General features: G+C 40.2%; 5 protein-coding genes, 1 long non-coding RNA gene and 1 pseudogene across 20 annotated transcripts; 6 read left to right on the top strand and 1 right to left on the bottom strand.

Annotated features, from left to right (window-relative positions):
• The window catches only part of LOC121600964, a 506-nt pseudogene extending 26 nt beyond the window's left edge, over window positions 1-480 (top strand).
• Window positions 481-909: 429 nt separating this feature from the next.
• On the top strand, window positions 910-2855 carry LOC121600966. The gene is made up of 3 exons (XR_006005931.1): window positions 910-1076; window positions 2633-2709; window positions 2776-2855. It is a non-coding gene; the product is annotated as an uncharacterized LOC121600966 (long non-coding RNA).
• An 11615-nt stretch (window positions 2856-14470) lies between these two features.
• LOC121600957 (putative uncharacterized protein DDB_G0282129) lies at window positions 14471-17485 on the top strand. The gene is made up of 2 exons (XM_041929753.1): window positions 14471-14712; window positions 14770-17485. The coding sequence occupies exons 1-2, from the start codon at window positions 14587-14589 to the stop codon at window positions 17065-17067; spliced, it is 2424 nt and encodes an 807-aa protein (XP_041785687.1). The 5' UTR covers window positions 14471-14586; the 3' UTR covers window positions 17068-17485.
• A 35303-nt stretch (window positions 17486-52788) lies between these two features.
• LOC121600968 (mucin-5AC-like) lies at window positions 52789-58502 on the top strand (the record flags this gene model as incomplete). The annotated part of the gene is made up of 7 exons (XM_041929762.1): window positions 52789-52860; window positions 54817-54987; window positions 55060-55743; window positions 55829-56080; window positions 56140-57096; window positions 57171-57308; window positions 57421-58502. Coding segments are annotated over 7 exons (2370 nt in total), but the record flags the coding sequence as incomplete, so codon positions are not given.
• Window positions 58503-68598: 10096 nt separating this feature from the next.
• On the bottom strand, window positions 68599-118771 carry LOC121600956 (CD151 antigen-like). Of its 15 annotated transcripts, none has more exons than XM_041929743.1 (7): window positions 118594-118610; window positions 117773-118174; window positions 107236-107541; window positions 91851-92042; window positions 75219-75392; window positions 69078-69251; window positions 68599-68974 (listed from the first exon to the last, which is right to left on the bottom strand). In XM_041929743.1, the coding sequence occupies exons 3-7, from the start codon at window positions 107527-107529 to the stop codon at window positions 68831-68833; spliced, it is 978 nt and encodes a 325-aa protein (XP_041785677.1). In that variant the 5' UTR covers window positions 107530-107541; window positions 117773-118174; window positions 118594-118610; the 3' UTR covers window positions 68599-68830. The 15 variants fall into 15 exon arrangements, with proteins under 15 accessions (XP_041785677.1, XP_041785678.1, XP_041785671.1 ...); XM_041929744.1 differs by lacking the exon at window positions 118594-118610 and adding an exon at window positions 118406-118587 and having other exon boundaries at window positions 117773-118116; XM_041929737.1 differs by lacking the exon at window positions 118594-118610 and adding an exon at window positions 118353-118389 and having other exon boundaries at window positions 118082-118174.
• On the top strand, window positions 92880-95361 carry LOC121600955. Its single transcript, XM_041929735.1, has 3 exons — window positions 92880-93002; window positions 93086-93434; window positions 93495-95361. The coding sequence occupies exons 2-3, from the start codon at window positions 93329-93331 to the stop codon at window positions 95144-95146; spliced, it is 1758 nt and encodes a 585-aa protein (XP_041785669.1). The 5' UTR covers window positions 92880-93002; window positions 93086-93328; the 3' UTR covers window positions 95147-95361.
• Window positions 118772-125012: 6241 nt separating the features above from the next.
• Window positions 125013-127007, top strand: LOC121600967 (uncharacterized protein K02A2.6-like). The gene has a single exon (XM_041929761.1). It carries the CDS (start codon window positions 125013-125015, stop codon window positions 127005-127007), a length of 1995 nt encoding a protein of 664 aa, XP_041785695.1.
• Window positions 127008-144179: the final 17172 nt, after the last annotated feature.

Here is a 144179-nt window from a genome sequence, read left to right as displayed (position 1 = left end):
AAAGCGAGCTCAAAAACTGCTCGATTTTGTTGTGCGGGCTGATCTGCACAGCGTGTCACCTGATGCTGGCGCTGGGCATGACACGGAAGGAAATGGCACAGGAGTTCGATGTGTGGAACAAGGGCGTATCGATCCTGATCGAGATCCCGCACGATTTTCTGAACCAACGCGACGTTGAGGGATAGATTCTTGAGCTTATTCGTGACTTGGCCACAAGGATACGGGCAAATTGTCGGCGATTGCCGCCCTGCGCCATGCCGTTCCGGTGATGCTAATTGATGGAGCTGTCTTCTCCCGCTGCTTATCTGCTCTGAAGGATGAGCATGCTCAGGGCAGCAATCAACCGGCCGGGCCCAGCACGAAAGGTTTCGTGTGCGCAGGGCTTCATGTTGCAGCGCGAAGCGGGGGTTTAAGTGGATTCTAAACTACAATGGTATTGTCACACCAGTATGCCATCGTATTGTCACACCAGCGCGGCGGTTGAATCATGTCCATCAGCAACTTTCGGAACGCGTTTTTGCGCAATCCACATCTTACCACGTGTATTCCATTCTATTCCTCTGCAGCTGTTTAATAACTGTCATTGACTTGCTAAGCTGGTTAGGCTAGCAAAACGAAAATGGATCGAGGTTCATCGTACACAAGTATTTTGCTTAAAACATGCTAATTCATCCAAATATGAAAAGCAACATCACGCTACTGCCATGAAAACAAACACTAAAATAACCGAATTATTGGGCCTAAAGAACATAATCGTCTTGGTCAACACAATGGAAGGATTTCTTGCTAGTGCTTTGTATTTCATGATGTGCTCGGACATAAACATTAACATCGTCAGGCAAGTACATCTTGAGGACCTAAATTCGAAACACACTCTAATGCAAATATGTTTTATGTATTTTTAGGTTGTAGTATAAGTCACGTATGGTTGGATTCCTGTAGAAGTAAGAGGTCTAGCAATCTGTGGCCAGACTATCCGAGTAGATGACATTAATCAATTAATACTATGAAGCTGGATATGCTTTAAAGGACTCTTTTACAGAAGGCAAAACCTCGAAGCAGTAGTTATCTGTTCGGTAATATCTTTTCACAAAACATGATAATCTAAATTGGCCAGTCGCTTTTGTCGCAATACTAACAATTTCATTAAAAAATGTTTGTAAAGTGTCACTTAACTAACATGTCCATATAAAATCGTATATTACACTTATTAATCGCTATAATCAACTCAAAGTATGTTTAAAATATTTCAAATAACTAAATATTATTAAGAAAAAATAATAACGAACGAACGTTTCATAATTCATTTATTATTCTACTTGTCTTCACATTCATAACATTATTCGCTATTCACTTGCAACACCAAACTTAACTGTTCGCAACTGTGAATTAAAGAATGCACAGCCAGTGCACAACTTATAAGTATTACAGTAGAACGTCGATTATCCGGGCAGCTCGGGACCGGACGGTTGCCGGTTAATCGATTTGCACGGATAATCGGCCAAGAAATGTCAAATTCATATGAAAATTATAAAATTTATTAGTTTTATGATTAATTCCCATTGAATTTATCGATTGATCGTTAGTAGAATATTTTGTTTATCAAGAACTAGAGGTTTAGCAACTGTTCATGAACAAAAATTAATTCCGAAAATACCACCAGACGCTACAGAGCTGCACAAAAAAATGGTTGCTTACTTGACTATAGCTGCAAATTTTCGCCGCTTGTTTGGGCAGCTGTCACAATTATGCGCACGGTTAAGCCGCCCGACGGTTAATCCGCCCCCTGATAATCGACGTTCTACTGTACTTGAAATGATTAACATTTCACAAATTCTTTATCTACACTATTAAAATTAAGTTCAACATACTTTCTTTCCTATATCTACATGAAGTACTATTTACAATATTAATTCTTTGTATTACATTTCTTTTTTTTTTCGAGTATTGTCCTCGGCTAACGCTTTTGACCACTCCGGTCCTTTTTGCTGCTGTTCCTGCATTTCGTAACTTTGTACTGAAAAATGTCTCTACTTCCGAATAATCTCTGCTGCCTGAAATTTCGTTAAATAGCTTTAGAACATGTACATATTTCCTAAATTCAATTTTAGGTCCGCTGCGACCGATTCCGCTCCAAGAGCACTCAGATACAAAAATTCTATTAAAAACTAGATACAGAGCGTCATGCAGCCTTGCTTTAATCCCTTTCGACTTGATCCTTTTCATGAGACCTGATTTAATCGATTGGAATTGCTCCGTCACCTCCAAATCCTGCTCGAGTTTGTCCAAATCTACTTTGGATGAAATTAACGCGAAAGCTTCTTCAAATGCTTCTTCCGGCACCACATTTTCAATAATTGCCTGAGGCTGGATTTGTTGATTTAGTTGCATTTTCATAAGCTCGTCTAATTTCATATTTGCATCTAGTATCATATTTTTTAAAGTATGCAATTGTTTGGCATTTTCGTTAGCAATGCTTGTGCAATTGCATTCTTGCCCGCATCCACAGCTGGTAGCTCCCACATTCGAACCGCTCATGGTAACCTGCAATTATGTTATTTTTAGTTTTTCATTTAGTTTCAATGTTAAGTAATAATAAAAAACATATAATTTGATTTCATCCAACTTACAGGTTTTACAGGTGAACAACAATTAGCAACTTCCGATCGAAATGCACACAACAACCACCCACAATCACAGCTGAAAAAAGTAAGTATATGAGTTTTGCATGTCTTTAAAATTTCTTATTTTTAATATTTATCTCCATACTTACAGGTAACAGCAAGGAAATCAAGTTTGTACACAGAAATCTGCACTAAAATTGGGTTTTATAAGCGCAAGAAAAGCGACGCGGCTATCTTTGAATAAAAAGTAAACAAAAAAGTTTCGTTTTAATTTAATTTTGACAGCGAGTGTGGTGATGACTCGAGCAGGTTGGAACAGAATATTCTTTGGATGGGATTCAGTGCGATCCGTGACGTCACTGAGCGCCGGTTCATTTTAAGCTTCTTCTCTGAGTTCTGCTTATACCAACAAGCAGAGTTTAAGCAGAGAAGAAGCTGTGGCGGTTTCCATACAAACTCTCTCTGAGATTGTTGAGAGGGAACACATTGAGAACTGCAAAGCGCACCGTGCGTTCCGGGTGGGGAGGGGGAGGGCTCGCAGAAGGGTCCACACAAACAATGAGACCCCAAATTTTGAGTGATTCAGGCCGAGGGGTGTGAGGAAGCTTGAGGAAGCAAGGAGAAACGCACTGCGATGAGAGTTCGCATTCTGTTTTACACGCGCGCTTCACTAACACCAATACAAATACCGTGCTTTGACGAACCGTCTGTGAATGTATGTGTCTTCTTTCAGCGAGCTCAACAACTTGGAGCTGCTCGTCACATCGTGTTGTCTCGCTTACACTACAGCATCGAACCATCGCTCCGTATGTTCCCCCTCCTACGCGTACAAAACCACCAGTACAGCGCGACGATTCGATTGTTCGAGGTCGATTGTTCCGTCTCCAGAATCGCTACGATCATGAGGAAGGACTATCACAAGGTCAACTGGAAGCGGTTTGGCCGACTAGTTGACAACAGCATTCAAAACATCAATGTTCACACGGTAGGAGATATAGATGCGGCAGTTATTGAGCTCGAGAGTGTCATAAAGGAATCTGAGCAAGCTTGCGTTAGGGAACATCCTATACGAGGTGAGTACATAGACCTTGATCCCTGTTCGTTCCCGATTGTAGCACATCACTACCATTTTCTTGATTGTAGCCCATCACTACTTTCGCGGATCGCTACAAATTGTTCGACGGGTCATCGATCGTTTTGTCATCACGCACACCATTAAAAAATATGCATTATAAATAAAGCGGCAAAGCCAAATTCTCACTCTTGTCATTCAAATCCTCAACAAGCAACACGCTTCGCTCATCTCATCAGCAACTCCTTGGCACACACTAGTGGCACAGAATTCCAAGCAAAACCACCCAGCTTGGTAACAAAAAAAAAGCACACAATCGGCTCTTTTCAAAGCCACCGATTCTTTATTAAGAACGTCTATAAAAAATACAAAACACAACGTAGGGTTCCGTACCAAACAATCCCCATACACGAATGCTAATTGTAGAGAGAAACCGTCTTAGGCGCCAGTATCAGTGTACTGGCGATGTGTTCTTCAAGAGCTTAGCTGCAAGTATTGCAAGGCAAATATCTGCCCGTCTTGAGGTGGCACGAAATGAAAATTTTGGTCACGGAATGACGAGGCTAGATACAAGGGCCCCATCCTTTTGGAAAGTGGCCAAGGTCTTGAAGAACAGGCCCAAGCCCGTTCCTCCTTTGGTTCGTCCCTCCGATAACCTGATCCTGGTCACACCCGAAGCAAAAGCAAATGCTCTTGCAGAGCAGTTCGCCAGTGCACACATGCTGGGCTTAAATATGCCAAGCCCCTTTGAGGCTGAAGTAGGTGACAGCTTGTCCGTTGTTGATGAGGCACAATCATCGATTCCTCGAGATAGTAGAGTGACGACTGGCAAGATCCATTCAGCGTTGATGCGGCTGAAAAACATGAAGGCCCCGGGGTTTGATGGGATCTTTAACATACTCCTAAAGCATCTACAGAATAAGGCCATTTGCCTACTAACAAACATCTTCCAGAGATGTCTTGAGCTGGGTTACTTCTCGAGTGCATGGAAGTGTGCAAAGGTGGTGCCCATTCTCAAACCTGGTAAAGATCCGACAAACCCCGTGAGCTATCGCCCAATCAGCCTGCTTCCATCGCTGGGAAAACTTTTCGAGGGGATTGTATGCGGTCTTTTACAGGCTTCTGTTGAAGATCGAGAGCTCTTCCCTTCGGATCAATTTGGTTTTCGATCTGGTCACTCAACTGTGCATCAGTTGCTTTGGTTAAAACAATATTTCGAACGGAATAAGAGGGTGAGCAAGTCCACCATGGTCACAATGTTGGATGTTGAAAAGGCATTTGACAATGTTTGGCATGATGGACTTGTTCATAAACTTGTCACCTTTGGCATTCCTGTGTATCTGGTAAAATTTATTTCGAGCTATCTGCAGCAGAGAACTTTCAGGGTAGCGCTTTGCTCGACACTATCTGACTCCCATCCAGTCTCGGCTGGTGTGCCTCAGGGTAGTTTATTGGGACCGCTATTGTACATATTGTACACTGCGGATATTCCGATGCTTCCTGATGGTAGCCGGATGTTCTTGTTTGCTGATGATACTGCTATCGCGGCAAAAGGTAGGTCTCTGGTGGAAATGAGAAGACGAGTACAGTCCTGCTTGGACATATTTGTGCAGTATGCTGCTAACTGGAAGATTCGTGTTAATGTGGCTAAGACTCAAGCCATGGTTGTGCCACATCGACTAAAACAATCCTTGATCCCAACATGGCAAACCAGATTGATGATCAATGGTTTTCCGATTGAATGGACTGAAAATGTGAGATACCTGGGACTTATACTGGATCGTAAGATACTCTCTCACGGTCAAGTGGAGAGAGTCTTACACCTGGGACATAAGCTAATGATGAGTTTATACCCATTAATCTCGCGAAGATCCAAACTCTCCTTTGAAAACAAGCTGTCAGTTTACAACCAAATTATTAAACCAGCGGTCCTCTACGGTTGTCCAGTATGGGGATCATGCGCTAGGATACATCACCGACGTATACAGGTAATGCTAAATAAGATTCTGAGGATGATAGCACAAGTCGACAGGTACACTAGCAATAGGACATTGTACAAACTCTGCAGGACAATTCCAGTTGAGGAAGAAATCCTTAAATTAACATCAAATTTCCTGAACAAATGTTCCACTTCTGAACATAGAACTATTCGGCTAATTGCCCAGTCGAATCTAGGAAATAGGACAATTTAGGATTAAGTTAGGTTAGGATAGACTAAGCGTAGATTATAAGTTAGCATTTTCCTTCATCAGATAGCGTAGCAAACAATTTTCAAAGCATGCTAGACCTTAAATTAACGCAGACAAATCGCCGCAAAGTACAATACCCTGTAAAGCATAAGTGATGAATCTTGTGACACAAACATGAACTAAGAAATGAAAGCAAAAGAATAAATAAATGAAATCGTTAAAAAAAAAATAATGAATGAAATCTCTCTCTGCGTTCTGAACTCTCCCAAGCCTGCTGTGTTATTTCATCGCGATTCTGCTAACACATGATGGGTATCTCTGCGGAATTGCGAGCGAGATTGCACCCAAATAGCCAGAATTGCTTAAGCAGCTTATTTTGGCACGCTAAAGATCGCTGCTCTAATTCGCCTTTTGCAGTAGATAAACAGCATCAAAGTTCTATGTGGGTCTTTCAAACAGCGCCTAAGCAGCTTCCTTATGCCACGATGCTATGGGTTATTTTTCTTTGTGTTTTATTTTCAAGCAAGCGTCATCGATGAAATAAACAACAATATTTGTTTCGTTTAAACACAAATGTATATATTTAAATCTTTTGTATTGATGAATTACACAAAATTTTACACAATTTACTGATAATTCACAATCACTTCACTCTATATGCATTCTTCAATTAACGAATCTAACTTGTGCAGCAGCAATGAGATTATTGCCGGCGTCCGTCTTTGACACTTTGACAAGAGCCAACTCGTACCGATGTCATGCATTAAAAAGCTATAAAGTTCCACCAAGTTCGGTGCGCTTTCTTAACAAGCCTTCAAGTACCACCATGAACCCTACACATAGTGTTAATCAGCCGCAAAGTTCCAAAAAGTATCATGTGCCTGTTAAAAAGCTCCATAGTTCCGCAAAGTACCGTCTATCCCTTAATCAGCCACAAAGTACGACATCGGACCGATTTTTCGTTAAACAGCGCCAAATCAGCTATGGAGTTCAAGCTGGCTATTAAAGCAGGCAGAGCAGATCCCAAATAACCAAATCGGTCTTAACTCACTGTAAAGCCACTTCAAACCCACATGGATTAGTGGTGGTCGATTCAGTCGTTAACCCATCAAATTTTAGAACAAACGGAGCTGTCAGTTCCGATCATATGTATTGTCCTTGCACGCACTTGTCCCATCTTTTCCAAACATGTTGACGAGGAAAAGATGGATCAAGGACGGGCTAGGGTAAATATGCTTAACAGGATTTTAACACATCGATTACTTTAACCCATTCACTTACATCACAGCATAACTTCGTCAATATTTTAAATCTAAAAACTGTGCAGTAACCAGCGAAATGGATGAGTCCATTTGAATGTAAACAAACACACACAAATATGTTTAACAATAAATAAACATAAACCACGTTTCATTGCTTCCTTTGCATAATTAAACATATTTTGGGGTGGAACATGTATAGCAAATGAATTACCCGTGTATAAAAACTTACTTTAACCGTAGAGTTGGCAACCAGATTTACACACGTAATTCACACGGGTATTCCACACGTTTTGATGCAAAAAATTAACGATTTTCATAGGTAAACAATGCTTTCTATATTTTAATGCTGTAAGCAAGTAATGCCGACCATATATTCTCTTCTATTTCATTTATTCATTAAGTTTTTTTTTTTCATTTTTTGATACAAATAATGGTCAAATTGAAATTTGGAATCGCTTGAATTTGACTCGAAAATAAGCACAATACGAAAAGAGGAAGAAGAGAAACGTCATTCTCCATACAAAATGTATGGAATACCCGGGTATGCTGGTTGCCAACTTACGTGGTAAAGTTTAAAAAAAAAATCAAAATACAATACTTACAGGCTGTTTAAAATTTTAACTTATGCACCAAAAAATCATAAATTAAAAGTTGGGATACTACGGAAAATTTCAGGTCAATAAAAGTAATGAATCAAAAGTTATTGCAGTTCGAAGTTGAAAAAAATACCCGGGTATCCGGTTGCCAACTTAAAGGTTAACAACACTGAAGTGGCCGTTTCTGCGGCCGTATGGTTTAACCCACCAAACTGACAGTGCCTTGGCTTTGTTTCATATAACTGGATTGTTAGTACAGTCTGTTCCCGAGCTACACGGTTCTCGACTTACCCGGCGCTCTACCAAAGAACCAATCGAACACGAAATCGAACATGAAAAATGTATGGGATTTGACATGTTTGTCTTGTTTGTTTGTTTGTGTCTGACAGTGCACCTCCATATGATTATATGGGTTTGTTCGAGTCGGATGTCGTGTTCGATTGTTCGAATGCTGTAATTTTGCTCTAGCTCTAGCAGCAATCGAACACGACATCCGACACGAACAAACCCATATAATCATATGGAGGTGCACTGTCAGACACAAACAAACAAACAAGACAAACATCGAGTCGAACATGTCAGTTGATTCTGTCTTTGATGTTCGATACCCACCTGTGCTTTGAATACCTTGGCTGTCAAACGCTTCTCAGCTACAGTAGATAGAATTCAATTCGGGACAATTTCAAGTTTGTTTTCGTATTTTGTCTCGTTTTATTCTTAAAATTCGCCTGCAAAATATTTTAAATATCTATCAATAATATTTGCAATGCTTCACAATCAATTTTAACATCAAATATACAGGTTTGAAACGTATTAAACTATTGCGTGTACATAATGCATGTGTATGCACTGTATGTGTTTCGCATGGACGTTTGTTTACATTTTTCAATATAAAATTTGAATAATTTTTATGTTATTATTGATGTGAATAACTAGTAAATTATTTGTTGAATCTTCCCCCTGCAGATGGATATTCATTTTAACTATGAAAATGCTTCATTTTCGAGATAAAAAGATAGGCATATTGCCGTGCATCATGACAGGTCTGTAAGACATCGAACAGCTGACAGAGCACCTATCGAACAGAGTCGTGTTTGTTTGTTTCGCTCGATTGGTCCCAGAGCGCCGCCTTACGCGGATTCGGAGATACGCGGTTTTCTGAATTTGACAGATTAAATGTCAAATCAGTACAATTTGCTTCACCGTATTAATACACGATGCGCAATCTCAGATTGCGCATATATTCGTTTTATCAAAATATATGTCATTTCGCGTATCCAACCCTGAGCTATAAACGTCATTTCCATACAATTTCAGATTGCGCCAAGATTGCGCATAAATTTTCAAGATTATATGTCTGAGATATATAAATTTTTTTGACAGATAAATATATCAAACCTACCCGTTTGACAGATAAATATATGCGCAATCTGAGATTGCGCATCGTCTATTGCTACGGTCAAGTTCGGTATAAATTGCATTTTTGCTAACAAATTGAAATCGCTTAAAAGCTCGAAATATTAGAATTTTCTGCACAAATCATATGAAATAAATGATAAAGTGTATAACAATACTAAGTTAAATAAAAAACTGCGAGTAATAAATATTATTTAAGTCAAAAACGTAAAATTCGACTTACGCGGATATTCGAGTTACGCGGATTCGTCGGAAACGCAAAAACCGCGTAACTCGGGAACAGACTGTACAGGATCCAAAAAACCAAATCGTCCTTAACCCACTGTAAAACCACTTCAAACCCACGTTTGATTTGTGGTGGTCGATTCAGTCGTTAACCCACCAAATTTTAGAACAATCGGAGCTGCCAGTTCCGATCCGATGTATTTATCTTGCCAGCCCATAACCCACCTTTTCCAAAAATGCTTTGAGGAAAAGTTTGGTCAAGGGTTGGCTTAGGTCAATATGCTGGACAGGATTTTAACTCCTCGGTTGATTAAATTCATTCACTTACATCACTGCACTTCAACCACCGACAAACCGACGTGACACTTCGAACAAAATGAGCTTCAAAAGTTGTCTCCTTATTTCAAATGAAATACGTTAAACACTAGCGCCATCTCTATAATGATTCGCTTACTACACTGACATAGAGAAGAAACTGCTAAACCCCCTTTTTGTTTTTCTTCGCAAATTCCAATGCGTATTGTTTTATGTACTTCTCACATCTTTTGCATTGATTTGGAAACTTATAAAATGATTTTCCTGGGTGTTTTGTCCAATAATTCTCACAAAATCTTGCCTCACACTTCCTTCGCCATTTGTATTTAGAAAAGTTGTTTACATCGAAGCAGCAGTGAACAGAGCTTACTTTGACAGAAGTGTTCGCCTCACTGGTAAATGACAGTACTTTCCTGTGGGACACTTTTGTAACGCCAGTGTCATGTCGGTTTGTCGGTGCTTCAACTTCAGCAATATTATTAACCTATAAACTATGCACTGACCAGCGAAATGGAAGAGTTCATTCGCAAGTAAACAAACACACATGTACACATATACATAAAACATGTTTGTTTTACAACAAACCAAGTTAAACACACACGCTTAATTGCTTCCTTTGCACAATTAAATAACATTTTAACACAGGTGAAACATGTTGAGCAAATAAATTTCCCGTGCATAAAATCTGACTTCAACAACATTGAAGTGGCTGCTTCTGTGGCCGTGTGGCTTAACCCACCAAACTGATAGTTTTTTAGCTTTGTTTGATGGAACTGGATTTTTAGTACAAGAAATTGGTGGCGTTTTCGGTATCTTGGTTATATGGGTTAAATCGAGCTGTTCAGGAGAAGTTTAAGCTAAAAATGTAGAACAGTTGTTACCTGGGAAGTTAGGAAGAGCGGGTTGAGAAACCCAAGGTGGATTAAAAATATCAGTTGGTGGAATCTAGAACATTTTAAAAATTCGTCACTTGACGTAAGGTCCCCAGGATTCAAACTTTGTTTACATTTTGCTGATTGGTTCATTTAATTTTTCTACTACATTTTTTAGATTAAATATTTAAATAATTCTTGAAAAATATCATTTGGTCTTTGCGAGTTTATATTTATTTTTAGACATAAATTGAAGTGTGTTATTTTGTGAATATATGGTGTATTTGGCATGTTTGAGGAAAAATAAATAAATTATTTGTTTTTCCTGTTTTTAATATTTTTTCCTCATTATTTGCGAGCCACATTGACGATTCAAGTGAGATTGTAACTCTTACTCACATGAGTTTACATTTCGTGCCCAAAAAAGTCAAAATTCATTTTGTCAATATATCTCATTTTTTCGATAAAATCAATAGACATACGAAAATACACGTAGTAACAAAGAAACCTGTTCTATTTGCTATGCTTTGTGTGCGGAAACCATTGGTTAACGGTTTAAAAATGACGTAAAGGCCCTCAACTATTGCGACCCCCAAAGGTCTTTTTCCACCACCTGATATTTTGAATCCAACTTGGAGTAACCGTTAAAAAACTTTTCGAATTGCCCGCGGGGTTCCCGCACAACAAAATCGAGCAGTTTTTGAGCTCGCTTTCTAGCTCGCTTTCCGCTGAAACCGAGCAGAAACGTCCGAAGAACCGATCAAAGCTCTTGATCGATTAACCGTAGAGTTGACAACCAGATTTACACACGTAAGTTGGCAACCAACATACCAGGGTATTCCACACGTTTTGATGCAAAAAATTAACGATTTTCATAGGTAAACAATGCTTTCTATATTTTAATGCTGTAAGCAAGTAATGCCGACCATATATTCTCTTCTATTTCATTTATTCATTAAGTTTTTTCATTTTTATAATAAACAACGGTCAAATTGAAATTTGGAATCGCTTGAATTTGACTCGAAAATAAGCACAATACGAAAAGAGGAAGAAGAGAAACGTCATTCTCCATACAAAATGTATGGAATACCCGGGTATGCTGGTTGCCAACTTACGTGGTAAAGTTTAAAAAAAATCTAAATACGATACTTACAGGCTGTTTAAAATTTTAACTTATGCACCAAAAAATCATAAATTAAAAGTTGGGATACTATGGAAAATTTCAGGTCAATAAAAGCAATGAATCAAAAGTTATTGCAGTTCGAAGCTGCAAAAAATACCCGGGTATCCGGTTGCCAACTTAAAGGTTAAGTTGGCAACCGGATACCCGGGTATTTTTTTCATCTTCGAACTGCAATTACTTTTGATTCATTGCTTTTATTGACCTGTGTTGTAAATTACTAGGGTAATTTTCGGAGCTGAGAAAAACACGTCTTGTTTGGTTGGATGCAGTAACGGAAGAGGGTTTTCTTTATTCCTAATTTTTGACAATATAATTCTCTCTATTTGCTATAAAATATTTTGTTCTGTGTTTTCATTACTAGATCCAGTTCTCATGAGAATCATCTTGCGTTGGTTCATAACAACAACCTGAAATTTTCCGTAGCCTCCCAACTTTTAATTTATGATTTTTTGGTGCATAAGTTAAAATTTTAAACAGCCTGTAAGTATTGTATTTTGATTTTTTTTTTAAAACTTTACCACGTAAGTTGGCAACCAGCATACCCGGGTATTCCATACATTTTGTATGGAGAATGACGTTTCTCTTCTTCCTCTTTTCGTATTGTGCTTATTTTCGAGTCAAATTCAAGCGATTCCAAATTTCAATTTGACCATTATTTGTATCAAAAAATGAAAAAAAACTTAATGAATAAATGAAATAGAAGAGAATATACAGTGGTTACTACTAACAATTTTACATTTTTTACATTTTTTCGGTGAAAAACGAAGTTATTGTCCAGCTTTATTTTTTGAAACATTGTTCGTGATATGCTTAAGAATTCGCAGTAGCATAGCATGACAAAAATGAGAAGTTTGCTTCAAGAAAAAATATTTTTTCCAAAATTGATCAAAATCGCTGTGCCAAAATTAAGTGCCCACTTTATTCATTCTACAGAAAATATTTTTCTGAACAAATATAACAGCAAACTTATAATGTATACGCGTTCCTCTTTTTTTCTTATTTTCTTTATTTTTTTTCTTATTTTTAAAGGTTTATCTAGTTCTGCATCTAGTTTTTGCATCTGGTTTTTCTCAAGCGTTATCAAGAGTTTTAAATTTAAATTTTTTTGTTTGTGACACCAGTTTTATCCACCTTCGCACATAGAATCTGCCACAAATTCTCGATGGAACAAAGATTTAGACTTCTCGGAGGACATGCAAGGTGTTTTATACGATACTAGTTGAGAAATGATTATTGTATTGATTGTGTGTGTTGAGATGTTAGCCTGTAGGAACATGTTTTTAGTTTTCAAACCCCATTTTTTTAAAAGAAATATCCCAAAGTAGTGATGAAGAATGTTAAAAAAGGTATCAGCCATAGTTGTGCTTTCGATTCACACCAGTTTTCGTGCTACTCCTAAAGAGAAACACCCCCTAGCTATCACATTGCAATTTTCGTAATTTACTGCCCGTTAGATGTAGCGTCCTTCAAGTTCCTCGCCCGAGCTTCAGCAAGACTAACAAAGCCAATTGGCTTCAATATAATCAAGAACATGCAGATATATCGTTAGATTGTTGAAAAACTGATATTTGGACAGATGAGTCCAAATTAGAAGTGATGTTCAAAAATATCTAGACGCGATCCAACAACCCAATATGTATGAAGAGTGCAATGTGATGACCAGGGAGGGTTTTTCTATACGAGAAGTGGGGAGCATGGTTTGAATCGACGGTATAATGAAAACTAATGCCTATATAAGCATCCTGTGTGAATTTATCTGTGTTCTGTGAAAAATACGGAGTAAGTAAATAAATTGATGTTACAACAGAAAGACGACCCAAGTTATACACAAAGAAGTTTTTATTTTATTTTTTCAATCAAATTGAATTTTTTTTTAATGGCTCCCAGTTAGTCTTAATTTTAATTCAATCGAGATTTAGTGTGCAAATTTTAATGCAAATGTAATGAAAATGACGTGATTAAGAAAAACAAAATATATTAAAGCTCTGAAATACTCTTAGGAAGAACCAATGCCAAATATGTACAGATAAAAACATAATAAATTATGGCAAAGATCCTCGAACATGTAAAGAATGCAAGAGGAACGCATATAAATTACAAGTTTGGTGTTATATTTGTTTAGAAAAATATTTTCTGTAGAATGAATAAAATGGGCACTTAATTTTGGCACAGTGATTTTGATCAATTTTGGTAAAAATATTTTTTCTTGAAGCAAACTTCTCATTTTTGTCATGCTATGGTACTGCGCATTCTTGAGCATATCACGAACAATGTTTCAAAAAATAAAGCAGTACAATAACTTCATTTTACACGGAAAAATTGTTAAAAGTGTAAAATTGTAAGTAGTGGCCACTTTATTCTGCCGGCCACTGTATGGTCAGGATTACTTGCTTACAGCATTGAAATATAGAAAGCATTGTTTATCTATGAAAATCGTTAATTTTTTGCATCAAAACGTGTGGAATACCCGGGTATGCCGGTTGCCAACTTACGTGTGTAAATCTGGTTGCCAACTCTACGGTTAAAGGTTAAAAAAATATCGAATTGCCCACGGGGTTGTGAGGCCACATGCGAGCTCGCAGACTGCTCGAATTTGTTTTTCGTTTGAAACCCTCGAAATGTTTAGCGGGTGGTGGGTTATCGTTTTTCAATATGTACGAAATGATAATACCTCGCATCCCTTAGTGCAAGTCAAATTCTTTTTAACATTGACAGATGATACGTTCGGCTTGCCTGTTCAAGCGCGCTGCTTCAGCAACAACAATTGCTTTCTAACTTTGCTCTATATTTGGCGGCCCATTTAATCTTCTGCAGTCAAAGGCATCTTCAGAAATGATGGAAAAACTGTACAAAACTTGTTGCCGATTATGTCTGCACGATGGTTCTAATCATCAGCTGCTGGACATACTTTCTGTGAAAGGATTAAAAGAAAATATCTCTAACATTTTCAATATAGAGGTAAGAGCAAGAAGATTCCTCGAACCACAAACCTTTTAATGGATTTGAAACTTGCAGATAGATACTCGGGATTGCTGCACTACTAATGTTTGTTTAAACTGTTTTAACGAGACATTAAGTATGGAGAAGCAATTTCAATTGTACGAGGAGCAAAAACGAATAATACTCGCCAACCAGCTCAGACTGCAGGAAAATCCTTCAGAAGCAACAAGTGAATTGGCATCTAGTGCATTGGCTAGCTCAGTTGCTTGCATTGAAGGAGATGTTGGAGGAAACAAGTCTGTTAATGCACCGGAACGTTCAAGGAAAGCTTCTAATGTTGCACCATACAACCTAAATTCAAAGAAAGATCAATCGAAGAAAACACAGCGTATCTCTGCTGATCCAGTTGACGTGAATTTAGAAGAAACAAAAACCCAACAAAACAAATCCATGACCAAAACCATTAAAGATAAAACTAAAAAAATCAAATTAGTGCAGAATGCTCCTGCCAAGACGAAAACATCATGCGAAGAGTCGGTGCAGGAAAAAACCCCGACTCCAAATGTGGTTGTTGTTCCTGTAGCAAACCTCCAACAACAATTGGAGCAATCTCAGAAAGAACAAACCGAAAATGCAAATGAATGCACAAATGCTACAGATTCCAATGAATCGCAAAGACCAAAACCGGGGATAGTTGTAACAGGAATATTGAAAAGAAGAATTGAAAAACTGCAGAATCTTGCTCCTGTGCAAAGTAAAAGCTCTATTAATAATACTACCTTGCATAGGAGTACTGATGTTAACAAAACTCAGCCTAATAATCCTCATACTGTTGTTTTGAGCTCATCAAATATCGTTCATGATGCTGTCGAGAGTAATTCCATGAATGCAGTAAATATTCAACGACAAGAGGCACATGCATCAAATAACGAACCACCTTCGTTTGTTATACAAAAGGTTGTTACCTTCCAGGGATCCACACAAAGCAAAGAAACTACTACGATTGCTTCAGCTGTTTCGAATACTAACGGTGGAATGGTCTGGATAAATAGCCCTGTAAACCAACCGGTTACAGTTCAATCAAATTATGGGAACAGTGAAATGCAAAATAAGGGGCAAGGTCCATCTCCTCCAATGACAGTATTTAACATTCCTGCCATTGCAGTACAGCAAGGTGCATCGGCTTCCGTTCCGATGCATAATGCACTTACTACTGTTGTCAGTAGTGTAGATTCGTCTGCTACAAATTCAATTTCAGCTTCATCTACGGCAACTCAAGTAGCAAGATGTAGTGTAACAACGATTCTGCCGCAGACCGTTTTTCAAGCCAGATGTAATACTCACTCATCGATGCCGGCACTTAGTATAGGTGCTAACGCATATCAAGAGTCGCCCTTGCCTGCAATGAATAATGCCAATGACAGTGCAATCCAATCATCTCTGACCACTAATAACACAAATTTTGTTACTGACCAGCAGCCATCATCATCATCAAACGAAACAACTAGTGAAACCGGAAATAATGTTGACATTAGCAATACGAGCCCTGCTGCTCTCACCAAAAAACGCCGCCATAGTACCTACATACGAGTATCTTCCAACTTGTTTGATGAACCTCCAGAAAGAGCACAATTTGCAATGTTGAATAATAATCTTTTACTACGAAATTTTGAAACACAAATTAATGCTCCAACCTCATCGCACATCGTACGATTGCCGGTATTACCCCCTGGTCGCAGAGTACAGGCAGTTCCTAATCCAACAATGCTGCCTGGCAATCAGCAAACTCCACATCCTTCTTTAAACAACTACCAATGGCAAAACAATGTGAATAATGTACATCGTTTGCGCCATATAGCTCCCACGTCTACCAATATCGCTGGCACTGTAAGAACTTCTGCTAATTCAGGGACTTTTTCAACAACAGTAAACAGCTCAACTATCGTTCAGCAACAATTTTCAGGATCTAGCTTGATCCATCAGGGTCGTGTTGTTTCACATAATAGCAATCTTAATCAATTGTCAGTCACTAATATTAATCAAACCGCTGGAATTGTGGATCGTACAACATCTGTTCAGAATGACTTACTGACAACAAACTATGAAGTCAATAGTAGAAATGCAACCCTCGCAAAAGATGTTGGTCAACAGCCAAGTCGTCCTTGCTTCAGATGCAACATTTGTAATACTTATTATCTAATAGAACATAATCTACAATCACATTTGCATCGCGTCCACAATGTAGAAAAAACAGAACAGACCTGTTCAAAAGTCTATGATGCAAACATTCTAAACAAATTACTCACACGCTTTCGACGTAAATCTATTGCTGATCCTTTAACTCTTAGTAATAATCGTACGCAGCTAAATTAGGCTGAAACGTGAAGACTTTTTTTCAGTGGAATAATTTTAGTGTTTTCATTTTGTTTTACTATGCCAGAAACATTTATATGGTTTGCTTTCAGCTTATTCTACTTAGAAATTTAAGAATTAAAATTTTGTTTTTGGAATGCAAAGGATGAACACGAGTTAAAAAAAACTTTATGATAAACATACATTTCACCTCATTATGGAGGACTTAGAATTCATGTTAATTTTTGATGTACTATGAATGAGTTAATTTTTGATGTAAAAATTAATAGATGTAATTAGGAATCGAACTTTCAAACCTAACGTTGTTTGCATGTAACGAATTATTTTTTGTAATGTTTCTCAACTTCCAAAAATATCAATAAAATGAAGAAATAACAAAAAAAAAAAAAGATTCATAAGCCTTCATGAAACTTCTTTGTAGCTTTCACTAAACAAGGACAGCGATTGATGCCTTAACCTTAAGCCGCATTGCGTATTCGACCGTAAAATGAAGATCGATGCCATATGTTGGTAATGGCTTTGAACCTTAGTTTTTGTAGTTGTGGTCTGCACACGCTTTGAGGTTTCTGGGTTAGTAGATACCGTTATTAGCGTTCATTCTTGGAGGATGTCTAACTTACAAAAAAAAAAAAAAAATTCACGGTGGATGTATGAACGCATTCGATAAGTGTGTTTTAATTACTGATTGAATGCAAATGGGTAGTGGGTATGATGAACATGCTGGATACAAACCATTCTAGACCATTAGAATGAATGTTATTTTCGTATTCCGAATACAAAACGAACTGGATAGTGAAAATGGGGCAATTCGATTACAAGTAGTTTAGGTTGAGCTTTGTATCACTTAGAAATTTCTTGCTATCTTGGTTTATGGGAGGTTACGACGTTTTTATTAGATTATCAAAACTATCAACCGATGTTAGGGCTGAGTAAAACAACATACTTGACCATTTTTTATTTTACCAAATTCGCTTTTGGTAAGCTATTACAAGTCTCCAAATTGTTTTCTATGTGTGTAAATAAATGTCAACTGGTTTTAAATGAAGCTTTATTTCATTTACACCGACAACAATATTAGCCGCTGCTTAAACGCTTGTACGAATCACCAACAAAAGAGCCAGCAGTGCTTGCAGAAAGTAACAAAGCTATAGTGGCCAACGTCATAACGTCAACTGGTAGAAGGGAGAACGATTAACATGATCGGTGGAGGGGATTCGTTACATGGTTCAGTCGGATGGTGGTAGGTTTAGCCCGGCTCCTTTGAAGACCGTTGATTGCGGTTTAAGCTTGAGCAGCGTGCAGACAGTGGTAAACAGTGGTAAACATTTTTTCAAGTGAAAACTCAATGTGGATTTCTGTGCGGAATATCAACAAAATAATGCTCTGGATGTGATTAAAAAAGGAATCGAAAATCGTGCCCGCTTAAAAAGAAATAAGTGAGTTATATTATGGATGTTTTATTTTTACGGCTATATCGAATAGACGCAATACACAAATCATGAAATGGCAAAAAAGTGTTAAGAAATATTTAATATCACTTAAATTTGACTCGTTTTGCCACGAGGGTTGATGTGAACGTGAATCTGAAGTTCAAGTGTTGGCCGTTGTGTTGGCTGGGTGAACAAGAGTATCATGTTATGAAACACAAAATTGGAGAAATATAAATTTGTGAAGAGCAATCGTCATTCATTTATTTGATCATAAAATCGGTTTACTGGTGTTTCGATTGCAGAGCAGATTCTAATCGTTTCCTCTGAATGTATTTGCAAAGAAAGTAACTAAGCAATTGTCAACCTTAATATAGTTTTGCAGTCTTTGCATTTAGCTAGTAAGTGCATTCGGTGAATGAATCTGTTTGTGATTTGATTGCGTGAAACAAGCCACAGCTATTGAAAATAGTGACAAAAATCGGTATTGTAAGACTCAATAACGAGGCACAAGGAATATATTAAAATAAATATAAATTGTTAAGGTAAGTTTATTAGTTTTTCTTCTAGTCTTAGTTACATTTTACAAAATCAATACGACTTCTACTAAAAAACAACTCTTCCGCCTATCGTTTTCTTGCATTGCGTCGATGGCACAGATAATGCAAAAAAACATATTTTAATATGTTCGCAGTAGCTGTTGATCCTAAACCGGTTATCTAATTGATAAAGCAGGTTGAATGTAATTGGTTTGGAATAGAATGAATAGAACTTTTTCCTCCATCTTTGGCACAACAACTGTTGTCAGTCAAGGCCGATCAGTACCATTAGTGGGCTTAGTTTTCAATGACTTAAGGATAACTCAGTGCGGGATAATCTGTCCTGCGTATGGGGGTATGGTTAACTTCTACGGTCAGTCCTTCTCCACGATGTTAAGTTTTTTTTAATCAACGTTTGTACAACTAGAATGAATGACAAAACCATCTGAATACCATATTTTTAAAGTAAGCCTTTCAAGCCGTATATTTTTTTATGATTCATGCGTCGTGAAAGGGTTGCACTCTATACAGCTAATTCCTGAGATATGCATTACCAGATAGACGTAGATTCGAACTGGTTTTCTTTATTTAACTTTATTTGCTCTATGCATATTGTACTGCTTTGACATCAATATGCGCGGTTTCTCCACGGTCCCCATTAATAGCATATCTCGGAGACAAACTGTACATATAAAAAGTTGTTTAGGTAGGCCAATTGCGTGAAACACAATGAAAGGTTACAATATTCACGTCCGAAGGCAGCGGCCATTCACTTTCTTAAGCTGGACCAGTTTCCGTGTGTTTTGAGCGGTAACAAAGAGTGAGAGTAAAACAGTGAATTTATGCACGTTTGGAAATTCGAACCCCTTTTATTTTGTTTTGCTCATGAGCTTATAAAATATCCTAAAATACAAGTCAATGACTTAGCTGCTGCGCTATGCTTGATCAAATCCTTTACATGCTTATGCATCCGGTTTCCATGTGCTTGCTTTATTTGGCTTATGACTGAGAGAGCCCCGCGTAATATTATCGCCACGGTTGCATAAAACAGATGTTATGAATCATAAACGTGTTTCGTTCGCATATACGCTATTGGCGATAGATCCAGATAGGTCCGTTAAGCGACAGGTCGTTAACGTAACACATACTACTCTAATGACTAGACTATGTTCCAATCAATTCCGGCGAGCTTTATTCGTAATTCTCAATCCATATAGCTGTAGAAAATCCACGGTACTACACCCTTCACTATCTATATGGCATAGCACAAAAGTGATTTCATGATTTCTTCATTACAAAATTATATTATTACATTCATAAAAATCAAACACAACATTGTAGCTCGGTAACTCGATAAAAAATTTAACTAAGTGCACAAGTTTATTTTAGTTGCAAAATCTTCAAGACTGTAAATTACACAACTAGAAATAAAAATAGTACAACCATGTATTTTTGCAATAAGTGTGGATTTATCTTACGGATTAAGATTTTTTTAGTTCGTAATGTTAAAATAACCGGTTTTATACAATTCAAGTACATTACTTCAATCAATATTTATAATATTTAATACAAATATTATAAAATTATACAATTATAATCAATTAATAGTCCTCAAAACAGGTGCAAAAAAGTAGCATTATTGTATCATATCAAACGTATACTTTAAATACATGAATATTGTTAAATTATGGGAAAACATATATATTGTTTGTCAATAATCCAGCCTTAAATAATTCAATGCATTCTTTGAAACGAAATGTTTATACTCTAAATCTATGTCTAGGCCATCTGTATGTCAAACTGTTTCATCTACATTATTTTTAGTATTTCCGTTCATTTGCAGATATTTTATGCATTTAGATCTGCTCCAATTTCATATTTGACAATTTTTCTGAGTGTATTAAGTTTTCCAGAGAAAAGCAATCATTTTGTAGCTATATTTTTCAACACTTATACTAATATATCCAAGTTACAATACAAGTTAGAACATCAAACTTGTTCGACCCAAACGTGTAGAGCATCCGAGGCCCTTAAGAACGTGGAAACGCGCTTCGTGTATATGAGGCCTTACATCGAATTCAAACACAGTCGTATTAGTTTTCTAGATTTCCTGGATTAAAGCTAAATTTTGGATCAACTCAATTGCATATTGTTTATGAAAAAACAGTGACATGCGTCCACAGTCTAGGAACGTAATAGGAAGAAAAAGAAATACATACACACACTCAGAAACTACGCTACAACTATTGATGGGTTGTTGGAATAGCACCCATGGCTGAAAAAAAAATCCGATCATCGTTTCTCCGGCTCCGATTCCGGCCCAATCGAACCGACAGTTCCACTCGGTACTGCCCGAAGTCGCCGGAGCCATCCAGAGCCATCCGGAACCGTTGGAGTCGTCTGTTGCCGCACGGAGGCGCAAGTCTGCAGTCAGGATTGGCTCGCTTTTGTTTGGCTCCGAAGTTTGCATAATTGAAAAATAGCACATCAATACATTAAAGCATTGTGTTAAGTATTGTGTTAAGAGGTGTAAAACAGACTATTTAAACATTCTGAAAGATTTTTGGAATGTATTTGGTAAATTCACAATTATTGCAAAACACATCATGGTGAATGGTATTCTAATTTCGCGCAGTGTATAAGAGATATAATAAAAAAGTGCGCAGAAATATCCCACAGATTTTTGGATGAATCTGGTAGCTGTTTATATAAGTTAAGACGATGGTGATTCATGAGCCGCTACAGTAGTCATCTCGCACGACAACATGCCCGTCGTGAGTTCAAGTTCCGTATGGATCGTGCCTCATTATAGGTAGAACTTAAATAATCTGCATTGGATAATTCTGTAAGTCACTGATAGCCCGGCCTACTAATGGGGTGCACATGCTGGTCTTGACCCCGGCAACGGTTGTTGCGCCAAAGAAGAAGAAATAGATAGCGATACATAATTAATTTAACTATGATGTAAACTAGTTTAAATATTTGTGTTCCATTTTCCTTGTTTAGTCACACAAAAGTTTTTATCTTTAAACTTTAGTTTTTTTTTATTATTCAAATTTTGTGGACAATGCAATTCCTTTTTATTCGATCAGTTTGATTGGTGACTAAGATAGAAATATAGAGAGAAACATATCCAAATGTTATAGGGGTTACTGAGCCTTCTCGCATCTTGAAACTTAGTTTTACTCTACGCTAGAAAGTGAAAGTAAAGTATTACATTTAACTATGCGGACTATTCATATTAAATTTGAATAATAAGCAACTAGTTCACGATGACCAAACGCAGTTCAAGAGATGGCCAAAAATCGATCGCCAATCCATTAGGGTTTCTGTAAAAGAAAGAAGATATGTAAAAGTAAATGGTGCTGTAAATGTATATAAAACGCTTACGCAACAAATTATGAACTGTTTCGAGGATCATTGTGGCATGTTCATTACCTTGATTACGCGTAGATAGATTTGTAACGATTTTTAGAAAATTTCATAAAAACATTAATTTTAATGTCATAATATAATATATAAATAGATAATGTATAATATATAATAGATAAACAAAATATATTGCAAAAATAACATGAACTAAGAGATAAAAGTTATAAAATAAAGTAAAATCCATTGTTCATGCGTCCTCAATGTTTGCGACGATGTTATTTCTTGCATTCTTTACTCGTTCGATGTAATGGCTTTCAATAAGCTCGCTAATAAGCTAACTTTTGGGCTCTTAAGTATATTTAGAACAGCCTGAGGCTGTGGCTAGACTGTGCGGTCATTAACACAATATTAAAGGTTGATGTTCAAATGCTACTTTACAAAATTCACGCAAAAGGCTCTTTGGCTTTTAAACGACTTGTTACATATGTTATGACCTGCTAATTACACTTAACCATCTGTACAATACAGAATACGTTTAATTGTTACGTGAAAGTGTTGCTCATGCTTTGCATAGTGTTTAGATTTATTTTTCAAAGGTTAAAATGACCACATTGAAGGTTAAATTTTAATGAGCCGTTTGTAAAACGCTAATTGATAGATCATAATTGCCCAAAAAAATATCACTTTTTTCCTACAGATTGGTTTTGCCTGCCACCTGATCGGCCACTTTAGCGGCTGCTAAAAAAGTTCATGCGATGAAGCGGAGATACCGAAAAATAACGGCATTATTGTCGTTATTTATCATCGCTGGTTCATGGACATTAGGAGAGGTAAGTTTAAAACTGATAATAAGATAATAAATAAATACTAATATTTGTACAGTAGTCGATGTCTTGAGGCAAGAGATAACGACTTAGATTACTTGCACTAAATACGAGATAAATCCAACAGTAGACTCCTCTGTATGGGAATTCTGTAAAAATGAGGAACGAATAATGGAGGCCTTTACGATTCTAGTTAGTTTTTTGTATGGAGTTTGACAGTTGGAGGCTGAAATCATGTAAACACTCCATACAAAACCACACAAAAAACTAGCCTGCAATTTTCAGTCTAGATTATTCTAGCCTGAAAGCTAAAATTAGATTCGAGTACCTGCTCGAAAACACGGTTTTGTTTACATTTATCCCAAGGTGCATTAAAGAAATCAGGTGATCGAATCTGGAATCAAAGTGGATTCCGGATGGATTGAGGCCAGGTGGTCTCAAAGCATTTTTTATAACCAAATTTAAATATCACTTTTTGACAGAACGAGTGAAAACTTTTGCTCCAACGAGCTTTCTGGAGGCTTGAAGAATACTCAAAACACTCTTAAAATCTTCATTGAGAAGCAGAAGCGATAAAAATCAGTCTTCTAAATTCATACGCCTTGGGATAAGCCCACCTGTATATTATACTCACTTAGATAGCTGCTCGAAAACTGCTATACAATGCAAACAGCTGACAGGCTGAAATTTCAGCCTACGAGCTTCAAACGGAAGGGGCCCTTTCAGAGTTTGAATATAAATTCCGAATATCTTCAAATTCCAGCCGTTAAATTTTTCTGAATTACTTCATATTCAGCCCCAGGCTGTTTTACTTGCTGACTTATGCGGCGCACTATTAGCCTGCTTCAGGAGTGTGCGAAACCGCTCACGGTCTCGCGTCTTTTTCTGTCCGTTAACCCGCCCTTAATGGCGGACGCCTCCACGCCATCTTGCCACCTTAGTTTGAGCCTTTGTCCTTGTGGACGGCCTAACGGGCTGTGTCGTCCGTTTCCATGCCTACAACATGGTCAGCCCACAAGAGTGCTACATGAGAGTGAGGTTGCCGTACATCTCGTATAGCTATAGTTCGTCGTTTTAACGGCTCCTCCATTGCCCTTCCACACCTATGGGGCCAAAAATCCTTCTGAACATCTTCCTCTCGAACGCGGCCAAAAGGGTTTCCTCAAATTTGGACAGTGTCCATGTCTCAGAGGCGTATGTGAGTAACGGTGCTATATAGCCCCGCTTCGTCCATTGCGACAGGTTCTTTGAGGTGGACTGATGTCTCAGGCAGTAGAAAGATCGGTTGGCAGTCGCATCCTTGCTCGCAACTCAGCTACCATGCTATTGTCGGTCATGCTGAGTTGCGAGCAAGGATGCGACTGCCAACCGGTCTTTCTACTGCCTGAGACATCAGTCCAGTAGTCCACCCACAATTCGTGGGCCGAATTAAAAAGTGCGTAAGATACCGAGACGTCACTCCTACCTAGGTTCTGTTTATTCATTGTCTGAAGTCAATGAAGAGATGGTATGTGTCGTGGCTGTATTCAACCATCTTCTCCAAGATCTGCCGCATGGTGAAGATCTGATCAGTGGTTGATTTTCTGTTTTGGAATCCGGTTTCGGATCCTCTTTGATAGTTTCTGACTATCGCTTCGACTTGCGGGACAAGACGATCCTGAAGGAGCAGGAAGAATATTTTATAGGTGAGCAACGTAATACCACAGTAACAACCGTATGACCCCATTCAACACCGTTATACCCCTGTAGTTGCTGCAGTCCAACCTGTCTCGCTTCTTGTATATGGGGTAGATGATGCCGAGATTCTAATCACAAGGCATCGATTCGGTATCTCACACCTCAGTAACAATTTGATGAATCTCGTTTTCTAGTCGTGCACCTCCATTATTGACCAGTTCAGCTGCAATTCCATCGGTTCCGGGTGCCATATTATTATTATGTCGACTGATAGCTTTTTGTGTTTCTTGTATGCTTGGTGACAATATCGTGACACTATCTGCTAGCGACGCATGACGATTTATGTTACTATTGTTTTTATACATGGATAAAGGCGTCACAAACGTGTTATGTTAGGAGGGTATGCAATTAGTTCTATTCTTTTATTTGTAAAAAAATACTTTGTTTTTTCTTGTAATGTCTGTTGGCCAAAAGAGCTTTAATTTTTAAACGAGGGTTTGTTTAATTTAAACCTCTTTGTATTTTTCGCTACGCAAATTGGTCAAAACTTATCACAATGAGAGTTTTCACCCGGAAGAATTCAGGCCCAGCCGTTCATATAAAAACAATTGTGACACACTTAACAGAACCAACCGAAACGTACAACATAAGCAGGAACAGTTTATGCATTATAACCCAAAGCAGGAACAGTATAAGCATTAAACCCAAAACAAGAACTTAGTGACAAGAACCATCGTTCTTGTCAACAAAAGACAAACGTAACTAGCTGAGTGAATAACTTTCCAACATACAACCCGGAACCAAATGTGAGAAACCCTTAACTTCTTTTGAGTATAAATAAAACCAACTCCGATCATGGCAGATCAGATTCGTTCGGACTGTCAGGATAGGACTATGCCCATCCTACATCTATCGAGTTCTCATTTAAAGAGTTTAGATATGTCCCCCTGCCCAAGGTAAGGCCTCTAAACTCCAACGTTTCCAGTAAGAGAAACCTCTTAAAGGTTTCTATGATCGCCTGGACGATCAAGGGCCGAAATCCCGCTTACAAACAGTATCCACCTCAGTTTTGCTTAAATTGTCAAACGATGACCTTTCTTAAACGATGTTTGAAGGCCACCACTGGCCAACGCGAGTTCAAAGATACTACATGGCAACCGTCCCAAAATCGAACATATCGTAACAGTCATCAAACCTATTACAGTATGAACTTATAGTAAGAATTGAGCCCGCTGTAAAAAACGTATTAATGTAAAAAATGTGTCGCAAAGAACGATTTTTTTTATTTAATTTTGTGTCTTTAGTCCTATGTATTAAAAGGTTCTGTGCAAAATGTTTGTAGTTACTTCCTAGTTTAAGTGAACCATCACTCTTAAATTATTTGTAAATGTTATTCGAAGCGATCAGATTATTTCTTCTGTATGGAGCCATGGTATGTGAATTATAGAGGATTCAGAGCATTCTCCAATACCCACTACTACTGTTTTGTCCCAATTTATTTTAGCTCATACTGTTCGTACGTTCGTTCGTTACTGTTTAGCTCATACAACACATACTGTTCAAATCAAGTTTCAATGTTCATTTTATTTTTCAATTTTATTGTATGATTACGTGATGATTAAAATTTCTTTGGCGAATGACACCGCTAATGGATCGCCTTGTGTTACTGGGTACTTTACATACTAGGACTTCTGTCCAAGAATGCATGATGAACCTAATAGTTATAATTGTATTCAGACACCAGAACGAGTTTTTTTCCAAACCCAGTTTGTTATTACGCTGAAAGCGAGAAAGACAAATACTTTTTGCGCGCCAGTAAGAGTAAGCATGAATCAGCTTGCTCTTTCCAAATCTAGAGGGGGATTAAATCTACTGATACCAAAATAAAAGCACCATCATTGATAACGAATAGACACTCAAAAGAATAACACAGAGAATCACCTGATATACAATTATCCCCAAAAACTATCCATATCTGGAAACTTTATCTATAGAATGTGCAAATTTAACAGAACGCATGATAGAAAACCCAACAGGAAGTGAAATACATAAAACGATGGTAAACTTTCTTCCTTCTCCTTCAATAACACAAAATAAATAAATAAATAAATAATAAATGTCGAGCATTAAAATGGAAATAAAATATGGCGTAATATTAATTCAAATGAACTCAGCTCAAAACAAAGAACCTTACACTATTTACTAGTAATAGGAAAAATTAATACCCAAAAACAAAAATTCAAACTGATTACAGTTATCAGTCCAAATTGTTCTTTATTCCTAAAACTAAAACTAAAACTAAAACTAAAACTAAAACAATATAACACAAATTAAAAAAAACTGCAAAGAAATTGAAACTGATTGGATAAGTATTGATAGAAAATATTGAATCGTACTATATAAAACCTCCTGCATTCAACAAATTGTTAACACCCAAACTAAATGGCATAAATAAGGAGCATGGCAAAAAAAAATCTGAGTCTTTTCATAAATTACATAGATTTGATTGAAAATAATGAAATTAAAAATAAAACAAATAAAAACACGTTGAAGGTCATGATCAATATGGTGTAAGAGAATAGTTTGTTAGCAAATATACGGATATGTATTGTTTTAAATAAATAAAAAAAGTCAAACGACTTTTATTTAGTGCTTTACGTGTTTTACTTGCTATTGCACAATTTTAATGAATATGTTTTTGACACTAGGTTTACAGAACCCGTCAATTTGAAGAAATTTAAATTTTGAAGTTAAATACAAAACATAATTCTATAAACCACTTATTGTCATAAAAAATCTTGATAAATTATTGAAGTAAATTGGTCTCAAATGGAATTGCTGATCAACTTATTCCTCGTGTTTTTCGAAGCTCTCTAACATTGGTCAAAATTTGGCATCGAAAAGATATCGGTTCGTGTGTTCGGGGAAACAATAACGACTATTACTATGAATTAGCATTGTGCAGATTTTTTTTTCTCATGGAAACCAAAACATGTTAAACGATTCATAATTTTAACAAAATTGGTTTTTCATGTTTTTATCCAATCTAAATACGTATTTTTATCCACCCGTCAAATTGAAGAGTGTCCGTAGAGATAAAAGAGACGTCCGTAAACCTAGTGTTAACATAACGTGTGTATTGAAGATCCCGTTATAAAACTTCGTCATTTCTTTTACCGATCCATGCCTATAGCAAGAATAATTTAAAAATAAAATAATATATAGTAAAATATTCAGCTAGACCAGCGGACGGAAAACTGTGCGACCGAATGTGCAAAATTCTACCAAAATATTCGTAGAGTTTCACGCAAAAAGCCAAATTATTAAACTAAGAACAAAAATGTGTGGAAGTTCTATGAAATATATAAACTGTTAAGAGTCGACATCTCGATAAAAAATAGCTGCACGCGGCTCGCGAGCCGTACATTGCCGATTGCTGAGCTAGACGAACACTTTTTGGACTCACTGTATGTTTGATCTGTGGTAGGGTCAGTTGTCACGATAAATAAATTCTTTCTGTTTATCATTTCACCATTCGATGTATTCTTAGCAGTTTCGTTTGAAACCAGCACCAGTGTTAATTTCTGATAAATCCTGTTAATCTAGTGCAATGCAGATACATTCGAAAGAACATTTATTGCAGAGGTAATTATCAACAAGAAAACCAAAGTTTTTTTTTTTTATCATACTATGCTCAGAAATTTAAAAAAAAAATGATAACTTCGTTTGGAATTTTACGCCTGCTTTTTTCTCTTATTTTAAATTCTGAACATTCCGAAATATAATACAAGAATACAAGTTGAATACGGATGTTACAAATGTCTTGATAGAAGAGTAAAAAGCACACACCCTCTTTCTTTTCTCAGATTAAGAAGTGTATTTCGAAGAATAAATCGAGCCAAATGGGTTATGCGCTGGTATTACCAAGTAAAATTTGGTTTACAAACAAAATAGTATATGCCAAAACACCTTTCTAACGTCGATAATTTGAATCAGTATGGTACTACTAAAACTTGATATACATAAATGCGTTGATTTAGTGGTTACTTTAGATACTATTGTATAGATTTAATCATCTCTAAAACAAAAACATACAAGTTATTACTTACAATGTTGAATGGTAAAATGAGTTAAACAAAAGAGATATAAAATATTTTTCTCTTCAGTACTTTGTCGTGAGAGGAAATACCTTGCGGTATTTCAAGGGTTAAACATGTTTTTAGGCAGTCTTATGTCACGGTGTTGGTGAAACAAATAATGAAACCCAAAATGAACTTACATCAAAACGTTAGCCACCTGTAATGTCCGATTTATTAAGTATTATTCAGGTCGAAAAATCTCCGACAAATGGGTAGAGCGTAATGCAACGACTTTCCAGCAAATTTTCTACAGATTATATAATGCTCCATATAATCTGGTATCTGGCGTGGTATCTTAATGCGACTGAATTAAGCTTTCTTAATGCGACGTTTTTATGGAACAAGTAGTACCAAACTTTGTTCGCGGCTCCATGACTTGTCCCCTATTCTCTTTTCCTTACATTTATGTCCCATTGTTGTTTTCCGGCTCATTCAAATCTGGTAGACATCGGTATCAGTATGGTATTTCAGATCGTGAGCAAAGTTTTTCAAACTGGCAACTTAGTAGAATTGGATTATTTCCCACCGTCTGGACGTTGTCTTCGTATAAATTACTCCATCGGCATGAAAGTCTTTCTTCTTTAACTCATATTCCAAGAAATGAACAACTCCTATTATCTGTTGGCCACTCGGCTTGCCTACATCAATAATCGAATTGTAACATTTTATTCGACAAAAAGGGGAGATACATTAATGTAATTAGAAAAAAATAGGTTTAACTCAAGAAAATTAGGAAAAACCAGAAGGTTTGCTCGAGTAAAGTGGATTATGCACAGGTGTGTCCAAGAATATAAATGAAAGTAAAAATATCACATTAAAAAGCTTTAAGCGGCAGTAAATCCAACAAATATGGTAGTTATGGTTGGCGCTATATGTTTTTTTTAAGTTGATTATAGCATATTTTAGTTATATTAATATTTTCAAACATATTAAAGTGATTTCAGAGGAAATAATTTTAAGAAAGGGCAAATTAATTTGTACATATCAGTTTTAAAAAAATATACTAGAACAAGTATTAACCGATTTATTTTTGGTTTTCGAATTTTTGCATTTATTTAAATAGAGTGTTACATGAAATTTGTATTAATACGAAAGTCACGCGGCTTCAATATCCTACGCGGTGAAATTGTGTAAACGTTTTTCTTACACATTTTTCTTTTTTTTATCGCACTCTGGTGACGGAAAATTCAATGAGCATTGCTTTGTATGCTGAAAGTTGTTTAGAATGGGCCATTCAGTTAGGAGTTTGTAATCAAAACCATTGATTGAAACACACATCATAAGATGCTTTAAACAAGTAGGTCGTTGCTACTTTCTTTGAAACGGATTTTTTGTTCCAGTTTACACAATAGATCAAAACAGTTTCCTATATTTTTATTTTAAGTTGCAGTGTAATAAAGGCATAGATGAAAGCAAAGAATACTCCCAGCAATAAAATATTTTATGGCTATGATATATATGTCCGTGAATGCAAAGTCATATCCTTCAGGAAGCTTGCACGTAATCACACGAAACGGGGAGTTTTTAGTCATCATGGTGCAAGTCATGAGGTGTTAGGAAAATGTATAAGACTAGTAATACAAGTGAAAGTAACAACGCTGCGCAATGTGTGTAATGCAAAAGTTGAAAAAAAACTGTTATGAAAAGGGAAAGAAAGTACAGCTCGGCATTGCGTTGCGCAATAATTATTTGGCGCACCAAACAGGTTGTATTGCGTGCAATCCTTTGCAGCGATAATTAGTTAACGCACAATTGATGAAATGTTGGTTAACTTATCCTATCCATACATATTATTAGTAAATAGTTTAATGTGGAATGTATAACAAAAAGCCAAGCTTTAATGACGTTTGGTTAATTATGCAACATTAATAGCCCTATCGATATATTGGTTATATAGATTGGCTATTCGAAAGCAACACGGATTGATCATGATACAGTGAAATCTCCCTAAAGTGAATCTTCAAGGGACCGTCGGTTTAGAGAGATATTAATGTTAGAGAAAACTAATGAAGGTGTTCCTATGAAGTATTCAAGAAACCACGAAAAAAAACTGGCATCCTTTGGTCAATATTTTTGTGAATTGTCACCCAAAAATTCATTTTAGGCCGCGGGGCCATGGGGATTCTCAACACTCATTTTCTCAAGCACTCATGAGTGCTTTTGAGAAATCCTCGTTCTCAGCGTTTGTCGAATCGGAACAAAATCGGTTTTGAGAATCTTTGAGAATCTTTGAGAAAGTTGACGATGCAGCGATCGGCTACCTGAAATATAAGCAATTGTGCTATTTCTTTTTCGATAATCACTTTGGAAAATGTATTCAATATTTATAATTGAAAAAGTTTAAAAAAACATGTGATCAAAAACATATTTTCTATTTAAAGCTACAAATAAAACTTGAGTGGCTTTATCAGTTTCTCAGAGTGAGAAAAATTGACGACGGCCACGAGCTCGCGTCTGAGAACAAGTTTTGAGAGCTTGAGAAACTTAAATGAGTGCTTGAGAATGTTTTCTCAGCTTGAGAAAGCCTCGTGGCCCCGCGGCCTTAGAGAATTTAGGCTATCAAATTGCATATGCAACTTAGAGAATATTCGACTTAAGAATATATTCATCTTAGAGAAACATAAAATGTATGGAACATGATGAGACCGTTAAAATAGTCATCTTAAAGAAACAATTCATCTTGACGAAACTATATCTTAGAAAGAATTCACTATATTAGAATCAATCTTCATGCTATGAGCATAAACCGTTTCTGTGATTCACAAGTCAATTTGTGGAGAAAGTTGTGCACAAATAAAAATATACTTTTGGTTTTTATCTATTTCATTTTCGTACTTAAGCTATGTTCAGTGATTTTTACGGATGTTTTGTTCCGGGCAATTGCCTTAGTTAAAAAGATAAGATTCCAAATAACCCATCATCCGAAAGCTTATGACTTTCCGTTTTTGTGCATGAAATGTGTCAACATGTGTAAAAAATGTAGAAAACATAGGCAAACTTGCATCTCGATTGGGCTGTCAAAATTAAACTTGGACTATGTACTAGGAGTGTTTCGTGAGCAATTTGTAAAATCCAGTAAGTGCCATGGTCATGGTTTGCTTTTTATTGATATTTATACATTGATATAAATATATCTAATATATCTAATAATATCTGATATCTGAATGATATAAATATATCTAATATATCTAATAATATATCTAATAATATATAAGTATATATATACAGTATAATATATATAACATATATATATATATATATATATATATATATATATATATATATATATATATATATATATATATATATATATATATATATATATATATACATGTGTATTTTCTTAGTACAAAAGTACATATACATGTGTAAAAGTATACATATATATGTATATACATGTACTTTTTTCAATTTAAATACCTACATATCGATTGGCGGAGTGATTATTTTGTTTTTGTATAGATTTGTTTACTACCTGTTAACCTGATTTTGAATTTTGTTTTTTCAAACATAGCATCTTTATCATTCTTTTATCGATATGTATATGTTTTATTCGGTCTCGTAGTACAGTCGTCAACTCGTACGACTTAACAACATGCCCGTCATGGGTTCAAGCCCCAAATGGACCGTGCCGCCATACGTAGGACTGACTATCCTGCTATGGAAGGATCAATAAGTCACTGAAAGCCAAACCCACAAGTAATGTGGTACAGGCAGGCCTTGACCGGCAACGGTTGTCGAGCCAAAAGAAGAAGATATGTTTTATTCACAATGACATCACATGTAAAGTGTAATTATGTCGGCACGCACAAGCTGTAGCCCTTTAGACAAAGCCTACACAATACCTTTGGCTTATTCACCCTGCAGCGATTTTGCATGGAAATGGGAACATTAGTCAATTATCGAGCCAGTCAACCTGAGATAAATTGTCTTTTCTTTAACAATATGGCAGTAGATATGGAACTTGATAAGCTTTTGTCAAGCATGATGAATATTTGTTGTAATATATGTAGATATGAACATGTTTTAACGTTCCAAGTAAAAGACGTTTCATAAAAAAGCAGTTTATTATTAAAAAAAAATGTTGAACTTATTATTTGCACAGTTCAATGTGGATATCAATCCTCTCCGTAATTATATTTTATAAAATGTGCCAGCGTTATAAAAACAACGAAAAAGAAAATATTTTGCACGCCGATGATCAAAGACATCATTTTGTTTAGCAGCTAATAGAGGAAGTTGACAATATTTTCGAAACAAGATACTCATTAATTTATTATGACAAATTATAAGCGATGAGCGATAATTGATTGCGCCAACGAACAGAAATGGGAACGTTCTCTGCTAAATATTTACTTCGCATTATAATACGTTGTGCATCATGGATCATGGGGTGGATTATGGAGTATGCAAACTAAGCGGCGATCCTCGCTCACAAGTAAATTTGCTTCTCATTCCTGCTGTGGTTTAGAATTCCTCAACCAATTTCTCTTTGTACACTTCAGAAAGACCTAAATTCATGTGACCGCTTTGCGCCTCCACTCGTGTTAATCCGGCACTGTCGTGGATGGTAGGAAATTTGACTAAGGCGACATAAAACTGTGTTTACAATGTTTATTGATTGATGTTATGTTCCTAATGATTAAGTGCGTTTCCATTCAGCCACGATTTGGTTTATGTTAACATATCTCAAGCGTTCAAATTAATGCAGTCAATATATAGAATCATTTGAACATATTCGTGTTTTGCCTAAAACAATCGAATAAGTCCTGCATATTAAAATATAATTATAAGATATAATTATAAACCTCGTCTGGTCTTGGATATTAATTCTATCGAATTGATATTTGCACCAATCGAATAGAGCAGAACATCTTGAGTAATCATTTAGGCACACTTGATATTTATTAATTAATGAAAAATGATGAATAAAAACTAAACAAAAAAAATGATTAACAAATATTTGTTAACCAATCTGAAATTCATCTCGAGGGCTGTTTCATGGCTCCATGACAACAATGCCGGTGGTTCTTTCTGTCAAAATTACTTCGTTGGTTAGGTGCCACATAAAAACATCCCCGACGAATAATGAAAAAAAAAAAAACTGAACCAGTGAGCTTATACTGCAATAGCAAGTGTTATAATATGATTTTATCTTAAGTTGATCTAAATTAATTTACTTGTTTCAAATCTCACATTCCAATTTGCTGAGTTTACTATTCACATTTTTAGAAATTGGCTCCTATGATGGTTTAATCAAGAAAATAGAAATTTAGGACAAAGTCAATAGAAAAATCTCACTATTGGATATTGGATTTCGACAATTATCACAATTAATCGCGCATCGAAAAATCGTTTAGTTTTATACGTGTTTATTGTTTTTACATATTAAAAAAAATGCTACATTTAACACATCTGAAAACCTATTTTATCAATACGAATGCAAAACTAGTTAATATGAAATAAAAAAACACATGGTTCAAGGTAGGTTATTGAGTTTTTTATACTAAGAAAATAATTGATTGATTACTTGAATGAGTCGCAACAAAAAATATCCAGTATTTTACAACGCAATTGAATGGGCAATGCAATGGTGGTATTGTGATTAAATGTAATATTGTAATATTAATTTAAATTTCATATTTGCTTTAAAATTTACTCTTTAGACCTTACATTACCTCACATCTTACCACTTGGTTACATTTCATGTTGATTTTTTCTCTTTACCTGTATGTACGAGCAAAAATGTAGTCAATGCGTTCGCATTCGAAAAGTGAAAGGATCCATACTAAAGTAAGGTCAACTTTAAGGTGCTTATGCAGCAGGTATCTCCGGACTTTGGCGTGCTGTGGAATGAGATCGTTAACCAGGTTATAATACTACATTGGAGAGAGTACATGCAACTCCTTCAATATGAGACGCGATCTTATTACGCAAAATCGATTTCAATTGCACTCTATGAGGTAATGGAGATAGTATGGAGGTAGCAGTATTTATACTCAGATTCAGGTAACAAAGTGAGTACACCTTTTGTATTTACTATAGAAAAACATCTCCTGCACTTTATATTGCTAATGATAGAATACAAATACTCTAGAGAAGCAGTGGACAACTGTATACTGCTAGAGAGCCGCGAGCATCTGTTTTATTCTTGGATTGCTGCCCTTGACAACAAATGTGCTGATCAGAAATAAATAAAGTATTAGCAGGTTTAGCTCATGGAATTTGAGTGCTAAGTGTTTCATGTTCCAGATAAATCCTTTGTTAATACGTTTTATTTTGGTTGGATTAATTGTTGGCAGAAATTGCGGTTCCTGTAGACAGGAATGAATTGGTATATGCTTTGCCTTAAGAGCTGTGTTTCACTCCTTCGATTTTAATTGATTGTAATACTTACTATGAAAATAGAGGAAGAAAGATCATTAAAGCATCAAATGTTACCTAAATGAAATTGTTTAATCGATATATTACAAAAAGCACGTGCCCAATAAAACTATTCATCAGAAAGTTTGGCAAACTACAGTATAATCTCACTGATTAGCTCCTTTTTAGTTAGGTTATTCTCTAGTTGGAAGCCGGTCTCAAGGTAAAGCCGTCAACTCGCACGACCTAACAACATGCCCGTCATGGGTTAAAGCCCCAAATAGACCGTGCCGCCATACGTAGGACTGACTATCCTGCTATGGGGGGTAGTACAAAAAAGTCACTGAAAGCCAACCCCACAAGTGGGTACAGGCAGGCCTTGACCGACAACGATTGTGGAGCCAAAAAGAAGAAGAAGAAGATTCTCTAGTTGGCACCTCAATAGTTGAGTTGTGATCTAACCCACGAGTTAGATGGGACAGAAACAAACTCCGGCATTGCAATCATGGATCTATTAAGCAAAGTCATTGCAATGACTTCCAAATTGGATCACTAAGCTCTCAGAATAAAATGGTTTGATATTTGAACATTGATATTTTCAATTGATTAGGAATAAACATTGATATTTGCCAATAACTCTTGGCTGATCCGTCAAAATAATATGGTAATTACTTCCTGTGTTGATTCGTTATCTTGGAATACCAGAATTTTTCGTGTGTGCTTGGAACACGCGTCAAAGAACTTGATCTCGATGATATTTACGTTCTGGTTGCTGTCCTTTCATTTTTAAGGGATAGAGATTAAAACCAAGTTCAAAAGTATAATGTCAAGGTCACAGACGATTTCTATATCCTCATAAAAAGGGTAGATAGTGTTCAAGCAGCACATGGAAAAGATGTTGGGTTTGGCATTTGTTGTATCATTTTTCTATAATGCGATTTGAAAAAAGGACACCAATTGGGAATACAAAGCTGACATTTTCTGAAGTGGGAGCTGAAGGAAGTGGGAGAAAAATATCATCCAGGAAAAAACCGGTTGTCTTTTTAACTTAACCTTTAGCGACAGCGAATAACATCCGGCATTTTATGAAATAGGAGTAAAAAAGTAGGAACAACAGCAGTCGGCAACGTCTCTTATGATATCTTATGAAAGTTGCTGAAAATTTACCATAAAATTAATTACTTAAAAACATGGTTTGTTGTCTGAAAAAAAAAACATCTGAAACAAATACAAACACAAAACAAAAACATGCAACATTTTGAGACGTTAGTGATTTCCTAACATTACTTTATACATATATACATGCATACCACGAGATTATCTTAAATAAACAAATAAATGAACAAATAAATATATAAATTAATTAAAAATAAATAAATAAATAAATAAATAAATAAATAAATAAATTACATACATCTTCTTCTTTGACACAACAACCGTTGTCGGTCAAGGTCTGCCTGTATCACTTGTAGACTTCGCTTTCAGTGACATATTGATTTCCCCCATAGCAGGAAATTCAGTCCTACGTATGGCGACACGGTCTATTTGGAGCTTGAACCCATGACGAGCATATTGTTAAGTCGTACGAGTTGACGACTGTACCTTGAGACCCGTTAATACTTTATATTTTATTATGGAGTCTCTTGATACAATTTTGAATTGCAAATTAAGAGTCTCTCTGAAATCAATAGGTTGAAATGAAAATCGATTAACACAATGCTAGATTTTGTAACAACGACTAGTTTCAATTACTGCATTGGAAATGGTATCTCCAAAAGCATTCAAATTTTATTCAGGATCTTGTTTTCACATACTATTCTTATTAACGTTACAACAACATAAAATTGTGATCTCGGAAGGTTGATGAAAGAAATGTTGGTGCAGCAATTTTACCTCCAAAACTGAACAACTTCAATTTTCATTCCTACCTCCCTTGTCAGCATTTTGGCGGGCAAACACGAACAAGAAAACGCTTAGTAATGAGGATTTATTTGTTAATTTATAATATGAGATAATCCGCTTTCAGACGCAGTACTAATTGTGCCAGCGGAGGAACCAAGACAGAACAAAGCGCGTAACATTTACTCTCGATTGCTTTGTATTAGTACTGAGGGTGATGTTTATTTTTTATCCCTCCTATTCCTACACCAATTAGCAGAAAGGCGAAAAATAAATATAACAAATACAACAAACATCAAGATGTGGGCCACATTTCGTTATCACGTTTAAGAGCGGCGTTGAACGAACGAAAGGTTAACGCACTGCACTGACGCGCTAAAGCATCGCTGTTGGGCAGGAAAAAGTGCGAAAATTAATGGACGGAAATAAAACTAAATAAAAGTGGACCATGCCCTATAGCCACTCGCGTCACATTCACAACATCCTAGCTCGGGATCATGCAACTTTAGAAGGAAGCAACATACATCCCAGTCCAGTCTTGCCCTCAATTAATGCAGCTGGTTGGTCAATACTTCGCCATGGATGTTTGGATACTAGTACTGCTTTTCCAAAGGCTTTTTTTATTCCTTTCTTCGTCCTTCTACGCCTCTGAAGCCGTGCTTTTTACCGCAGTGCTTGGGCTTATGTAACAAAGTTGAGCTGATAAACTGGTTTATGTTGGATGGATGCCGCTAAATTGCCGAACATCAGTGTTGGACCAAGCAGTAGAGGGTGGAGGTTGAATAAAGCGTGTGTGTACAGTAAAAAATCAAACTTAGCCTTAGTCTGGGGGCAAAAGAAAAACGGTAGGGTCAACAAACCAGATGAAACCAGAGCACAATTGTTGGAAATTGAGAATGGGATATCTCGGGATGATGTGGAACATCCTTTGAACTGTAACAAGATTTTTTTACGTTTCAGGCTATCAAGAAGGCTGATGAAGAAGATAAAGAAAAAAAACAGGAACAGTTTTCAAAACACGTTATGCGAACATTGTGTAAAGCAGTTGTTTCGCATTAAAAAAAGTTTTTTTGTTTTCAATACGACTAACGTAGTTCAATGCGGGAATCTGGGGCAACAATGGTTACCTATATTATTGTTAGAGAAAAAATAATTAGAAACAACATTAGAATTAGAATTAGAAAAAAGGATGTGTGTCCCGGCACATGACATTTATTTATAATTTATGTGGAAAAAGTAACCATTTTAATGTAATGTTTTTTAAATTAAAGTTTGTAAAATGTTTTGCTTGGGGCAAAATGGTGTTTCCAGCTTGGGGCTAAATAGTCGAAAAATTTTGACAGAAGCAAAATGCGACTGAGGTATAGGCTCGCTACAATATATATGATTTTTATGAATAAACGTATGCTGTAGGTATACCCTATCGACAAGGAAAAAATAGTGACAACACGTGAATTATTAAACTATTCCAATAATTTACTAAATTATTTAACAAAACGTTTTAATACAAATCATAAATCTTTACTTAGAGATCAGATCAAATTTAAATCTTTAGATAGAGAAAGAAAGAGATAGAGAGAGAAAGATAGAGAGAGTGAAAGATAGAGATAGAAAGAGAAATAGAGAGAATGTGTGTGTGTGTGTGTGTGTGTGTGTGTGTGTGTGTGTGTGTGTGTGTGTGTGTGTGTGTGTGTGTGTGTGTGTGTGTGTGTGTGTGTGTGTGTGTGTGTGTGTGTGTGTGTGTATGAGAGAGAGAGTCAGAGTGTGTGTGTGTGTATGAGAGAGAGAGACAGAGAGTGTGTGAGAGAGAGAGATAGAGAGAGATAAAAGTGTCGATTATCTGATTCAAACGGAAATGTGTCAAACAAAATCGCGCTACACGAACTGAAACGAAATCGGTATTATACAAGTTTATTAGAGACTTCTTTCGTTGACTCGAGACATTGCTATCAAATTGATCTGAAATTGATTTGTTTGTCAAAACAAACTGCAACGCGTAACGCAGGAAGTATCGTACCAATTTATAATTATTTCTACGGGTGGCATATTATTGTTCTTTAAATGTGTTTGGCAATGTCATAAAAAGTAGCGCTTGTGGTATGATTTTCTAATTTCTGTGTATTTTGTTATTCCTACCCTTTTTCCAGTGAATAATTACATAAAATCCCTTTTGAATGTAATTACATGCAATTCGTGTAGTTTAAATATATGTATTTAGTAGTTAAACCGTAAAACAAAACGCTTTCCGTAGCTTTAACCTGACGGAAAGCTGTTGGACAAAAAACGGCCTCCGTTTGAGTCAGGTAATGCAAATGACCTTCGTTCAGTTCGATGTATCAAACCAGAGACAAATCGAGTGCTCTAACCCGAATCACATTGATACTTTTTCTCAAGCAGTTGAGTCACATAATCGGCACTAAAGTTTCACATTATTAATAAATATAAAACACAAAACATAACCTGCAAACTGGAACTATAATGTGCATAGTTCTAAGCTTTTTGTTTATTGATATTTTTTTAACGTCATTCCTTGCACAGATTTCTTGTATATTTACCACGCAAGACTATTTGATTTGCAATGATAAGATTACAGAGTAAGCTAGAAGAAACAAATGAAGATAAAAAACGTCGGAAATAATTTACTTTATCCAGCTTGGCGAACGTGTAGGTTTTGGCTTTTTTTGATCGCTTGGTTTCGATTGCAGTTTTGATTTAGAAAGAGATTTATAATGCAACACTCAGAGTGTTTATGGAAGTCTTGTTTTAGTCTGGTAGTCTGTACTAACAAAACATTTATAAAGTGTTTGACTAAATGTATTTTCTTACAGACAAACGAAACCACCTGTGTTTCATAATATTTTCTCCTACGTTAAACCATTTCCGTTTATATGCATGTCGTTCATTATCGCAATCTGGATCTGTGACTATGCTTTCCGGATAGATATACGTCCGTCACAACGGTTACCCTTTCATCACATGGAAAATGCAATTGCCGCGGAACCTGTTTCGATCGTCTTTGTATGTATTTGTGTTGCTCGATTTGTACTGATTACTTCTGTACTTTCATTTTCATCCAACACGACTGACGCAAAATTAGTGCGTTGAGGGGCATCCAACATGGGGTACTAGTAAATTGTTACTCGTACTAAACGGATAACTTTTACTCTTCATTCAAAATAGAAAATCCACCGTTTATGTGAACTGTTTACAAATAAGATCATGGAAATAATAGGACATTTTTATTTCAAATATCACTTTCGTTAATAATATTCTCAATATATTACATTTGTTGTTATGGAGTTGCAAAAGAAATGATATTTATGATGAATAAAGTGCGATAGTGTATGAAACCACATCAATACATAATGATATTTATTTTCTTTACCATATAAAACCGAATGGATTTTCAAACACACTTCTGTTAACCGTTAAATCAAACCTTCTACTTGGTGCAGTTCAACATAAAATAGGATTTCTTCCTATTTAACCGTTTAAAATGAAACATTAATTCTTGTCTTGAAACTTATTTCAGTAGAAAAAAAATCAACTAGTAAAAGTATTTCATTGCCACTCTTTTGTTATTTTCTAATGATAGTGTCCAGCCATTAGAGGTTGAACTTATGGTATGCGTATTCACACGACGACCAAAATAACGAGAGTGAACCGTACTGTTGAAACGAATCATGTTAGTGAGCTTTTTGGCATTTATACTGTGACGATTGATGGCCATGAAAAGATAGCGAAACTTTCTTTTTTATGCAATGCCCAAAAACCACCAAACTAGCTTGAAAACTAATCGACTTTGACGATGAAATAGTAAGGGGTTGCGAGTAGAAAAGTTTCGTCACTTGCAACAGAGTTGAGAAAAAAGACAATGTTAGAGTTTCTCCACAATCGATGTTGCTTTTACAACAGTTTTCTTTGCTCTTACATAATACACACCACGAAAAAGTTAGATTAATGTAAGTATAAGTGACAGCTAACGCTAAAGCTACTAAAAATTTTTGAATTTCGTATTTCTCCCAATATAACAAATATTGGGAGAATCGATGCAAAAGAAAATTTAAATCTGTGGAATAAATTAAGACATTTATATAGTTTTTCATTAAAACCCTATACATGTGTTAAAACAATGTAAATTAAAAAGAATATTGTAAAACTAAACTTATGCCACAGGTAAATTCTTACAAAGTGTAGGGAGATTAACTACACATTGAACTGTAACAGCACGCACTCTAGGATTCGGTATTGCTGGGCATATTATTATTAGAAAAGTGTAGTCTTTTACAGAGTGGTTTCTTCGGCGCTACCGCTAAGTTGTTGGTTAACGGTTACATGGCATTAACAGGGTGAAACTGTGACGGGAAGAGCAAAATTGAAAATCGACGGTTACTTGAAACCGTAGACTCTGCTTCCGCGCCAAGTAAGCTCCGTTGACAGGTGTTCCCCTGATCTGATCTCTAATATTTTACAGTTAGGCAGCAGGGCAGTAAATTTTTTTAACAACCTGTGTTTAACAATAGCAGCATCAAAAGTATAAAATATCACTTATATGTTTTGGAGCAATAAATCGATCTATTCATGTAAGCCGTGTATTAGGATTGGATCAATGTTAATATAATTTGACAAAAAACACAACCAAATCAAATTAGACAATTTCATTCCAAACAAAATTTTTGTATAACTAACTTTTTTTCCATATAACTATATTTTCATTGGTTTAAAACAGTGGTCTTCAACCTTTTTAGGATCACGGACCTCTTGTCTTGGAAAATACATTTGCCTTGACCCACATACATTGAAGGCATATATTTTGTAGATTTAGTTTAAAGCTTTTTGATAAAAATATGTTTAAATATTATTCTAGACATGGCTGTTGAAAATTAGTCTTGATTGTTAGAACACAATTGCTCGTGCGAATTGTCATAACCTTTCTTTTCAAACTCAATTCTCTTACGGAGCAATTCTGTTAACGCCACGGACCACAGGTTGGAAACCACGAGTTGGAAGTAAGGGCGGAAAACATTCATAGCTTTTCATTGTGAATTTTTTCATGAAAACACTGGTTTTCATACGACAAAACGTCTATTAATATAAAAATCCTCTAGGTAAATGAAGTTCATATTATATTGTTTATTTGATTATTTGTAAATGTTAAGTGATTGGCCATCATTGGCCTTATCACTGATCTTATAAACTAAACTTATAATAACATAAAGCATCACGGTACAATGTAACATCAGCACAAAATAAATAACACAGAGTATCACAGCAAGAAAAACAGGTTAACTTGGGGAATTCCAGTCAAAAGAGTCATAATGTGCATTAGATCTGATAGCCATCGCAGTCAAAGGTTCATTATCGCTATATGCACGTCTATTTTGGTCAACTCTTAGTAGCCTAAAGTTTCTTAAAATACGAGCAGGTACGTGGAAATTAACTCTAGCTAAAAGGTTCGGTGAATCTATCTCTCCTAGGATGATTTTTTTCATGAACAAGATTTGCGCCGTTTCGCGACGAGTAGCGAGAGATTCGAGTCCAAAAATTAAACACCGGGCATGATAACTAGGTCTCGCTGCTACGTTACGCCAGGGTGTGAACCGTAAGACCAAACGGGTGAATTTTTTCTGCACTGACTCAATCTTATTCGACCATAACGACGACGATGGGCACCAAACTACTGAGGAGTATTCTAAAATGGATCTGACTAGTGATTTGTAGAGTGCGACAAGACAATGTGGGTCGGAGAATTCTCTCGACTGCCTGCGTATAAATCCTAGCATTCTGTTCGCTCTATCAATAATTTCGTTATGGTGCACATGAAAGTCAAGTTTACGGTCAAGAGTAACTCCTAAGTCTTTTACTGCACTGTGTCGTTGTAATTGTGTACCGGAGATGCAGTAATTAAACACTATTGGACAATTAGAACGGTGAAACGACATGGACAAACATTTATCAACAGAAATTTGTAGGTCGTTGTTCAGACACCAGTCGGAAAAAGAGTCGATCGATGCTTGCAGGACAAGACAATCACCAAAACACCTCACAGGAAAAAAAGTCTAAGATCGACCGCATACAATAAACATTCAGATTCCCTTACTACGGTAGTAACGTCATTGAAAAATAGAGAAAACAGCAAGGGTCCAAGGTTACTACCCTGCGGCACGCCTGAACAACTCGCGAATTCCCTAGATGTCATACAATCAACTTTGACGCGATATCGACGATTGGTGAGGTAAGATTCGAACCACTCCACTAAAGGGGTAGAGAATCCAAGACGAGCAAGCTTCGCCAACAACAAGCGATGATTCACCCGATCAAAGGCAGCCTTAAGGTCGGTTTAGATGACATTCATCTGGGCTCCCGAAGCGAATGCAGCATGGCAGTGAGATACAAACTCCACCAAATTGGTGGTCACACTGCGGCGAGGGAAGAACCCGTGTTGGCGTGTTGATATCAGCGAGCGGCAACAGTTCAAGAGCGAGTTCTGGACGACGACTTCAAAAACCTTAGCACCTGCAGGCAAAGTAGTAATGCCACGGTAGTTTTCCACTAAGCTCTTATCCCCCTTTTTATGCACAGGAAACATGTAGGACGATTTCCATGCTGCTGGAAACATACGCTGATTGAGCGAGAGTGTGAAGATACGAGCCAGAGGTCCGGCCAAAACTTCGCTGCATTTGGCAAGAACTGCGGTTGGAATACCATCAGGTCCAGGGTTGTAGGATGGTTTGACCTGCTTGAGCGCCTTTAGCACAGAATCTCTGGAGATGTTTATGTCACGCACATTAACATCGACAGCGTCGGAGGGCACGTTGTTGAGAGCAGCATCCAATGAGAAGCCAGGAGCTTCAGTGGCAAACGAACTCATGAAACGATCGGCAAATAAATTGCAGGTTTCCTCTTTGGTACACGAAGTTGTTCCATTAAAGGAAACTATAGCTGGCAGGGAGCTGTTTTTCCGTTTTGTGTCGACATACCTTCAAAATTTTTTTCGGTTTTCTTCTTAAGCTGAACTGTATACGGATCAAAAAACGAGAGTGAAATTGTCTATTATAGCTTCGATATACATTGTGTGCAGCGATGAACCGCAATCTCGATTGTTGTGTTCCACTGTTTTGATAAAACCGATAGCAGGAAGATTTGTTTCGTTTTAAGCGGCGTAATTGAGCATTACCCCACGGTGGACCCTGTCGTGGACGTTTTATGTTATTAATCCACACTTGCAACGTAACGTTACATTACATACTAATAATGCGCCGTACATCAATGCACCGGCAGCCACCACACATTATCGGACGTCACACGAATTAATCTTATCAATGCGCGTTACATGCTATCAAAACTTAGTACACTTATACATATTTTACTCTTATAATATTTTATTTCATAATGCGAAACTATTATGACATAAACAGATCGTTTCAAATACTGCTTGGTTTAGATTTAGCTGTATTCAACAGGAGTGCTTTTGTGGATTTGATAGGACTTTATCCCTTTAATAAACATTAATAAACATTAGAATTACAGGAGACCCTCTCAAGCTATGACGATTTTCAGAATTTTTACGATATGAACGAACGATATGAATTGTAGGACATTGCTTTGGGACATGATTTCGGTCCCAAATACAGTCGTTTCTCGAGGGTTTTCTGTATTGAGAAATTTTTCTGCGTCCTTAAGTCCTTTATTCCTTTATGTGATTAAAAAATATGTTTCCCTCAGTAAGTTGTAATCTATAAATCGCCAGAAACCCTGGTTTCGAGTAAAAACATGATGTTAATCCGTTTCCTCTAAATCTTTATAGAAACACTTCAGCAAGGTTAGTCTGTACTGGTATTAAGTGCTTAGATAGAACAGTGTTTTAAACATATATAAAGCATGTTGGAATTGAAGAAATAGATTTTTTTTGGAAACCTAGCCATGTAATTACCCAAAATATTGTTGCACAAAGCAAAACAGACTGACGCTGATGGAGGATGAGAAGATTATGCTTGCAATTTCCATACCCTAAACCATTGACTACCAAGGATGGATCAAACATAGAGTAGCCCTTTACACCTAACCCTACTCTAGCCCTACCCCTTAACTATCTAAACTCCCCCTTCCGTGAAATTCCGTTCACTTTCAAGAGCACTCAAAGAAAGACGAGCATTGGGCGTTACGGTACGTCAGTGATTAAACTGAAAGAGAAGACCATAGTCTGGATGATGAAAGTGGTAAAAGGCAACATTTGTTGGTCTAGCATTGGATAAATAGTGACAGAATGCTTGTTGAAAATGGTTGGTTATAGAGAAATTGAAATTGAACCATCGATTTCCTCAGAGGTCGGACATGTGATTTCCATATGTGCTCGACTGTTAGTTATTTACATCCTTATGATTGAAAAAAATCTTTTGCACTAATGCAGCAGAAAAAATATATGTTTTGAATTGATTGAGTGAAATGATTGATCACCAATATGATACTGTGTTTGAAGTTTAAACAAATAAACCAACCAATATTTTTTATACTGAAACTTTTGAAATGAATCATGGTTGGTTATGGGTTATGGTGGGCAACTACACCAATGTTTGCGAACTCAACCACAAACCTTTATGAAAGGAAAGAAAGTAGCAATACTTGCAATGCCTTTTAATACGACACCTGAATACCATCAGCATATGTGCACTAGTTTTACAACACAAGGGCTGAATGTGTGCTGGTCAGATGAATGCACAAGCAAAAGCGGTGAATGCACTCGATCGTTACATCGTAGGTTTGCATAGTTCGGTCATTTAATCGTTTATTTGTCCGCACACCCGTTTAGTCATCAATCTACTCGGTTGCTGGTTGCTGATGCAGCGATGCAAAACGGTTGCAAAACTAGCAGCACTTGCCGATGTGCTTGTAGGTCGTGTAATGTTGTAGAGGGCAATAAACCTGCTTCCTGCTTCTTTACATCAATGTAATTTTTTTCATCCACATTTCAGCTATGGCTTCGCACAATGGCCTTGTCACTTCCAGTATCAATGACACGCGAAGAGTATAAAAAATATATATATATATATTATATATATATATATATATATATATATATATATATATATATATATATATATATATATATATATATATATATATATATATATATATATATATATATATATATATATATATATATATATATATATATATATATATATATATATATATATATATATATATATATATATATATATATATATATATCCGTTATATATATATATATATATATATATATATATATATATATATATATATATATATATATATATATATATATATATATATATATATTTAGTGAAAAGAACCTATGAACAACTAATAAAGTTTATTCCATTATTGTATGATGTTTAAAAAAATCTAGTTATGAAAGTTAACAAACTACTTTTTTCATTAATATAGTTGACATTAATACCATTTACTAATATTTAAGATTTTTTTTTATTTCTCAGGGAAGCAGAGGATCTGTTCGCTTTACGCTGCAGTCTCAAAATCAACAAGCTCTTAAAACTCTTAAACCAACTCTCGATGACGAATCTGCTACTGTGCCAAACACTCGTTTTGTTCGAAGACGCACGACAACAACCTCTAGCTCTTTATCGATAGAAACTGCCGCCAAACCTTATGTAAAGAAAATAAACAGCAGGTTTGGTGAAGGTCCTACAGAGTCTAAAACAAGTATAAAAAATACAGAAGTATATCTTGACACAAAGGTCGTTAATCGACGAGAAAAACAATATCCAGCACCCTCGTTACGTTCGGATAACAGGACACAAACTGATTTCGAAAGGCGCATTGATGATAAAGGGCGAAACGAATTAAAACCTATGAAAGATGAAGTCTTTGTTTCAAAAAGAAGAGTAGCTAAGAGTGGTTCTTTTGGAGACCAGCCTTTATCAACCGATGCTAGTACTATGTTGGAGACTGATCCAGGAACGAAACGAGCGAAATCGCTAACAAACTTAAGCAAGAACTCATCGAATGACCCTTTTATAAACTCTGAGTCACCAAGTCATTGGTCAATATTGAGAGGAAAAACTACAAAGACATTCCGTGACATCTCCGCTAAGCGTGATGATGGTTCGTCAGAAGAGAATTATCCCGAACCATTTAAAAAGCTTTTAAAAGCTCAGTTTAATGACGATAAATTAAAGGAAGTGTACGTGCATGAATTAGAAAGTACAATACAGAAATCTATGCATACTTTATCTGGACGTAGGAAAAATCAATCTAATACGTTGGAAATACCGCATAACACACAAATGATAGCTATTGTCAACAAACCCGATCGAAATAGCACTCGACGTGTTGAATCCGCCGTAGTAGAAAACGGATGGCAACGTCGTACTGTTCTCCCAAAAACAATTAAACAATCGCGTAGAAATTCGCAACATTTAGTAACAAACAGTACATCTTCTGACATGATTCTACAAACCTCTAAATCCTCTAAGCTAAATAATGCTCAAAAATCATCCAGGGAAATGATGCAACGACTAAGTGTAAGAACACGGTATACTGCAAGTAGTGAACAATCATCTAAAGAACAAGTTGATTTTCCTGTGGAGTATTCTATCGAGGGTGTTAAGGAACAGTCTAGCAGCTCGAATGTCAAAACATCGCTCAAAACAAACAAAAGGCTTCTTAATGCAGCACAACTAGATGCACGTATGAATGTAAAAGTTTTGAGTACGACTACATCAGGACCAACGACTACTGTTAAATTAATAACACCACGACCTGTTCGATCATATACGAGAAAGCAAAATACATTGAGTTATCTAACATCGACCTCTATAGAGCATACGACTACGACTAGAAAAGCTTTTTTGCCTACACCAAGAGGAGGTGTACATCGCAAACCTACAAAAGCACCTACCGAGAATGATGTATTAAGTACAAGTACAACCGCGCGTTTGGATTCTGCACCAAAAAGATCCTCCCCAATTTCACGATCGAATATCAAGAACCAAACTGAAAATATCACCGTTTCCAATACTTCTACACAATCATCAAACTACGAACTAGGCGATGGATCTAAAAAAATGACCCTTCTGTATACCAACCCGGTAGAATACCTGCGAAGAAAATCATCCTCAACAAAAACCATTAATAAGTCTGTTATTGAAAATTCAAACTCTCTTGTGAGAATAAATAATGGAAGTTCTACTGAAGTTCAACAGCTGTCACAGAAAACTACGTCTACATCAGCGTTAAAGTCTCCAGCACTCGTCAAACGTATTTCAAATAATGCGGTAAGTTCTTTGTTCAACTATCCTCCGAGAGATATGCACATAATACACAATGTGTCAATATTATTAAAGTGATAAATTTGTAAATTTTTAAATTTGCAGTACAAACGACGTCCTTCATTTTCTTCAAATCGAGCTAATATAAAATCTGCAGTGTATACTCCAACAATTCCAACAGTAACAACGCTGCCGACGGTATGTATGAAATTTTACAAAGTAAATTACATTTTTTGAGCAGTATTGTTAATGGTAAGAAAGCATTTATTATCTGTAGCTGGATCATGCCCTTGTACCGTAGTCGCCGTTGTCTAAGTTTTTTTTCTCTTATAAATAGTGTAAGAAATGCTAAACTAATCACAATACATATCTTTTCACTATTTATATATTACTGATATATAAAATGTACTCAATATGTGGATGATTTGCTTGTAGGATATTGTTTTTTATGCACATAAAAGTACGCACACCAGGAAGAATTTCCGAGCTTATTGCATTAACCCGCTGCGCAAAGCGATCGAAAAATTCTCAACCTCTCGCTCAATGTAGCTAGAGAGCAAGAACCAATATTGATAAAGCAAGGTGAAAAGATGGAGAAGAGGGGAAGGAGGGGAGAAAGAGAACGTGGGTGTGAACTATTTTTCGGCCACTATCATTTTTGCGCCATCACGGTCATGTACCGGAGCTTTTTTGTCAGAAAGAGATAAACACATCCCGCACAACAAAATCGAGCAGTTTTTGAGCTCGCTTTCTAGCTCGCTTTCCGCCGAAACCGATCGAGAAAGCGAGCAGAAATGTCCGAAGAACCGATCGAAGCTCTTGATCGGTTCAAGCGTTTACGGTATTTCGAGAGAGCGTGCTGTATGTGTATGTCTCTTTTTGACAAAAAAGTTCCGGTACGCGACCGTGATGGCGCAAAAATGATAATGGCCGAAAAATAGGTAACACCCACGTTCTCTTTCTTCTCTCTTTTCCCTTTCACCTCGCTTTATCGTTATTGGTTTTTGCTCTCTAGCTACATTGAGCGAGTGGCTGTCAAGTTTTCGATCGCTTTGCGCAGCGGGATACCCGCACAACAAAATCGAGCAGTTTTTGAGCTCGCTTTCTAGCTCGCTTTCCGCCGAAACCGATCGAGAAAACGAGCAGAAACGTCCGAAGAATCGATCGAAGCTCTTGATCTATCGAAGCGTTTACGGTCGTTCGAGAGAGCGCGCAGTATGTGTTTATCTCTTTCTGACAAAAAAGCTCCGGTACATGACCGTGATGGCGCAAAAATGATAGTGGCCGAAAAATAGTTCACACCCACGTTCTCTTTCTCCCCTCCTTCCCCTCTTCTCCATCTTTTCACCTTGCTTTATCAATATTGGTTCTTGCTCTCTAGCTACATTGAGCGAGAGGTTGAGAATTTTTCGATCGCTTTGCGCAGCGGGTCCTTAACGTTGTTGTAGAAACAGATAATTTAAGTATTCATAATAAACACGGATAATGAAGAATCGTAATAATTAAATCACCTCCTTAATCTGCAATACATTCTAAATAATTTTTCACATGCTGCAAGAATACAATATTCTGTTATGTATCAATAAGCCGGTAGAGTACCTTTAGTGGTGATATTGCCGATAATAGAGATAGTATAATATGTTCCATGCGATAAAGTATAAATTAACAAGTTATTTATCGTATCATCAAATGTTCATTAGTTTTTAAGAATAGTTTAGAAGATAAATGATATAAGATAGCGATATATTGTAATGATGATTTGTAAGATAGCGATATAAGGTAGCAGATGATAGCGATATAAGGTAACCCAAATAGCCAGAATTGCTTAAGCAGCTCATTTTGGCACGCTAAAGATCGCTGCTCTAATTCGCCTTTTGCAGTAGATAAACAGCATCAAAGTTCTATGTGGGTCTTTCAAACAGCGCCTAAGCAGCTTCCTTATGCCACGATGCCAGGGATTATTTTTCTTTGTGTTTTATTTTCAAGCAAGCGTCATCGATGAAATAAACAACAAGATTTGTTTCGTTTAAACATTATATGTATATTTTTAAATCTTTCGTATTGATGAATTGCACAAAATTTTACACAATTTACTGATAATTCACAATCACTTCACTCAATATTCATTCTTCAATTAACGAATCTAACTTGTGCAGCAGCAATGAGATTATTGCCGGCGTCCGTCTTTGACACTTTGACAAGAGCGACCTTGAACCGATGTCATGCATTAAAAAGCTATAAAGTTCCACCAAGTTCGGTACCCTTTCTTAACAAGCCTTAAGGTTCTATCATGAACCCTACACATAGTGCTAATCAGCCGCAAAGTTCCAAAGAGTACCATGTGCCTGTTAAAAAGCTCCATAGTTCCGCAAAGTACCGTCTATCTCTTAATCAGCCACAAAGTACGACATCGGACCGATTTTTCGTTAAACAGTCCTAAATCAGCTATAAAGTACGAGCTGGCTATTTGGGAAAACATGTTGCATTTATGACATGTCACAATGTTATAATATACAGGTTGTCCCCGAGATACGCTATCAACACTGGGTTTACAGATGTCTCTTATATACCTATCTCTATGGACACTCGTCAATTTGACGGGGGGATAAAAATACGTATCTGTTGACAGTCTGAGAGAGAAATCGTGTTTAATCATGTTTAATCATTCGTATTTGATTGCATTTAAGGCCCAAGTGAGTGCATTTTTCATAACAAGACCCCGTATTTGACGTATTATTTAGCAAAAGTATGTTAATTGTATCCGGCGAAGTTTCGTGGTTTGTGAACGCAAAAAAACGAGTCCTTAAACGTACCTAATGATTTAAAAAATTCGACCAAAAGGTAATTTATTTTGCATTGACAATTGATGTGTCAAATAAGTACAATTTGCTCAAAGAGCTGTTAAATTAAGAAAGCCGTGTATCTCCGAATCCGCGTTTAAGAGGTATCGCGTATCTTGGGGACTACCTGTACATATATTTTTGAATTCATAACATAACACTTTGAATTCATTAAAACATATCTGTACAGCTAGAAATTGTACTACTATTGATACCTTTAAATTCAATTCATAACACGTTTGTTATGTTTACATCTAATAGTATGATCCCTTACTTACAGGTAAAAGTTATTGCCGGTGATCAAACATTGCAAATGCCTCCTAACTTCAGCACAAAACTGCCAAGCCGCATTGCTAGCTTATCTTCCCACTCTACCACCACCGCTGCACTAGCTAATGAAATCGATGTCTACGACGATATCGTTAATCAAAGCGCTATGAAACAAAACCATCAATTTGATAGGGAAGAAACCGAAGAATACATCGGAAATGATCTTGAGTCAAGAGGAGTACAATTGAAAGTGTTATCAAATGAACGTCTTCCAAAGATATCTGTAGTTGGCGTAGAGAAACCATCAGGAGGCACCGAAAAACAGATCGTTCCAGTTTCATCCGGCTTGACACAAAGCCGCATAGACATTGACACACCGAGTCACCGGGTGCAGGATGTCCCTTCCGCTGTCACCGTGTCGATATTCAGCGCTCTATCCGAGATCCTTTCGCAACCAACCGAAAGTTTACATTTTTTGTCCTCCAGCACCGATGCACCAACTTCTGCATCTCTATCTGCAACAAGCACCACTTCATCTTCAACCACTACAACCACCACCACAACCACAACCACAACCACCACTACCACTACGACCCCTCCTCCACCTCCTCAATCACCAGAACCGTCAATATTTTCAAGTAAATCCAACGACAAGGTACTGGAATTGGTTGGCAACAGTTCTGCCATTGCTTCTGACGTATTGCCCATGCGACTGGAGAATACGTTTGTACATACTAGCTATCTGGAATCCATCGATAACCCGAATGTAAATAAACCTGATCTAACCAATGCAAGCACACAGATCGCGGAGGGACCTGAGACGAAAAGGCAAAACATGTCGGCAAGTTCCCGAAAGACTGCATCGACACAGTCTTTATGGACTGGACTAGCCGTGCAGAAAAAAACGAACAGCTATGATAGTGACCATTATGCAGAATATGATATCGAAAATAGAATTCTCTTAGAAGAAGCTCCTTTTGGAGAAGACATAACGATAGGCAGTACAATTGGTGACTCTTTTCTTCCGATTGATTCTGATCTTCCCACATCATCGTTCGAGACCCATGTTATAGAGGACAATGCTGATGTTGTTCCTTTGTCCATTACACAGAAACCGTTGATGCCTGCTGCAGAAACGGAAGCGATGGAGACTTCGACATCGACATCTACACTGTACAGTAATTATGTGACTGAAGGACAGGATATCACGGAGTCTGCTACCTACTACTCAACCCCTACTACCATTTCTACTGAAATGATTTCTAATATCGCTACTACCATCAACGCTGTAGGCTATTTAGAGTCGGGATACAATTTAACCGCTTCTAATAATGATGCCACACTAATAAACGCCGTTTCTTCTACTGCAAATCCATCATCATTTGATTCAGAAAATATTACAATAACTCCTGATTACAGCTATCAGCCTTTTCTGGCTGATAGTTCTAAAACAAATAACTCAGCTTCTGAACAGCCGACAACCACATTTCCAACTACATCTACGATTAGTAATTTTAACGGCTTTTCGCATCTTACTACAATTTTATCAGATACTAATATTGGAACCGAATCATCCGATCAGTCCAATCACTCTGCTTCGACATTCTTAGCTTACCTTAACCATGATTCAAAAACTAGCAACATCAATATTGAAATAGATCCACGCCATCCTACTACTAGTCCTCTTGACCTAGCCACTGAATTGCCTGCCAAAATTGTGAACAGTACACCATTCATCATTACTCCCATCACCTCAAATGCTTCCACCACTGGTTCGAAACAGACGAGCTCAACCGCATACGTTACGTCACCACCAACGACCGTAAGTAAGACACTTTACTCTTTTCCACCTGTTTTCGATGTCACATCTCGCCCATCTCCTTCCGATCTGCTGGCTCGGCTCGGGTTTGCGAAATCTCTCGAAACTACCACTGACGAGTACCGACCGAGATTCAAAATGCGCATACCAGTCTCGCCAATTGGTTTTTATGATACAGTCCCAGATTTGAGAGTGGAATCGTCTCTCAATAGATCTTTGCTTTCGTTTCCGACTGTGACACTTTCGAGCACACCTGTACCTACTACTGCAAAACTAGATGCTTCTACTGTTCCTGTTATATTCACAACCGCACTTCCTATGATAAACATAACTTACCCGGTCAGCAAACGATCTCGAGGAATTGTGGTCTATGGCATTCTTCCAAACAATACTGTTATACGACGAGTGATTGGTGGGGACGATGAGGATGTAAACACAACCACAGAAAATGTACGGATCGTTTATGGAATTTTCCCGAATGGCACCTTGGTGAGACGCTATCCAAACGGTACAATAGTACCCGAGGTGAAACGCCAAAGTCCCGTGGAAGTTACCAATATAGATCCAAGTGAACTACGCAACCCGAATAGTGCCATCTATCGCACGTCAGAACTTCCGCCATTGTTCAAATCATTGAGCCTCCCTCCTGCCTATAGCACAGCCTCTACTACTATTACTACTAGCACCAATCATACTGCCAGCACATCCATTACGAAGGGCTCCGTGGTATCAAGCACAACTGCTCTACCTACTTCTAGTATTACTTTTTCCACCACAATGAACAAATCCACGGTACTTGAAACATATTTTTGAATCTCCTTTCCATGTATAATGAATTACTGAATGCGTAGAATTTCTCAAACGCTACTTCTTGCAAACCTTTTTAACAGTATTTTGAGCATATATCATACATCATGATTCAATTTTATTTAAATGCTATAAACATAATGTTGTACGGTATAATTGCGTTTTGGACCGGTAAACAATTACAAAAATGTATCTCGAAATGTACCGCTGCTATGCTGGAACATATTTTTTATACATTTCGAACATTACGATTTGCTTACATTAGGGTATCATGCATGATTTGGGTTCTGATGACTGTTCTCTTCTATAGCTTATTTCTTATCTATCCCATCTCTTCAGTTTCTCGTCTATCGCTATATTTCTTCTGCTGAGCATTATCTTTTTATTTCAACAACTATAAAAAACATTCGCTTTGGCATGTATTTGTAGATATGTTTTGCTTTCTTGTGATAAGTAACGGACTGTTACTAGATATTAATGTAGTGTTGTATCAAATTCAACAGGGTACGACAACTATTATTGAAATATTGCGCAAGTACAATGAGGACAATCAGTTGGATGCGAAGGTAAAATCAGAGAATGTTTTTAGTTTAGCAGCAGGCAAGATAAAATCATCAAACAAAACGCCTACAATCAGTAGTTCAACTGATAATACATTGATTGGAAATTCAAATGTAAGTGCAAATTTAATAGCCACATGTAGCAACTACTGATATTTTGTTTGTGGGGTCTGTTTTTTTCTGCAGGAGGAAAATATACGCGAAGACGTGAGAGTTTCACGACCTAATGCTCCCGATATAGTGTATCGGTGGAAACCTATGATAACATCGAGTACTCAGGCTAGCGAAAACGAATTTATTCCTACAACAAGTATGCCAAAAGGCACGGCAGGATCAGCTACACCGAGCGAATCCGAAAATACAGTTCCAGATATGATGGGAATTGGTAAAGACCATGTTAGTAACGAAGCTTCATTAACTACGCAAGGTAGTTCCAAAAGACAAAGAAATGACTTTACATTAAAGAACAATATTATTATGAATGCTGTGCATGAAGATCTGTCATCAATTTCTGGACTAAGCTTTAATTCAACCTCCACCCTGCCTAATGTGGATGAAACTACTCTTACGCCTATCGAGTGGACCGCGATCCCTTCGACCGTTCAAATCACGAAACCTGTAACACTATCAGCCAGCACAATTATTTCCACTATAAGTAGAACAACAACTCTTCCGACAACAACAACGATTAGCTATGCTTCTAGCATTTCCCACACTACATCCAAGCTAAGCACCACAACATCTATGTTAACTAGCATACCGTTTTTATTCACAAATATGCCACGTAAACCAACAACTACGGTGCGCCCTATCACAACACAAAGAACTCGTACAACAACATTCTCGGATGCTGAAGATTTAGCATTCTTGGTAAGAAAAACCGGAAGAGATTATTACACCAAATGACAGATAGATATGATCGGAAAACAACTGATAATACATTTTACTCCTACAGCGTCAACTAGCAAGATTTCTGAATGGAGGACAGTCATCTTCGAACAGTCAGAGAAAAACGACAAAAAAGACCACTACTACCTCAATAAAACCTACTACAACAACTGCTAGCAGTACCACTACTACCACAACTACAACCACTATAAGCACAACTACACCGAAAACAACCACAACAACACCGAAACCAACGACAACACCGAGCTTAAGCACGGTCATCATTGACAACGATGATCCAGCTTTTCTAAATGATGTGGTAGGTACGTTTTTTTTTGTAGTGACGCAGTGAATCTTATCTCAAATTTTACTTTTTAGCGTAAATTGCCCAACTTTGCTACGCCAAATCCTCTTGTCGATACACCCCTGGCTAATAGAATACTTCAATTGGCAATACAAAGAGATCCCAAAAGTATTGCACGATTACCACTGAAAACTGAAAATGAGTTTCCATCTATCGAAAAGCTTCGCATTGAAAATCAGTCCAAAGAAATTTCCAAACCGACCACATTGTCTCCGGAGGAAATAGAGAAAACAAAAAAGCATCTGAATCGTGAAGTACAGCAGTATAACAATGATTTGAAACTTCTTTCAAATCTACTGGGAAGACCCATTACCGAAAAAGATATACCAAATCTTACCAAGCAGCTGGGAACAGGTGGGTCAGGACAGTTATTTGCCAACACTGGACTATCCGCCATGAGAACTACGACTTCAGCACCTACAACAATAAGAACATCAATCTCGAATAAAGTTCGTCCTCCGACCTCTACAGCAGATGCTGAGCTGTTGAAGCAACTGCTTCTTACGCAGCAAGAGCAACACAACAGTAGTCCAGCCGTAATTGAGAGCCCAGACTTTTATGGCAAAACTAATGAAGCAATTTTGGCCGCAGTTCTAAAGCAACGTGGTATAGGTCCGTCAAACACTAATGGAGATATCGAAGACATTTTGGCGCAAATAACTCCAAATGTTCAGACGGCTACATTACCCTCAAAAATTATCACAACTTCCCGAACCACTCCGAGACGCATTCGTCCCCCGCAACCACCAGCTTTAAGATCACAAAGCCCAATTCTAGACGGTTTGAGCTGGCTATGGCGTGAATGGCAAGCGACTGCTCCACAATCACGCAATCGAGTTCCTAGCCCTGCGGCTAGTGCCACTAATGTTCGATCTGGAACATTTGGATTGAGCGGTGGCGGTGGAGGTCTGAGAGGCAGGACCACGTCTTTAACGCTATCGCACGGAGATGAGGGACTAGATCCGGATGCGGTACGAAATTTCCTTCGTAAAGGACTGAAAAGCGATTATATTGGTCTATTAAAGTGAAACTTTTCTCATTGCAGAAACCAATCAACCCAAGTGTGACTGAAGAACCTGCATCCTTGTTTGGCGGGTTTGGCATCAATCCCGGAGGCCAACTGTTGAATGCAGCAATCGGCGTAACGCGTGCTGTATCGCAGTTCCTAGGTGTGGCGCTACAGGTATGTCCAAGATTTTTTGGAATTTAAAAAAAGACTATCTATGAAACAGTGATAACTAGTCGTAAACATCCTACTCTTAATAATTGTTTCATGTTCTATTCCTTGTATACAGGGTGCGGCCAAATCGTTTACTTCCGCATTTCGCCCACAACCAGCCGCTGGTGAACCAGTGGATGACCTAAGCTACTATCGTTTCAGCGGAAGATAATGTCATGGCGAAGCTGTATAAAGGTTTCAAAGAATTTTGCGCTTAAACGCTTCAGCTTTCCCGACAATCTAGTTGATTGGTTTCAAAACCAATACCCTCTGATTTACAGGCGCGGATTGACACGTTCAACCCGTTCAAGTAAAGCTTTCCAAATGCCGGTGACAATCCCCAGGGCCTGCCATTGGTCCTTTGTTAGGGATACAACAAACAGTGCGAACAAATTTACTCTACCCATATGTATAGCAGTGGTGTGTAGGTAGAAGAATCGCATTATATGAACTATTGCGATTGACAAAAATATTATTATTGATGAACAGAGTATAGTTGAAATTATAGCAAAAAAACTCAATTTTGCTGCATGCATATTTGGTTCAAAATCAACAGCTTGCGCCGGTGATGCCGGAGGAACGGAAAGTTGATGAAAATCAGTGCCGGGCGGAACGTGTTAAGCAGTATGCAAACTAAGCGGTCGCGTGGGGCCTCTAGGTCTCATGGGGCCCCGAGAAAAATAACACACCCCGGCTCACAAGTAAACTTGCTTCGCAGTCCTTCCTCAAAATATTTTACGCTCGACAACTCAGAAAGACCTACATTGACCGCTTAAGGTTTTCTCTCGTGTTAATCCGCTACTGTTAATGTAAATAATTTCCAAATCCTACTCTTAAAATTCAATTGGCAGCATTCGATCATTGCAATTGCTACTTCCTGTGAATACTACTAAAATAGTTTCAGTAAAGGAAACTGACGGAAAGGAAAAGAGAGGTAAAGTTTAAAGCCTAAACTTGGTAAACAAACAACACTTAGTGAGCTAATACTTGATAAGACTGTTATCTGAACATTAAAGTTACTTTTTTGCTGTGTGTAGATGTTATTTATTTTTATTTGTCAGGAGCGTTTGTTCTGAACAGGGAATCTTGTGTGAAGTCATAACGATATACATTTGAAGATAATTTAAACATTAGAATAATCAATTTCGTAAATTAGAGATATAATATATATATATATATATATATATATATATATATATATATATATATATATATATATATATATATATATATATATATATATATATATATATATATATATATATGTGTGTGTGTGTATATATATGTATATATATATATATTAGCTATTAAACTTGCTGGCAATTTGCTCAATCGCTGAACTCTACAGATATTTATAGAAAAACGATTAATATGGCATGGGGACAACATAATGGTAAATATGGTGCCATTTCCGTGGATACTATACGGAGATAGGCAAGATAGTTAGAAGAATAAAATTTGATTAAATTATGTAATCTGCTTACTCGTCTAAAATTATGCATATAAATCAAATGAAAACATTGTCTTTATTAAAACATGTGTAAAGAGAAAAGATACTTTGAGAAACATGTGTTTTTCGAGTGAATCTGAAGAACATACTTTTATTTTTATTTCTACGTTTCTTATTTATAGATAGTATAAATACTAGTGATGGACGTATTGGAGCGCACCAACAGCTGATTTATTGCGTATTTACCGGACATGATTTACTTGGCTATTTACCGTCCGATTTGGACGTCTGATTCCTCTAATGAAAGATTGTAAGGTTAACGACAATCGGCCTCAGCACAATTTTTCGATCGAAAAAATTCGATCGATCCGGCTGTCATTTTGGTGTCATTTGACACTCATTTCGCCGCCAAGGTGTTCATTTTACTGGTCTTTTTGAAAACTGGTATACCATGACTTTGTATGGCGAAAAATCCGCAACTCATTGAGCTGCGGAAATTTTCGAATATCAGAAAAATGCCATAAATCACTGTTAATGGTTTTGAAAAACGTCATGTAAAAGCAAGTTGGTAATTGTTTTGGTTCTTTTTCAATATTTTGGGTGATAAAATTGTTTTGTTAAATATTTAAAAAAATGGTTACCCTACACTAAATACTGAACTCGATGGGAATCGACTTCATGTAGGAGTATGAAAGAAATAGTTATACTGTCAGTTTTACGTGAGCGCCTATCGAATTTTTTCGATCGAAAAATGGTGCTGAGGCCGAATATGTTTCAGTGCCCGTACAGTTTTGGACTTGTAAGTTATTAAATCAAGTTTCAATACTGTTAGTATTTTACTCAAACTTCTTCTTCTTATATTTGGCGTAAACGTCTAACGCGGACATGCCGGCCTATACAAGCTTTCGAGACTTTATTCAGTAGCACGCATCCGAATAGTCAGTCCTTGCTACAGAGAGAAGGGCTATTTTAGACTGGAACCCACGACGGGCATTTTTAATTCAAACTAGTTGACGACTGTACCACTAGACCGCCCTTTAAGTACGTTCCGATTGCCGACCCCCTTGATAATTTTTTTGATATTTTAGAAAAAAAAGTTATTTTACTTTGGATTTAACAAAATGTAAAAACAATTTGCCCACGATACCAATTTTATTTCCGATTAAATTTGTTTTCTTTTTGTTTTTCGTACGTCTATAACAAGCGAATGGAATTTTAGCTTTGGATAATTTTGGTAGTGGTTTTCTTTTATGAACTTGTATCATCAACCATATATTGTATGTATGCATATATGTATTTCCTTGACAATACTTCTAGCTGTGTTTAGTATTATCTTTGTGCATACCTATTCTCCAGACTAGCTTACCACGTACTAGTAATCGAATGTAATAGCTTAGTGGTAGGGTCCCGTGGTATACTCATCAATTCGAACGACTCAATAACATGTCCGTCATGGGATCAAGCCCGCTGCGCAAAGCGATCGAAAACTTCTCAATCTCCCGCTCAATGTAGCTAGAGAGCAAGAACCAATAATGATAAAGCGAGGTGAAAGGATGGGGAAGATGGGAAAGGAGAGGAGAAAGAGAACATGGGTGTGAACTATGTGCAGCTCAGTTCCACGCACATATGTAGTTCGTGACTTAGGTATACAACTAGATAGTAGATCAACTCTTGAAGATCACTAAGAGTTATGTATTTCAAAAGCACTTCGTTTGTTAGGATTTGTCTTACGTGTTAAAAAGGACTTTAGTGATCCATATACCTTTAGCGTTTAGTTCAATTTTCTTTATTTTAGCTTTTCCAAATCGGTCTGCTCCCAAAATGGGCGCTAAACAGAATGGTCGTTCTCGTCAAGGAATTCTGAGAGCTGTCTTGATGACAGCTCGTACTCTGCGTACGAGCCACGCGAACTGCGCAGTGGGCTGCTACATACCTCAAAATCCTTATATTGGGCTATAGTTAGGCCTGTTCTATAGTTTGCTTCAATAATATGGACACCAACTGAAAAATACAGGCTAGAATCAATCCAAAGAAAATTCACACGCGTCCTTTGGTACCGTCTGAATTGGTCTCTTGACGCTAATTATCCCTGCTACCGTACCAGGTGCCTACTTTTTGGATTGGAATCACTCGAACACAGGCGAATGACGGCAGTGCACTTTCTTACATAAGCTCATTAGCGGATTCACTGACAGGCCCCTAGTCCTCAGCATTTCAGGCCCCTAGCAGGGGCCACGAGCTCTATTTAGCACTGATTTCAGGACGACGGAATTTGACTCCAAAGACCCTTTACTTCTTTTTAACATTTACAAATAAACAAATAAACAAATAAACTTCTAATGGATGCATTAACCATTAACCATAGCTCTATATACAATACTGTCGATCTTAATATTAGTGTAAATAATCTTAAAGTTATTCTTCGAGGCTCATGTTGACGATCAGAAGCATTAAGTTTTTTATTTATATATTTACACCTGTTTCCAGCTACGTTCGAATCTCATACCGTGTGCAACGAATCGCATGCCACTACGATCGAATGCGTGCATCCACGGTTGAATCACGTTCCACAACGGTCGAATCGTGTGCTACTACGATCAAATTGTCTGGAACTACCATTGGAGCCCTCGAGGGTAAACTGTTTGTTTATGTTTTAAAACTGCTTCCTTCTTCGTCGGTGGCAATCCGTTTGTAAAATTCTAATAAAATTTAAAATGAATGCAAAACCACCATCGCCAATAGCTGGAATGGTTATTGGGTTAGCAGCGACCGCTCTTTCCTGAGAACCATCAAGACCACAACACCACCATGGAAAGACCATCCATCACACCAAGACCAGAGAATCCTGTCACGACTTCGGATAGGACTCACCCGGCTCACCCACACCTTTTTATTGCAAAAATCCAGCCTTCCACTATGCAGTTTCTGTTGCGTCAACATAATCGTACGTCACATCTTAACCGAATGCAATGGATATTCTGCGGAACGCATCACCTGCAAATTGGACCACAGCATCGACACCATCCTCTCACCTCACCAGACAGCGATTGCCAGCGTAAACTTTTAAAATTCCTTCGTATCTTCTGCTTGGACGGGGTCCTTCGTATCACTAATCTTTATAAACAACTCTAACCAAAACCATATTTGTAATAGACAATAAAGTCCACAGATAGCAGCTTTAAGTAAACCGAGACAATCCGGTATAAGGTATTTTGCAAGCTACAAAGGCTTGCAAAGAAGAATTTTAGACTTTTAGTATAGAATAAATCAACCGATTGAAAGGGACGAATGAGGCTAATTGTTCAAAGACTCTATAAAAATAAAGAATCAAAAATGGATACTTTAAAGTAATCCACGGCTGGTTATCTTGAACCTGCGTTCCGCGTTACGTTCTTTTTCTCCAAATTGGCAGGTTCGTTCCGTTCCTCAATTTTCGGAACTATTCGCATCACTAGTACCGATGCTCTCAAAGTATTTGTTTATTGTTTATTTAATTTAATCAACATGAGGGTATCATGGTGACAGCCAACTCGTTTTTTGCACCCCAACCAATTTATCATAAGCAATGTCATAAGCCAGCCTCCGTAGACTGTTTGTAGCCGCACCGGGCGCCCCTGAAGAGAGCTCCTGCTCGATCGGCTCGCTAACACACTCTGGTCTTGTGGCGCTCGGCACACACTAAGCCTTGCGCTGCTTAGTGTGTGCGACAGTGTGCGTGACACTCCGTCGTCCTCCTGGACGTTGACCGGTGTCAGCGCAACTGCCACGGCAAGTCCAGGGGTCGGCACGGCTGCCCACAACCAGTGCTGCAAAATGTCACTATCAATGTCATAAAAGAAACTGACTGAAACAAAATCCATATCAGCGTCACGTACTCAATTGTGACAATCAGAGGTGATACTCAGAACGATTGATGTGACTAATACATGCTCATAACATGTTTGCGACCATCGCTTGGTCAGTCACTATATCACGACTTTTTTTTTTGCTGTGATCAATTTTGCAAAATGTCACTTACATAGTCATGACAAATTCTGGCTGAAACAAAATCATCTCAGCGTCACGAGCTCTACTGTGAAGATCAGAAGCGAGCCACAAACAGTTGGTGCGACCATCGCATGCTTGGTGACATTGTGTGCAACCAACTCGTGTTCAATCACTTGGTCGCGACATTTGCAGTCGGTGATCATCGCGATGGTCACGGGAGATATGCGGTGCATGCGAGTGGTTTCAAGAAATAAAATGAGCATGTTTTCTCGCTCTGTTTGACCCAACAGACCATCAAAGCAGATAGAGGGAGAAAGCATGCTCATTTTGTTGCTAGAGCCTACGCGCCAAGTATATTCCAAGAATGTCGCGATTATCACCGACAACAATGTCGTGACCAAGTGAGTGATCAAAAGTTGGGTGCTAAACTAAATGTCACCAAGCATGTGATTGAATTTCCAACTGTTTAAGTATAGTCACTGATCATCTCAGTTGTGTACGTGATCTGATTTGAGCTTTGTTTCAGTCATGAGTGTTGATGATTGAAACAGTGGCATTTGGCAGCACTGTTCACAGCCAGAAAAGAATCATGATAATGCTTGCGCCGGCATTAAGCTAAACTTGTCAGTCAGAGTATCGCGTTGGACTCAAGAATTCACATGTCGTGTTCAGCATGTCATGGCACACTTTTATTGACTATCAGCAATGAGCATCAAGCTACCACGGATATGTTCATTGTTTTCGTTGGTGAAAATTTCATGATACTCATGACATTTTGCAGCACTGCCCACAAAATCTCCCCCTTTTAATACCGAAGGGCTCGAACCGACGCGGGGGTATTCCACTAAGGGAATAATGGCGTGGTGACACCCTTCCGGCCGATGCTGCCAAGATGTGGGGACCCCGATGTTGTTGCGCTGAGCAGCGCTTGCTGCTGCTCTCAGCCCTCACCGCGATGGCGATGACGCGGCGGTGATGCTGCTGCTGTGCCGCTCCCTGGGACGGTGGCGATGGTGTGACGGCGATGATGATTACGATGATGATGATGATGCCGCAATGATGAAGGTGCCGCGATAATTAAGGTCCCGCGATGATGATGATGCCGCGGAGATGATGACGATGATGATGATGATCCTTGCCCCAGGGCCGCAGCGATGTATTTTTTCCGATTGTTGTGGGCAGCCGTGCCGACCCCTGGACTTGCCGTGGCAGTTGCGCTGCCTCCGGTCAACGTCCAGGAGGACGACACCCAGCTAGCAAAGCCGAAGGCCTTTGTATGGGAGCCATCGCGCTCATCAAGGCTCACTTAGTCGCGCGCATAAAGCAAAATGTGCGCGAAGGCGAAAAAACCCGAAAGCGCTTCGTGTCCTCTCTCGTGTTTCTAGTTTTATTCTCTCTCGCATGTCATCACTCTCTCCCAGTTTTTCGGATTGAAATGAGAATTCACTCTCTTGATTTGGTTGCGGCAGTCTAGCTGCTTCACACTCTTTATTCTCTTCTTTTTGCAGTTCCCACAAGAGGATTCACACATGTGTTCTCACATACTTACATACACACACACGGTGGTTGGAAGCCTGGCGAGGCTGTTTCCAATTCTGTCTTTTCTTCTTTCCTCTTCACACCGCGCTGGAGCCCGTGGTGGTGCGCGTGTTCAGCCTGCTTGGTTCAGGAAAGATGTTCATCAGACGCGCCTCAACCGCGGTGTTGTATGAAGGCTGTTGATGAAAGTACACAATTAATAGACACACTTTGTTAAAAAAATTACACTTGATTTAAAGATGTGACAAACTTACCTTTGTGCTCGAGGATCAATTGAACCTTGAACGCCTGTGCACACAGTGTCGCAATTTGAAGAGGTTTGGAGAACAGCTAGCGGTAGCAGCACACATCTGAAACATGTAAAGTGCAATATTTTAATTAGAATAAATGTCACATAACACTAGACACTTAGAAAAGGACACTTACCGAAACAATTAGATGATAACAATTTGTCCTCCGATAAAGCAGAAAGAACACCGCGGATGGCGCAGTATGGAAAGTGTTTCACGCAGGAAAAATAGTTCACGCAGCACACAAACACACACTTTCACGTCCACGGTTCAGAGCACACTGAAGTCGCTCTTTGGCTTGGATGGGAAAGAGCAAACACCCTGATGAGTGCGATGGAAGAAAATGACGTGTGTTCAACAGGGATGGGTAGAATCAAACACACGAAGTGTGCAGGAGAATTCTCTTCGTGTGGCAAGAGAGAATTGACTAACACCCTGATGAGCGAGAACGCAACAAACGTTGTGGAATGTAGAAACGGGATAGGAATAGTAAGCCAAGGCAGTTTGTGGACATGAGGGGGTTGAAACTGGGAGAAAAAAGCTTCGGTTGCTACTTGGGTCGCTTCCGCTCAACGTCGAGCAAGGGTTCGAGCGATAACCCAAGTAGCAACCGAAGCTTTTTTCTCCCAGTTTCAACCCCCTCATGTCCACAAACTGCCTTGGCTTACTATTCCTATCCCGTTTCTACATTCCACAACGTTTGTTGCGTTCTCGCTCATCAGGGTGTTAGTCAATTCTCTCTTGCCACACGAAGAGAATTCTCCTGCACACTTCGTGTGTTTGATTCTACCCATCCCTGTTGAACACACGTCATTTTCTTCCATCGCACTCATCAGGGTGTTTGCTCTTTCCCATCCAAGCCAAAGAGCGACTTCAGTGTGCTCTGAACCGTGGACGTGAAAGTGTGTGTTTGTGTGCTGCGTGAACTATTTTTCCTGCGTGAAACACTTTCCATACTGCGCCATCCGCGGTGTTCTTTCTGCTTTATCGGAGGACAAATTGTTATCATCTAATTGTTTCGGTAAGTGTCCTTTTCTAAGTGTCTAGTGTTATGTGACATTTATTCTAATTAAAATATTGCACTTTACATGTTTCAGATGTGTGCTGCTACCGCTAGCTGTTCTCCAAACCTCTTCAAATTGCGACACTGTGTGCACAGGCGTTCAAGGTTCAATTGATCCTCGAGCACAAAGGTAAGTTTGTCACATCTTTAAATCAAGTGTAATTTTTTTAACAAAGTGTGTCTATTAATTGTGTACTTTCATCAACAGCCTTCATACAACACCGCGGTTGAGGCGCGTCTGATGAACATCTTTCCTGAACCAAGCAGGCTGAACACGCGCACCACCACGGGCTCCAGCGCGGTGTGAAGAGGAAAGAAGAAAAGACAGAATTGGAAACAGCCTCGCCAGGCTTCCAACCACCGTGTGTGTGTATGTAAGTATGTGAGAACACATGTGTGAATCCTCTTGTGGGAACTGCAAAAAGAAGAGAATAAAGAGTGTGAAGCAGCTAGACTGCCGCAACCAAATCAAGAGAGTGAATTCTCATTTCAATCCGAAAAACTGGGAGAGAGAATAAAACTAGAAACACGAGAGAGGACACGAAGCGCTTTCGGGTTTTTTCGCCTTCGCGCACATTTTGCTTTATGTGCGCGACTAAGTGAGCCTTGATGAGCGCGATGGCTCCCATACAAAGGCCTTCGGCTTTGCTAGCTGGGAAGCTCCCTCGAACCCATCTCGAACCTTATTTCCTTCGAGCGACTTCGGCTTTGTCTGTTGGGCACACATGCACACATTTGACCACACCAGCGCTCTGTTCTAGTGCAAGTAGTTTTCTGCTGTCCGCGGTGATACTACACACAGCCACGCACTTGGCGATACACGCTGTTTGGTGCGGTGGACGTTCAGAATTCAGTGGTGCAAATACACACATGCACACACTTGGCGACACACGCTCTGCTGTGGGGTGTGATTTGTGTTCTGTGTCCAGTGGTGCAAATATACACACACACGCTCTTGGCTACACACGCAGTACGGCGCGGTTGGCTTGGTAGAAGCGCATACACACATTAACGCAGTAGACTTCACTTTCAGTCCAGTGAAGTTGGTCCTTATGTGGTGTTTCAGCGTTTGGTGGTCAGCGGATAAACCCCGTGAAAAATGAAGATTTGTTTAATTTGAGGTAAGTAAAAGTGATTAAAATTATCAACCAACATGAATAGTTTCAAAGATATTTATCAAAAACCTGTTGATTTCTTCTAACACACATATTTGAAATGTTCAGCAGTAAGCGGGTATTAATAATCTCCTAATTAATAACATTTTTCTTCCATTTCATGTGTGTTTCACGGCGAACGGAGACAACAAAACCTGTGGCTGTGTCGTAGTGTACGAGATGGTGGCTCGTACAATGCAGCGAGAAAAAAAACCAGGAGCAACAGCGATGAGAAGCAGAAAGTGCTGTGCTGATTTTAATTTTTCTCTGTGCGTGTGTAAAAAGTGTTATTTAAATTATGTGCGTTAATTTAGAATAAGGTGCAGTGATTATTGTGCATGTGTTGTGTTTTTTTTTTTGTATTAATGTTGGTAAAATATTCAATAAATCGAATCATGTTGGTATAATGGTTCGCACTGTATCATTTTGGAAAGAAATTCTGGCAAAAAGGGGGAGGGGGCTATTAAAAAACGAAGGTTCGTGTAGACCTCCATTCGGGTTTTGCTTCGGCTTCGAGTTTACTTCGGCTTCGGGTCCCGACGGATCACTTGAATAATTTCGCCAATTCAAGTTCTTATTCAAGCGCTTATTCAAAGGATCTCTGAGTGCTGGTGACCGTTGGGGACTGCTCGGCCCGATCGTTATCAGCATGACTCCACTTCGATAGTGTCCTCTATCGGGATTGACGGAAAACACCACTGTGCCATCGAATTGACCGTTAATATTTATTTTAATATTTAACAACATTTTTCGGACAACATCGTGTAATATTTATAAATTTATATTTCTTTTCATATGGTTTATTCTCATCTAAACGCATCATTAAATATCGCTAACTGTTTCATATTGTTTTTCTATCATACTGTGTCAAGAATGGAACAGAGTTCGTCCAGATCGTTTAATTGAAATTCGAACTACAGTTAGATTTTTTTAATTGGTACATATGAAACTTATTCTTCTTCTTTGGCGCAACTACTGTTTCTTATAGTTTTCGTATTGTTGCTTTACAATCATTTTTCTATTCTTCTCTTGCGAGGTTATATCGCGATATGGCTTTAAAATCCAGCGTTCTGGGCCCTTCAGAACTAGTTCGCAACTGATTTGTCTTCACTAACCTTCATAAATTAAGACTCTAAGCATAGGCCTTATGTTCCAATGCAATACTAGTGCATGGTACAATTTTAGAAACAACAGATACTTTTTCTTCATCAGGAGTAAGTTGATCAGCACATCCGTTTGAGGCCCCTTTATTTAAGTTATTTATCAAGATTTTTAAACACTCAATTTTTTAATAAAAGCAAATGTTTTATAGCTCTCTTTCATTCCTACATTTACTTTTAATGAAAAATGTTACAGCTTATCTGAATAAACTAAATGTAATCAACCCATCCGTCAATGTCATGGGTTTCGTAGAGATAGGTATACCACATTTGTATCTGAAAGTCTATGTAAGTTATGAAAATAAAATTCATGCTACAAACTCAAAGTATGTTATAATAAATTTACGAAAAGTGTAAAGGTATTTTAAGTTTTTCACATCAAAGCTTAAATTCCGTCAAATTGACGGGTTCCGTAAACCTAGTGTTAACCAATCTAAATACGTATTTTTATCCACTCGTCAAAATGACGGATGTCCGTAGAGATAGGTATATAAGAGACCCCCGTAAACCTAGTGTTAAATACAGTTTACATATTGAATGCATAATATAATGCAACATATGGAATCAAATTATCTTTATTTCAAATAACAGCTGCTTTAAAAAAATATATGTTTTTCATTGTCAGCAAAAGAGAAAGAATGTTTATTGCAATTTAGTATAATATTTACAAATGATAATGTAAACAACTTTAAAATTTGCATTTACTATGTGACACATTTAACAGATAATATGATACATGGTATAATTGGTTCATTACACGTGTGGGTCCTAATATCCATAAATAAGGCTGATGTTGTCTGGGAGAGGATCCATAGGTTCAATTATTAGATCCGGTGGCTTTTGTCAGTCTAGCACATCTTTAAGTTTCACATACAAGCAACAGGATAACACCATACCAAACACTTGTATTGCGCTCAATCCAAGCCCGATGGCACCGAGAATTATTAGGTGATATTTAAGGTCATCCATCATCCCGTATATGCAACCCTATCAAAGAGATATTTCGCAAGGTAAATGCACGATTAGAACAACAGGAAGACGCAAAACGCTTTTGTTCAGTATTTAGTAAAAATGGAAATATTTGCCGTACCGTATAGTGTATATTACTAGGACCATCACGTAAACCACAGTTGGAAACCACGGTTATACAGCACGAATCTGGTACCAAGCGGCCTTCAGTTGGTTTTATCAGATTTTTGCGTCGTGACCGCAGCCATACACTATGTCGCCAGTCTTCAAATCGTACAGCGCCACAACAGGAAAACTTTTTGATTCGAGAGTATTTGCAGCAAAATCCCAACGGTTTATGTGGTCCAGATGCATCGATGTAGAATCAGTCACATATTAGAGGAAACAAGAAAGGCAAAATAGTAATAATAAAGAATAGAAGCATAACATTATCTATTGACATCTATTAATAAGTTAGTTAGTTAGTTATCCGGCGCTACAACCGCTTTATGGTCTGCCTCAGGAGTGTCCGAAACCGCTCACAGTCTCGCACCTTCACGCCATCCAGCCATCTCAATTCGGACCTACCACGCCTCGTCTGTCCTTGTGAACAGCCTAAAAAGACTTTACGGGCTGGGTCGTTCGTTTCCATGCGTACAACATGGCTAGCCCACCGATGCCTTCCGAGCTTAATTCGCTGTACGACATTAAGGTCGGCATACATTTTGTCCCACATTGTCTTTCCACACATACGAGGCCAAATATTCTTTTGCGCATTTTTCTCTCTAATGCGATTAAGAAGAATTCGTCAGATTTGGACAGTGTTAGAGGTCTGAGAGGCGTATGTGAGTATCGGAACTATATAGGCGCTATATAGTCCCAGCTTCGTCCGTCGTGACAGGTTCTTTCAGGTGAACTGATTTCTCAGGCCGTAGAATGGCTGGTTGGCAACCCGCATCTTTGCACGCAACTCAAATAATGTGTACCACGTAGAAAATACGAGGCAAAATGTGGAGTAGTTGTAATCATTATTTAAGCAGCACATATAAGATAGAATTAACCTGTTAAACATTGCGATGGTTGCGAATCATCTGCTCGATATCTTATGATATTTTAAATAATCTTGATTTTTTATTCATAATTTTTTTTGCGGTTTTGTTCGTCGAAAAGATTACTTTTTCATTTTTTGTGGTTTTTTGCAAAATAAAATGAGCAAAAATGCGCCTGGGGGACGGGCTTGTCTGTCTCCTATTCAAATTGGCCATCCGGGACTGGATGGAGGAGACTTCGGGAACCATCTTCTATAAGTTAACCCAGATCCTGACATACGCTGATATTATAGACATCATTGATCTGCGGCTCTCCTATGTAGCATAAGCCTACTACGGGTTGAGCGGGTGGTAGAGAATCTCGGATTGCAGATAAACGAGGCAAAGACCAAACTGACAGTGGCAACCTCAGCAGCCCTAACAATAAATAATCAGAACCTACGAAGGCGTGACGAACAGATAAGTGAACGTGCTTTAGAAATCATCCCAGAATTCACCTATATTGGTTCTAGAGTCGGTTCCGACAGTAGCATGAATGAATTGTGAATGAACTCCCATACGCCTCTGATACATTAGCAATATCCAAATCTGACGAAACCCTCCTAGCCGCGTTCGAGATTAAGATGATCAGAAGGATCCTTGGAATCGTATGAGTAGACAATGGAGGAGCCGTTATTACGATGAGCGATACGAGATGTACGCCCACCTCTCTGTCGTTCAGCGTATTATTAATATGTACTGTTTAATCTTCAACGGGCCGTATGCCCTAATTAAGATAAGTAACAGTATACAAAAAAATAAATAGCAAAATCAAGATTTGTATCGCAATTTACTGTGCCCACGGCAGAAACTGGTGACGTTCCTTGAAGCACTGAGTTGAGATGTTGAAGTCGAAGCAATCCGAAATAGTGTTAAAAAAGCCGATATGCAGAATATAGGGTCAGACCGACCAGCGCTGGAACGGGGTTGAGCGAGCCGTAGAGTCTCTCTAGTCCTAAGTGTTCGGGATGGTGCATAGATATCGACTCGACCAGCGATGAAAGAGCACTGTGCATTGCGTCTTCTAACCGAAAGAGGTTCAAGGCCTAGAAGACGATACAAATAGCCAGCAGTAGCGGATTAAGGGTATCGGGTGTCCTTGGCGGTAAGACGAGTTGAGGCCCCCTGTAAATGGTAAATGATGTTCGGGGGGGTTGGTACTGGCACTGAACTTGCTGTTGGGAAATTGAACAGTAAACTTGAAATGCCGTCGGAGGCCTTTTTTTGCTTGCGGGGGGCGGAAGGGGGGGGGGTTGTAAATGATTCGCGAGCCTCGGAGCCGCCACTGCCTGCCAGGGACGTAGGCGTAGAGCATATCGCGTGAGCTTACGTTGAATCGCCTCGAGTCGATCTATTGAAGAGGCAGTAGTTGGGCTTCAGATTACGCACGAATATTCCAGAACCGAACGAACGATACAGTTGTAGACAGCTTTGATGCACATGGGGTTGCGGAATTCATTAGTTGTCCGGATAACTACGCCAAGTAGTTGGTTTCCTCTGGGTACAACGTTCTCGATATGCTGTTTAAAGTTCAAATGAAGAAGAACGCCCAGGCATGATTTTGTCGATTAACTGCAGTGCCGTCCATGAAGTAGGTACCAGTAACTGAGCTCCTGCATCGACTAAAAGACACACAGTAGCATTTCTCGATGCAGATAGTCAGTCCATTGCGCTTGCACCACGAACAGAAGATTTCGATGCAGTCTTGCAGGAATATAAAGTCACCTGTGTTATGTATAGGCGCAAAAAAATTTGCGTCGTCGTCAAACAGACAGACACTGTCGGGAGGAAACATCGTTGATGAACAATATGAAGAGAAGCGGGCCAATATTGCTTCCTTGCGGCACACCCGAGCTACTGACTTTTTCTTTGGACATGTGCTTATCAATATTTACGACGTATGTGCGATTAATTAGGTAAGACTTAAGCCACTGTACGAGCGAGCAGAGAAATCCTGGCTTATCGGCTTATTAGCGAGAAGAATTGCGTGACAATTATGCTTGTCGGCTCCATGTTGTACGCATGGAAACGGACGACCCAGTCCGTAAAGTCCTTTTAGGCCAGCGGGACAGAGGAAGCGTGGTAGATCTAAATTGTGGAGATAAGATGGCGTTGAGGCGTCTGTCGTTAAAGCTGGGATAATAGATTGACAAACGAAGGCGCGAGACCGTCAGCGGTTTCGTAAAATCCTGAGGCAGGCCAAGACCGTTAAGCAGAAATAGCGCCGGATAAGTAAGTTAGTAAGTACCAACGAGGACTTTCACTACCGCAGCTATAAACATGTAAAAAAAATTCAAATCAAATATAAAAAAACCGGAATAGGGGAACTGGGGGTAGTTTCGACACCTTAAGGTTTTCGCCTGATTGCAATACTTTTGCCAATGTAAACTTACTAGTAGACATCGAAAAAGCTTTTTTGACGTATTATGTACCATATCTCACGAGAAACTACGGTTCCTGGATTGATTTTGATAACATTTGAATAAAAATAAAAAAGTGTGTATTTTATTGCGTCACGACTGTGGTGCGGGTAAGTTCGACACCGTGATGGGGTAAAATCAACACATTGGTTTTAGCTTTTAAAATAACAAACTCTGATGGCCTGTAGTTTTCATTAAAGTTCAACAAAGTATTTCGTACCAATTTTATGAAAAATTAACACAAAACATTATTGAAATATGCGAAAGAAATGAAGTAAGAAGCAAGAACAAAAATTTCATTACAAATAGCATCTGGTTTACGGAATGATTGGTTAAGATTCCTTTAAAAATAAACCTGGCAGACATCTTTCAGTAATCTTCTTCTTTTTTTTATAAAACCGAAAAGTGTTCAATTTTATTTTTCTCTGCCAACTCGAAAGCCAAAAGTCGAACATCGGTGAATGTAATTCCAAACCAGCGACTATTTTTTTTCTTCAGTTAAGCCTACCCGGCCTAAAGTAAGCCTAAAATACGGTCAAAGCCATAACAATATTAATTTTCATAAGCCTAAATCATATGTAAAGTTCATGTTTTGAATGAGAGTTTGGCAAACGTTCTGTGATGGAATAATATCTGAATTCCATAATTATAACTTCGTTGGTTTGTTGACATCTTGAGCTTTAAAGCTTCTACGGCATTTTTAATTGCGTGTTTGTTCAGCTTAATTATTACGTTTCTCGTACATCGTTAAGGGACATCTGTATAAAATACAGGCACTTTCAAATTACGATGTAAAAAAAGTTAACATGCTACAAATCAGCATTACACTACTACCAAGTGGGGTGTCGATTTTACCCCCATTGCACATTGGGCAAACGCCTGTATAAAAATCGAAAAACCAACTTTGTCGCAGGTTAACACCATAAACATTTTCTTAAAATAGATATTTAAACTTAGTTGAAACCAAAATATTTTACGTTTTATCTTAAACTTACTGTACTATAGGCCATCAAACTACAAACTTTGTGTTTTTTGTCCCAAATTTGAGCTATTTTTTTATGTTCAATCATAAACCATAATATTTTAGTACATGATTGTTAGATTTTGATAATTAATGTGTTGTTGGAAAGGTTTTTTGTCATACTTTGATGTTATGTATGAATATTTGGCAAAAACTTTTTTGTTTTTTGTATTTTGTTTTTAAAGTCCATAAATGATTGAAAACCAAACATCACAGCTGAATTTTTGGATATTTTCATTTTGGAGAGTGATTTTTTTATGATTCGATTCGATTTCACTCGCGAGTCGTATATCATAAGAAAGATCAACATTTTTCCTAAGTTTTGTCGTTGAAATTAGCTGCGACCATCTGCGACCCCGAAAATTATTGAACTTTATCTTGAAAATAGCGCGAGCGATTTTGACGTGTTGTTGTATGAGCCATACACCACCAGTATCCAAGTACCTGTCATAAACGGGCATTTGAAACAAACAGGCAAAAAACAAAGCTGAGGAGAAGAAAAACAGTTCAAAAAAGGTCGCAAGATAGGAATCAGTTTTTTTTCAAACCCAACCATGAAAAACACAACTTTTCTAGTGCCTAATACTTTAAAAATTTATTTTCAGTAAGAAACTTATTCCGCCTTCGTATTAATTCCTAACAATTGTTGTTAATGCTGTTGACTACTACGTATTAGTACAATTTTATGAGCGATAATTATTATTTCTAATTCGCTGTCTTGACGATTTTAGTATACGACTGCCCTGTATAGTAAGAGCAATTGTATAGAATGACGAAAAACTGCAATAGCACGAGGAATTGATTTCATCCCGGCGTTTGTATGGCCGATGCCCACTGTGCATTGGACGCACAAGTTTTAGTGACATTTTATATTATACTAGCTGACCCGACAAACTGAGTTATTCCGAAAAAACTAAAATATTCCATTATTGCTCTTTTACTTGGGATATTTGTATCGTGCCCGTATCCCCTCAGGATCCGATCATCGAGTGTAAACCCCCAGCCACCTTACACCAAGTGTCAAAGTGCTGTATACAACACAACAACAATCCTGCTCTTTGTATGGGAGTTAGAAAATCATTATTAAATTAATTTTAGTGTAATATTTGAACGATTTTTAAGTCTTAAAACCTATTCTCATACCACCATAAGGTGTGTGCAACGTTTCGTTGAAAATGATCCAGCCGTTTCGGAGGTTGCTCGCAACAAACACCGTGACACGAGATTTTTATATATATAGATAGTTTAATATAAAAATTACGCCCTGTGATACAGAACTAATCAAAAGTGTTTATAAAACAATACTCTTAACACGGAAACTATAATTTTGTTGAAATAACGCCACAACTCCTTAAGTCCCAGAAATAAAACTTACATCGGCTGTCAATCAGAACCACTATGTGTTTATTTTGTTGTTTTTTGACAATTGACAGGTTTCTGATCAGTGAAATGTGACTCAAATATTCGAAACAGTTGACATAAATAAGATGTACTAGATTTTTTTCTTCAAAAAGCTCTATAAATACAAAAACGGCAAGGTGTCGAACTTACCCGCAGTGTCGAGCCAACCCTGACTTCCCCTACAGACTGTACATTGCATTAACTGAGCATACTGCACAGTTATTGTGATGCAAATAAAACATATGACTGCAGTTGATAAACAAACACTCGCGATAAGAACGTGACCTCGAATCCCCTTGAATTTACTTATGTTTCGGAAACAGATAAAAATTCTTCAAGTTTTACGTACGTACCTCTTGCTGCATACTGTCAATAGCCACTGTTTGTTGTTCACTTACACCGTAGTGTTCCATGAAAGTAGCATTAAGTGTGTGTTGGAGCTCTGTCTCAATTTGCGTTTCATATAAATAGGCTAAGCTGCCTACTATAATCTCCAATAGAAATACAATCAGCAAAACAAAAGTGTACTGAAAATAGAAATAAAAAAAACACAATTTAGGACAGTACTGCTGCAGGAGCAAACCAAACTGTTCGTCATTTTATATGCATATTTATTGAAATGTTTAATATATGTTTTTATTGATTGATATATAACACCGAGTTCTGTTGGCAGTGTTGTAGCAATACCTCGCTGATAGGGGAGTGAATCCGAAGCCTCTAGAAGGTTATCATAGGCTCTCAACCTCCTACACCTACTCAATACGTCCCCGTCGTACAGAACGGTAACATGTCTCTCAATTAACCTAGCTTGGGTATACGGGGAAACCCAACACCTTGGGCGGATGAGTCGCATGTAGTGTTGGGTCAAGTAGCTCTTTTCAAGGAGCCTTAGACTTATTTGCTGGGTTCGATGTTTCGGTGCTTCTTGGTGTTTTCCGCCTGCTAGTCACGTTGCCTACCATCTAACGTGTTCATGTTCGTCCCTTGTGTATGGTGTCATCTGCATACCGGACGGATCATCCGATTAATATGACATTAGCGACTTCGACGGCTCGCTTGGGACCGTGTGTTTGCATAGTACCTGTGTACATATATGAAAAATACCATTTTGCTATCTATACATTTCTAATAAAAGAAAATGCTAGTGTAGTTGATATGGTATAATTAAAATAAGCGCCGTATCTTACAAACTCAGGCAAAGTCAACTCCTTTGCGAATCATTTATTTGTACTGACATTCTACTAGCAGTGTAAAAATCAACTAAAACTTTTGAGATTAATTTAAAACGGTAGAGATATTCGTTAATACTTTTTTATTCCCTAACATTAGACATGATGATCTCCCGTATTTGTAAAAAATTGGAATAGATCGTGTATCACTCACTGTAATTTACATTTGTACCCGTAAATTAGCGATTTGTTGTACTAATTTTTATCGAAGACATGTATTTTTGTTCCTAAACGTTCATAATTTGTTTAAAATATATGTTTGATATTTTGCAACCAAAAATTTATCTAATTTATAATTTATGATGCTATTTTAATGTTGCAGTTCTTTTGAACAAAATTTCAGCATGAATGAAAAATATATCATTGATGTATTAAAGTAATGTGCTTAAAATGTAATAAATATGTTACTTAAACTTTTTGAACAAAAACAATCTTAGTCGGTATAATAATTACACAATTATTGCAAATACAGGACAGTACGCCCGGTAGAATTATCTCATAAATTACTCTTTTCTATCTTTTACAAATACAAATGTTTTTTATTCAGGAGGAACAGCTTTGCCGTACTGCTTATGTTTGAAATTATATATCAGTAATGAAATTAAAAACTTATTAACATAATACTTATTTAATATGTAGAAAATAATAACTTCACGCTTTGCTCAATCGACCGTGTATCGCACACTTCTCACCATGCTCAACCGAGCGCATATCGTGCACCGCTCGCCACGCTCAATCGAGCGCATATCGCCCATCGCTCACTACGGTTTGTGGTGACACAAAGTGTAACCGCTTCTTAAGACGCGTTACGCATAGCAAAGACATATATAACGCATCGCGCGTAACGTGTAGCACTCACTCACTCACTAACACTAACAATAGCAAACGATTGCACTGCTACCATTAGATATTATTATTATTATTATTATTATTTATTTAATCTTCAACGGGCCGTATGGCCTAATTAAGATGTAACAATTCAATAAAAAAAATACATAGCAAAAACAAGATTTGCATCGCAATTCACTGCGGCCACGGCAAAAGCCGGAGACATTCCTTGAAGCACTGAGTTGAGATGTCGAAGTCGAAGCAATCCGAGACAGTGTTGAAGACAGCCGACATGCGGAACATAGGGTCAGACCGACCAGCACTGGAACGGGGTTGAGCGAGCCGTAGAGTTTCTCCAGACCTAAGTGTTCGGGATGGTGCATAGATATCGACTCGATGCAACAAAGGCGATGAGCCGATAGAGCCATTTAGCAATCCAGCGATGAAAGAGCACTGTGCATTGCGTCTTCTAACCGAAAGAGGTTCAAGGTCTAGAAGACGGCACCGCGCAACATATGGAGGAAGATTATTGCGATCCTGCCAGGGAAGTAGGCATAGGGCATATTGCGTGAGCTTACGTTGAATCGCCTCAAGTCGAGCAATTGAAGAAGCGGTAGTTGGGCTCCAGACTACGCACGAATATTCCAGAACCGAACGAACGATGCAGTTGTACACAGCTTTGATGCACATGGGGTTGCGGAATTCATTAGTTGTCCGGATAACCACGCCAAGTAGTTGTTTTCCTCTGGCTACAACGTCATCGATATGCTGTTTAAAGTTCAAACTAGAGTCAAGCAGAACGCCCAGGTCTTTGGCATGATTTTGTCGATTAACTGCAGTGCCGTCCATGAAGTAGGTACCAGTAACTGAGCTCCTGCATCGACTAAAAGACACACAGTAGCATTTCGATGCAGATAGTCAGTCTGTTACGCTTGCACCACGAACAGAAAATTTCGATGCAGTCGTGCAGGAATGTACAATCACCTGTGTTGTGAATAGGCGCAAACATTTTTGCGTCGTCGGCAAACAGACTGATACTGTCGGGAGGTAAAGCGAGGGTAACATCGTTGATGAACAATATGAAGAGAAGCGGGCCAATATTCACTCAGCTGTCAAATCGGCATAGTCAGACGTGTTTACGTATAGCTCCGTGATTTATTTTCCGTATTTCGGTTATTTTAACAAACAATCAGTTTTCTCTAAGTAAAAAGTTGTGTAGTGGGCTTGCCCACAACGTATTATACATACTTTTAGCAATTGTGCTGGTTCTTCTTCAGTTGCTCGTCGGTCGCATCACCCGCGTAGTGCGTCTTTTAACCGGTCAAGGCATCGACCTGTGGATTCCTTTTCAAAATGGAGCATACTTGCAACTCTTGCGCAGCCGAGGTCACCGAAGACCTGATTAGCTGTTATATTTGCAACTCACCGTTCCACATCCGCTGTTCGCGCATTCCTGAGAATGCACTGAAGCTAACCAACGAATACCAACAACTCCACTGGTGCTGCCTGGCGTGCAACAATGTGATTATTAATCCTCGCACTAAATACATCAAACAAGCTTTGGCCCAGTCGAGCATACAAACAACAATGGATGCCGTCGCCAATAGTCTCAAATCTGCACTTGAACCTCTAGCAAAAGAAATTCGTACTGGTCTATCGCAGCTTAATGAATCGCAGAAGAGAACACCACTGAGCAGTCACCCTCCTGCCAAATTGCGCAGAGTTTTACCAGCGAAGAGATTATTCTCCGAGTTGGTCAGTGCTACAAACACTTCACCTGCTATCTCGCTTGTCGCCAAAAGAACAACAAACATCAATAATAACAATTTCAACAATAACATAGCCGTACCGTCACTTGCTGAGCACAACAATATTAACATCACAAATAACATCACTTCTCGCCAGCCAATTGCTATTTATGGCACGGATAACGATTCTCCAAACCTTCCAACCGTTCAAAACCGCTTTGTACCAAAAATGTGGCTTCATTTAGCTAACATTGCTCCTGGCACTTCCTGTGAACAAGTCGTGGAATCTGTGAAACGACGGCTGGCCACAACCGACGTCATTGCATTTAGCTTGATGGGCAAAAATTTCGACACTACTTTGGCTAGACCGATGTCGTTTAAGGTTCGCATCCCGGCTCACCTTCGTGAAACTGCGTTATCGTCCTCGGTTTGGCCTTCTAATCTACGTGTACGTGAATTTATACTACGTGATAACCGTCCAGCCTCATCCCATACTTTGGCTTGTCTCACACCGATGAATGCACATGAAACCCCACTTCAAAGCAACAATGCAGTGCCTATCGATAATATTCCGAAACCGGCAGAGCAAACCATCAATGAAAAGCCAAATAGTTCATCACCTAGTAATGTACAACCAATAGTACGCAATATGGAGCATTCACCTATCCCAGCTGATCGTACGGCTCAAAACAATGACGTTCATCACGAACACAGCTCATGAAGCTCACGCACACAAGAAGCATCAGCCAGTCGCTATTCGCACACTAACACTTCATGTAATGACCACGCACGCACTAACACAGCAACTCACTTGAAAATGTTTTCAGTTCGCGATATTAAAAACATTTCACATGCCAAACCGACTGACACTGCTTTGAAACCATGTGATATACATTTTCACTACCAAAATGTTAGAGGACTACGTACCAAACTCACAGAATTCGGATTGAACACATTGGACGCTAAATATCAGATAATAATACTCACCGAAACCAGACTTGACAATTCAATTCCATCACTTGAGCAAGTGTGGGTTACCGTTCGCCTATCTTCTTGCACGATATTCATCGGGACTGTTTACATTCCTCCTAATCGAGCTAACGACACGATACTCTTACATCTGTGATTGAAAGTGTAAGTGCAATAGTAAACCATGCAAAAACTAATGATCTAATATTTTTGTTTGGAGATTTTAATTTTTCGGCAGTATCGTGGTCACTATCACAACAAACATTTGGTCACTCATCATCGTTCGCGCACTATGTGGCAAATTCATCATCTTCGGTCAGATCCCGGTTTTTGGATGAAATTAACGCTAGCGATCTTTATCAAATAAGCTGTATCAAAAACTCGCTTAACCGGCAGCTCGACTTAGTATTCGCAAATTTTATTGCCGCAACTTACTGCATCGATTTGCACCCCTGCCCAACACCACTAGTCTCTCCTGACCTGTACCATCCAGCCATCGATTTAACGGTTCGAATTCCAAGTACAATGCCTAATCCTACACTGACTCAGGCAAGTAGACCTAGGATGAATTTTTATAAAACCAATTTTACTCGGCTTGATGAGCTCATAACTAATTTTAATAGCCAGTTCAGAATTAGCCAGTTTAATTCTGTTGATGAAGCTTTATCGATATTTATACGCTTTCTTTTATCCTCGTTTGATTCGTGTGTACCAATTATCACACCAAAGAGCGGCCCTGCTTGGTCTAACCGCCACCTAAAAAAACTTAAAAGAGCTAAGGAAGCTGCATTAAAAAAATATACGAAGTACCGATCACCTGTTAACAAAAGCATATTAAATGAAACAACTCGCTTGTACCGTAGTTACAATAAAATACGCTACGGTGGCTACTTGTCTCGATTGGAGAAGAATTTTATCAAAAGGTCCAAAGCTCTCTGGAGTTTTCGTAAGAAACACAATAGTACAAATGTGACACCTAAATCGATTTTCCACAATGACCGAGCTGGTTCAACTGCTTCAGACATTTGTGATATATTTGCGTGTAGATTCGAGGAGGCATACACAATCTCAACTACGGACGACAATATTATCACCAACGCTTTAATTAATACTCCTTCGACCTTGATGTCATCGACCTTAATTTAACTAATATATCGCAAGAATCTGTTCTAAATGTGCTCAAAGCAGTCAAGCTCAAAGCTAGTCCTGGCCCAGATGGTATTCCTGCCATCATTCTCAGCCGATGCTGTGAGTCCATTGCGCCGATCTTCACCAAAAATTTTAATTTTTCACTGCAACAAGGAGAATTCCCCTCTATCTGGAAGAGTTCATGGATTGTCCCCATATTTAAAAAAGGTGACAAGGAAGATGCAGCCAACTATAGAGGCATAACATCACTACCACCATCAGTGCTGGAGCCAAAGTTTTTGAGAAAGTGATCCAAACAAGTTTACTCACGGCTTCATATCACTATATTAGCCCTCAACAACACGGTTTCGTTCCAAAGCGGTCGACGATTACTAACCTTGTTGACTTTACATCACAATGTCTCCGTAACATGGATAGCAGGATGCAAACAGTTTATATGGATTTAAAGGCTGCTTTTGATAGCATCGATCACAACATCCTTTTAGCCAAGATGAATAAGTTGGGATTTGGGCGAAATTTAATATGCTGGTTAGAATCGTACCTTGTCAATCGGTCGTATGCTGTATCTTTCTCACGGTGCCATTCAAGGTCTTTCATTGCATCATCTGGTGTGCCACAAGGTAGCAACCTGGGTCCACTACTGTTCGTATTGTTCATCAACGACCTATCGTATGTAGTACCAGCAGCGAATCATTTAACGTATGCAGATGACATTAAAATCTACATGACGATAAAAAATGACACAGACCACTCCGAGCTACAACAATAACTTCTCGATTTTCACCAATGGTGCAATCGAAACCGCCTGAGCCTCTGCATTGAAAAATGCCGATTCATTTCATTCACACGAGCACGAGAAATTAAGAACACCAGCTACACAGTTAACGGTTTACCAATAGAACGCACTAATGCTATGAAGGATCTCGGAGTCATACTTGATTCAAAGCTGTCATTTGACCAGCAAGCGGAGGAGGTGATTACCCGAGGTAATCAATTGCTTGGCATGTTGTTTCGGATAACAAGAGATTTCAAAGACCCAGTCTGTATCAAAGCGTTATACTGTGGTATTATCCGCCCGGTACTCGAATACGCCTGTGTCGTCTGGAAGCCCTCAACCCAAAGACTTTCTGAGAGAATGGAATCGATACAGCGTCGCTTATCCCGATACGCAACACGCTTGTTACCTTGGCCACCTGGCAGTCAGTTACCACCTTATGAAACGCGACTTCTGCTCCTTAGACTGCAACCGCTCCACATCCGACGCCGTACCGCAAAACAACTATTTGTGGTTGGTTTACTGCAAAGTAACATCGACTGTCCTTCCCTACTCCAGCAGTTAAACTTTTACGCGCCTGCTGTTCAGCTTCGCTCTCGTCCGTTACTTGCCCTGAACCGTAGTCGAACTGGATATGGATCTAGAGACCCCCTCAACTCCATGATTAGGGTGTTTAACGAAGTTCGTCATTTGTTTGATTTTGGAACCTCAGAGCAATCCTTTAAAAACTGCCTTAGAAGCGAATTATTAAGATGATCTTACTACTTATTTTAATCTAATATTAGACTTAAGAACATTCACACGGATCCATTGTTATCCATTGAACGAGTAATAAACAAATTAAATTAAATTGCGTCTTTGTGGAACACCCGAGCTGCTGACTATTTCTTTGGACATGTGCTTATCAATTTTCACGATGTATGTGCGATTAATTAGGTAAGACTTAAGCCACTGTACGAGCGAGCTGGGAAATCCTAGCTTATCGAGTTTAGCGAGAAGAATTGCGTGCCGAAGAGAGTCGAATGCTGCTTTCAGATCTGTATAAATTGCATCGACTTGAGCTCCGGCATCAATTTGACTAGTGCAATAGGTTACAAATTCAACCAGGTTCGTGGTAGTCGACTTTTTTGGCACGAATTCATGTTGATATGGGCTTAGGTAGCTGCGGCATGCATGTAGCAGATTTTTGTATATCACTAGTTCGAACACCTTGGCAATGGCACACAAAGATGTAATATTTGGGAATGTAGCCATTGGCTAGCGATGCATTGAACATTTTTGCAAGGATAGGTGCTACTGTCGTTTGGCAGCGTTTCAGCACGGTAGAAGGAATTCCGTCGGGTCCAGGAGCGAAGGAAGGCTTTAGTTGCATTAGGGCTGATGAAATGATTAGATTAGAATTATATTTCATGTTAGAAATAAAATTATTCTACGAGTGACCACCAAGCGAGTAACAAGCTAACTCATTACGTACACTCGAAAGTAGTGAAATCAGCTAGAATAACCCCATAGGTTTATCGAACGTGTATCGCACACCGGTCACTACGCTCAATTGTGCGCACATCGCTCACCACGATCATAGCACACTATGGAGCTACTCGATACACAAAATCTTTGATGATACATTCTACATTTGTTCTTTAACAACCTCGTGATTTTCAAGCTGCCATCCATGTAGCTCTGCTGGTATCTCGGCAAGTAGCTCCGTGGATAGGTAGCTCGGCAAGTAGATCCGTGAATAGGTAGCTCGACTGGTAGCTCGGATGATAGCTCGGTGGATAGGTAGCTCTGCAAGTAGCTTAGTGGATATGTAGCTCGACTAGAAGCTCCGTGTATATGAATCTCGGCTAGAAGCTCTGTGCAATGGTAACTGGACAGCTAGCTCTATGGTTTGGTAGCTCGGTTAGTGGCTTGTTGCGACGTTTTTGTAAAATCATTTGCCTGGAATTTATGCTTTAATTTATGCCCTTAAAATTTTTATGCATAGCTCCGCAGCTGGGGTTATTTAAGTTAAATCATTAAAAAAATACACATTTTAAAAATGAATTTTTTTCTCAAATAATCATCTGGAAGTTTTTACTCTATTTACTTGTCTTCATTATATTTCAGATGGATCAATATTTTGGTGTGAATCTTTAACTGCTTTGTCTATCTTACATCAACAAAGTACAATTATTATTCGTCACTCCATAATACATAAATTATAAATTCCCAAAACATTTCTCTTGTCAACGAGGTACCTCCTGAGTGAGCGTGAGCACGCTCAGTTAAGTGAGCGGAGCGATGGAGGTAGTTCTTTCGCTCACTACCCAACACTAGTTGCATAGCTAAATTGAGAGGGGAGTGGATGATTGATCTTATTGACTCTACCTGGGAGCGTCTGTTCTTCATGTCAGGAGCGGCTTCCCCCCAGCGTATGTCTCTTCCCGAAGGGCTGCGCTGGCTTCTTCCGTCTTAGCTCGCTGCAGGACTCTAAAAAGCCAGTGAGCGTAGGCCCTACGACGAGACTGGAGGTTAGGGGAGAGGCCTTGCAAGCCACCTTCGTAAAACCATTAACGCAACAAACAGTCAACATGCAGAAGCACCGTGTCGGACCAATCAATTCAGACACACACACGGAAAAAGGACTTACGATTGGAAGCTCGGGACATGGAACTGCAAAACCCTCTCATTGGATGTAACGACCCAAATTGCGTTCGATGAGGTCTGGGCTTGTGGTTTCGAAATAGTAGCTCTTCAGGAGGTATGCTGGAAAGGTGTGACGGTACGCCAGTACCGTAGCAACTGCACGATTTACCAGAGCGGTGGAGAGACGCACGAACGTGGTACAGCGTTCATGGTGCGGGGTCGATGCAACAGAGAGTGATCGGGTGGTGACCGGTCAACGAACGGATGTGCAGGTTGAGAATTCGTTGCAGATTCTTCAAACTGAGCATTACAAATGTGCATAGTCCGCAGCTTAGGAACACCGATGGCGAGAAAGAGGCCTTCTATACGCAGCTGGAGAGGGAGTATGACCGCTGTCCAAAACATGACGAGAAGGTCGTAGTGATGAGAATAGTTCCGAAAATTGAGGAACGGAACGAACCTACCAATCTGGAGAAAAAGAACGGAACGCGGAACGCAGGTTCAAGATGACCTACCATGGTTACGCCTTTTTCAGTTGCTCACTTTATGTATGGTTAACTTGATAGTATTAAAGTACACTGATTGCATTAATATTTCTTAATAGAAGCAGATAGCATCGAATAACATTGGTTTATTTAAAATACATAGACTGTTAAGTTGTTTCTGAAGAGTTGACATTTTACTGTACGGTGAACTACCCGTGTGAAAGTGTCCGGTAGTGCACTTTAATTGTCCATAAGAATAGCGCTGTTTCACGGGGCGATAATCGGCGTTAAAGAAATTATTGCGGAAGGATAAACATGTCATGCACCCTCAATATTTAGTTGCACAAAGAAAATCTCAGGTAAAAATTCAAACGAGTTCATTGGAGATGCATGCGCAACGAAGCAGCTTAGCACCCAACACATAGCAATTCATTGACTACCACAATCCAGTCAAAATAACGCACCTATACTGATAACATCCATATGGCAGAAGAGAAACATTTCATTCATTACGCTTACCGCTAGTGCAGGATTGTCTCTTTAAATTTTGGCGATTAGCTTCCCACCAATCACAAATCTCTATCCTGGCTTCACGGCTCAGGTGTTGTACCGTTATCTCTTTGACTGAGAGAGTATGGCTTACGCTGTTATCACTCACATAGACAGAATGTGTGTTTGTGTCCATACTAGAAAGAAGCAAAAGAGAACGCCGTTCTTTACCGGAACGAAAAGAACGCTGAGAGAAACAGGTTCAGATTTTACCTGCTTCCTTTGTGCGTACCAAATCGGCCCATCGTACGAAAGAGAGCAGATGATCGTGCGTTCCATACTGGATCGAAAAGAACGCTGAGAGAAACAGGTTTAAATTGAACCGGCAAACAGGCTCATCAATACAAAGAGAGTAGAATGTCGTGCGTTCTAGGCCGGATCGGAATAAGCACTGAGAGCAACCGGCCCAGCACAGATCGCCGAGAACGCTGAGAGCAGCCGGTTCAGATCGGATAGATAAGATCGTTGATAACAGTCGGTTCAGGTCGGATCGCAAAGAACGGTAGGAGCAACAGGTTCAGTATGAACCTGCTTGGGTAAAAAATAAGGATCGCGGTCCGGATGCTTGCATGCTGGAACGGATCGCACCTGGCAGGTTCGGAACGCAACGCGCATCACTAGAAGGTCTTCATCGGAGACCTTAATGCTCAGATCGGACAGAAGGAGGCATATAAACCAACGATTGGAAGCTTCAGCGTCCACCAGCTGACAAATGACAACGGCCTCAGGCTGATAAACTTTGCCTCCTCCAAGCACATGAGCATCCGCAGCACCTTCTTCCAGCATGCACACCGACTTAGTTACACCTGGAGACACCCGAAGGGTGATTCAAAGTCCTAAATCGACCACGTTCTTGTTGAGTCCGCACAAAACAAACATCAAGACGGTGGTGTACGGTACAAACAGAATATGTATTTTATTTCTATCTTTGGTATTATTGTATTACACGGGTATAAAATACAAACACAACACACGCACGTAATGCGGGGAGAGGACGGCTGGTCCTTCTCGTGCCGCGATCCTCCTCACTGAGGACGTCACAGGATGACAGCTCTTATGTCAACAGTGAGCCCTCAGGATGAGGCAGCGGTCTATCCACAACAGTTCTGATTGACGGAAGGCACTTCTCGGATATTGTCAACGTTAAAACGTATAGAGGCGCTCGGACCCTTTCCTGGACATGGTAAAGCTGCGCCAGCAACTCTCCGTGGTTAACAACCAATGGAGTGAGGACACCCCAAGGCTCAACCAGGACCGGTTGAAGTGTGCTGAAGTCGCGGAGGGGTCGCGACAGAGCTCGGAGAAGCACTTATGGCCGACAACAACATCAACGTGATGCCCCTCGCAGACCATTGGCATATGGTGGAACGAGCCATCAGCACCGTAGCCGAACACAAGATCGGGCGCTTATCACGTAGAGAGAAAAAGGAATGGTTCAACGAAGAGTGCAGACGAGCACTATCCGAGAAGAATGCAGCGCGCTCCCGCATTGTACGGCATGAAACCCGTCAGAACGTAGAAATCTACAGACGACTGAGGAAACACTGCTCTTCCAGGCCAAACAGTGCCGTTTTGAAGAGTCAGATGAACAGCTGCTGGAGTAGCTTTCTCAGTCGGGGGACACCAGCTTGTTTTATACGAGATTGAAGCATGGAGCGAGTTTGCTCCTAAAACGGCAGTGTGCCGGGATGTGGAAGGAAATGTCCTGACGGACGAGCGGGAGGTGATCGAAAGGTGGAAGTGCTACTACGAAGGACATCTGAATGGATCAGAGGCATGAGAGGCTGGCGTAAGTGGCAGAACAAGCCAACCACCACAGCAGCAGCACAGCAGCAACAACAGCGACAGCATCGGCGCAGACGACGAGGTGTCCCCGCCAGCTCTGGATGACATTGACATTGTGGATGACGCCATCATGCAGCTTAAGAGCAATAAGTCTGCTGGCAGCGATGGACTGTCTCAGATTCTGTTCTGCAGACTTGCGCTCCTTGCTACAAATTTTGTCGGCAGCTACTAAGCTGGGTTTGTTGGAGACAAATCCTCCACCGCCCAAACTTTCACTCTACGGCAGATCCTCCAGAAGTGGCGAGAGCGCCAGATCCCAACGCACCACCTGCTCATAGACTTCAAGGCGACTTACAACACCATAGACCGAAATGAGCTATGGAACATCATGCAGCGGTACCACTTCCCTGGGAAGTTGATCCGGCTGTTAATAGCCACCAAGCCTCCGGGTCGGTCCGGGTGCAAGGTGAGAGTATCGAACTTGACGTCGGAATCGTTCGAATCTTACAGGGGTCTGAGGCAAGGTGACGGACTCTCCTGTCTGCTCTTCAACATCGCCCTGGAAGGTGTCATTAGAGGCGCGGGGCTGGACAACGACATCCGTGGCACGATCCTCTACCGGTCTCTCCAATTTCTTGGCTTCGCGGATGACATCGCCATCATCGGCGGGACAACAGCGAAGGTTTCTGAGGCGTACACCCGACTCAAACGCGAAGCAGCAAGAATTGGATTGAGAATCATTGCGACGAAGACTGCTTGCTGGAGACTCAGACCACCTGGAAAGCAGTCTATTATATGACGGCGACAATCTCAAGGTAATAAAAGAGTTTTGCTATCTCGGGAGGTCTTTACTTCGGTCGGATAACGATATCAGCAGCAAAATCAGGAGACGCATTGTGCAGGGGAATTGTGCATACTATGGGCTTCACCGACTGCTGAGATCCAGAAAACTTCGAGCTCGCACGAAATGTGAGATATATTGTACATTGATTCCCCCGGTTGTCCTCTATGGACACGAGTCTTGGACCATTTGAGCGGAGGATGCAAACACTCTGTTTGAGCGACGCTCCCTCCGGACCATCTTTGGCGTTGTGTTCGAGTATGGAGCGTCGGGGAGAAGGATGAACCACGAGCTTGTTAAGCTGTGCGGCGAACCGAGCATCCTGACGGTTGCGAAGGCTGGTAGGATACTATGGCTGGGGCATGTCATGAGGATGCCAGACATGTGCCCCACCAAGAAGGAGTTTGACAGCGATCCCCATTTAAGCATAAGGCGCAGGGGAGCACAGCGAACTCGATGGTTGGACCAGATGAAGCGAGACCTGACGGAGATCGGGTGTCTGCATGGATGGGAGACTGCAGCCAGGGACCGAGCATCCTGGACAATTATAGTCGACCGGGCCGTGTCCCATCGACGTGCTCTATCGTAAGCAGGCCAACACGAGCCAACAATATAACATAAAATCACACAATTCAAATAAGATACAGGGGAAAGCGGGGCTAAATGAGCGTGTGGGGCAAAATGGGCACCCTCTATTTAAGCATTATTTCAAAATAGGCAGATGCTTTTGATATATGGCGCTTGGTGTCGCTATGGTGTTGTATTTGTCGTCACAATAATGATAACAGACACAGCTTCAAACTATTCGATTTTGTAGATTGAAACGTGTGAAACGTTCACGCCCCTACCGAAGATAAAGAGGAAGAGGAGAAGGACCTTTTTTACGGCCGCCTCGCTAGAATCGTAGATGCGTGCCCCAGGCATGACCTCAAAATCATCCTGGGGGACTTCAACGCAAAAGTCGGTAGGGAGCCAATGTACCGCCAATACACTGGCTGTCACAGTCTGCATGAGCACAGTAACGATAATGGTAGTAGATTGGTCCAGTTCGCCGCAGCGAACAATCTGGTTGTAGGAAGTACCAAATTTGCGCGCAAAAAAATGCACAAGGATACATAGGCGCACCCGGGTGGAGAATCCTTCAACCAGATCGACCACGTGTTAATAAGCCGCCGACGACAGTCGAGTCTGTTAAATGTCAGAACATATCGAGGAGCCAATATCGATTCCGATCACTACTTGGTTGGCTTAGTGATACGTTGTAGAATCGCCCGCCCCCGCGCCAATGGGGGCGGAGAAAACATGCAGCCTCGGCTCAACACGGACTCTCTAAGGGACATTACTGTCCAACGGGAATTCAAAGCCGCTTCAGAAGAGTCTCTACTACCAGAAAACAGATATGAAACTACGAGCGAGAGGTGGAACGCTCTAAAAACAAAAATAATAAACTGTGCAAGAAATATACTCCCACCACATCATGGCAAAACCAAATCTGGCTGGTTCGACGATGAATGCAGACAAGTGACCGAACGTAAGAATACTGCATACCGAGCAATGCAGCAACGGCATAGAACGCGGGCATGCGCGCAGGAATATTCACGGCTTAGACGCGAAGAGAAACGAGTTCACCGCTCCACCGCTGCTTTGGAAGAGCAAAACATGCGGGAACTCGAGCAAACCAGAGAGGCGTACGGACCGACACGAAAGTTTTACCAAGCGATAGCAGGTCACCGAAACAACGTTGTACCTAAGGTAACCTGCTGTCGCAACAAGGATGGAGATCTGGTTAGTAGCCAGCCAGATGTCCTCTCGCGGTGGGCTCAGTACTTTGATGAATTACTCAACGACCAGTTTAACGAACAGCTAGAAGCGCCACTAGCAGATAGTGTTATGCTACTGCCACCTAGCATAGAAGAAAAACGAAAGTCTATCCGTCGGCTGAAAAATAACAAGGCACCCGGAACCGACTGAATTGCAGCCGAACTGGTCAAGAATGGAGGTGTACGACTAGAAAATGAGATTCATCAAATTGTTACTGAGGTGTGGGATAGCGAATCGATGCCTTGTGATTGGAATCTCGGCATCATCTACCCCATAGACAAGAAAGGAGACAGGTTGGACTGCAACAACTACAGGGGTATTACGGTGTTGAATACCGCCTATAAAATATTCTCCCTGATCCTTCAGGATCGCCTTGTCCCGCACGTCGAAGCGATAGTCGGAAACTATCAAAGAGGATTCCGAAACGGAAAATCAACCACTGATCAGATCTTCACCATGCGGCAGATCTTGGAGAAGATGGCTGAATACAGACACGACACATACCATCTCTTCATTGACTTCAAAGCCGCATATGATAGCATAGCCAGGGTAAAACTTTATGACGCTATGAGCTCTTTTGGAATCCCGGCCAAACTGATAAGGCTAGTTAGAATGACTATGACCAACGTCACATGCCAGGTGGAATGGAAAACTCTCAGGACCTTTTGCTACCACCAAGGGTCTGCGCCAGGGGGACGGGCTTGCTTGTCTCTTATTCAACCTGGCGCTAGAGAGGGCCATCCGTGACTCGAGGGTGGAGACTACGGGAACCATCTTCTATAAGTCAACCCAGATCCTGGCATACGCTGATGATATAGACATCATTGGTCTGCGGCTCTCCTATGTAGCAGAAGCCTACCAAGGGATCGAGCAGGCGGCAGAGAGCCTCGGATTGCAGATAAACGAGGCAAAGACCAAACTCATGGTGGCAACATCAGCGGGCCCACCAACAAATAATCAGAATCTACGTAGGCGTGACGTGCAGATAGGTGAACGCACTTTTGAAGTCGTCCCACAATTCACCTATCTTGGGTCAAAGGTCAGCAACGGCAACAGCATGGAAGCTGAGTTGCGCGCAAGGATGCTGGCTGCCAACCGGTCATTCTACAGCCTGAAAAATCAGTTCACCTCAAAGAACCTGTCGCGACGGACGAAGCTGGGACTATATAGTACCTATATAGTACCAGTACTCACATACGCCTCTGAGACATGGACACTGTCCAAATCTGACGAAACCCTCTTAGCCGCGTTCGAGAGGAAGATGCTCAGAAGGATACTTGGCCCCGTATGTGTGGAAGGACAATGGAGGAGCCGCTATAAAGACGAGCTATACGAGATGTACGGCGACCTCACTGTCGTACAGCGTATAAAGCTCGCCAGGCTCCGGTGGGCTGGCCATGTTATACGCATGGAAACGGACGACCCAGCCCGTAAAGCCTTTTTAGGCCGTCCACAAGGACAGAGGAGGCGTGGTAGGCCCAAATTGAGGTGGCAAGATGGCGTGGAGGCGTCCGCCATTAAGGCCGGGATAACGGACTGGCAGACGAAGGCGCGAGACCGTGAGCGGTTTCGGACACTCCTGAGGCAGGCCAAGACCGCGAAGCGGTTGTAGTGCCGGATAAGTAAGTAAGTAAGATTGAAACGTGTAAAAACTGTTTTAATTTGATAACATATTTTTGGAAGAATTTGAAGGGCTTTCCTGAGCAGCAAAACCAAAAATATGACAAGAATACATTTCACGAAACGCGCGCAAAAGCATAGACCATTACTTAAGCGCAGTTGTTGTAGCCTATATTGCCCCAGTGTTTTGAAGTATCACAGTTTGTTTATATTTGCCCATTTTGCCCCAGGGCTATGCCCATTTTACCCCGCGTGTCAAAATTGCTTTTCGTAAAACGTCAACATTTATTTTACATTGTTTTCATGATTTTAAGTTGTTTTCATCCTATTTGGCCATTTTAATTTAATTTAAAGGGAGGATGCATACAATAATGAAAGAAAAATTGTGTTTTGTGAATATTCAAAGGAATATTCAGTAAACTGCTTAACATGCTAATTTTGCCCCGCTTTCCCCTACAGTTGAACACAATTCCAAAGTAGCTTAAAATTGTTTATGTGGACTCGAAAATGGTGCAATAAAGAACTTTCATTAACATTGTTTTACATTTTTTAACTTACCAATAGCAGAACACCACGATGTTCACGCCATACACCACAGCATCCTAGAATACCGCCAAAAACGGCGAATAAGCCTGCTGTTAATAGAGCATATGTTCCGGTTACGTAGTTGGTAGTGGATAGTAGTGAAATATACTGATGCTTCCAGATTATTGTCCAAAAAGTAACACCTATAATAATTGATCCTGATATCTGCAATTGAAACAACATGTCAACGAAAAGTTAAAAATAAATTATTTTACTATTACCGATATATGGGGTGCAGGATGGGGTATCTTTTCAACCAGTATTTATTTTTAAGTTTTCACCGGATCTTTATCTTTTTCGTTTTTGCTTTGGTAGATACTTGGTAGCTTCGAATGATTGAAATTTTAAGTGGAGTTTAAATTTTGGTCACTTATAATAAAAATCTTTTTCGAAAGTTTATATACGTAGTTTAGGCAAGTACATGGTCTCTTTACTTAAATATTCAATAAACTTAATCCATTTGTTACGAGACTATGATTCAACACCTTTTTTCATTGAAGATGACGTGCAATCAGATCTTGGTTTGTAATCGATTTGTTTCATATTTTCAAAAGGATGAACTGATTGCTAATTTTTCAACATCTTCAATCATCAAGAGCAATTAATTTTCCTAAAATTCAGAACTCTGAGATTGTTATGGATTTTTAAATTTATACTTAGGGTAAGTGTACCTATAGTGGTGCTAGTACCAATAGTGGTTGTAGTGGAATAAAATACATGCGCCACGAAAAAATTAATACAGTTATGTTACGTGTCCTATAGCAAAACGTTATTTGACCCTTTACCTTGTTTTTAAGAGGTAAATCTTTCCATTTCGAGAAGAATAGGCCTCAAAGTTCACATTTAAAAAAATTCAACAATATGATGATTTCCTTAAGATTTCTTAACAAAAGTTGTATTTTTCTTAAGCCTGTAAATAACTGTATGGTTATCAAAATTATATTATTATTCAACTAATACCAATAAATATAGTTGAATAACTCAAATTTATGGCATTAACTCATTTTTTACCATATTTTTTATGGTTTTTACCATAGTGCCATTATAGGCACAAGAAACAGGTATGTTCCCATAGTGGTCGTAGTTGACTGTACAAATGACAGTCAGAAAACGAGAAGTAAACAAGTAAGCATTTTTCAATTTTTGACAATATAAAAGGAAAATTTGATAAATTTATTGTATTTTAATAAATATGAAACACGTAAAAGCATTTCAGAATGGAATCTGCATTGACAAAAGGACCCAGATATGATGAAACGGCCATCTCCTGTTGCATAGAGCTGATAACCTCTAAACAAAAAACCGTGTATGGAGCGTGCAAGGCTTACGGTATTCCTCAGTCTACCATTCGGTATCGGATGAGTGAAAAATGGTCATCTAAAGTACGAAAAGGACCACGCACAGTGCTTACAGAAGATGAGGAGCGAAAACTTTAACAATACTTGATTGCTATGGGGAAAAAGGGTTTCCCGGTTGTAAAGGAGTTGTTGCTACACAAAGTTAAATCGTTCTTGGATTCCAATTTACGCAAAACCCCGTTTAAAAATAATGTTCCAGGTATATTTTACATTTGTATCGTTAAAATGACAATTTACAAAACATAATGATCGGTTTCAGGTCGCAAATGGATGAAAGGGTTTCTTCGTCGACATCGTGAGATTGCCATCCGAACTCCGGAAACTGTTTCTTCTGCAAGCGCTAAAGTATGTGAAGCTGATATTCGTGGATGGTTTGCAAACCTTACATCGTATCTGGAGGAAAATAACCTAATTGAAGCAACATTAGATCCAACAAGAATCTACAACGGCGACGAAACATCGTTTTTCTTACATCCTCAGACAAAAGCTGTGTTTGCTAATCGTGGCAGCAAAAATGTCTATGAATGCGAACACGCTGACAGCCACAAAAACATAACAGTAATGTTCACATTCGGAGCCGATGCAGATATTATTGACCCATGCGTGATGCTCCCTATGAAACGCATACCTGCTGATATACTACGAGAGTTTCCTGCAAACTGGGGCGTCGGCAAAAGTGAAAAGGGGTGGATGGACACTCCCGGTTTCATGCTGTACATCCGGGAACTATTTTACCCCCATCTTCTCAAGAAAAAGGTGAAGTTTCCTGTGCTACTTTTCGTGGATGGTCAATCTTCCCATACGGCGGCAGAGGTTGCCGAATTATGTTTGAAATTGGGTATCGTTTTAATAGCGTTGTACCCCAATACTACACGAATCACGCAACCAGCAGACGTAGCTATATTCAAACCCCTTAAGAGCGCCTGGAAAAGTGCTGTGTCGAATTGGCGGATGGAAAATGGTGGTGTTAATTTGCTGATAAAACACTTTTCAAGTGTATTGCAAGAGGCAATGGAAAAAGGAATACAACCAGCAAGTATCAAAAACGGATTCAAGGTTTGTGGACTTTTTCCTTTCGGTCCTGACAATGTTGATTATGACAAGTGCATTGCCCGACTGGTTAAACAAAGTGAAGTCAATACTACCGAATCTACCATCATGGATCCAGCATCATGTTCAGCTGAGATGCCTTCTGAACTGATTGCTTCACTCAATCCTGGTATCGTTGTTATTTCAACTGAAAAAAATCAGGCTGCAATACAATGTATCGGAAGGGAACGCATCATGAAATTCAATGAAGGCCTCGTCGATTCGGAGGAAGACGAAATCATCGAACGGCTATATGAAATTATGTTATTACCGTTCGATTCGCAAAATATGCAATCTGCCAGCGAACTTATGCAAGAGGCATACTCAGGTAGTACAATTCTTAAAGAGGAATCAGTATTTGTCGAGGAGATTGGATACTGTCTGTTGGAAGAGCAAAGTGAAGCATCCCAGAACATACTGCGCGAACCAAATCGAGATGATGTTGCATGTCGAAAAATGAGCATTTCTGAGTTGTTACAAACGCCACCAACTCCTCACAGGAGTAACACTCACAGAAACTTTAAAAGAAAATATCACCCAGTTTTGACGGCATCAGACCGGCTGGAAGAAATTTACCGCATTAAAGAGGAGAAAGAAAATGTGGTAGATAGAAAAAAAGCTAAAGCAGAAGAAAGAAGGCTCGCAAAAATTCAGACAGAGCAGTTGAAAACCGAAAAGGCAACAATCCGAAAACAAAGAAGAGAAAAGGCGGAAATGGAGAAAATTGAAAAAGAAAACCTTCGTCGACAAAAACAGGAGGAGGCTCAAAAGAAGAAGAAAAAAATAGACAAGGGAAAACGGACCAACTTAAAAAAAACGTAATCAACAAAAACGATGATACTGTACTGCACTAAGTTGGTAATATAAAATTTAGCCTTTTTTGTTATGCTCTTGTATTGAACTGTTTTTTTCTTTTGTTTTTTTATGATAAATCTTTCTATGTAAAACATAATCCTCTTTTTAATATTTTTTTTAAATTCTAAATATTGCAATGCTGAATAAATATATAAGAATTAAGCCTTAGCTATGTAATCAGACATTCAATATTATTTTTTACTACAACACTTTACCAGACCTTCCTCCTCCTCCGTGTGTAATATAATATATCATGTAATATGTAACAATACTTTTATCTATGAATAATTTTAACATTTTGCTTGAAATAATTAGCAAAACATACTTTTAATTGCATTCAACATTTAGTTTTTTCCCCCACTAACACCACTATAGGAACACAATACAACAACTATAGGAACCATACCACCATTATGGGTACATCAAAGCGGTGAAAGAAAAAGGGTTTTTATCCTCAATTTGTGATGTTTCACGGTAAAAATGGATGTTTTTGGAAAGATAACATGTATTTAAAGAAGCTTGTACAGAAATATGCATGTATTTATCATTTTTACTCATTTAATTCATGAAAACCTTGTTGTACCGCTACAAATTGCACCACTATTGGTACATTTACCCTAACATGGCAGTATAAAAAGGAATTGACGAATGTTAAAAAATCTTTAAGCAAGTTTGAGTGGATTCACAAAAAAACGCGTAGCAAATTATCCCCTGATCGAGCCGGAAATTGACATATTTGTCGTATAAATACGATTTAAGCTAGGCCATATATTCCCCTAATGTTTATAGATGATGATTAAATAAAGTTGGTAAATTTTGAAGTTAAATACTAAATGCATACCAGAGATATCCCTACCCGCAAATTTCCGTTAAATGCTTTCAAATCGTTGGCAACCGGCATACCCGTGTATTGGAACCTTACAACAGTAAAATAGGATGTGTTAGGATTCATTCATAATTTAAATGAACGGAATGAGGAACTAACGTTGTGCGGGTTTTGTTAGTTGGGAACGGATAGGATTGTGTCCGTCAAGAACAACAGGTTCTAGAGAAGGGTATATAAGAAGTCTGAGAGCGACTCTTTTTAATAAATAATAATAATAATAATAAATAAAACACAACGTAGGAAAACGCAGAAACAGACCCCAAATCTTTTGGTCCCAACATTTGGTGCCGTGACCAGGATTGAATTCCGTGAAATTGACGGTCGGTGCAAAAGTGTAGCAGTCAACAATGGAGAACGAGTCGAGCGATGAAGGTACCACAAACGATCTTCATAGGAAGAAGTGTGAGTGTTTGGTTGGAACAATGCGACGCATACTGTCGTTTGCTGAATCGCATGTGACCGCTGAAAAGGAGAAAATAAGTGTGCGTAGTAAGGTTTTGGACGAAGCTTGGGCGAGTTTCAACGCATTGCAGCTTGAAATATGTGACAGTAAATTGTACGAAGAAGTGGAGTGTGTCTATTTCGAAGCCGCTGAGAAACTTGAAAAGCTTGCGTGTGCAAATATGTGTGTGCTGCAAGAGCTAGTTAACAGTAGTGAAAGAAAACCAGTGCAGCTCCCAAAACTTACGATTCCCACTTTTAGCGGAGCTTATGAAACGTGGACATCGTTTCATGACATATTTTGAAAGCGATTCACAAAAACAGTGCATTGTCAAACACAGAAAAGGGGTTTTACCTAAAAAGTTTTTTGAAAGGTGAACCGTTGACCATAGTGCAAGCTTTCCCGATGAATGACAAAGGTTGTGAGGTCGCTTGGTCGGCATTAGTGGAAAGATACAAAAATAAGTATCTCATAAAGAAAAAGCACGTGAACGAGCTTATCTTGTTTCCGAAGATGAAAGTTCCCCGAAGATGAAAGTTCCCGAAGATGAAAGTTCGCGGAATTCGTATCAGCTATTGTCTACTGCATTGGTACGGGTGCGAACGGGAACGGGCGAATGGAAAATTGCGCGTGCGCTTCTGGCCCGCTGCGCAAAGCGATCGAAAACTTTTCAACCTCTCGCTCAATGTAGCTAGAGAGCAAGAACCAACAATGATAAAGTGAGGAAAAAGAATAGAGAAGAGGGGAAGGAGGGGAGAAAGAGATCGTGGGTGTGAACTATTTTTCGGCCATTATCATTTTTGCGCCAACACGGTCGCGTACCGGAGCTTTTTTGTCAAAAAGAAACATACACATACCCCGCTGCGCAAAGCGATCGAAAACTTGTCAGCCACTCGCTCAATGTAGCTAGAGAGCAAAAATCAATAACGATAAAGCGAGGTGAAAGGGAAAAGAGAAAAGAAAGAGAACGTGGATGTGAAACATTTTTCGGCCATTATCATTTTTGCGCCAACACGGTCGCGTACCGGAGCTTTTTTGTCAAAAAGAGACAAACACATACAGCGCGCTCTCTCGAAATACCGTAAACGCTTCAACCGATCAAGAGCTTCGATCGGTTCTTCGGACATTTCTGCTCGCTTTCTCGATCGGTTTCGGCGGAAAGCGAGCTAGAAAGCGAGCTCAAAAACTGCTCGATTTTGTTGTGCGGGGGGAACCCTCGCAACCCGTTGCGCAAATTCGAGCAGTTTCCTGCGCAGGAAATGTACCAAAATCTGCGCTGGCCAGCGCAGATTTTGGCTGGTCTCCCGCGCTGGACTTCAGCGATTCCTGCGCTGGGTCGCGCAGTTTGGGCAGTTCGGGCCAAGTTCGGGCGGCGGCGGAGCAAAAAAAACGGTCAAAAAATTTAAAAAAAATAATGGCGCCCATTTTTTCGTCCGCTTCTTCATCTCCTCTCCCTCCTTCACCCTGGCTTGCCTTACTTGAGCTTCAGTCCGTGCCTTCCGCCGCCAGCTGATTGGGTGTTGTGGTGTATGCGTTGATACTTATATGTGCATTGCGGTTATGTATTGTTATTGGTGGGTGTTAGCATTTATTAATTAGTGTGTGACCTTGGGACGATGCGGGAGAAGCTGGATTGGGATTTAAAGTGTTATAGGTGTATTGATGGTTTATTTTATTTCGTGCCGCTACTGATGAGACCATTCGATGCCCCTGCCAGTTGAGGGTGAAGAAGCCTATTTAAAACAAGCGTAGGAGAACGTCTAACACTAATCTAATATTTTTTTATTTGAACATGTTTGACGCTTCAACGACCTTCTAAGCATCATGTAGCAATGTATAGTGGCAATATTTTTTTTTTTATGTGCCGAAATCTGTCTCGAGTTTTCGGGTCTCGACACACACACGCACACACACAAAGCACGGGAAAGTGACCGTTCACTCTATCATGCCGCGATCCCCCACCCCGCCCGGCGCTTTGGATGAGGATGCGCTACAAGATAGCTGAATCAGCCGTTCTACCGATAACGTAGCCGTACTCGCTCGTGCGTGTGCGTGGGTTCGTAGGTGCGTTATCGCGTGCGCGCTTTCGTGAGTGCGTGCTCGCGTGCGCGCGTACGTGCGCGCGTACGTGCATGTGTGTGTGCACGCGTACGTGCATGTGTGTGTGCACGCGTACGTGCATGTGTGTGTGTGTGTTTGTGTGTGTGTGTTTTGTGTGTGTGTGTGTGTGTGTGTGTGTGTGTGTATGTGTGTGTTTGTGTGTGTGTGTGTGTGTGTGTGTGTGTGTGTGTGTGTGTGTGTGTGTGTGTGTGTGTGTGTGTGTGTGTGTGTGTGTGTGTGTGTGTGTGTGTGTGTGTGTGTGTGTGTGTGTGTGTGTGTGTGTGTGTGTGTGTGTGCGCGCGCGCGCGTTTGGAAACTCCAAAACTGTTTGATTCTGATGCGTACATTTTCATCCGATGCGGCTACAAAGTCCATGCATTTTCGATCTCGCTACCTGAGAGACAACACAACCATTGGCATTGGCATCTTTGCGATCGGCTCTGCTGTTGGGGGTATTAAAAAGACACACGATCTAAGCAAACGTACGTGTGATATATTGTACATTTATTTCTAATTCAGCTAGCGGACCCAAGTGGAAACAACATTTTGAATTGAATTCATACAAAAGAAGATTCTGGATTTGTTTATTACGGTGCGCGTATGGTGCTGCACCAGTCCGTCCAGAATCTGGTGGCTTGTTGGTTTGGAGTAGTTATCATGACGCCGATTGACCGGCAATGCCTTGGAATGGGTTCGGATCGGTAGGTTCATGTTTTGGTCGAGTGCATTCCGTGTATTTGTCTCGTCACAGCGGTAGCCCAGCAGCAACAAAGTCAATACAAACTCTTACCCGAGTGTGGACTGCTATGCTAAGTTCTTTTTATTATTATTATTATTATTGGCGTAATAGCCAACGCAATCATGCCGGCCTTTTCAAGTCTTAAGTACCACGTAGCCGGATAGTCAGCCCTTGCTACGGCGGACGGTTCATACGCGGTTAGAACCTACGACGGGCATGCTGTTAAGATGTGCGGAATAATGGCGGTGCCGCGGGACCGCTCCTATCCAGCGGGTAACTTGCATACTGCCACACTGTCTCCTGCTCGATGCATACGCTGCAGGCAGAGGGAAGGATGCACCTCCACGATAACAAAAACACCGTCATGAACCAGCGGTGGACCTAACGGTAGGCGGACTAGGCGGTCGCCGAATATCGCTAGTCTGTAGTATGTCGTATGTCTACAAGTGGACAGAGTATTAGCGACAAGGGCCCCCGGAAAGATGGTCGTTGGTGCCCCGTGACTGGAGAACCATTTGCACAGCCCTCTCCCTCCCCCATGCCGGCAACAATTTTAAGGCCTGTGACCGATGATCGTAGGGGTCCCTTGGCCACCCTCCCCCCCCCCCCCCCGCCAGCGATTTAAGTATACTGTTCAATCTCCCAACAGCTGTGTGCCAGTACCCCCTCCTCCCGGTCATCAGTTACCATTTACATGGACCTCAACTCGGCCTTTCGCCTCTGTCATAAACACCTTCCTGTTTTGACCGATGGATCATAATATTCCGGAAGAAAACACATTTGGCGAAAGTGCATACACACGCACGTACACACCCATGCGCTGACGGCTCAGCATATCTGTGTAATCTAAACCATACGAAAGCAAAAGCTTAGTGTAACAAAGTTACGCTTAATGCTTTGCACGTTCAGTTCGATGGCAGGCCCCAGGGACTGCCAGTGGACTTTCCAGTATGCCGGATTCACAATCAGCTTGCGTTCTAGATGCCGGCGGAAAGGAAAGTTGATGAAAATCAGCGCCGGGCTGAACGTGTTAATGCGAATAAGGGTTCTGCGCGTTGCACAGCAAACCCTCCTGCGTAAACTAGCGATTCCTTAGTCATTTTTATATTGCAGTGTTTGAACTCATTGCGATTTTTTGGTTTGATTTGTGAAAATGCAACTTCATCGCCGCAATGTTTGTTAACGGCATTTTTAGGCGCCACAACAGCTCGCGAGCATTGACCACACGCGAGAAAGAGATGGCGCTATGGAGGGAAAAAGCACGGACGACGGCTGACAGCGATTGGCCGTCTGACGCACCAACACATCCAAACCTTCGACAGCGCGCTCAGGCGAGGGGTATGAGGCGGAGCCAGGGACGGGCAGCTCGACGAGCTGCTCGACAAATTTGCCGTTGGAGGGAAAAAGATGGCATGATAAAATTCTCCGAACGGCATGATTTCTTCCGTCGCTTTGCGCAGCGGGAGGTAACAAGTGTAGATTCGCGAGTAGTTTCGTGTTATCTTCCTCATAGGCCAGTAGTGAAGGAGAGCAGTGTTTCCACGAAAATTTGACCTGCTTTCGATATATCAGCGAAAACCGCAAGTGGATATGCGTTGAATGATCTGTTGCTTACTGGACCAGTGATACAGGAATCGTTGTTTGCGATAATGCTGCGCTTCCGAATGCATGCGATAGCGTTATCAGCCGACATCGAGAAAATGTATTTGCAAGTGCAAGTGCATCCAGACCACACACCATTGCAAAGAATCTTGTGGCAATCGTCAGTGTAAATGCAGCCTAAAGAATACGAGCTGCAAAGGGTGACGTTCGGCTTGGCTCCCTCTTCTTTTCTTGCAACGCGGGTTTTGCAGCAACTAGCAGAAGATGATGGTGCAAGGTATCTTAATGCGCAACGTGTCCTCAGGGAAGATTTCTAAATGGACGATCTTCTTAGTGGCGCGAATAGCTTTCAGGAAGCAAAAACCCTTCGTGCTGAGTTGAGTAAATTGTTGGAGGAGGTTTTCAATTGCGAAAGTGGGTGTCACATGTACCAGCTGTGCTAAACGATGTGCCTGTGGAAAATCTATCGTGTCCTGATGTCGTCGGTCTTGGTGAAAATGTTCTTGTGAAAACATTGGGTTTGTTGTGGCGACCGTGCTCAGATGACATAAGTGTGGAGATCAGGCAACCGGAAGAAAATGAATTTATTATAAGAAGAACAATTTGTTCGCAAATTGCGGGTCTCTCTGATCCGTTGGGAATCATTGCGCCTGTGATAGTATGGGCTAAGATTCTGTTGCAGCAGTTGTGGATCTCAACAACGAGTTGGGACGAACCGGTTAACAAAGAGATCAAGATCAAATGGAAATCTTTTGTGGAGCATTTGCCGTGTATGCAGTGTATACGTGTTCCGTGATTTGTGCTTTTGCCTGGACAGTGCAAACTCCAATTGCATTGTTTCTCGGATGCGTCGGAAAGGGCTTATGGTGCGTGCCTTTATGTTCAATCGGTGGATGATAGTGGTTGTGGGAAGGTGTCTTTGGTGGCAGCTAAATCCAAAGTAGCACCGTTGAAACGTGTGAGTTTAGCGAAACTCGAGCTGTGTGGTGCTTTGCTAGCAGCAAAGTTGCGGAAATCGGTTTACAGGGCCTTCAAGGAACCGAAAATTCCATGTTTTTTTTCTGGACGGATTCCACTGTGGTATTGTGTTGGCTCCGATCTCCATCTTATATTTGGGCTACCTTTGTGGCAAACAGAGTGGCGGTTCAGAAAATCCTGCTGACATTGTTTCTAGAGGAGTATTACCTCAAGAGTTTGCAGCACATTCGTGTTGGTTTGAAGGGATATCTATGCGTAAAGAGCAATGGAATCGTGCGACAGTGTTGGCTGATCCTGAAGAAGCGTTACAAGAGCGGAAGAAAACTGTGTTGTTAAGTGCGACGGAAAAGTTGTTCGAACCGCATTTCTTGCTGGATAAGTTTTCTTCGTATTGGAAAACCGTTCGTGTTGCTGCCTACTGTTCCCGATTTATGAAAATACGTCTTGGAAAGGAGCACGACCAAGGAGAGTGTTCTAATAAGGAATTTCGTGATGCGGCGAAACTGTTGGTGAAAATTCTGCACCGGCAAGAATTTGGTGATGAATAGTGTTGGGTAAAGTAGCACAATTCAGTGTGCTGTGCGCACACGCACTTTGCCCTAAGTGTGCTGTGCGCACTGTGCGCACAGTGTGCACTTCGAAACACTGCGGAAGTGCTAGCACAGTGCTAGCACTTTCGCACAGTGCGCTCTCCGAGCACAGTGCGGAAGTGCTAGCACAGTGCTAGCACTTTTCGCACAATACGCACACTTCGCACAGTGCGCACTCTTCGCACAGTGCGCTCTTTCAGCACAGTGCGCTCTTTCAGCACAGTGCGCTCTCTCAGCACAGTGCGCTCTCTCAGCACAGTGTGCTCTCTCAGCACAGTGCGTTCTCTCAGCACAGTTCTTTCAGTAAGTCTGCATGCAGTGTGTATCTTGCCTTGCAGTGTGTTCAGAGAGCGTACTGTGTGAAGAGTGCGCACTGTGCGAAAAGTGTGCTAAGAGAGCGCTCTGTGCAAAGTGTGCGCATTGTGCGAAAAGTGCTAGCACTGTGCTAGCACTTCCGCACTGTGCTAGCACAATGCGCACTTCAAGCACTGTGCTGTGCGCACAGTATGATGTGCTGTGCGCACAGTGCGCACAGTAGCACTTTACCCAACACTAGTGATGAACTGCGGGCGTTACGGAAGGGTGACAAAGTGTCTTTGAATTCGCGCTTGAAGTACTTGCGACCGTGTTTGGATCCTGAAGGTGTACTCCGTGTTGGTGGCTGCCTTAAACATGCTACCATCGGGTATGGTGCGAAGCATCCGATGATTCTCCCTGCTAAGACGAACTTCACTAGAATCCTGGTGAAGGCGTATCATCAGTTGGCGATGCATGCTGGTCCCCGTCAAACTCTGGCTTTGGTGCGGCAGGAGTTTTAGATCCTGAATGGAAAATCGGTTGCGAATGCTGTTTGTCGCAGCTGTGTGACATGCTTCAAGGCGGACCCTTTGCCTGTCGTGCAGCCTCTGGGACAACTTCCGGCTGAAAGGACAACACCATCCCGGTCGTTTTCTTTCGTCGGAGTAGACTACTGTGGACCGGTGTTTCTAAAGCCAACGCACCGTAAGGCAGCGGCTTTAAAAGCTTACATTTCTATTTTTGTTTGTTTTAGCACCAAAGCTGTCCATATCGAGCTGGTGGAAGTTCTTTCGACTGGAGCTTTCATCAAGGCTTTTCGTCGGTTCATTTCTCGGCGCGGGCTTCCGATCCATGTGTACTCGGACAATGGATTAAACTTTCAAGGCGCGCAGAAGGAACTGTTGGAGCTATTTGGCATGCTGAAAAACAAGTCGGCTAAAGCGATCGTTCAGAGTGAAGCAGTGAAGCTTGGTATAACTTGGAGCTTCATCCCCCCGAGATCTCCCAACTTCGGCGGACTTTGGGAGGCAGCGGTGAAGGCGGCAAAGAGAACTATGCGGAAAGTGCTTGGCGATCGACAGCTATCGTTTGGAGATTTTGTAACTGTTTTGGCCCAAATTGAAGCGCAACTAAATTCTAGACCCCTTACACCATTATCAGAAGATCGCAAGCTGGATGTTCTTACTCAAGGCCATTTTCTTATAGGGACATCATTGTTAGCACTACCCGATCAGAATGTGTTAGAAATGTTGCCAGCACGGGGGCTGTGTTTTTCTTCTTTCTTAACAGTTGCTGCCATGTATCTTCATTTAGTATGTTTTCTGACGTTGGTATGTCTTTATATAAATTTTTATCCCCTTTTGTGTTGTTTTTAAAATTGTCGTTTAGGATTTTTTTCTTCCTCCATGTTGTTTTCAAGGCTAGTGAATGAGTCTATGGAGTCTAGTTTTCTTTTCAAAATTTGTAATTTTGTTCAGGCGTTTTTTGGAGTCGGAATTCTGCTAGTGTTTTTTTTTTAATTCGATCTCGTTATTCGTTGTTTTATTTTGATTGAAAAGCTTTATTTTTTCTTTTTTTTTTGGCGCCATGCCTTTTCGGTGGCTCTGTTCCACTAGATCTTTAGCTTTTTGAAGGTCATATTTGTGTGTGTTTTTTTTCATAATCTGCGATATTTTTTACATATTTCGTGGCTTGTATTGTTCTCTGTTATTTTTATAGCCTTTATTTCTTGCCTTATTTTTGTTCGTTTGTTTTATTTTTATGGGGATTATATTTCCTTGGATTGTCGCGATGATTATTTTGTGGTGAGTTGCCCTGCCCCCATGTGGTGTTCCAGTATTTCCCTTTTGCATTTATCTATTAATTTTCTGTTATTATGGTAAGATCTATTGTTGTGGCTCTTTTATTGGGGACTGTTGGTACGAATGTTATTTCATTTTCATGTAGTAGAACAAAGTTGGATCCTTCGATTTCATCGATCAACATTTTACCTATTCGTTCGTTGTATGTGTTTCTCCATGCAGAATGATGGGCATTAAGGTCGGCTGCTATCACTGTTTTTGTTGTTGTATGTGGATCGTTTAGTATATTTCCTATGATTGATTTCAATTTGTTGCAGTTTGTGGCATGGGATGCGTAAATTCATGTGATGTTTTTTTGGTTTTGGATTATTGTCAGTTCTGTGATTTGTATTTCTTTGTCGTATTGTCTTTGTTTAGTTTTATATTTGATGTCATTCCTAAGATAGATCGCAGTTCCATCGTATCCATCTTCTCTATGGTTTGTAATAAGATTGTAATTCGAAATTTTTGCCTTTTTTCTGTATCTTTGTTCAACCATGATTCCGTTATACATGCGGCCGTATTGTTTTGAGCGTTCATTATTCTTTCAAGTTTTTCTTTGTTTTTGGATAGGCCATTTATGTTTTTTTGAAGTATGGACTTATATCTGGCCATTTTATTTTAATTTGTATGTTTTTTATATATGTATAATTTTTTTATATTGTTGTATTTATTAAGTTTGACGATTTACACGCTTTCCTTGTTCGATTAATTTGTCTTTCGTGATCAGTTGTGTCGGTATCGGAGGAAATGATATCACGGTTTGTCTAAATCATCATTTTTGTAGTAGTCCACTCTCGTCATGGATAAGGTTTCTGTGCTATTATTTCTGTTGGTTGATAAATTTTGGTTGTTATTACTGACACTATTCTTTTGTGGTGCATCACTACTATGGGGCTTGTATGTAGTCGGCACTATTTTTGTGTTTTGAGTTTTTGTCCCTTGTTGTGCGACCTCTGCGAAAAGCCAGCTGTTGACACTTGTTTTGTTATATGTGTTGCAAGTGTTTGTTTCTGTTTTGGGTGGATGTGACACCGTAGTGTGCTGGTTGGTCATAGTATTGGCATGTAGCTTTTTGTCCTCTATGGAGGATTTTAATTATCTCCCCCTTTATTGTTAGGTATGACGGGATTGGTTTTTCGATTTTCATGTTGGTTGAATTTTAATTTATTAACGAATTAACGACCAACGCATTTAAAGTGAATATGTTATTAATTTCCAATTTTAGCGAATCAGTTCGTGATTACAAGTCAAAGTGATAGCACGTTAAACACAAACTCGGTACCATCGCACAAAATACCATGTTTCCCATCATGAACTTCCACAAATTGCCTAGCATGGATTGAATCCTTCATTTCAATGAGCCATTATGACAAGGCAATTCAATACAGGGTCTAATCACTTTGATTTTAATTTATTAACGAATTAACGACCAACGCATTTAAAGAGAATATTTTATTAATTTTCAATTTTAGCGAATCAGTTCGTGATTACAAGTCAAAGTGTAATTGCCTAGTAATGGCTCATTGTATTCATATAAAGTACGCCTGCTCTCACCAACAAGCAAGTTACGAGAGCGAAGAGGTCTCGAAGGCACGTAGATGTTGCTCTTCTCTAATAGACAACGTCTAATTCGTTTGTTATATATTTTAGCAACAAATATACATTTCTTTACCTTAAAACCTTTCTTTGCTCGAACGCCTGTAGGCCAAGCAGAAGGTAACGTGAGCGATAACTTGGCATGATTGTGAGTCTTCTGAATTGGACGCATTTTAAAGCAAGTCTTGTAAACTTCCGTTGTATTGCCTCTATTGTGTTAATCATCGTAGTGCAATTCGGGAACCAAAGTACTTAGCAGTACTTAATCCCCACGTGCGCACAAGGCAAGGAAACAACAACATAAGACTTAAGACATAAGTACATTATCGGAATTATTGAAAGATAAAACCTAGCATCTTGTATGCCGTGTTAACATTGTTGTCAACATGTAAACGGAAATTTAAACTAGAGTCCAGTATAACGCCTAGATCACAACGACGATCTAACACACTGCCTAACAACGAATTATACCTGTTTTTTTTTTATTATATCATTTCATAGACTTGAAAAAACGATCAAGGGCTTGTTCGATATCATTTTTAGACACCAAGTACCAAAAACCAAGAATGAGTCTCTTCGTCCATGGGGCCTCTATTGGGCACAGAAGTTCTCTATGAGATAACTGTACACATTGTTGCATATGCCGGAAATACCATCCACAGGGCCCTTAAATTGACGGGACCCCCCGTGGCCGCTCAGTCCGCGTACCGTTAAATCCGCCACTGTTGACAGATAAATGTCAATCGAGAAATGACAGGATTTTCCTCCGTCTAATAAGGCCTTAATAGCTCTATGCAGTGCACAATAACATATGAAATGATTTAAATACATTTGAGTGCTTACATCAGTCTTATAAAAATGAATTCATTTATAAAATTATAAATGAATCAAGTACATGTACAAAGATAATTTTGAACAAAATGAAAAGCAAAATGGAACTGCAAAAGAACCTGCAAATATTATGGATTATGTAGCTACTTACCAGAAATATGGTGTTGAATATGTGCAAGGAATATTTGATAAAGTTGACGCTGCAGCAATCCGAATCTCGTGTTTTATGCTTTGGGTTTATAGTTTTTTTTGTTTTTCTTGAGCAAAAAGTTCTTTGACCATTGTTGAAACCGGATTCGATGCTACTAACGATAGTTGGATGCTCTTTTGTTCGTCTACCCATTTTGTACGTTTTGCCCGTTGTTGTTGAACCAGTGTAGATAAGATTCATCGGTTCAAATAGCTCAATTTCGTACGTATCGTCCGGTTGAAGTAAATGCCCCATCTGTACGATTGACTGGAAGTACGAAGAACCGGACAAAATAAAACTAACAGTTTTATAAAAAGACACTCTATTAACATTATACAATTGGTGTACAAGCCTTTTGAGAAGGTTGGTATAGCCTATTGATGGCAAAAAAGTTGATCATCTACCTAGGGAAATCAACTAAGATGCTGGTTTCAATTTTTCATATTCAAATAAATAGTCCAGATATAGTTACTATTTTTACTCTGTGTATACAAAAGTGCAGTGATAATTGATCATCAAACATAGCTTCGATTTGTGTTCTTGCATTCTTACATATATAGTATGATATTATAACTCGGGAAGGCTTCATATCAGTAGTGTTTGTAAAAGGTCTATTTTTACGTATTCTAAGTTTATATTGCCTTCTCAAAATGCTGGATATTGCGCGCGTTCGGGGGTGCGTTCTCGCGTACGCGCGTGCATGCGTGCGTGCATGCGTGCGTGCGCGTGTGTGTGTGTGCGTGCGGGAACCCCAAAACTGTTTGATTCTGATGCGCGCATTGTCACCGGCTGCGTCTACACACTCCATGCATTCTCAGAAAACACACTGTAAGCCGCCCGATCGATTGTAGCGGTAATCGGAGGAGGAGACAATACTACCATTGAATTGGCACCACCATCTCTGCGACCGGTTCTGCTGTTGGGGGCAGTGTTGTTAACTGTTGACATTTTTCATGACAGTCACCGTAAACAGCCGGTCAAAATATTTTTTGGCTGATGACATTCAATGCTTCCACGACACGACTGTCATTAAACGAAATTCATTCGTGTCGCTACCGTCAGGGCTGATGCAGTGACATGAAATGTAAACAATGTAGTATGAATGTCATTTGACATTTTTTGAACAACACATATCGATACGATCGGAGGATTATGAAGTGTATCGTCGCTGAATATGGGGATTCTAGTGAAATAGCAAAAACTAGTGAAATGAAAGCCTTTGCACCGCACGCTCTGTTGTAGTTTGACATGAATACGGCCGTTTTACAATACGACACAGTTCACTACTCATACAGGTTGGCGAATGTCAAATAAATGTATCTTGAAAATGTCTTCATGTCAAATGACATTTTTTGACGGGAATGTCAAATGACAGAGAGAGATGGGAATGGGAAGCTTCAAATCGAATGAATGTTTACAATTTTATGTCGATGAACGTCACCGTTCGCAACACTGCCTCAACCCACTGAAGCACTGTAGACCAGTGTTGTTAACTGTTGACATTTTTCATGACAGTCACCGTAAACAGCCGGTCAAAATAATTTTTGGCTGATGACATTCAATGCTTCCACGACACGACTGTCATTAAACGAAATTCATTCGTGTCGCTACCGTCAGGGCTGATGCAGTGACATGAAATGTAAACAATGTAGTATGAATGTCATTTGACATTTTTTGAACAACACAAATCGATACGATCGGAGGATTATGAAGTGTATCGTCGCTGAATATGGGGATTCTAGTGAAATAGCAAAAACTAGTGAAATGAAAGCCTTTGCACCGCACGCTCTTTTGTAGTTTGACATGAATACGGCCGTTTGCAATACGACACAGTTCACTACTCATACAGGTTGGCGAATGTCAAATGAATGTATCTTGAAAATGTCTTCATGTCAAATGACATTTTTTGACGGGAATGTCAAATGACAGAGAGAGATGGGAATGGGAAGCTTCAAATCGAATGAATGTTTACAATTTTATGTCGATGAACGTCACCGTTCGCAACACTGGTTGGGGGTATTAAAAAGACACACGATCGAAGCAAACGTGCATGTGATATGTTGCACATTTCTTTCCAATTCTGCTAGCGGATGCAAGTGGAAACAACATTTTGAATTGAATCCATACAAAAGAGGATTCTGGATTTGTTTATTACGGTGCGCGTATGGTGCTGCACCTATCCATCCAGAATCTGGCGGCTTGTTGGCTTGGAGTCGTTATCATGACGCCGAGCGACCGGAACTCCTTTGGAATGAGTAAGGCTCGGTAGGTTCATGTACGTTGCTCGAGTGCATTCCGTGCATTTGTTGTCCGTGCGCCACAGCGGTAGCCCGGCAACAACAAAGTCAAGACAAACTCTTTCCTCGGTACGGATGGCAATCCAAAGTTCTTTTTTTTTGTTATTATTATTATTGGCGTAATGGCCCACGCGACCATGCCGGCCTTTCAAGCCTTGAGTACCACGTAGCCGGAGAGTCAGCCCTTGCTACGACGGACGGTTCATACGCGTTTAGAACCCATGACGTGCATGCTGTTGAGATGTGCGGAATAAGGCGGTGCCGCCCCCCCCCCCCCCTTCCCATGCCGGCAACAATTTTAGGGCCTGACCGATGATCGTAGGGATCCCATGTTCCTCTCCCCCAACCCGCCGGTAATTTAAGTATACAGTTCAATCTCCCAACAGCTGTGCCCCAGTACCCCCTCCTCCCAGTCATCAGTTACCATTTACAGGGACCTTAACTCGTCTTTCCGCCTATGGCACCCGATTCCCTTAATCCGCCACTGTCATGAACACCTTCTTTTCTTTGACTGATGGATCATAACATTCCGGAAGAAAACACATTCGGCGACAGTTTTGCACACATACGCACACTCACACCCATGCGCAGTCGACTCAATATATCTGTATAATCTACACCATACGAAAGCAAAAGCTTAGTGTAACAAAGTTATGCTTAATGCTTCACACGTTCAGTTCGGTGGTAGGCCCCAGGGACTGCCAATGGACTTTCCAGTATACCGATTTCACAATCAGCTTGAGTTCTGGCTGCCGGCGGAACGGAATGTTGATGAAAACAAGCGCCGGGCTGAACGTGTTAATGCGAATTAAGGTTCTGCGCTTTGCACAGCAAACCCTCGAGCGTGAGCTAGCAATTCTGTAGTCATTTTTATGTTGCAGCATTTGAACTCATTGCGCTTTTTTGGTTTGATTTGTGAAAATGCAACTTCATCGTCGCTATATTTGTTAACGGCTTTTTAAGCGCCACAGCAACTCATGAGCATTGAAAACACACGAGAAAGAGATAGCGCTATGGAGGGAAAAGGCACGGACGACGGCTGACAGCTATTGGCCGTCTGACGCACCAACACATCCAAACCTTCGACAGCGCGCTCAGGCGAGGGGTATGAGGCGGAGCCAGGGACGGGTAGCTCGACTGGCTGCTTGACAAATTTGCCGTTGGAGAGGAAAGGAAGGCATGATAAAATTCTCGGAACGCCTTGATTTCTTCCGTCGCTTTGTACAGCGGGACGGGAATCACACAGTTAGCTTTCATGGCTGCCCTACCCTACCAGCCAAAATCGTTAATAGATGTCTATTAGCCAGCCCAATAGACAAAGACTGTCTGTCTATTAGGCATCTATTAGGTACACGAATGGAAATAATTATTAGACAGTAAATATCAAAACCACCAGCAGAAAACTGAACTCAGTCCAGTGATGACAAAAACTCGTACATCTGCAGTGAGGGATAAACAGAATTATTTACATTGCAACGCTAAAAACAGATAAAATTCTCAGGTTTATGCTTGTAATAATTGTGATACAAATGTTTTTTTAGACAAACAAATTGTTTGTGTTCTGAAGGCTCATTGAATAGGCCAATAATAATCAGATCTGCTATTGTTTTCTTAAACAATATTCATGTGTTACTGTGTGTTTAGCAGAGTCTTTGAATACTTGGCGTAATATTCCGCTTCTTTCTTAAATGTTACTATTCATCAAATTAGACAATTTCATCCATATAGATGGGCAATCTTTCTAACAAAATTGCTTAAAGACTGAATTTAGACACTTGTTGAGATATATCACCTTATAACAACTATTAGACAATTATGAGACAGGTCTAATGATGAGACAGTAAGTCTAATAAGGCTTATTAGACACTTTTTAGACAACTATTAGACAAGAAATCTAATAAATATTATTGGACACCAAAAAGACAACAATTCGACGAGTCGTCTAGTTACACATGAGCTGTCAATTAATAGACAGTTATTGGGATCCGATGCCTTTTTATTTCGATTTTGGCTGGTAGTTTAAACGACCAGTTTCAAGAGAAAAACAAAAATCACCGAAAATTCCTCCTGGTTTGATGTGACACGTTGCAATTTCCCACAGTTGCAACAAACCAATAATGTAGCGGGTTACAAGACCGCAGTAAACCGTCTCACACAAACACCGTTTAATGGTTACAATGGTAACACAGCAAGTAGCGTTGACCTGTTTGCACCGAACGAAATAGCCCCAATTGTGGGAGAGGTGTTTAACCGATTAGAAAAATGTAAATCAAAACAAGACGTTATCACAGCGATCTTCGAAGTAGTCAGCAAATTTTGTTTAAAATCCCGTAGAAATTAAACTCCCGATGATTGATTCAAGTGAGAAGATTAGAGTTCGAAACTGGAATGCAAATAGCATTCTTAATAAAAAAAAACAGAGTTAGCCATTTTTTTAAAAGTTGAACAACATTCACATCATGACCGTTACAGAAACATTCTTAAAACCAGAGATTAATTTTTGTGTCAACAATTATGCTACACATAGAGCTGATAGAACTACCAGTGCAAAAGGAGGGGTTGCAATTTTAGTTAGAAAAGATATCTCTCACCATAGAGTAAACACGCCTGTGCTTAGAGTAATGGAAGCAGTGCAAATCGCAGTAAAAACTAAGGATGGTAACAACATCAGGCTAACGGCTGCATACCATCCTTTTTCAAACAAAAACTACAAAGATTTCAGCAATGGCATTGCCGTCATGGTCATGACTCGATATCAAAGCAGTTATGTTATATGTGGAGACTTTAACCACCAACAAACCGACGTGACACTTCGAACAAAATGAGCTTCAAAAGTTGTCTACTTATTTCAAATGAAAATACGTTAAACACTAGCGCCATCTCTATAATGATTCGCTTACTACACTGACACAGAGAAGAAACTGCTAAACCCCCTTTCTGTTTTTCTTCGCAAATTCCAATGCGTATTGTTTTATGTACTTCTCACATCTTTTGCATAGATTTGGAAACTTATAAAATGATTTTCCTGGGTGTTTTGTCCAATAATTCTCACAAAATCTTGCCTCACACTTCTTTCGCCATTTGTATTTAGAAAAGTTGTTTACATCGAAGCAGCAGTGAACAGAGCTTACTTTGACAGAAGTGTTCGCCTCACTGTAAATGACAGTACTTTCGTGTGGGACACTTTTGTAACGCCAGTGTCACGTCGGTTTGTCGGTGCTTTAACGCCCATCATAGATTTTGGAATTGCTGCAAAACAAACTCTTCAGGAAAAATCCTTTTTGATCTGATGCAAAAATGTTCCTTTCCCGTGCATTACCCTGACTCACCAACGTTCTATCCTTCCGATTCGAAACGACTACCGTCTACTTTGGATTTGATTATCTCTAATAATCTTCATGATATCTCGACTCCTAAAACCTTCACTAACCTAACCTCTGATCACCTACCAACAATTTTCAAAATTAAAAAAGTGCACCATGCTTTAAGACACCACACAGTGTTTATAATTATGCAGCAGCAAATTGGGTAACATTTAAAAATCATATAAATGATAACTAAAATCTGCCTTATATCAATCATAATTCTATAGTTAATCATAGGCAAATAGACAACATGATTACTAAACTAAACGAAAACTTAATTACAGCACACAATTTGGCTGTCCCTACTATTATTCCGAGTCAATACAACTTGATTATTCCCGAAGACATTCTAAAATTAATCAAACTTCGTAGCATGTACCGTCAAAAATAGCAAAGACATAGAAGAAATAGAGAATTTTAAAGAATAATAACTTAATAACCTACGGAATTCTGATTCGAATAAGAATTTAATTGAAAACAAAAGATATAAAGATAAAAATAGGATGTGAAAATTTGTTAGAATTATAAAAAACAAAAAATATACCATCCCTTCACCACAGTTAGAAAACAAAACACTAACGAGTGCGAAAGAGAAATGCGAAGCACTAGAAGAGAAATTTGAAAACGCTCATAAAATTACTTTCAACTTAAATGGCCCGATAGAACGAAAAGTGCTATCAGTAAATCGAACTTTTTTAAACAGGCAAAACATAAACAATCTCACTCATGACAGCTTGGTAAACCCCGTTGAAATCAAGCGGTTACTTAAAATACTCAAAACCAAAAAAATCAGTCGGTCTTGATAATGTAAATAACGGTACATTAAAAAGGTTACCTAACAAAGCCATTATCTATTTCACAATAATTTTTAATAGCTGTCTGAGGCTTGGATATTTCCCAGAAATATGGAAAAAATCCAAAATAATAGCAATACCTAAACCTGGTAAAGATTCAACAAAACCAGAAAACTATGGACCAATCAGTTTACTCAACTGCACAGGAAAGATATTCGAAAATAATAGTATCATCACGGCTTCGCTCGTTTACTGATGGACATAACATCATCCCCAAATACCAATTCGGCTTTCGGCCTTCCATGCCAACTACACATCAAATAGATAGATTAAAGCAAAAGCTTCTAAAAAATCGATCTACAAGGAAATCAACCGGCCTAGTTTTACTTGATATTGAAAAAGCCTTTGAACAGTAAACCCTGATGCCAAATAGTATCAAACTAATATCTAACAACTACCCTTCATACCTAGTGAAAATCATTCTTTCTTTCATCACAACCAGGAACAATAACGTTTATATAGACAAAATTAAATCAACATCATTCACACCAGTAGCAGGTGTGCCCCAAGGCAGCCCATTATCACCACTACTGTTCAACTTATACATCTCAGACATGCCAATCATGAAAAATTGCGAACAAGCTAAAGCAATAGTCAGATCTTTAAACATGCGACTTAGGAAGTATAGTAAATTCTGTGGCAAATGGAAACTAAAGATTAATAAAGCAAAATCTGAGGCTGTTTTCTTCACAAGATATACGAACCGGCGTAAACTCCGTCAAAACAATATCAACTTAAACAACATAGCAATTCCATGCGAAAATTCCGTAAAATATCTCGGCCTAACCTTTGAAAAACGTTTAACATTCAAAACCCACATAGAAAACTCCATTCATAAAGTAGAAAAAACCCTGAAAACCTTGTATCCATTCATGCATAGAAAATCAAAATTAAACACACATAACAAGACACTGCTTTATTATGCTTGCTTCAGACCATTGCTAACGTATGCAGCTCCAGTTTGGAAAAACTGTGCCAAAGCTCAAATGAAAAAACTACTAGTTTGTCAAAACAAATTACTTCAAATAATACTCAACGTCCCACCTTGGTACAGAACTAGAGATTTGCACTCAAGAACAAAAACATCTAAAGTAACCGTCCAAATAGACATACAGCGACAACGTGGCGCGCGAAGACGTCGCGCGCGACGAAAAGTAGTTCAATTTTGCAAACAGAGCTACTCGTCGCGCGCGACAATTTTGCTTCATCCGAAATAATCGAATTATCTAGTTTTTTTACAAGCCAGATTAATGCCAAACACAAAAAATTAGATTTGAAGACATTTTAACCTATTTTTATGTGTTTTCAAATATAAAACAATTTGGTTAACTGAGTCAAATGAGCTACTTTGATCTACACAGAGTGAAATTTTGAGCTATTTTTCGTGCCACTGTATGTCTAATTGAACGGTAAAAGATTATATTGACAAAATATCCAGGCAATACATCATCAAATGTCAAATGAACGAAAACTCTTTGATACAAAACCTTGCACTGTAGTTCTATCAAAACATAATAGCATTTAAACCCTAATGAATAATTCATCATTAATATGTAGCTTAGGTCGTAGGATTAATGTAGGATAAAAATAGGTTAGTTAGGATTAGTTTCATTAAAAAAAAATTTTTTTGCTCGGGGGTTTTTTTTCTTCTAATTTTTCCAACAACGACAATCCGAAACACACAAAACAAGTTTAAAAATTCAACTTGGCAGGGCTAGCTAAACTGTTCAAACAATGAGGAAAGAAAACGAGTTCGAACCCATTACAAATCTACAAGAGTACCAATTGTACACTGTACACAAATTTCAAATCAATAAAAACTTGTATACTACTACATACTACTTAGCGCTTTCAACACACTTCATCACACAAAAATCCACAATTTCAGGCGTATCGAGTACTAATCGAGCAGATATGGGAAAACAGTTTCGAGCAAATTTCACTTTGGGCGAGTTCAAAGTGGGTAGAAAGGAGGTGTCGTCATGTAGAACAATTGGGCATCGAGGCTTTAGAAAAAAGCACAAAACCAGGATCGACGGCAGTTGTCAAATGCGACGAATGTTGCTGGTATTTAGATATGATATATGAATTGTTTTCGTTTAATACACATTTTTTTAGTATTAAAAATTCGTATTTAGCATCCACACTCCATAAATCGACATTTTACACGTTATAATGTAGCTGCTGCCTGTAAACAAATATCGACGGCTGTTGTCAAACTGAATCTCAAAATGGCAACATGCCAAACGCTAAGAAGACACCTCCTCTATATTCCACCTTGGGGCGAGTTATTATTTTTGACAGTTCAGTTGTCAAATCAGTGCAATTATCTGCATCAATTGTCAAATGAAAAATAATTTGCAATTTTTCTAAAAGATGTACAGGCGGTCCCCGAGATACACGGTACCTCTTATACGCGGATTCGGAGATACACGGTTTTCTAAATTTGACAGTTCTTTGACCAAATTGTACTGATTTGACACATCAATTGTAAAATGCCAAATAATTTCCGTTTCGATCGAATGTTAAAAACTATTTCAAAAGGTTTAAAACTGTTATATTCAGTCAGAATCATCTCAAATAACACATACAGTGACTAAAACCGCCCCCTACTTGCAAAATGACACGAAAATTAGAGAAATTTTAGCTGGAAATCACGAGATTCGACTTACGCGGAAATTCGAGATACGCGATATTTTACGGTCGTTTTCGGTCCCCATTAACCGTGTATCTCGGGGACCACCTGAATATCACTAATAGGCAAATATAAACCAATTTTCTACAAGAATTGCATTAAATAAGTGATAAATTACCTAAATAAACTGAATTCAATTAAAAATAATTTTAATTTAAGTATAAAAACATGATATTCGACTTACGCTAAAATCCGAGTTACGCGAATTTATCAGTAACGCATTATTCGCGTTAGGGCAGTGGCAACGCTCATCCGATGCGAATTTATCGGACGCTTCTGTCAAACGCTATTTCGACTCATATTGCGAAAATTTGAATGGTTTAACCATTATAAAAAATAATTTCATATTGTTCCTACATAACCTAAATGATTACATTGACAGATAAAATCGGATGCGAAGATCCGACGGAATCAAAAAATTTTGATTCCGTCGTACGACGAAATCGCACGTCCGACGTTATCTGTCAAATCCCATATAAATTTCGTCCGATAAAATCGCTTCCGATGAGCGTTGCCACCGCCCTTACTCGGGGAAAGACTGTACAGTCTGTTCCCTAGTTACGCGGTTCTCGACTTACGTGGATTCGAAGAAACACGGTTTTCTACATTTGACAGATTAAATGTCAAATCCGTACAATTTGCTTCAAGAATTGTCCATTGCATCATAAATTTCATTTTTGATAATTGATTTAATTCACTTAAAAGCAAAAAATATCAGAATATTCTACACGAATCGCATTAAATAAATGATTAAGTGTATAAAAATACTAAATTGAATACAAATGCCGAGTAACCAAGTGTATTTTGGTCGAAAACCGCGAAATTCGACTTACGCGGATTCCTCGGGAACGCACAAACAGCGTAACTCGGGAACAGACTGTATACGCTTTTGATAGATAAAGAATTGGCGCCATAGCTACATCGTGATCACAATCCAAGGTGGAATATAGAGGAGGTGTCTTCTTAGCGTTTGGCATGTTGCCATTTTGAGATTCAGTTTGACAACAGCCGTCGATATTTGTTTACAGGCAGCAGCTACATTATAACGTGTAAAATGTCGATTTATGGAGTGTGGATGCAAAATACGAATTTTTAATGCTAAAAAATGTGTATTAAACGAAAACAATTCATATATCATATCTAAATACAAGCAACATTCGTCGCATTTGACAACTGCCGTCGATCCTGGTTTTGTGCTTTTTTCTAAAGCCTCGATGCCCAATTGTTCTACATGACGACACCTCCTTTCTACCCACTTTGATGACAATCACTCTTGATCTCACTCACTCGTCATCTCACTAGCTCGTTATCTCACTCACTCTCGATCTCACTCACTCTTTATCGCACACAGTCAATCACAACAATCACGCACGTTTTCACATACGCCCTCATTCCATTTAACATAACTGTATATACAGTGACAGATTAAGATTGTCGAAGGCCCTAGGCGGTAAGAAGAGTTGGGGCCCCCTCTAGATGAGCAATTTAGATGAATTGAGGGGGAGAGGAGTAGCACTCGGTTGGGTTGTGTTGTCTTGAGGGGACGGGAGAGGTGGTGCTAGGACGGGGCCTCAGACGATCGCCTAGTTCACCCACCGTCAGCCAACAGCCACCACTGCTCGTTACGATTTCTAATAGATACACAGATATTTTTAATTCATGAAAACAGCGTACACAGAGAGCTGTATTCTGGAAACAGATATGTGGGTTAGGAACATGACTGAAAAAATTCACTGTAAACACTGTAACGTTAAACATCACACAAAGTAGCGTTTCGGTATTGGACAGCGATATTTTAACACTATTAGCCTCTTTTGTTTAACTTGAAAAATATTTCACATACAACTAACTAAATTCTATGCCATACATTTTTGATAAGCATAAAAAAAAATCATACAAAAGGTGGGGGATCACTAGTACCCAAAAGTCATTTGGAATCCTATAGGAACTTTCGATTTGGCCCCAAAAAAACTCGTTTCTTTTGCTACTGCTAAATCTTTCAAAAGGAATAAACACTTAAATCTTTTTCCACTTTGTTTATCGTTAATATGTTTGATGTTTCAAGATTTTTCATCCGCTTGTTATGGTATGCTTGATGCTAATCGTACCAGTGATCAATCAAATGTATTTGGTTAAGAATTTTCGAGCAGATCATTAAAGCAATAGCACACCTTTAGTCTGGTTTCCAATCACTTCCATGTTTTGAAACATGATTGAGAACTTGATTTTGTAGTCCCGGTAAACAAATTGGTAAAAGTAAGGGGTGTTGCAACGCCCATCCTATGTAATTTTATCGAACGCTGCTGTCAAATGTTCTTTCGGTGAATTTTGCGATTATTTGGATGGTTTGAATGGTTAACCACCATACAAAAATAAAATAGGGTAACTATACCAGTTTTCGGCAGAGTAGCTAAAAACGTGAAATTCTGCACAAAGGTGGTTAAAAATGTCACAAAACACAATTTTGTAGTAAAAGTGTACTTATGTGTTATTCACATACGAAGTTTCACAAAAAGAAAAAGTGGTATATATTATAGATTTTATGCTTATTTAATTTATTCTAACTTGTTCGGAATTTTAAATCACGATGAACAAGATATTTTTCACTTTAAATGCTGCCGAAAATAGGTACACACTAAATGTTCATTTTTGACAGCTCAATGTTGTGGGCTCCTGCTGAAACTCAGAACAATAACACACCTTGGATTTAGCTGAATATTTCTTTTAACAATGATCAGAACACTACAATGCATATGTCGACACATAATATGACCTTTCTTGTACCAAATACCACCAATTTTAGGACAAGCAATGCCCTAACTTAAGAGAAAAATAAATATTTGTATGCCAGTTTGCGCCGCACGCTATAACCAGCAAACTGTCAATTTTCTTCAATGGCTGCTCGGTTTAAACGTCGCATCAAAATGGCTGTCGAAACGGGCCAAAATAAGCAACATAAAATTAATAATGAAAGTGCTTTTTAACATCAATCTTAGGAAAGTAAGTAATTCTGACATAAACTACAACGCTTCAACGCATCGTTTTTCACTCACACACCCATGTTTTCAAGAGTTTATATGAGGCATTGGGTTAAATCGAGATGTTCACGAGGAGTTTAAGCTAAAAATGTAGAACAGTTGTCACCTAGGCATGCTGGATATCTCTGCGAAACTGTTATACGCGTTTGAACACGCCCGCGGAAACGCGCGTCGTGTATTTGCGGCCTAAGAAAACACGACTCGATTGCAATCGAAGGACAATTGTCGATCGAAATCGAAATCGACTCGAAATAGGTATCTCATACGATTTGTCGATTTGGATCGAGAAAACGTAAACGGTCGACTTGTCGAGCAGTTTATCTTGTGTCAATTCTTTCGTTTGTTTACATTTATGCATGCGGTAAAGAGAGTTGATGCAGACTAGTGACCTTTTTTCATTTGATGGGAAATAGTTTTGTTAATTTTATGTTGTTTTATTTATGTTTTGATATTCTATGTTGTATTTTTGTATGTGAATTAGGAGCAACAGAACAGCTGGTTTCGGCCGTATGTTTTGTCGGGCTAGCCAAGGCCTCTGAAGCCTTATAGCAATTAAAATTAATTAAACTGTATTTATTTGTGTTCAATACTGTTTACGTGAAACGAATTATTAGTAATATTCTAAAAACATAATATATAAACTGTTGTGGATAGACCGCTGCCTCATCCTGAGGGCTCGCCGTTGACAGCAGGGCTGTCATCCGGTGACGTCCTCAGTGAGGATCGCGGCGCGAGCAGGACCAGTCATCCTCTCCCCGCATTGCGTGTGTTTATTGTATTACCCATACCAAAGATTAGTTGTTAAATATATATTCTGTTTGTGCCGTACAACGTACCATCGTCTATTATGTTTGTTTTGTGCGGACTCAACATAAACCTTATAATATATTATTTTATGTGTATATATTAGTGATGGGTAAAGTTGGCAAAAATCCGGAGTCGACTCCGATCCGACTCCGTTAAATTCGGAATCGACTCCGGAAGGTAGGTCCGCGCTGCAATATCCGGAGTCGTTCGGAGTCGTCGGAGTCGTTCGGAGTCGTCCGGAGTCGCCCGGAGTCGCCCGGAGTCGGAGTCGTTCGGAGTCGTCCGGAGTCGTTCGGAGTCGTTCGGAGTCGTTCGGAGTCGTTTGGAGTCGTTCGGAGTCGTTCGGATTCGTTCGGAGTCGGAGTCGTTCGGAGTCTTTCGGAGTCGTTCGGAGTCTTTCGGAGTCGTTTGGAGTCGTTCGGAGTCGTTTGGAGTCGTCCTGAGTCGTTCGGATTCGTCCGGAGTCGTTCGCAGTCGTTCGGAGTCGTTCGGATTCGTCCGGAGTCGTTCGGAGTCGTTGAAGTCGTTCGGAGTCGTCCGGAGTCGTCCGGAGTCGCACGGATTCGGAGTCGTTCGGAGTCGTTCGGAGTCGTTCGGAGTCGTCGGAGTCGTTCGGAGTCGTCCGGAGTCGCACGGAGTCAGAGTCGTCCGGAGTCGTTCGGAGTCGTTCGGAGTCGTTCGGAGTCGTTCGGAGTCGTCGGAGTCGTTCGGAGTCGCCCGGAGTCGCCTGGAGTCGGAGTCGTTCGGAGTCGTTGAAGTCGTATGTATATATATCGTTATATATATAAATATATATATATATAAATATATATATATATATATATATATATATATATATATATATATATATATATATATATGTATATATATATATCGTTCGGTATATATATATATATATATATATATATATATATATATATATATATATATATATATATATATATATATATATATATATATATATATATATATATATATATATATATATATATATATACGGTCGACGACTTCGAACGACTCCAAACGACTCCGAACGATTCCGACTTCGGGCGACTCCGGGCGACTCCGAACGACTTCAACGACTCCGAACGACTCCGAAAGACTCCGAACGACTCCGAACGAATCCGAACGACTCCGAACGACTGCGAACGACTCCGGACGACTCCGAACAACTCCGACTCCGGGCGACTCTGGGCGACTCCGGATGACTCCGAACGACTCCGACGACTCCGAACGACTCCGGATATTGCAGCGCGGACCTACCTTCCGGAGTCGATTCCGAATTTAACGGAGTCGGATCGGAGTCGACTCCGGATTTTTGCCAACTTTACCCATCACTAATATATACACATAAAATAATATATTATAAGGTTTATGTTGAGTCCGCACAAAACAAACATAATAGACGATGGTACGTTGTACGGCACAAACAGAATATATATTTAACAACTAATCTTTGGTATGGGTAATACAATAAACACACGCAATGCGGGGAGAGGATGACTGGTCCTGCTCGCGCCGCGATCCTCACTGAGGACGTCACCGGATGACAGCCCTGCTGTCAACGGCGAGCCCTCAGGATGAGGCAGCGGTCTATCCACAACAGTTTATATATTATGTTTTTAGAATATTACTAATAATTCGTTTCACGTAAACAGTATTGAACACAAATAAATACAGTTTAATTAATTTTAATTGCTATAAGGCTTCAGAGGCCTTGGCTAGCCCGACAAAACATACGGCCGAAACCAGCTGTTCTGTTGCTCCTAATTCACATACAAAAATACAACATAGAATATCAAAACATAAATAAAACAACATAAAATTAACAAAACTATTTCCCATCAAATGAAAAAAGGTCACTAGTCTGCATCAACTCTCTTTACCGCATGCATAAATGTAAACAAACGAAAGAATTGACACAAGATAAACTGCTCGACAAGTCGACCGTTTACGTTTTCTCGATCCAAATCGACAAATCGTATGAGATACCTATTTCGAGTCGATTTCGATTTCGATCGACAATTGTCCTTCGATTGCAATCGAGTCGTGTTTTCTTAGGCCGCAAATACACGACGCGCGTTTCCGCGGGCGTGTTCAAACGCGTATAACAGTTCCGCAGAGATATCCAGCATGCCTAGGTGACAACTGTTCTACATTTTTAGCTTAAACTCCTCGTGAACATCTCGATTTAACCCCGCTGCGCAAACCCGCTGCGCAAAGCGATCGAAAACTCAGCGTCTCGCTCAATGTAGCTAGAGAGCAAGAACCAATAAAAGGTAAAAGGATGGTGAAGAGGGGAAGGAGGGGAGAAAGAAAACGTGGGTGTGAACTATTTTGCGACCATAATCATTTTTGAACCAACATGGTCGCGTACCGGAGCTTTTTTTGTCAGAAAGAGACAAACACATACAGCGTGCTCTCTCGAACGACCGTAAACGCTTCAATAGATCAAGAGCTTCGATCCCCGCCCGCACAACAAAATCGAGCAGTTTTTGAGCTCGCTTTCTAGCTCGCTTTCCGCCGAAACCGATCGAGAAAGCGAGCAGAAATGTCCGAACAACCGATCGAAGCTCTTTTGATCGGTTGAAGCGTTTACGGTATTTCGAGAGAGCGCGCTGTATGTGTATGTCTCTTTTTGACAAAAAAGCTCCGGTACGCGACCATGTTGGTTCAAAAATGATTATGGTCGCAAAATAGTTCACACCCACGTTTTCTTTCTCCCCTCCTTCCCCTCTTCACCATCCTTTTACCTTTTATTGGTTCTTGCTCTCTAGCTACATTGAGCGAGACACTGAGTTTTCGATCGCTTTGCGCAGCGGGCGCACAACAAAATCGAGCAGTTTTTGAGCTCGCTTTCTAGCTCGCTTTCCGCCGAAACCGATCGAGAAAGCGAGCAGAAACGTCCGAAGAATCGATCGAAGCTCTTGATCTATCGAAGCGTTTACGGTCGTTCGAGAGAGCGCGCAGTATGTGTTTATCTCTTTTTGACAAAAAAGCTCCGGTACGCGACCGTGTTGGCGCAAAAATGATAATGGCCGAAAAATTGTTCACACCCACGTTCTCTTTCTCCCCTCCTTCCCCTCTTCACCATCCTTTTACCTTTTATTGGTTCTTGCTCTCTAGCTACATTGAGCGAGACACTGAGTTTTCGATCGCTTTGCGCAGCGGGATGTGTATGTCTCTTTTTGACAAAAAAGCTCCGGTACGCGACCGTGTTGGCGCAAAAATGATAATGTCCGAAAAATAGTTCACATCCACGTTCTCTTTCTTCTCTCTTTTCCCTTTCACCTCGCTTTATCGTTATTGGTTTTTGCTCTCTAGCTACATTGAGCGAGTGGCTGACAAGTTTTCGATCGCTTTTCGCAGCGGGATGTATTTGCGGCCTTATACGATACGGGCCATCGGGAGAGAGCATAATAAGTAAAATAAGGGATAAGCGTAGGAGCGTTAGGTTTAATTTTGAATTAATTGACAGTAAGAAATAAAGTTAATGTAGCAGGCTATGACTACCTAACAGTGGGATTTTGCCTCAGCAGAATTTCACTTCCTAGGCATAGCAGCCTATGCCATGTTTAGTAATAAATCAGTTCATAGTTAACCACCAATATAGCAAGTTGGCTTTTATTTGCTCTCCGTGTGAACTGTAACATTAGGCGACGAGGAAAAGTTCAGAAGCATCTCGAAGGTATTTTTAGCGAAATCATCGAATAACGAAAATGTCCCAAGAGGATCTGCGAAACGCCATCGTCCAACTCACGAATCTCGTCGCGAAGCAGCAGCAGCAAATCGAAAATTTAGTAAATCGAACTTTTTCGACGGCGGCTAGTGGAAGCGAGAAGACAATCGAGTCGTTGGCAAATGGAATCCAAGATTTCCTGTACGATCCGGACGCAGGAGTTTTCTTTGATGCATGGTACGCTAGATACGAAGACGTCTTCATTCAGGATGGTCATTCTCTAGACGATGCCGCCCGTGTGAGATTGCTTCTACGCAAATTGAGCACCCCTCAGCACGATAAGTACGTGAACACTATTCTGCCAAAGCATCCTCGCGATTTCTCTCTGGATGAGACCGTTACAAAACTGAAGAAGTTGTTTGGTCGCCAGAAGTCGGTTTTTCACTCCCGTTACCAGTGCCTGCAGTACGCCAAAAGTGATGCGGATGATTTTACTTCGTATGCTGCCATGGTCAACAAACACTGCGAAGCGTTTCAACTTTCCAAGCTCACGTCGGATCAATTCAAAGCTCTCCGATTTGTCTGTGGACTCCAATCGCCACGGGATGCGGACATCCGAGCTAGATTGATTTCGAAACTGGAAGCTGATGAAACTGCAGTTGTTGAACAAGGAGAAGCTGCAAGTAAGGTGACTTTGGAAAACCTGGTGGAAGAATGTCATCGTGTGGCCAACATCAAGCATGACTCGCAGATGGTGGAAAACAAGGAGGCTTGCTCCGTCAACGCCATTTCGCGCAACCAGAATCATTCCTCTTCGAAGAAGACCAACAAAGTGCCCAAGACACCCTGCAGGAAATGTGGGAAACTGCACTAGGTTCGTGAATGTCCGTTTGCATCGCACATGTGTACTAGATGCAAGCAGCAAGGACATAAAGAAGGCTACTGTTCAAGCAGTAAGCCCGCTGCATCTAAGCCTTTCAAGCAATGGAAGCCTAAAGAGAGCATGAAGACGAATGGCATTTACACTGTTCGCAACGTCGGAAGAAAACGCAAATTCGTCTCGGTCGAGCTCAACGGGGTAGCAGTCAAGCTTCAGCACGACTCGGCGTCCGACATCACCATCATTTCGAACGAAACATGGGCTACCATCGGACGACCACCCACTCAACCGACCGATGAATCTGCTGTCACAGCGTCTGGTAGTGATTTGAATCTCCTCGTAGAGTTTCAAGCCGACATCACTATTAACGACGTGACCAAGACAGGGCGCATTTTCATCTCTGATAGCGCCGATCTCAACGTTTTGGGAATCGATACTATGGATCTGTTTGATCTGTGGTTCGTACCGATTAACAGCTTGGTCAACGTCGTACATCAAAACTCTGACCAATACGTTGATCGCCTCAAGCACCAGTTTCCGGAGGTTTTTCGAAGCACGCTGGGTAGATGCACAAAAGCGCAAGTGAAGTTATACTTGAAGCCTGATGCCCGTCCATGCTACTGTCCGAAGCGACCAGTGGCGTATGCGGCTCTTCCCAAAGTAGATGCGGAACTCGAAAGGCTCGAAACAAACGGTATAATTTCTCCAGTTCAATTCTCGGACTGGGCAGCACCAATAGTCGTCGTACGGAAGTCGGACAATGTTTCGGTCCGTGTGTGCGGTGATTATTCTACGGGGCTGAACAACGCGCTGGAATGTGACCGTCATCCTCTACCTCATCCTGACGATCTTTTCGCGGAGCTGGCTGGGTCACACTATTTCACACACCTTGACTTATCAGACGCCTATCTACAAGTTGAGGTCGAGGTGGAATCGCGCATGCTGCTTACCGTGAACACACATTGCGGCCTTTTCCAGTACAACCGACTTCCTCCCGGAGTCAAGTCGGCACCTGGCGCTTTCCAACACATTATTGACAGCATGGTGGCTGGCATCTCTGGAGTGAAACCTTACCTTGATGATATCTTCATTGCTGGCCGCACCAAAGAGGAGCACGACCGTATCCTCTATGCTGTTCTCGAACGCGTCCGTGAGTATGGTTTCCATTTACGCCTTGAAAAATGTCGTTTCGCGCTTTCCCAGATCGGTTTCCTTGGATTGATCGTCGACAAGGACGGTGTTCGGCCTGACCCGTCCAAAACAGAAGCCGTTGCCAAGATGCCACCCCCGAAGGACGTGAAGCAACTTCGCTCCTACCTCGGAGCTATCAACTATTATGGTCGATTCGTTCCACAGATGAAGCACCTCAGGGATTCCCTGGATGACCTACTGAAAAAGGATGCTCGCTGGAACTGGACAAAAGAGTGTCAGAAAACTTTTGAGCAGTTTAAGACCATTGTACTCTCCGACCTGCTGCTTACTCACTATGACCCATCTAAGGAGATCATCGTCGCGGCAGACGCATCGAAGTATGGTCTAGGCGCTGTCGTCATGCATCGTTTCCCCACCGGTGAGGTGAAGGCAATCGCACATGCTTCTCACTCACTGACGGCAGCGGAAATGAACTACGGCCAAGTGGAAAAGGAAGCATTGACGTTGATATTTGCTGTCACCCGTTTCCATAAGATGCTGTACGGACGTCATTTCACTCTCCAAACCGATCATCAACCGCTGCTCAAAGTTTTCGGCTCGAAAAAAGGAATACCAGTTTACACAGCCAATCGTCTGCAACGATGGGCTTTGACACTTCTCCTGTATGACTTCGAGATCAAGCACATCTCGACGATGAATTTTGGCTACGCAGACTTCCTGTCCCGGCTGATGTCATCACAGCGCAGACCAGATGAGGATTACGTCATAGCTGCCGTCTATGTTGAATCCGAAGCAAAGGCGATTCTCGAAGACTCCATCAACAATCTGCCAGTCATGTTCGGCGATCGAATCGTCGTTCCATCAAAAATTCCGGAAGCGAATCGTCCGCCAGCTACATCGTGGGCACCCAGGAATGGAGCGGATGAAGTCTCTGGCTCGCAGCTACATTTACTGGCCGAATGTTGACGACGATGTGGCGCAATTCGTTCGTCAGTGCGATGCATGTACTGAAGCAGCGAAGGCTCCGACGAAAGCAACCCTGGAATCATGGCCTCTTCCGGACCAGCCGTGGCAACGAGTACACGCCGATTTCGCTGGCCCAATCGACGGACATCACTATTTCGTAATTGTAGATGCCTACTCTAAGTGGCCCGAAATTTTTCGCACTAGATCCATCACCACGACAACAACATTGGACCTGCTTCGTGAAACATTTTCCCGTTACGGCAATCCAGACACGCTAGTCTCAGATAACGGAACGCAGTTTACGAGCGGACAGTTTCAACAGTTTTGCAGTGAGAATGGCATCAACCATATTCGTACTGCTCCATACCACCCGCAGTCGAATGGCCAAGCTGAACGTTTCGTGGATTCCCTCAAACGCGGCCTTAAGAAGTTAGGTAAGGGGGAATCACCAACATTACAGCATCTACAGACGTTTCTTTCAGTGTACCGATCAACACCCAACCGGAATACACCTAAGGGAACGTCTCCAGCCGAAGCGTTTTTAAAAAGAACGATGCGCACTACGTTGGATCTGTTGAGGAAACCATCTCCTCCGACTGCAGCCATTAACCACAAACAAAATCAACAATTCAACAAACGGCATGGAGCGGTCAAGCGATCATTTGTAGAGAATGACTTGGTGTATGTTGAACAACACGTACACAACAAAAAGTCGTGGGTTCCTGGTCGAGCCATTGAACCAAAGGATCCGTTCACTATGTCGTGTCGCTTGGCTTGCATGGAAGACAGAAGCTGGTTAGATCGCATGTCAACCAAATGCGTTCTCGCTACGGTTCCGAAACCCCTGGGCAAGAACAACAACAACTTCCATGGGAAGTTTTATTAGAAGAAGTTGGTACTACTGCAGCAGTGAAACCAGCTGGCAATCATGTTGCTATTAATTTGAACTCTACGGTGCCAGCTGATGTTCCTGTTTTTGAAAATCCGCCAACCGATTTTAACCCGCCAACAACCAATGAACAACCATCTGCATCAGCATCGGAATCCATCGCATCCGAATCCGTGATAGCCGAATCTATCGCATCTGAATCCGTCGCATCCGAATCCATCGCAAGCTTACTACGTCGTTCCGTACGAACACCGAGAATCCCTCGATGGCTCTCATCATACGACCTTTATTAAAAAGGGGGAGATGTAGTAGGCTATGACTACCTAACAGTGGGATTTTGCCTCAGCAGAATTTCACTTCCTAGGCATAGTAGCCTATGCCATGTTTAGTAATAAATCAGTTCATAGTTAACCACCAAACTAGCAAGTTGGCTTTTATTTGCTCTTCGTGTGAACTGTAACAGTTAATTAAGGTAAATTGAAGTTAGGCCATATGATTATTTAAGGCCGGAGATACACGACGCGCGTTTCCGCGCCCGCGGAACTGTATACGCGTTTAAACGCGCGTCGTGTATTTGCGGCCTAAGAAATAGTAAGGTACAATTTTAGGTGTTCATCAATTAATTAGGAAACTAAGTTAGTTTAGAAAGTACGAAAAATGTTAGGCCGGCCTTCTCACGTAATTGTAACTTACGCATTGCTAACATAGCACGCTTTGCGAGAAAGGCCCGCGCATTAAAAACAACATATATATCGAACTTATAAAAGCAGCGGTCTATACAGGGTTTTCCAATTGAGTTTAGATAAGCAGCATACTTATTTTGAATAGTCGCAATAGATTCTTGACTAGCATCCACTATTTTTGATTACGATCAATGGATTTTTGGCTAGGAGCAATTGATTTCAGCAGGCCGGTCGCTGACGCGGATTGACCAGATTGTTTTTAGATGTTATCGGTAGGAAATTCAAAGCATATTCGGTAATTTTCGGTAAAAACAACTTTTTATTCGCTCGAAAATTTATTAAATTCCAATTTTATGGTTGAACGGTGAATACATAGAAAAATATTTGTTTTTAAGTTAAAAAAATAGAGGTGTAGTATGCTCAATTGTAAACCGATATTCGATCGAAAATCGATAGAACTACACATGGTCACTCTGAAAAACTTGCTCAATCTAGCTTTTGGTTAGCTTATGTCTGTGGATCCACTACTGCATATTTCAATTCAGCCGTTAAGTGCTTTTGTGTTGTATTGTGCATTCATAAAATCAAAACAATAGCACCGAAAACCTATCAGATAAAATATATCTTACTTTGTGGATGATATACAATACTAAAATAAATGATTTAAACAAAAGAGCGGATGAAATTAAATATTATCCACATATTATTATTCAAGTTGATCTGTCACACCGGGTGTTATAAACGCGACGCTCTTAGACTGTGATGCAGGGACCTGCTGAAATCAATTGCTCCTAGTCAATAATCCATTGCTCATAATCAAAAATAGTGGATGCTAGTCAAGAATCTATTGCGACTATTCAAAAAAGTATGCTGCTAGTCTAAACTCAATTGGAAAACCCTTTTAAGCAAAGGGAGCTTCGGATTGGATTCGTGAATTCACTTCCACTCCGACATTCTTAATCCGGATCCGACTCCAAAATAAATATGTAGTCCGGGTTCCACCCGCTTCGAATCCGGCTGCTCCGAACGAATTGGTTCGTATGCAATGTGTTATAATCAATTATAACATCAAATATACAGGTTTGAAACGTACAAAACTATTACGTGTACACAATTATATGCACACTGCCGGTCTCTTCTTGGTTTAATTCGGATTATCTTACTCGAGTGCTTTCCGTCTTTGCTGATTGTTGTCGCCTCGGCATAGTGCATCTGTGTTAGTACTGTGGAATAATGGTTTACCACTGTCAGGCGTGATGCTACCTGGCATGAATATAATGTTAAGTGACAGGAGGCAGGGTATAAAGTAAGTTGCTATGTTGAATAAAATCTCTCTCTGCGTTCTGAACTCTGAACTCAAGTGTGCTGCGTTACTTCATTGCGATTCTGCGAACAGGTTATAGGCCCAGGCGAGATGGCGGACTCCCAGCGATTTATTGTGCAAAGGTTGACGAACCAAAACTACCAAACGTGGAGGTTTAAAATGCAAATGCTCCTCGAACGCGATGAGCTGTGGTGCACAATAAGTGAAGAAAAACCAGAGCAAGTGACGCCTGCGTGGAGCCTAAAAGATTCGCGTGCTCGTGCGACAATCGGTTTGTGTGTAGATGATAACCAAGTGGGTTTAGTGCGAAACGCTGCAACGGCAAAGGATGCGTGGACTGCGTTGAAAGAGTACCACGGGATGGGGTCGGAGGTGTACCTGCTAAAGCGGCTTACGCGCCTGGAATTAGCGGAAGGAGGCGACATGGAAAACCACCTACAGATGTTTTCCAATATCGTCCAGCAGATAGCAGATTTAGGAGAGCCAATACCGAAAAAATGGCAAGTAGCCATGTTATTGTGTTCTTTGCCGGAATCGTACGATCCTTTAATGACGGCATAAGAACAGGTTTCCGCCAATAATCTCACATTAGAGTTGGTGAAGAGCAAATTACTTGCTGAAGGAGAGAAGCGACGTGAACGCGCGGGTAGTGGTTCACAAGAGAACAAAGTATTTCGTGTATCGGCGAGCAAATACAAAAGGTCTGAGCGAGACACTAATACAAGTGTAGTGTGTTACCATTGTGGCAAGGCTGGCCACATTAAGCGAAATTGTCGTTTGTTGAACCGTGCTCAAGCACAAAGCAAAGGTGAGAGCGGTAATTCGGCGAAAGTCGCTCACAGCGAAGCGGCAGAACCGATGGCTTGGATGACAAACAGTGCAGCGCCAGGAAACTGGTACATCGATAGTGGTGCATCGCGACACAGGACGAGCGATAGAACTTTCTTTGAAAGAATGGAGAGTTGTAGTGAAATGCACGTAACACTAGCCGATGGTGGAAAAGCTAAGATCGAAGGCGTTGATTCCGGGACATTAGCGTGTGTGAACCAGGATGGAGAACGAGGGGCAATAAAAGTGTGTGAAGTGCTTTACGTACCGAAATTGGCAAGCGGACTAATATCTGTAAGCAGTTTGGTGAAAAAAGGCATGCATGTGGTGTTTCATGTGAATACATGTGAAATAAAGCTGCGGGATAGAGTGATCGCCGTGGCGGAGAGATGCGGAAATTTGTACAAGCTGAGCAGCGGCGTGGATGCTTTGGTGAGTACAACCGCTAAAAAAGAAGACGCTTGTCTACATTTATGGCATGGAAGGCTCGGGCATCGCGACACACAGATAATTCAGCAACTTTTTAATGGTGATTCAAAGCTAAAGGAGTGCGGTGTTAAGAGTGTGTGTGTTGCTTAGAAGGAAAAATGGCGCGATTGCCATTTAAGCGGCTAGACAAAAGAAGTGAAAATATTTTAGATATTGTTCACACTGACGTATGTGGTCCCTTTCCGCATACACCGAGTGGTAATTGCTATTTTATCACATTTATCGATGATTATTCGAGGATGGCGTTTGTGTATCTCATGAAAAATAAGTCCGACGCGGAGAGACTTATACGGGATTTTGTAGCCTTTTGCAAAACCCATTTTGGCATGGTTCCGAAAGCCATACGGTCGGACAATGGTGGAGAGTACACGGGAAAGACGCTACAAAATTTCTACAAAAATGAAGGCATCGTGAGCCAACTAACAGAGCCATATTCGCCACAACAAAATGGTGTCGCCGAGCGAAAAAACCGGCACCTACAAGAAATGGCATTGTGCATGTTGCAAGACGCACACATGGATATGAAGTACTGGGGCGAAGCCATCCTCACTGCCGCATACACTCAAAATAGACTACCATCGCGTACAATTGGTATGTCATCGTTCGAAAAATGGTTCGGTAAAAAGCCATCTTACGACCATTTTAAAGTGTTTGGGTGTGAAGCGTGGGCACAAATACCAATAGAAAAACGAGGCAAGATGGAGCCCAAAGCAAGGCGATTGAGACTAGTTGGCTATTGTGTTCAAGAGAAAGCGTACAGGCTTGTGGATACGAGCTCCGATCGTATAGTGATTAGCCATGACGTTATATTCAACGAAGCGTCTGCATTAGTGATGGGAAAAATGTAGTTTTTGTCGGAATCGATTCCGGCTAGCTCCGCAGTTTTCTGGAATCGATTCCGGATAGTAGTTCCGGAATCAGTTTCCGGAATCGATTCCGGAATCGGCTCCAGAATTGATTCCGGAATCGGCTCCGGAATCGGAATCGGCTCCGGAATCGGAATCGCTTCCGGAATCGGAATCGCCTCCGGAATCGGCTCCAGAATTGATTCCGGAATCGGTTCCGGAATCGGATTTGGTTCCGGAATCGACTCCGGAATCGGTTCCGGAATTGGTTCCGGAATCGAAGTCGGCTCTCGAGTCGAAAATGGCTCATAAATTAGAATCGGCTACCAAACGGAGTCAGTTTCGGCATCGCCATAAAAATAGGCGATTGGGTCCAATCATACTACGTATTGATAACCGCAAAAATCCAAATTTACTTGTAAAAGATCCATTCTCATGGAGATTCCCGAACTGATTTCGCTCCGGAGTCCGCTCGGCTCCGAAGCCAACTCCGGAATCACCTCCGGAATCGGCTCCGAAATCAGCTCCGGAATCGGCTCCGGAATCGGCTCCGGAATCGGCTTCGGAATCGGCTCCAGAATTGGCTCCGGAATTGGCTCCGGAATTGGCTTTAGAATCGGCTCCGGAATCGGCTCCGGAATCGGCTCCGGAATCGGCTCCGGAATCGGCTCCGGAATCGGCTCCGGAATCGGCTCCGGAATCGGCTCCGGAATCGATTCCGGAATTGGCTCCGGAATCGGCTCCGGAATCGACTCCGGAATCGGAATCGATTCCAGCATCGGAATCAATTCCCATCAATCAATCAATCAATTCCGGGATTCCGAACACGGAATCGGAATCGGGTAGGTCCGATTCCGAGCTCCCACCACTAGTTCGGTTATACTGTAGAGCTGTCACTTTCGTGCCCCTTGGACTGCAGCTTGGATCGTTCTCATCAGGAGGTAAACAAACGGTTTTCGAAAAAAATGCTTTTTTCAACTAATTCATGTATTAAACAGCTTGAGGAATGATTATTAGCTATTTTTAGGATATTTAAGAATGAAAATTGAACCCTGCGGCACAGTGTGTAAACAAAACAAATGACAACACTACAGAATCGCTGAACATGTCAACGCCTACTTCCGAACAATTCTATATCTCGCTGAAAGAGTCTATTATATGCCTGAACGAATCTACAATTCGCTGAACATGTCTATATAATCCTCGAAAACCCTGTAAGCCCCTAAGGGGATCCACTTTTCTATTTTTTATCGTCATTGCTGCGGTAAGCCACTGCGATAAGCCCTTCTTCTGATGCAATGTTTTGAGTTGTTCTATCCCATTCGTTCACAATAAAAGAGAGCGGCATAATAGCCGTCTGTTCAGTTTCATTCGGTACAAGCATAGTCGTCGATCCCTAGCTCACCATGGACGGTAGTAAAATCGCCTTATGTTTTGTGCTAATTTCATTATATACCGCAAAAGTCCAGTGTATCAATGGTACAGCATCATCGCTTACCGGCTTTGGCTTCGAAGTGTTAGCAGCTAAACTTGAGCACCTGCAGGACAAGCTTCTCGAGACTGAGCAGAAGCTATCCAAAGCCATCAATCAGCAGGATCGCACGATCGAGCGTCAGCTAGCCGCACTGCAGGCGCAGTCGCACAAGACGCTCTCCCTGCAGACAGCCTGGGCACAACAAGGGAAGTTGTGAAACGATATTCAAGCCCTATCATCAAAGGAAGATATAGAATGGTTTAAGCTTAGCTCAGGGCTAGAGCTGGCCAGCATTTCGTCGCGCTCGTGCAAGGCGGCTGGGCAGGAGCAGTCGGGAAAATTCTTAATACAGCCTACGGCGCATGATGAACCATTCTTGGGATATTGTGTTCAACAGCCCAATTTCGGAAGTGGTTGGTTAGTTATTCAACATCGTAACAACGAACGGATGAACTTTAACCGCAACTGGAGCGAGTATCGGAACGGGTTTGGAAGAGTTGATGGTGAGTTCTGGTTTGGGCTGGAGCATTTGCATCGGTTGACTTCGGCCAGACAGTACGAGCTGTTGGTGGAGCTGAAATATGCTTTAGGAAACTCCGTGCATGCACGGTATAGTGCGTTCGAGATCGGCAGTGAGGCTGAGCTGTATTTGTTGAAGAAGCTTGGGCATTACACAGGAACGGCACACGACTTAATGAGCAGTCACGTAGGCAAGAAGTTTACGACGAGGGATCGAAACAATGGTACAACAAGGGATGGTGACTGTGAAGGCGGATGGTGGATGAACCCTTGTACGCCTGCAAATATAAATGGACTCCGCAACAAACGTTTCGTCCTTTTGTTAAGCAAATTATTGGTATTCACGAGAATGATGATCCGTGAAGTTTAGTGACCTAAGAAAGCATTAATGTAGTGATGGGGAAAATGAAGATTTCGTCGGAATCGATTCCGGCTAGCTCCGAAATTTTCTGGAATCGATTCCGGATAGTAGGTCCAGAATCAGTCTTCAGAACCGATTCCGGAACCTATTTCGGAATCGGCTCCGGAACCAACTCCGGAATCGGCTCCAGAATTGGTTCCGGAATCAGCTCCAAAATTGGTTCCGGAATCGGCTTCGAAATTAGTTCCGGAATCGGCTCCGGAATCGGAATTGAATACGGATTTGGTTCCGGAATCGGCTCCGGAATCGGCTCCGGAATTGGAATTGGCTCCGGAATCAAAATCGGTTCCGACATCGGAATTGACTCCGAAATCAGAATTGGCTTCGAAACGGAGTCGGTTTGGGCATCTTCATAGGAATAGGCGTTTGGGTACAATGATGCTATGTGTTGATAGGGACAAAGAATACTTGTAAATGATCTATTCACATCGAGATTCGCGGACTTATTTCGCTGCCCACACTTCTTATTTCAATTCAAACCATTCCATTTCTGGAGTCAAGTTCTGATTCCGGAGCCGATTCCGATCCTGGAATCGATTCCGGAGTCAACTCCGGAATTGATTCCGGAGTTGGCTCCGGAATCAGCTCTGGATTCAACTCCGGAATCGGCTCCGAAACCAACTCCGGAATCGGTTCCGGAATCGACTCCGGAATCGGAATCGATTCCAGCGTTGGAATCGGCTCCGGAATTGATTCCGAACACGGAATCGGAATCGGGTAGGTCCGATTCCGAGCTCCCACCACTAGTCTGCATCATCCGAGCAAGGGTGATTAGGTGGTCCGGCTGAGGTGGTTGAAATCGACGTTGATTCCAACCGATATCGACAATTTCGACCTGATGACGTAAATTGTGAATGCAGCCCTGATTACGTTGATGACGAATGCAGCATTGATGACGTTAATGGAGAACGTAGCCCTGATGACGTTGATGACGAATGCAGCCCGACTGACGAGCAGGAGGAGGAATTCGATTCGGCAGAAAGTGACGAAAATTCTGCATCGAGTTCTGATGGCCAAGACGAACCTGCTGCAACCTCCTCAAACCGCTCAACAAGAGGTAAACCACCAGCTAAATTTTCTGATTATTTTTTAGGTCTGGTGAAGACGAGTTTCGATGAGCCAGTGTCCTATAATGAGGCTGTTGCTTCCGAGGAAAAGGAGGAGTGGATAGCTGCTTTTGATGATGAGTTTCATTCCCTCGATAGCAACAACACGTGGGAGCTCACTTATCCTCCACCTAACTGTAACATTATCGGATGCAAGTGGGTTTTAAAAAGTTGGACGCGAGAGGAGAGGTTGAACGTTATAAAGCGAGACTTGTTGCACAAGGTTTCGGACAGAGAAAAGGATGCGATTATGAAGAAGTTTCAGCACCAGTAGCAAATCAGTGCACGTTAAGAGTATTACTAACCATAGCAGGGCATAAGAAACTTTACGTAAAACAGTTGGATATAAAAAACAGCATATTTATACGGAACGCTGAACGAAACGATATACATGTATCAACCACAAGGATTCATAAAGAAAGGAAAAGAAAAGTTAGTTTGTCGCTTAAAGAAAAGTATGTATGGACTCAAGCAAGCTGCAAGAGTCTGGTATCAAACGATATCCGGTATATTGATGCAAACAGGATTCGATCAATGCATAGGAGATACATTTTTATTCAAAATGAGGCGTAAAGATAACATAATATATTTGCTTATATACGTCGACGATATGATCATAGCAGGAAATAATGAGGAACTGATCAAAGATGTTGTTAAATCAATTAGTAAAATTTTACAAGTATCATCCTTAGGGGACATTAATTGGGTTTTAGGGATGCGTGTAATCAAGAATAGAGACGGTTTTTACAGCTTGATACAGGACAGTTTCATACAAAAAATAGCATCCCGTTTCAATTTAGACCAGGCAAGAGATTCTAAATACCCTATGGATCCAAACCATTTCAATTATCGAATGAGCAGTAAAGAAATGGAAAGTAATGATACTTATCAGAAAATTATAGGTATTTTGCTATATTTAGCAACTTATACACGCCCAGACATAGCAGCTGTTACAGGCATATTAAGTAGATTTGTTAGCAAGCCTACCGAAGCAGATTGGCTTGAAGCAAAGAGGGTAGTTAGATATTTGCTACATACGATCAACTATGCATTAAAGCTAGGAAATTCAAATGAAACAATTGAACTTGTAGGTTTTTGCGATGCGGACTGGGCAGGTGATACCAGTGATATAAAATCCTGTAGCGGATTTCTATACCGTTTAGGAGGAGGCACTATTAGCTGGACTAGTAGAAAGCAAACGTGCGTATCGATGTCTACAATAGAGGCAGAGTACATAGCTCTTTCGGAAGCAAGTCAACAGGCTGTTTGCCTACGAAGGTTATTAGAGGACATGGATCTAAAACAAGAAGGAGCAACTCTAATTTACGAAGATAATAGAAGTTGTATTGATTTTACATCATTACATCATGAAAAAAGAAAATCAAAACACATCGATATTAGATACCATTGCACAAGAGATCTTTGTACTAAGAATATTGTTAAATTAAAATATTGTGCTTCAGATAGAATGTTAGCCGATTTATTAACTAAACCTCTAGGAACCCAAAAGCTTAAGGAATTATCGATAGGATTAGGACTTGTTAATGTAGGATCCGATCGAACAATATATTCATGAGGAGGAGTGTGGAATAATGGTTTACCACTGTCAGGCGTGATGCTACCTGGCATGAATATAATGTTAAGTGACAGGAGGTAGGGTATAAAGTAAGTTGCTATGTTGAATAAAATCTCTCTCTGCGTTCTGAACTCTACCCCTCAAGTGTGCTGCGTTACTTCATTGCGATACTGCTAACAAGTACCACTTTGACGATGTCAGTGTCCTGCCCAGCGTGTTCGCTACTGATCAATAACGCGGATGTGTATATGTGTGATGGACTCTGCAAGGCAACTTTTCATGTTTCCTGTATTGGAATCAATGACGGGGCGCTATCTGAACTTCTGCGCCCGAACTCCCAATCATTATGTGCCGCTTCTGTACCGATTTGCGACGTAATGGGAGACTTGCACTCATGGATAACATTTCTGCTGAATTGGCCAACGTAAAATCCGAATTGCTTTGCGAGTTTGATACCCGCTTAACTCAAGCGTTAGATGCTGTTCGCAACGATGTGTTCGTGATCCTTGAAAGAGGCAGCGCTCTCAAACACAACGAATCTGGAACGTCCACCTACCTCAAACATCGCGGCAGTTACACTTATTAGCTCTCGGCCATCTGATATGGATTGTGCTTCGCAAAATGCGGCTAAACGTAGGCTTGTCGATTTTACTCCTCCTGCTCCTGATTCTGCGGCTCCTCTATATATTGGCACAGCACCCATTTCATCTTCGTCTTGGACTGTGTTGACAATTCCTATGAATGCAAACGACGCCAGATTTTGGCTCTATATAACACGAATTGCTCCTTCGGTTTCCGATCAGGAAGTTAAAGAGATGGTCATTGGACAACTGGGAACCGATGATGTGATTATAATAAAGCTGTTGGAATGGAGCAACAAAACGGCTTGCGTCTTTGTGCACTGAAATGCAATCTCCTTTGGTCGTTCCACCCGTAAGGTACTTTGGAACTACACGTTGAGGGATATTCCCATCAATCGTGTAACTCCGTCAAAGATCGTCTGGTTGGATGAAAAGCTTACGTTCAAAGACCATATCGACTTTGTCACAAGTAAAGCTTACCGTACTTTGGGCCTTATTACCCGTTTGTCTCATTTTATCACGTGATCCCTTGTGTCTCAAGTCTCTCTATTGTTGCTGGGTACGCCCCATTCTCGATTACGCTTGTGTAGTTTGGTCCCCAAATAATGTGCAGGATATTGCTAGATTGGAAGGTGTACAACGCAAATTTACTCGACTTGCCACGAGGCGTTTTCTTTCGGGTCATGAGAATGCAGTGACCCGTCTTATCCACATCGTTGTCGACTCTTGGGTCTGGACTCTATAAAAACTCGCCACTGGTTTCATTGCCAGCGTCATCCTTAATGATCTTGATGTTCCTAATCTCTTATTTGTCATTTCCTTTTATGCCCCTTCCCGCCATCTTTGTGATAGGCCACCTCTCTATATTCCCACCCGGCTAACTCGATATGGGCAAAATGACCCATTTCATTAAGCTTAGATTGCATTTAATTCATACTATCATTTGTTCGATTTTAACACTCCTTTATCCTTTTTCCGTTCTCGTCTTCATTCTTCCTCATCCTTATCCTTTCCTTAGTAATTAAGAAACATTGTTAAGCCCTCGAGGCGGACATTTGTAGAAATAAATAAATACAGGGTGTACCTAGCCAATCCGGCATCGTCAAAGCGTTATCGGTAGCCGTAAATACTTTTTCGGGCGACGTAAACCCTCAATTGGGCACTGTAATTTCTATTCGGGCCTTGTGAAGTATGAATCGGTCATAGTGCAGAATTAATGCGGCTAAGTCCTGTATCGTGGCGACTCTATTTGCCACGAAAGTCGCCCACGTATACGATGGAGCCCTTAACTAGTTCAGGACAATGGTAGAGTCACTCCAGAAATAACTTTCTGTTATTGGTTGTATCAAGGAGATGCATGCAGTCTTCCAAAGTTTCGCTTCCAACACAGCAGTAAAGAGTTCCAACTGTGGTAAGCTCAACTTCTTAAGTGGCGCTACTTTAGCTTTTGCTGCAAGGAGACCTATTTTTACTATGCCTTCACGATTTGTTAGGTAAGCGCATGCGCCATAAGCTACTCCTACTCCTAATCCAATATACGCCTAGCGTTTTTACTTGATCCTCCGGTCCAATGCTCACAAGCTCGCGTCTATCTTTCTCCTCTGGAGACAGGTTTCGCAAAACCATTTTGTTATTAGAGTTCCACTTCCGTAAATGGAAACCTCTCTTCTCTAATAGTTGCCGCAACTCACTTACTAGCTGAACAGCTTCAGCGTCACTATTTGCTCCACCGATGAAGTCATCCACGCAAAATTTATTTAATTTTTTATTCATTTGTAATTTGGTTTTATAATAAATCCTTAATTCATCTGCAAACTTAGCTACAGCGCTATCAATAAGGAAACGAGAGACAATTGGTTTTAAACTGAGCTATACTAATATTGAAGTCGAAGAATCTTTGGTATTTGTCGAAGCTATGTATCATTTGGTTGATAGGCGCATTGTAGGAATGTGCAGATTTTAAGAACGTAAGTCTTAACAGCTCACGTATCCTGAGAGGTCGTTCAGGTAGTACAGAATGTTTTGGGAAAATAAGAGCCACGTCGTTTATGTAGAGTGTAAATAATAGCAGCCCCAAGTTGCTGCGTTGGGAAACTCCCGAAGTATTTGTGAATGGTTGCGAAAAGATGTTATCTATTCTTACAGAATACATTCTGTCCGTCAGATATGATTTCAACCAATCGATGACAAAAGGTGAAATACCAAGCTGTACGAGTTTTGCAAGAAGGATGTTGTGATTGATGCTATCAAACGCAGCTTGGAAATCAGTGTACACTGTATCCATTTGATATTCCGATTCGAACGATATATGACATTCCGAAACGAACTGAGCCAAGTTGGTGATTACGGATCGTTTAGGTACGAAGCCATGTTGATCAACCGATATGTAATTGATATATGACATTACTAGGACGTCGTAGATTATGATTTTCAAGATTTTTGCAAAAGTGCATAGACATGTTATACCATGATAGTTTTTTGTATCATTCTTAGGTTCTCGTTTAAGGATAGGTGTCATCCATGAAAATTTCCACGGCTCAGGAAAGATTCCCAATTTAAGCGATGCTGTAAAAACAGTCTCTAGAGGAGCGCGTAAAGCATCAGAGCACTTTTTCGGTACGATGGTCGGTATCCCATCGGGCCCCGGATTATATGAAGTTTTCAGTCGATTAATGGCATTACAGATGATATCACCGTTAATCTCGAAATCATTTAGCGAAACACAGAAAGCGTCAGAAGGTGTGTCTTCCAAAGCATCCTCAAGCAGCGATGAGGTAGTAGTATCAACAGAATAAACGCTTTTGAATTTTTCAGCGAATAGTTGACATATGCCGTAACGATTATCTGCATGTTTATCGTTCCAAACAAGATGATTAGGTGCGCCGCTGTCCTTTCGTTTATTGTGCATGAATTACCAGAATAAAGTTGGGCAATCGATGAACTGTGATTGTAGATTTTGTATGTAATCATTGTAGAGCAGTTTGTTCACTTGTCTAAAATGGCTGGTAATGATATTTAGCCAGAGCTTGTCTGATGGCAAACGAGTGCGTTTATATCGGCGCTTGGCTCTATTTTTAGACCGTCTTATATTATTTAATATCCTGTTACTCCACGGAGGTCCACGTTTTCTTGATGCTGTCTTTAAGGGACAACATTCAGCGAATATACTTATTAGTTTATCAGTGAAGGAACGAATAGCGGTATTCAGATCATAGCTGCTGGTGCAGTCGGGATTGCAGAATGACCAATCTACATCGCGCAGCATAGCATCCATTTTAGGGAAGTCGGTTTTTCGGAAATTAAAGCTCATGAGTGTATTAGCGTTCTCCGAGTCAGGATCGTTGATATTAGTGCGATACGATTTGCGATATGATTCTTGTAAAGTCCTTTTCCCTAATGGAAATCGCTCTCCTTCATCCGCCGCAAGTTGAAAGAGCACTCGAGTTGCCAAAAAAGATGATGACGTCAGGCCAAACGTGACTCTCTGAAGTTCGAAATGCTTTATCTCCTCTTGTTGAGAAGATCGCCATTTGATGCGTTGCAATGGTGTGTGTTCCTCAAGAACCTTTACCAGCAAGCACATCTTCTCGATGTTTGCAATGAGCGCGATGGAATACGATCTAAATCTCACAATTAGATCAAAAAGTCTGTCTTGCAACACAGGTCCATTTAGGAGACAGTCATTTAGTGCAAATCCAGTTGAGGTATTAGCAGAACCATCGAAAACCGGACGCACTTTGGTGATTACTTACTTACTTATCCGGCGCTACAACCGCTTTGCGGTCTTGGCCTGCCTCAGGAGTGTCCGAAACCGCTCACGGTCTCGCGCCTTCGTCTTCCAGTCCATTATCCCGGCCTTAATAGCGGACGCCTCCACGCCATCTTGCCACCTCAATTTGGGCCTACTACGCCTCCTCTGTCCTTGTGGACGGCCTAAAAAGTCTTTACGGGCTGGGACGTCCGTTTCCATGCGTACAACATGGCCAGCCCACCGGAGCCTGGCGAGCTTGATACGCTGTACGACAGTGAGGTCGCCGTACATCTCGTTAGCTCGTCATTATAACGGCTCCTCCATTGTCCTTCCACACATATGGGCCCAAGTATCCTTCTGTGCATCTTCCTCTCGAACGCGGCTAGGAGGGTTTCGTCAGATTTGGACAGTGTCCATGTCTCAGAGGCGTATGTGAGTACCGGAATTATATAGGTACTATATAGTCCCAGCTTCGTCCGTTGCCACAGGTTCTTTGAGGTGAACTGCTTTTTCAGGCTGTAGAATGACCGGTTGGCCGCCAGCATCCTTGCGCGCAACTCAGCTTCCATACTGTTGTCGTTGCTGACCTTTGACCCCAGATAGGTGAATTCTGGGACGACTTCAAAAGTGCGTTCACCTATCTGTACATCACGCCTACGTAGATTCGGATTATTTATTGGTAGGCCCGCTGATGTTGCCACCATCAGTTTGGTCTTTGCATCGTTTATCTGCAATCCGAGGTTCTCTGCCGCCTGCTCGATCCCTTGGTAGGCTTCTGCTACATAGGAGAGCCGCAGACCAATGATGTCTATATCATCAGCGTATGCCAGGATCTGGGTTGACTTATAGAAGATGGTTCCCGTAGTCTCCACCCTCGAGTTGCGGATGGCCCTTTCTAGCGCCAAGTTGAATAGGAGACAGGCAAGCCCGTCCCCTGGCGTAGACCCTTGGTGGTAGCAAAAGGTCCTGAGAGTTTTCCATCCACCCTCACCTGGCATGTGACGTTGGTCATAGTCATTCTAACTAGCCTTATCAGTTTGGCCGGGATTCCAAATGAGCTCATAGCGTCATACAGTTTTACCCTGGCTATGTCATCATATGCGGCTTTGAAGTCAATGAAGAGATGCTATGTGTCGTGTCTGTATTCAGCCATCTTCTCCAAGATCTACCGCATGGTGAAGATCTGATCAGTGGTTGATTTTCCGTTTCAGAATCCTCTTTGATAGTTTCCAACTATCTTTGGTGCTAGCACTGGATAATTTTACAACTGGGTGCTGTGGTTAATAGCATGGTTTCACGTTGCCACCTTGTGACATGTCAGGTGTAAAACTTCGAGGCGTTTACAAAACCTATTTTGGCTCGATCAGACGATTGATCGAGTCCGTTGCGAACGCGCTGGCAGTACCACCTTTTAAAGACGAGGAAAAAAGAACTTCCGACACTGACACACCGATCCTTTTCGTTTGAGATCTAAATAACAAGTGTTTATTCATTTCTATAATCAGAGTTTTTATACTATAGGCTTTACGTTCTAACGCGGGAAGAATCCCGCCATGCAATTGACAGCGATTTGCGAGGGCGCGCGAGGGCTCGCACGCCATACAAGTTCACCGCCCCAGAGCCCTCGCATTAAAATTAATGCGATTTTTTTTAAATTTTTTTTTTCGCTGCGTCGATAGAACGTTCGGACCGTTGATGTTTCACTGCTTGGATAAGTTAATTTTAACCTGTGCAACCGGCCTTGTTGGGTGGCTAGCCATAGTTGCCTTCATAGAAGAACTTGTGCATCACATGATCAGTGTTTGATCTCTTTCGAATAACATATTCTTAGTGTGAGAAACTGATACAAAACTTTTCCGTTTCTGGTGCAATTCTTTTGGCGTCACTCGTGAACTATTATTCATCTTCTTATTAGTGTGCGTGTGGTGTGATGGCCCTTCAGTGCCCTTCGTGTAACGTTGATGTCGGGGATGATGAATATGCGTGTGCTGGTTTCTGCAAGAAAGTGTACCACTACAAGTGTGTTGGTCTGGCCAACAGCTTTATCAAGGAGCTCAAGCGACCAAATTCTCAACTCTTATGGATATGCAAACCATGTAGAGACTTTTTTGATGGCTGTTTCTCCACGTCTAGTAGAATTAAATTCTCGCCTTAAGCTTCTAAAAACGGAGTTGGTTAGCTCTATGAAAAGTGAAATCATGGATAAGGTCGAAAAACACTATAAAAATACACACTCTACACACACCACTACACCTAACGTTCATACTAACATGGATATTGCACCACCACTACTTAACCGTAATGATATGTTATCGTGTGGCACTCCGGCAAATGCAGCTAAGCGTAGACTCGCCGATCGCTCTCCACCAGGCCCCCCACCCTTACTAACGGGAACGGGAGGCACCTCTCCGTCACTCGCCATAAGAACCGTCCCAGCTAGAGAGCCAAGATTTTGGTTCTTTCTCACACGTATCGCTCCCGAAGTTACAAAAACACAAATAGACGAACTTATCCAGAAGTACCTGGGAACTGCCGATTCAGTTATCTATCCCCTTCTTCCTTTCGGGCGTGATGAAGGGTCACTAACTTTCATTTCGTTTAAAATCGGATTGCCCATGAGTCTCCGCGAGAAGGCTCTTTCCCCTTCAACGTGGCCGATTGGTCTAGTGTTCCGTGAATTTATTGA

The sequence above is a fragment of the Anopheles merus genome, unplaced genomic scaffold (genome assembly GCF_017562075.2).
Source record: "Anopheles merus strain MAF unplaced genomic scaffold, AmerM5.1 LNR4000014, whole genome shotgun sequence".
Classification (NCBI taxonomy): Eukaryota; Metazoa; Arthropoda; class Insecta; order Diptera; family Culicidae; genus Anopheles; species Anopheles merus.
The sequence above is the reverse complement of the archived record's forward strand: the minus strand, read 5'-3'. Positions and strand labels throughout refer to the sequence as shown.

What these genes read in the sequence shown, in the direction of transcription:
- LOC121600956 (XM_041929736.1), bottom strand. Translation starts at nt 118,243, where the DNA reads ATGTTTAACGTTACAGTGTTTACAGTGAATTTTTTCAGTCATGTTCCT. An exon ending in TATTCAACACCATATTTCTG is followed by an intron (nt 92,043 to 107,235) that starts GTAAGTAGCTAC and finishes TTTCAATTGCAG; the next exon opens with ATATCAGGATCAATTATTAT. An exon ending in ATCGTGGTGTTCTGCTATTG is followed by an intron (nt 75,393 to 91,850) that starts GTAAGTTAAAAA and finishes TTCTATTTTCAG; the next exon opens with TACACTTTTGTTTTGCTGAT.
- LOC121600957 (XM_041929753.1), top strand. Translation starts at nt 14,587, where the DNA reads ATGATGGAAAAACTGTACAAAACTTGTTGCCGATTATGTCTGCACGAT. An exon ending in CTAACATTTTCAATATAGAG is followed by an intron (nt 14,713 to 14,769) that starts GTAAGAGCAAGA and finishes TGAAACTTGCAG; the next exon opens with ATAGATACTCGGGATTGCTG.
- LOC121600967 (XM_041929761.1), top strand. Translation starts at nt 125,013, where the DNA reads ATGAAGACGAATGGCATTTACACTGTTCGCAACGTCGGAAGAAAACGC.
- LOC121600955 (XM_041929735.1), top strand. Translation starts at nt 93,329, where the DNA reads ATGGGGAAAAAGGGTTTCCCGGTTGTAAAGGAGTTGTTGCTACACAAA. An exon ending in GTTTAAAAATAATGTTCCAG is followed by an intron (nt 93,435 to 93,494) that starts GTATATTTTACA and finishes GATCGGTTTCAG; the next exon opens with GTCGCAAATGGATGAAAGGG.